General features: G+C 39.2%; 1 protein-coding gene and 1 long non-coding RNA gene across 6 annotated transcripts; both read left to right on the top strand.

The window, feature by feature from the left end:
* The first annotated feature begins 31,311 nt into the window (after positions 1-31,311).
* TRIB2 (tribbles pseudokinase 2) lies at positions 31,312-53,323 on the top strand. Of its 2 annotated transcripts, none has more exons than XM_071807073.1 (4): positions 31,312-31,328; positions 32,902-33,314; positions 37,292-37,584; positions 50,928-53,323. In XM_071807073.1, the coding sequence occupies exons 2-4, from the start codon at positions 33,045-33,047 to the stop codon at positions 51,394-51,396; spliced, it is 1,032 nt and encodes a 343-aa protein (XP_071663174.1). In that variant the 5' UTR covers positions 31,312-31,328; positions 32,902-33,044; the 3' UTR covers positions 51,397-53,323. The 2 variants fall into 2 exon arrangements, with proteins under 2 accessions (XP_071663174.1, XP_065690956.1); XM_065834884.2 differs by lacking the exon at positions 31,312-31,328 and adding an exon at positions 31,874-31,973.
* Positions 53,324-59,145: 5,822 nt separating this feature from the next.
* LOC139827640 (uncharacterized) lies at positions 59,146-104,365 on the top strand. Of its 4 annotated transcripts, none has more exons than XR_011738540.1 (5): positions 59,146-59,225; positions 83,710-83,785; positions 89,603-89,643; positions 98,109-101,883; positions 102,097-104,365. It is a non-coding gene; the product is annotated as an uncharacterized lncRNA (long non-coding RNA). The 4 variants fall into 4 exon arrangements; XR_011738539.1 differs by having other exon boundaries at positions 98,109-98,230; positions 99,284-104,365; XR_011738538.1 differs by having other exon boundaries at positions 98,109-104,365.
* Positions 104,366-144,179: the final 39,814 nt, after the last annotated feature.

Consider the following 144,179-nt stretch of genomic DNA (forward strand, 5'->3'; position numbering starts at 1 on the left):
TCAGAGCCCTCTTTTTGGCTACTCAACTGTGCCTAGCCCTCCTTCCCACTCTACTCGGGGAGTATTTCCAGAAATACCTGCTCTTAGGAGGACGATGTTTTTAAATTGCATTAGCTATTTTGAGCTAGTCAGGGCCTACTCTACTTAAAAGCATATTACACCTGCTGGTATTTAAGGTATCTTTAAAAAAGGAAACAAAGCACTAATACATGCCTCTGCCCATCTGTTCTTACCTCCACATGGACTCACTGACCATTTAGCATCTCATTCTGACAGAAGAATAAGAAGTTGTCTTGTTATGACAGAAGACTAAAAGGAACTAGATCATATTTGGAGGGTCTCTTTTACAGGAAAACATTTTTAACACTGTAACAAAAGTCTCCAGTCAGCAAAATTTGTGAGCAGCAGTTTATATTTCTGTAATAGTACTTTCCTAGGTCTGGATTCCATCTCTTCATATTTTTGTTCTGTTTGGTTTAGCTGATCCCACTTACATAACTGTTCTCTTTATTCAGTAAACTTAAAGGTCAGTATAACATAATGTCAAAATCAGGATTATATCATGTGAAGGGGCAACATAACAAACTAATGTGCTTTGAGCTGGTCAGCCCATGTGATGTGGCTGACTAGTTCCTCCCCACTTCCTATCTGTAATTGTCCTGTGACTTGCAGCTCACTGATATTATACAAGACGGAAGAGAAGTATCCATGCCACTGCTGAGAGTTAATGCTTTGAGATGCCATTAGTTCCCAAGAAAGGAATGTTTTTCAGATTACTGGAAACTGTGGAAACAGGGTATGTAAAAAAAAATACAAGGGAAAACACAAGGAACAATGGTTGCTAGGAAATTCATTAGAATCAACAGGCATGGTCATGCTCTTTCAGCCCTCAAAAATGTATCTGAATGAAGTACTGGATGTCTTCCAAGATAAAGTAATAGTAACAAGGTAGTACAAGTATATACCTCCCATACATTGTGGAGCCCGCTTCTACTGTATATGTTACAGGACATCCAAGTACAAAAAATAACAAAGCTGACAGTATATTTTTAAAGAAGTAGAACAGTAAAAAGTCAGTGAAGAAGCTCCCAAGTAGCACAAGAAACTCTCAGGTCCTTTAGACAAATGATGCAATTTCAAGAACTAAAAATGCAAACAGTAATGCTCTGTATGAATTTAAGAATCTTCACCTAAAAGGAAAAATATCAGGATAATGGGTAATTTCCCAAAATGATCAATCCTGTATGATTTGCAGTTTTGCACAGGAAAATATACATTGGCTTATGAAAAGGAGATACCCATTGTTTTAAGTAGCATGTTGCTATTTAACTTCTCCTGTTCACTTCTAGTCATCTGCAAATTTAGTCTAAGTTCACCTTAATTTTGGTACATGCCTTAGAGTTCACTGGAATTTGCATATGTGTTTGAAAGTTTTGCAGTATTAAGAAATAAAACAGATTAGAGAAGCTACATTTCTTTCTATGAGTTTTACAGTTCTAGACAAATTAGTAACAACTCATTTGCCATTGAAATTTTAGAAATGGCCATGGGCAAACATGAGCACAGAAAGATAAGACTTAAAAGACAGACAGAGAACAGATCTTAGGCAGACCAAACTCTAAAGGTAAACTCAATCACCATCCTTGTTACACACTTTTTTTGGTAAAAATACCAGAACTGTTTTTCCATGAGTAAAGCAACATTCATATCTCAGCACAGACACAACACTGTCATATTACACTCTCCAAATCATTGCTATTAATCTAGTTTAACATCACGCCTCCTATCTTTAATAAACAGAAAAGTTTGTTTGTCACTTTGGCCACAGAAGGTCATATTCCAAAACCACTCCATTTTGCATGTATTAAAGACAAATTCATAGTGAATGAAATCCTATTTTAACACGTCACATGAGTGAACAGAATCATGGTTCTTCCACAATGGGGACAGCATTTTTGTTGACTACGACTTCCAAAAGCTTGACTGAAAGCTGAGCTAAATCATATGATAGTAGGCCTGTTTTGTTATTTATTCTGGTGTGTAATATATTTGCTTAAGCTACTTATTTGAAAAACTATAATGCATTGTCTGTCTGTGATTTTTTTAATGAATCAGCCCCAGATCATAGCTCTTGTTTTTGTTCTTTCTTATCAGTGAGAGATGGAGTCAATGGAGGGAGATGATGACAATAAGCTCTCTAGAACATACCAAGCTGTATGATTCAGCAGTGTCTTAACAGACTGTAATTAAAAGGCAGCCAGACACACATTTTCAATAATGTGAAGGAAAGTGTTTTCTAATTGCTGGGTTTTTTTCCAGTTGAAACACACTTGCTTAACCTATAGTGCAATACATCCCTTCCTACCATTATGTGACATCAGTGAATATGAAGGTTTATTCAAATTCTGTGTTATACTCCCCTGACCATTTTGTACAAGGAAGCTCCAAAGCATGTGTTAGCATTCTTAAGAATTGTCTCAGACAGTCTATGCAGGCATTTTCAGTATCTTTACTAAAAATTCAGAAGGAATGGACAAATCCATTTGAAATTAGATCTGAGAGCATTTAATAATTATAGAAGAGAATCATGCTATCATCAAGTCCTATGTGGAGTATATGCATCTATTCACACCTCTCTATGTAGATGGAGTGGTTTATTCTCACATACCCTTGCAATGATACATTTACATAAAGCCTACTCACAGTTCATATCAACTCTGAAGCATTTGGGACCATGTTGTATTATATTTAATGTGAATACTTACATTAAGGAAAGCTATACCAGGAATACAGAACAGTAGTGTAAAAGCATTGCTTTCTTTCAGTTTCTCTCCCTTCCTAGTTTGCTATCACCATATTATTCTGTGCAACACAACACTAATTTATATGAAATTTTAACTTTGCATTCTGTAGAGCATAATTAAGGTTTTTTTTTTCTCTCTTGTTTTTATTTTGCTGATTCCAAATGATCCAGTTGCTGCTCAATCTTGGGAAGTTATCATTAATGTGTGAAGGGTTTTTTTTCATTCACGAGTATTTGTACACATTAATACATTTAGGTTTGGACTTGGTCTAATGTTCCAGAACCGCACGTTTCATGACCTTTGCTGAAAGAATTATGTTGGCTGAATTAACTGAAGAACGCTTGCACTGCTGCTGATTCAGGGGAACTTGTAGTTTCAGCCACTTTTCAGTGAAGGCCTGGGAAACAGTTTCTAGATAGAGATTAGGACCTGAAATTAAATCAGTAAAGGGCAAACAGCACAAAGAGAAATATAACGTTTTAGTGATTGTTTTCCTCCCAAGTATAAAATAAACATTCCTTTTAAACAAAGGGATTCTATCAGCTGTAACTTAAAACATGTAGAATAACCATACATAGTCAAAAAAATAAAAGGGTGAAGAGTTACCCAAGGAGGAAGAGAATTCAACATTGGTACTTTGACCTGCATTGATAGTGCTTAGGTTTCACCAACAGCCTAATAGCGGTTTCTGTTTTCTGGATACTTTGTCTTCAAGATGATTTTACTGAGGAAGCCATGATGGAGCTTAAAGTCTTAGTAAACATTATCCCCATTATTAAATTTTTCCTGTGGTCAGTGTTGACTGAATAAAGCCTCAGGTTGTGGAGGAGCCTGCACAGAAAAAAAAAATTGCTGCAGTTTATTTTGTTCCTAACTAATGGGGGGTAAGAGAGCTCATCTGAATGATGAGTCTACTTAGTTAGTGATGTTCAGGTCCAGGCTTTATTAAAAAAGCCTCAGGCTGTGGAGCTGTAACAGGTAGATTAGGTGAACAGACCTCTGCTTGGTTTCTGGTGCCTACTTGGTTTACAGTCAGCAATAAATATTAAAGATCATCCTGGCAGGTCACGCAAAAAGCCTCAGGACATATCTACAGTGGGGATTTGTTCTTTTTGCAGTTGTTGGTAACCACCCTGCAGAGCTGCTGCACCAACACTGTCCTTAGGCTTGACAGGCAGGGCTGGAGCATGAAAAAAGGTAACTTCACACTGGCTGCAGGCAGAAGAGCAAACCACTGCTTGTATTATACATAATGGGTCTGTCTGGGGCTATGTGCCTACAGGCACAGAGGAGAATGACAACCTGCGCATACAAACAGGGACAGAAACCCAAACTGGATTTCTGTACCCATTGATATAGATTTACCTCTTGATTCATGATTTTCCTGGCTATTCTTCTGCACACCTTTGAAATACTGAGAGTATCTAATTCTGAAAGCAGGCTTGGTCCTGCTCCTCATGAAATCATTAGAGTTGTTGCTACTAACATTGATAGGTGCAGGACTGGACCTGTAGCTCACATGCATCATGTTTCCTGAAATATTAGCTAGACCATGAGTTGTAGAATGCTATACGGTATCCCTGCCAATCCTCATCCCTCCAGGAGATGCTTATGTGGAAAAGAAATCGGCCTGGCACCTCTGATCTGCACTAGCTTACTTGTGGTTAAGGGACTTCACAGACTTTAATTGAATGAAAGTCTATAAATAGCTATAATTTCTTGCACTTGGAACTGAAAAGGTGACTTGGAAAGGATTTTGCTTTTGTTTTGAGATTGTATTTGCCTTCTTCCTGGCTTCTTTAAGAACGTCACAGTGAAAATGCCAAAATTTGTATTGTGTTTTTAGATTATGACATTTGACTGGTCTTCACATTTTTTTTTATGTACAGAGAAGAATCTTCTGACTGTCTCACAGAAAGAGCATTAGCTCCCACAACTTAACAGCTGAAGGCTCAGCATACACACTGACTTCCTTCCTCCAAAGTACTACTGAATTAAAATAGATGTGAACAAGGGCACCAAAAGGTGAAGAAGCAAGAAATCTTCCCACTACTCTGTCTATTCCTAAATGCAGTTGAAAGCACTCCTCCCTTAAACAACCTTTTCTTCTGCCTTGTGTGAGTAAGTTAGGTGGAGTAAACATGTCTGTGCAGTGACAATACAAAGAGAGCCATGTATCATTTCATCCCAAGGGAAGGAGCATCTGGTGCATCACAGATTTGTCAGGAATTATGCTGGGAGTCACAATACTATGTTTTTTAACCTTGTTTGACTTAAAACTGTTTTGTAATCAGTGTAATAGAAAGGTACCGCTGAGACACAGGGATTAGCTGTAGAGAAGAAAAACGGTAGTACACACGGCTCTTTGATGTCTTTCTATTTGAATTAGAAAGTGCCACTTCAACAGCTCAGAGAGCTGGGTATAAAATCTCAGCTTAGCAATCACACTGTCCAACACTTGAACTTCTTGCAAAGCATTGTTGAAGTCAGAAAGAAAGAGACTCTGAGCAGTTTAGAAGTGCAATAAAGGATTCAGTATGTAATAAATCACAAGAAACATGGATCATATAGGTGGCTACAGCTATCAGTAATGTCAAGCATGTGAGTAGAAAGCATTTAGTACTGAAAAATAAATGTTTAATAAAAGACATTGAATGAAAGAATGCCTGTTCTTTAATTAGAAAGTGGAAGGGAATTGCAGCAAATACTACATATGACTTTAGACTTTCCTTTTGTGTGATTCTTTTGAATCCTGGCTTATGAACACAGGCAGAATGATCCTGGAGACCTTCTGTCTGTGGAATATAAACTGTGATTTATCACCCTAGAGGAACAGCCACTGTAGAAATGCCTGTTTCAACATTGTTAAAAGCTGAACATATTTGGCAGTGGAGCAAAGAATTAGGAATTCTTTAAAACCCATCTTTTGATCCAAACTTGTGTTGTAAATAACACAGCAGCTGCAAAGGATTATCAATTTCTACCATTAACTTGGTAGGCAGAGACTTTTCTCTCTATGAAAACTTGCCGAGTTGACTTCCTAAGAGCAAATAAAAGCAAACTATATGCTTTTTATTATTATTATTTTAGTGGATCTGGTCCTACACATATTAGACTAGCAAATCCTTCTTCAATAATAGAAGTTTTTCAGGAATTTGAGTTACAGATTAATTGCTAAGTGCAGACTGAATGGTTCCTTTCTGCTGACAGTCAAGTTGCATGCCATCAGCATTCCATGGAAAAAGAGAAAGTGTTTCATTTGCAGTTTTACAAGTTAAGTTTTAAGGAGAGAACATGGCCCAAAACTCTCCCCTTTGTGCCACATAAATTCAGAGAAATCAGGTGATCTGTCTGAGAAAAGAGCTGATGAGGCTAATATTGGAAAGCTGCTTTCAGCTGCATCAGAGAGAAAGATCCAGAAGTTTAACTTAAGCAGAAAACCAAAGAACTGTACTTCCTCAGGTATGAGCCAGTGACCAGTTCAGCTGTGGCCAGTTCTGTTTCTGTCCATGTTCAGCTGCATCTCTTTCTTGCAGTGCCAAGCAACTCAATACCTGGTTCATGGTTCAGACTACAAAGATATACAACTATTTTCTCTCTTCTAAGGGACTTTTCTTTCCTTCTAGAAAAGGCAGAGCCTTCACTTTACCTCAGAACCTTAGTGTTCAACTAAACAAGCAGTGTTCCTTTGCTCACAAGAAGGGACTAAAAGCCACACCATTGCTCGTTAGGAAAGGACACTCGCCACCCATCTGTATGTGGGTGCATAGCAGACATCTCTCTCCTCATCAGTTTGATACTCTGTGGGCCTGTTTTCATTAAAGATAATTGAGTAAAATTACTTTTCAGTGTGAAGACATGAACTTATTTTTCCAAAATTATGAAACAAATTGTTCTTGGAGCAAGGAGTACAAACCAGGCTGTCTCCATTTTCTCAGTAACCCAGGCTATTGACCATACACTTGGAGAAGCTGACTCCAATGAACGTGAGAAGATGATTTTTTTTTTTCCATCTATGGTATCTTCAGCCTTTGTCTTGGTCAGGCACTGATGAAGCTACTTCATGATCCATTGAAATCTCTAGGAATTAACCACTTCATACATTAAATTTGCCCCCTCCCCTTTTCACAAGCCAACAGTTTTGCTTATAAGTCAAATCTTTTTAACTGTCAGGAACATCAAATTACCTCATAAAACATGAGGGTTTGGGCGGAAAGCCTGCAGGCACTCTCCTGGCAAGACTGAGTCCTTCCCATGCCCAGTAACGAGGACAGCCAGGTACAATAATATGCTGAAACCATACAGGAAATGTAATTGCTGCTAAGAAAGGTTTACCCTACTCCTGGCAGCAATCAGAAGTGAAATAGATCCTGTTTGTTTCTACAGAAATTCAAAGACTGCCTACACAGAGAGAATGCTGGGTCTCAGCAGAGAATTAATGGGAACTGTAAATCTAAGGAATATAAGGAGTTTGATTTTCTTCTTTTCTGAGACCCAGGGAACAAAGTAATCAGCAAATATTTGGTATATTTAAGACAACAAATAAGAAGATGACCTCTTTTTCCTTTTATCTGTCATAAAAAACTTTGCCCTTCTAGACATTTTCCAACACATCATTATTCTAATTCTGGTTTCTATGACTTTACCCTGAACTCTCACTACTCAATAAAGCCAACTTTTTCCTGCTACATTACTATTTTGTAGCACATGTACCTTGCTATCTGCATCTACAATAATATTATGGTAGTTGGAGTGGATGGTTTGTTCATTAGTAGAAAAGGATAATATTTTTCTCTCTCTCTCCCTAAGCTGCTCTGGGTCCAGTCTAAGCATTTGAAAATGTATTTGGATCAAATGGGTGTCTGAAATCTAGATCTCAATGAACAAGCTCCGTGTAACAAAAATCCTTTTTTGTCAGGAGTAGAGGCTAGACATGGTGTGCCACCCATTCTGGTTGCCATCAGTGGACAAAGCCGAGGTATGTGTTAAAGTAGATTGGTAGATCCAGTTAGACACGCTAATATGATTTTTCCAACAATGTTGTTGACTCACTCCCATTCAAGAGCCCTATATGCAGCTGGGCAGAAAAACAAATGAAGGAATATCCTATAACCTATGTAAAGATGAGATACCACAACACTTATGCCTTGATTTTTCTGATTATCAGCTGGAGATCAGAGAGGTCACCCTTCCCATTTCCCTTTCTTTCAAGGTAAATTCAGTGAGGTTATGCCAGTCTTCACCTGATGGGGATTTGGCTTGCTGAATCTAAGACAAATGGCTTCAGCCTTGGCAGTGATAGTAAATACTGTTTCATGTTAGTTATGTATACCCCACACACTTAGCTCTAACTTACTGTAAATAGAAAGAAGAGTGCCTTGTTGTTGAATAATTTATTACATATTAAATATGGCCCGAGGCAATAGAGTTTTCAAGTTCCACAAAGGCCTTATATATTTCCTGCTGTTATAATTATGTAAAGGAAATACTGACAGTCTGAATTATGAAGTATAGATTATCCATTCAGCAACAGTTCAAAGATATATTGTTTGTGAGGGTAGTGAACAAAGACAAGGGATTTCAAACATCATGTGTGCTCTTATGGTAGGTACAGTATCTATTTGAATACCTCCTTGCTGTGTAGCAAAGTTGCAGAACATGAAGAGACCTTCGGTTACCCCAAGAAATGGGCCTGGCTGACACTACTGACTCATATCCCCTTTAGAAAAAGTTTGAGTCTTTTTTCTTTTTGTTTGTTTCCTAGTCTCACTTTATCTTTTTTTTTTTTTTTTTCTGTGTTTAATGAGACATAAAAATACCTTTAGTTTATTGAGCATCTTTCATCCAAGTAGCTCAAAGAATACCACATTAAGGCTCACAACACCTCTGTGAGAAATGCAAGAGGCACCCAGAGATTTTTTTTTCTTGCCATAATGTGTATGTATCTCTAAAGTGGAGGGTAGTAACTCTTCTGAGAAGGAATGTATCTCAGCATTAGTCTCAAACTGCATATTACATTGATCTTGTCCTGCAAGGTGCATGACTGACCCTCAGTCAAGAGAAATACTTGTGCTTAAATTAGAAGTGAAGATTTATTCAAGATACTCAAAATTCCAGGTGATTAAAAGCTTCACTTTTATATCTCGAAGAGGAATACTTTTTAGGAAATCAGGATCAATGGATTCTGAAGTCTCAGTAAGACCTGAATCAAATAACAGTTGAGATGGATAGCTTTTCAGCTATGGAGAAATTTTAAGAAGAATACATTGCAATTCTGAAATGACTTCCATCATAGTTCAATATGCATTATAAAACTTATGAAGTACATTATCCTATCTCTGTTTTAACAATGAGGAAGCTATGCATAAACAGATGATGTGATTTCCAAAGGCCGGCAGCAAATTAGCATGGTACAAACAGGAAAACCCTGCTGGCTTCCTGGCCCCTACCTTTCACATTGGGTTGTACTTCCTCTCATGTACTTGTTAGAGAGACTTATATACTCCCTCTTGAACCTAGGCAAATATATCCAGCGATTTTAAATGCCCCAAACACTGATTTGGGATTATTAAAAAAAAAAAAAAAAGTCATCAGGCAGGAGTCAAAGCTATTTTGAAAATTATGAACATGTAGGATTATCTCTTGATTATTCAAGACCTAATTTTTGTGTATTTATGTTTCTTTTCTTTTTAAAATAGATATTTAATGGAAAGCTTTCAGAAAACACACACCTTTGGCAGGAAGTTTGCTAACTTTTCCAAATCCTCCCAAAACATTCCTGGCCAAATGTAATTAAGAAACTTTCTTATGATACATTTAAGTGATGTATCATGATATCTATAGAGATGATGTATGAAAAGAATTCTGTATTTCAGAGGATGGAAGAAGAAATTTAACAATCAGTGACATACCAACATTTTAACACAAAAACTACTTGTGCTGACTGACATTCATTATCTGAATGCCAGATCAAATGCACTTGTTCTATATATGGCATAGATATACCATTAGTCATGCAGTCATGGAACTTCACTCTTGCTATAACACTGTATGAAAGAAAAACAGGCTAAGAAAGCAATTTCAGCTGTTATAATGAGGGTAAGTTGGATTAAGTTTAACTGAATCAGGAGTACAGTCACTGGGAGGGGAGAGTGAGAGAAAGCATTCTTGGTACCTGTGAAAAATAGCAAAACAAAGTGTGATTGGACTAAATAAAAGATTTAGGGAAGAGGGTTTGATTTGCCCATATAACCTCTCTGCTCTTCCTTGTTCTTAAGCATTATGTTTTAGTATTTGATTATATTGATCATGTACTACTTTTTTTTTTTTTTTTATTTAATTGTGCAGAATCTCTGCCTCATTTAGTGGGTGGTACTCAGTAAACAAGGCAGCTGTTCAATATTCCTTTTTATCCACTTTATTCACTGTGTGTGGTCTCATGCCTTATTTAGTTCACATAATCCCAAATCGGCCCTGGGTCTGGAATTATTCACCAAATAGTATGTGATTATGCAATTAAAGACTGTATCAAAACACACAAAAGAGTAGAATTAGGACTGCACACAGTAGAATTTCAGTTAGTTGAATTCCCTACATTTTGAGTGCTTGATTTTTCAACCTCAATAATCTTCTTTCAGTAGTTTTGTTTTTATTTTTGTTAACCTTCGGAGGAAAAGTCTGTGGTGGACCTTTGTAAGCCTCAGCTACTAGAACTGCAAAGTTGTGGCCTAAGTTGTGAATGGTTTGCTGTGTGGAGCTAAAAAGCTTTAATTCTCAGCATATCCCCAGAAAAGCCTCAGGACTTTCTCTGCTGGGTCGTTGCCTGATGCGGCGGTATCATTCTTTCCTATGCCATTCTCCTAACGGAGCCTCCGGAGAAACAACCTCACCTTTGCTGGAGGAATAAAAAAGGCTCATTGTAGATCCTACCTAATATAACACCGTGACTTACGCAAGAAAACCCACAAGGGTCTGGAGAGAGATGACGCATTCCGTTCAACAGGCCACAGCCAGATGGGGACGCCTTCAGTATGATGGCACCCCTGATCACAAACTACAAACTGTGCCTGTGGGTTTCTGGGGACATTCCTTCTTCCTCACCCAAAGAACAAAGCATATAAGCTGGCGCTCTATGATATTAGAGATAAAAGACCTATCCTGTCACCTACTTCATTTGCCCCATGGTTTTCACACGTTTTCACCTTATTCCCACGGATAAGGGATCTCAGTGTTAGCAAGGCTGTTTTTTCATGCTGTTTTGTTTTTCCTCTTCATTTAATCCAAGTCTAATTATACCCAAGTACGTCTAATTATATCTTCTAATAGCAGGCTAAGTAATTTCCAACCCTTCTTGGCTTTTACCCTGTTCAAATATTTAAAAGCAGGGCCAGAATCTCCTCTCATTTCTACCAGGCTATGTCAGCGAGTAAAATTTAGTTTAGACCAATGGACCTGCAGACTCACAGTAGTAGCAACATGGTGTGAGGAGAGGGCAGTGTCTCATACACTAAGACAATCCTAGGATACAATCACTTCGGTAATTCAGGCCTAAATTGATTCAATTGGGCGATTTTCCATAGCCCAAATTTCTAAGGCTTTGTGGGAGAGAGGAGGTGGGAGTAGGAGGATTAACTCATCAAATGGTAAACTGATTAATTTGAATTTCAGGTGCAGAAGCCTTGGTAAATGAATGCACAGAGGACTCCAAGAGCCCACTCAGAAACACCAGGTTGCGCGTGCTAGAGAAGGCTGTTAATTAATTATTGTCACATATGCTGTGTGGACTGTTAAACCACAGTTACTCTTGCACCAGGGTAAAGTTGGAAATGCCACCCTTGTTCTTGCTTTACATGACCTGGTGTAAGACACAGATGAGCATTCATCTAAGTTTTGTAAAGTAGCCTGTGCTCTGGCTGCTACTCACATCTTTTATTCCTCTTTATGTTGGCTTTCTTCCTACATGTATTGCAAAATCCAGTGTGCTCCACTTACCAGTACTGTCTCCTCTTCCTCCTGTCTCACTTCAAGCTGTGAATAAATAAAGACAGCTGGATTTTTTGCCACTTTACACATATAACAACCGGGTAAATTTGCTCCAAAACCACCCATCCAACACCACACCTCGCCAGTGGTCTGGACCTCTTCCCACAGAAGGAAATCTAAGTAATCCCATTGACCAGTATCTAATATGAAATATCCCATACCAAAGTTGAAAATATAAACTAATATTAAAGGAACCTTTCAGTTGAATACAAGCTGAAATTCTTGTTTTGAAGTAAACAAGCAGAACAGCTGAAGTTCTCATTTCCTACCATTGCAGGGGAAGCTTACCTCAAAAATGTATTAAGAAATTACATCTTTGGAATAGGATCTTGAAAAAAAAAATCTATAAATATAATTTTAGTCAATATTCAAAGATTTCTAGATGTATCGTAGGAGTTCCTTTGAGGTTTCATAAAGATTGGTCTTCAAGCATGAATATCACAGAACTGTTGAAAAATATAATATGAAAATATATTAAAAATGCAGCATTTCCACTTTTATCTTTCACTCAGACTAAAATGCTTGACAATATACAGTTATTACATGTCTAAATTTCAATGAATTTTCAAACACAGTTTTTAAAGAATTGTGGACTTTGTATCTTTTATTTTTTAAGTACTTTTGTTAGAGGGATTCATAAGACGAATGTCTTTTTTAATATAGATTTGTGTTCCTAACTGACCTCTGCAGACTTGGAGTTGACTGTTCTTTCACTGAGAATTCCACAAATAACTTCCTTCTTTCAAATTAGCTGTTCAAATTTCACTGTCTTCCAGGGACTGAGTTTGCAGAGTTGACACTAACAAACATTATTCTTCAAGGAGGCTTTTTTTCTTCATTTTCCTCACCTGAAATATCTGAATACAATGCACCTTTGGAAAGCATGGTAGCCTAAGTATGTATATATATAGAAATGCATAACTATGACATCTGAATATAATGGAATGTGCTACATGAGAAAAAAAATGCATTTTTTTAAGAGCTGATGCATTTGTTTTGGGACTACAAAGACTATTACATTCTCATCCTAAGTGTATCACTATTACTTTATGTCACCACAGCACAAAGCCCATAGTATGTGGGCACACTGACAGACCTGACGTGGTTAGATGTGTCTTATATTAATCTCACCTCTGTTTTACAAACGTAAGCATTGGTTTTGGAATAGTTGTTATTTTTTTTTCCATTTGTGTTACTCTGTGGACAGTGAATTTTTCTCTAGCATTATGGAGATCATATCTAGAAATTTCTATAGAACCCCACGATTCTCTTTCACTACTTAACATGTACCTAACTTTAACCACAAAGTCTGGAGCGATTCTTTGCCTGAAGGTTTGCACATGGTTCTACAGCAATTCCAAATTCTGCAAAGTCTAAAACAGATGCTCTAGTCTTTGAGTAAAAATTCTGCAGGTCTGCAGACTAAGTTAGTGACAGCTGATGAACTGATGAAATCGGTAGGTTTATATATGGATCTAGATAAATCTTGCAACAACAGAATACAGTGTTCCAAAACTTTGGACACAGCATTAACTTTGCAATATTTTATTTTCCAAATACTTTTTGTATTCATTCTGCTCATCGTTTTTACAGTTGGCATGGTAACTGCCTAAAAATGTGCTAGAGGCATTACAGCTCTAAGCTTTTCTTGTAGCCTATGATGCTTAATCAAAAAGTTTGCAATACATCCCAGTACTGTAAGTGGTAAAGCTAAAAATATTGCTCTCTTCAGAGCACAAACATCTGCAACATGCTTTTAAAAAGAGTTTGTGCTTACAATGAAATGGAGAAACACTAGCACTTACCCGTTTATCCACTTCTACGCTTTAGCAGCGTGCAACAATCCTAGAAGTCTTGAATGTCTGATACTGAGTAAATTTTTCCTTTATAGCACTATATACTGTTAAGATTGAGGTAAGTATGTAGGTTGAAAGAGTTTGGTCTCTTTCATATGTGACAAAGATGCTATTTAAAGCCATGATACTGCAAATGCATAGGGGGATTTGCACAAAAGTGAATAGTACCACATGGAGATGACTTACAATGGCAGTAACCTCTGTTCAGCTGGCTACAGAGTTTAGGTGCAGCCCTTATAAATCATATCGGTGGACAAATATTTTCTTAACAAATTACTGGCATTGTGAATATTCAATATTTCTAAGAACACACTGATGCAGACTTAGAGAGGGAAGATGGGGACTGTGAAATTATCACAACACTTGATGCAGAAACATGTAATGCCAACAAAGGGCCAACTTCACATAGTTATCTTCCAGATAAATCTGAACCTGTCCAAAGGATGGTACCAAAAGTAGGGCTACCATAAGAACAACTTGCGTGAACATGGAGAATTACTTGCTAGAATGAGATTCCTTGAATTAATAAGATGCACAAAGAGGTTCTAGCCTTTGCTCCAGCACACAGAGCAAACAACTCCTTGAACGGGCAAATGACAGCCCTCACATGGCTTATTGAAGCCTGCAATATCAGTGAAAATTTTACTTATCGCGTATACATTCATTTTTGGTACCATTATATACAAGTCTGTAAAACATGCATCACACCATAATTTCTTTCTAGAAGATTATCACAGTCCATATTTATGCACCCTAAACTGCCACTCCTGCACTCAGCACAAGGCCAGGTGAACTCTGCTACTGAAGCAAACAAGTGCTTTTAGAAGGTGTGTGTCTGGTTTCTAGGGGTACAGCCCAGCCGTGCATTCCCTAGCACACAGAAAAAAAGTGATAGTTATTTGCAAGGTGTCTTATCTCTCCTAAGATCCTGGTCTCTGTGTTCTCTCTTCTTTTTCTGTATATTTTCAGACAGAGATATTGTATTTACTCCTGTGTAAGAGTCATGTTTAGCAGTGCATTGGTGGAAGCAGTGGTAACGGTGGTGACAGCAACTGTTGCTGACTCTGAAATTGTTCGATTTGCCAGAAAATCCTATGCTGTAAAGCCTTACAATCTTCATAGCTGGCAGCTTCAATGTTTTGATGCAAGTCAAAGGTGCTTAGGGCTTCTGAGGATCAAGTTTACCTGAGGTGTCATGTACGACTTCAGTAATCTGTATTTGAAAACCTTGCTTTGGAAGGTTTGGCCTTGTCACTCACTGTTGTACTCTAATGAGATAAAGAAAGGCTTTTTGACTGTCATGTACAGCTCTAGTGAGGGTATATGTAAGTCTCTAAAATTTTTTTATGGTCTTATGTGATCAACAATTTAATTGCAAGAGAGGAAGGTTGTTTTTATGGTCTCAGCTTTTTGAATGTAGTTACAGTTTCCTTCTCTGTACATCACCAACTTCTTGCAACATCTTTGATAAGACAGAGGCAGGAAAAAAGGCCAGATCCACAAGAGTAAACAAGTTCCATCTTCCACAAGCTGAAGTAAAGACACATACATAAGAGTGATGGTCAAACACAAACACAGAAGTGCTCAAAACCTCCAGTGTGTTTAATATGTTTACTTTTGTTGAGGAAAAACCAGGTGCTTTCTTGCAAAAGAAACCTTCGTTCAAACATATAAGAGCAGATGATGTACTGATGTGAATACAGTCTGTTTGTACTGGACTGTAGGAATATGCTCTCAATCAGCATCTTTTCAGTTTTTAAAAAATCTAAGTTTCTTTTGGGAACAGTTTTAAGGTATTAGTAAGTATTACTTTATCGTAAGACAGCATAAATCTGCTCTTTATTAAAGCTATAAAGCTGCTGAAAAAACTTTATTCATAATTTCATAAATTTTTACTTTTTCATCTAGTTTGCTAAGGAATAGGGGTCAACATAACCGTGATGCACTTACTTGCCCATCAGTCTCAATGTCATTCTATCCACATGGCTTCACAAATTTCTTGAAAAAAAATCGGAGAAAACAAACTTATTCTTAGGCCTTACAATGTTTTTAGATATTTTACCATTCCTCACTCTGTGCAGCTACTATTTCATGAAAACGAGGCATGGTTTGTAGTTGAATTGCTCTTCAAGCAGAATAAGTTCCCAGTAGCTGTGTGTCTAACACCAAGCTTGAGTTCAAGGTGGTGGCTCCTTCAACTCAAATGAAACAAGATGGTAGCTCCCAGGACAAGAAGAAAGGCAGTGATTCCTTCTTCGCAAGGACTCTGAGTGACCAAGTCAGTCCTTGGGATTACAGTGCTTTAAAACCACTGCTTTTTGCTTACATACACTTAAAATACACCTAAAGTAAAAAGCAAAAAACAAAAACAAAACAAAAAAAACAACAAACCAAACCAACAAACAAAAAAAAACAGCCAACCAAACAAACAAAGCACAGGTTTTTCTAAAGTTTCAATTATTAAGCTTGTGAATACATGTTTTCCATTTTAAATATAATTTCACATATATAATATGTGGGATACTTTGCCATGGGGATTGGAGAGGTTATTTTAACTTCTTCCCCACTTTGCAATTCTTCTGTGGCGATATTCAACTCAATTTATTTGGCTTCTTCAATGGTTAAGACTTTCAGGAGTATGACTTTCTGTTGAATGACACCTGTGCCATGGTATTCAGAAAAGCCTCTCTCCATCAATAGGTCTGAATCCTGCAAGACAACCTGAAACACAAACAGCCCCAGACCCTGCAGACATGTAACCAGGTCTACCCTTAACAACATCAATGTGAAATTACATATGTGAGTAAAATATGTGGATATGGGCCAGGGTAACATCAAGGGATGCTTGCCAGATCCTAATTGAGCAATAAGACAGGGTGTAGACTCTGATCCCATGCTTTGGTATGTTGCTAGGCAAAGGGCAACAGCCCTGCACTATCACTCAACAAGATGTGCTGTCATTGCACAATAACTCCGTACTGGGTGCTGGGATGATTATAGAGTGCTATTTTCAGTGTATAGAAGGTATTTTATTTATGTATATTTTATTCTGCTGACATGCAGAGGAAATAGCTGCTTGGTAAATGTCATGTTATAGTAAGTGCATAGTCTATTTTTAGCTTGACAATAACGTGAAAGGTGCTGTTGTTTACAGGCCACTAAAGGTGTGCATGGTCTTACATAAAAAAGCTGGATGGAAGACTTAAAAAAACCAATGCCTTGTTCCTGCAATGAGCTGTGGGCATGCAGAATGCTACCTATGGTGACACTGAGGAGAGAGATGTTCTGGAACCTTGCTACATCTGACACTGAAAGTATACCTATAGCAAAAAATTCCCAATACATTTTATGAGGAAATCCAGGATATGTAAAAAGATAACACTGCTCCTTGGAAGATAATTTTTCATAGGAAATAGCATGAAATTGTTTTCAACTTCACAGTTATTTTGTTTGTTTTGCTAATCCTCACAAAGATTAATAAAGAAATGATGAGACAACAGCAAACTGTAAGCACAGGAAGCAACTATTGCCTAAAGCATCTGGATATGATTATGTAAACACAATGTAATAAGAAAGCTAAGAGATTTAACTTTTGAAATCTCTTTTTTTCCCTCCTAAAAAAAAAACCCTCTTAGAATATTAACCTTATTCCCCAAGTATCCTGCAAGTTGTTAAAACACTGGAATTTTCACTGCAAGTTCCTTGATATTATTTATCAATCTGCCCTAGATTTGATCTTTTACCCAAACTTTTTCCAGTATGTATTTTGATATCTGACCCTTTAATTTGAGAGAGAGGTAATTATAATTTGAAGGGTATGTTTTGAATCTAACTGCTCTATGTACTACTTTCCTCCTATCTGCTGTCAAAGACAATATTTTGAACATTTATTACATAATATGGTTTATTTTTCTCTGTCACTGAAACAGTGACCTCTTTAAAAGCAAGAAGTTGAACATTATTTACTGTGAGCCGGGTTAATCGCCCCAGTGGACAACTGTGCCACACAGCAAGCCCCACATCTTTCAGGCCTTACTTCAGGTAAGCTCATAAACAGCCATAGAAATTGTGCTATTTGTTATGGTTTCTGCAGCAATCTACGGCTCTGGATGCATACTCAGGAAGGAGGGGACATGCATTTGGTCTGAACATGTGCAAACCCAAATTTTCCATAGTTCAGGACAATGCTGTGCCCAGGTCATACACAACGCAGGCTCATCCTTGAACTTCTCTTGAAGCCAAGCCACTGGGAAACCCCAGATGCAAGAGACACTGAGAAAGATGCAGAGGAAGACAAATGGCTCAGTAACTTGGGCGCTTCATTCAAGCAAGAGAAATATGCACCTCTTCTGTCATTTTATACCCATCTAACAATGTAGAATGACTAAAGAGCCCAGAAGAGAGAAGGAGCTGGACTGGTTCTTGTTCGGCACTTCTATAGTATCTCCTCTAATACACAGAAAATCCTGCCTCAGTAGCTCTTGGCGGAACATGGTCATTGGAGAGGACTCTTCTGTGAACTTAGGTCTCATCTCTGCTAAGCATATGCAAAAGGAGAATATTTCAGTGGTAGGAGGCTAAAGATTTGGCCTGCTAGGTTTGTTCCACGGGCCCACCAAAAACATTTGTCTGGTGGTATGATCCCCTCTTTTTTCCCCTAGCTCTTGCTGGTTAAGTGCAGAGCTGAAAAGACCCTATCAATGGCACACATGACTCTAAACACAGACTGGGTTTTGTTTGCTTGTTTTCAAAACACCATTTTAGCTGAAATTTTCCAAAAAGAAACACATAAAAGAGGTTGAGGCAGATGTCTGGCAGGGGTATTTTCAGTTCAGTAGGTCGAAGTGTCATAATGTTATAAATAACAAAACCCAACATTCCTCTTGACTAACACAGTTAGTCAGTCTTAACAACAGAGAGTTAACTAACTTTGCTCATAATTGTAATAAAGAACTACTGAATGCCAGACCGTTACAGATTTGCCCATAATATTAAGTTATAATAGATAACAACAGGTATCAAAATGGGCCTCTGTTTCTCTGAATTAATATAATTCTTTTGTTTTGGTTTGGTTTGGGTTGAGGCTTTTTTTTGTTGTTGTTTTTGTTTGTTTGTTTGTTTGTTTTTTGTTTGTTTTTTGGTGTTTGTTTTTTTTTTTTCATTTAGATAAGACACCAAAAATGTTAAAAGCAAATAGTCATTCATTATATAAAGCAGCAGCTGAGCGGTAGGTGGAGGAATAGCTTTTTGTTCCTACTCTAAGCAAACACACATACAGTTTCTAAATTAATTTTATTTTGATGGCAAAAAAATGATCTTTAATGACACAGTTTCAACAGGTAAATCTTCTTTGCAGTTTTTCCTGTTTAATCTCTGAAAGCTGATACAGCCCATTCCAGTTGCCTCCAGCATCAGCTTTATTCTCTTGAAAGAACTTTTTCTCTTTTCAGTTTTTCCTTAATGTTTTGAGCCCTTAACAGAAATGGCAATCTTCTTAAGGTGTTGGCAGAAACCATTAAATTCATCAAATGTAAATCTTGTATCTAACCATGTATCCCACTATCAGGACCACCCAAGAGGTTTGTCACAGACACATTATATTTCTTTATGTGATTTTCTAGGATTAGAAAGGAAAGAGAATTTGAGGTGTTGACTAGTCAGGCTAGAAAAAGGTTCTGAAGATCATTCTACCTAAATAACACAGTCATTTAGTTGTTTTGGAGCAAATACATTCAGGTCTACCTGTTTATTACAGTCAGTCCATTTATCAAGGTTATTTGATTTCATGCAGCCATCCTAGTGTTGGGGAACTTCCTTTGATAATTTACGACCTGCCTTTGTCTGAACCCCCCACTCTGTGCATGCTGGCACTGAATCCTATGCAAGATTGAAACCCCACAGGAGCTGGAGCGGCAGCTCTCAGTTATAAACTTGCACCGTGAGCAAGACTTTGGGAGCTGAAACCTTGATTACTGCAACAAGCTGCCCAGGCTGAGCCATGAAGGCACACAGCTGTTACCCCATGATGGGATGGGGAGGGCAAAGCATTCTCCAGGAACTGGGCCAGGGACAACTGCTCTGTTCTGAAGTGAAAGTCTGAAAATCAGTTGTGAGCTTCAGCTTTAGTATATTTCTTTTCCTAGGGAAGTGAGAGCCCAAGATGGGGATGTCTCTGGAAACTGTGAAGCATTTGATTGTTTCAGCACAGGTTGGGAGTTGCCACTGTAGCACTTATTGAAAAAACAGGAGTTTGCATCACAAGAGCAGGATGACACATAGTGATACTTGAGCTAAGTCCCTGCTGCTTCCCACTACAGTTCAAGGTGATGACTAGTCCCAGAACAGCTGGCATCCCGCTATAGGAAAGATCACTTCTTTCCCTGTCTTGTACTGTAGTGATTATAATCTGCCAGATCAATCTTTCCTTTCCTGGAGCTGAAACCTTTGTGACTGACAGAAGATCATATTTGGAGGCTCCACAGTTCTGAAATTGGCTTATTCTGGAAATCTGCCAGTGTCACAGTCTGGCAAAGTAAAGGGATCAGAATTACACTTGGCTACTCAGTCAGTCTTGCAAACTGTTGCATCACCGCTGCAGGATGTTACAAGCTTTTAAGTTTAAGGGACAGCTCTGTACTTTAGTTTTAGGATTGTTTCCATTAATATCTGCATACCTAAAAACTGGAAAAAATACACTTTTCAGATCCATTACACTTTGAAAACATAAAATTTCCCAGTTCAATATTCCTTTGCCCAACTTAGCTAGGGAAGCCAGGGAAATAAGTAATGTGGAATCTATGTGAGTAGCAGACTAGGGACCCACATTGAAAGATTAGATGACAACAGTTATGCATTCATGCCTTGTGAGACAGAAATAAAATGACTTTATGTTCATTTCCTCCCCACACCTCCACCCTTTTGTAAGGTTAACAGAAAGGATTCCTGTAGTACACAAGTTATTTTAAGATCTTGAACAACTTACAAATCTAACATCTTTTTCCATGTGTATAAATAACCCCACCTGTTGCAGTATCATATATATGTGATCATTAAAATAGATGCAAGTAAAAAATAGTATACTACATTTCAAGCTAAAAATTATTCTAGGAACAAAGCACCATTATGAGACACAGGTTTTCCCATTTCAAAAAGATAAAGAGAATTCTCTGGTCTGAGGTGGATTTTCCAGTGTCAAAAACCTATTATATGCCCATCAATATTTTCAAAGTTACTGAAAATTGAAAATGAAGAATTTTTCCTTGGCCAAGCTCTTGAAGATGACAGACAATGTTGTGTCACTGTATATAGCAGGGGTTGCCAAAGTGGTGCCAGAGATGAGACAAATTTCTCTCAGCTTCACAAATTCATGTGTCCCCTTTTATTGTTTTATCTGAAACAACCACAGTTCGCCAGTAGATAATGAAGTGTTTTTTACCTGATTTTCAATAGAGATCTGAGATACAAACTGAGAAATCTCAAAGATATTTTGTGATAAAGTAGGTACATGACATAAGACACAAATATCTGCTCCAAACTCTTTGCAGACTGATCCTAACTATATTCTTAGAGCACTGCATGGTGGAACAGCCACACTTCAGATGTGAAAGAGATCCAAGACCAAACTTCCTATAAACTGTTCCCAGTGAACTAAAAAGCCAAGGTGCAAAGGTGGTTATTTTTACAGCGATATTTTGGCTTCTTTGTGTGGTGTCCATATCACATTTTCAGCACCTAGAAATCCTCCGGTTATGATAGCGTCTGAATGAAATGTTGTTACTGACGTAATAGTTATCTCCTCACCCTGTCACTTTCAAGTTATGACTTAATGTTGAGAAAACTGTGGGCTAAGTGAGTGAAATAACTTCAGTACCTTCAAAGGATGTGGTTAGAATAGTCTGTAGGGGTGGGAAGAGAGTTTCCCTTTGCAGTTGGTAGAGCAGCAACAACAGAGTGGCTTTTCAATTGCTTCTGTATTGCAGCTCAGGGCTTTTAGCCCCTTTCTGCTGTACCCACACACGACCTGGTGCAGTCATTTAAAAAGCACATAGCAACCTCTCAGCTCAAGGAATCCTTTCAAAGCAAACTTTAGTCATCCAGGGGGCCACTAATCTGTAGAGTCTGTTTTTTCTGTCCCTTAGATGGAGTATCACATTGGCTCTATTGCACTAGGACCACCCTACGCCCATGGTGGAGAAATAGGATTTGCTTTTCATTAATTCTGTTACTATAAAAAATTCCTGTAGGATATTCTGTAGCTAGAGCACTGAATCATTTCTGAAACTTCCTATTCAAATATTTGTTTTATATGGCAATGGTATTAGTAATGTGCAAGTTTTATGCACTGCTATTTCCTCCCACACCCATTGAAAACTAACAAGAGCGAGCCTGTCAAAATAAGCATGTGAATTATAGATCAGCTATAACATGCTTCAAATAGCCAGTGTTCCAGCCTAGGTGATACCATATAACTCTGCTTTCCCTGTGCTTGTAAAATTGCACAGTCTACAATTCAGAAAAAAAAAAAAAAAAAAAAAAAAAGAAAGCCTATAAGCCAAAATCTGGATATATTTCATCTCACTGGAGATACTTAAATCAGATGCTTAAGAATGGAGAATTTCCTCCTATGGTTGATGGAAAGAGACAAAAAACTTCATTTAGCTCATCTAGGATTTAACCTGTCCTTAAGGACGGTTACTGCTGGCCACTGATAGAAGTCAAGGTGACTCTGATTTCAACTGCTTCAGTTACATACTTCAAGAAGAAAAGGAGCCAAAGCTTGTAGGAAAGTTGAGCTGTCTCTTTGCAGTCTGGCCCCTTTTCACAGACTGCATCCATATGTTGCCTTGGAGGCTGGCTCTGGCATTACTCTGTGGTGCCAGCTGCTCCCAGTACCTAGTCCATATATTGTCCTGTAGGCTATATTCAAAGTGATCAGGAAATGGTAGCAAGTAATCTGTCTGCAATGTTTGCTCATGTAGGGTAATAAAAATAAAAGCTGACTCTGAGGAGCTGCAGAGGGGCTTTATGCTACAGAATGACTGCTTAATAAAATGGCAGAGGAAATCCAATGTCGATAAATGCAAAGCAGTTCACAGGGGCAGAAAATAACCTTAACTGTATGACCCAGCAATGGGCTCTGATCTGGTCTTAATCACTGAGGGGACACAGAAATCTCAGAGTCAGCCATAGTCACAGACTGCCACATTCAGCATAGCAATTAGCAGTGGTCAGAAAAGCAAGTCAGTATCAACAGCTATTAAAAAGAAAAACAGAACAAACCAGAAGCCAACAGTGTGTCACTATAAATCCATACTGCTGCTGTATCCTGAATATTGAGTGGGATTCCGGTTTCCCATCCCAAAGGGTATAGCAGAAGCAGCAAAGGAACAGTGAAATGAGATCTTTTATGAAAAGAATTATGAAAGAGACCAAGATTCTTCAGATGGGAAAAGAGATGTGATATAATACAGGGTCTATAAAATCATGAATGCTAGGTAGAAAGTAAGTACAGAATTACTATTTGCTGTCTCCTCTAATGCAGTAAAGAGGGGGTATCAAATGAAATTAGGAGGCTTGAATGACACAAGTTCAAACAAAGAGTTACTTTTTCATATATACAATTAAGTTATGGAATGCCTGGCCACAGGATGCTGCGGTTGCTAAGAGCACATGAGGGCTCAAAAGCGAATCAGAAGAATTTGCTGAAGAAAAATCCCCTGATGGATATCAAATAGAAAGGCACTACTGCTGGTTCAGAGAGCAAATGTGCTGCAAATCACTGGGAGAGGGGCCTGAGACTGCTATGAGGGTGTGTCATTATATGTTTGCACTGTTCTTGTCCACCCATGGACATTTGCAGTTGGACTGTGTCACAGAGCAGATACTGTCCTAGATGGACCACTGGTCTGACTTTGTATGGTCGTTGTTATGTTCTTAGTGTACCTACAAAATTCCTATGCTTGAAGATGAGAAAAGATCATTCTAAGTAAGAGCATATACCTTTTTGTCTGGTTGATGTCATCACTTAAGCAAATGGAGGGTAAAAAAATGCTCATGGAAATTCAAACAGGAAGCACTTTGCAAACAAAGCAGCGCAGGCTGGTGCCTGCAGAGCTGCTACTCTTCATGCTCCATGGGACCTGAAAGAGACCTCTGCTGCCTGCAGCCAGAGCACAGATGCAGAAGGACAATGAAATGACCTGAGGTTTTTTTTTCTTCTCCAGATTATGGCAGATCTGATGTTTATCATTTGAAAGCTAAGACACACCTGGGCAGTAGCAGCACAGTGCTGAGTCAGAATCACAACAGACAATAACTCTCCCTGGCTAATATATTCTGATGAAACCCAGGCCAGCACTCAAGGAAAACTCTCTGGTTTTAGCGCTGTCACAGACTTCAGTCTTCAGTACCACAGCATGGTAACACTGACAGTATAGCATGAAGCAAGGCTTTGTTCCAAATGACCCAAAACAGGCTCATCTAACCAGACCTACCTCTGGATGTAGGGTGACCTTCCTGATTAGCCTTCTAAAAGCCTTTCACTATATATGGAGCTTTCAGTCTTTGCAAGTGCAATCTGAAGGGAGAGCAAAGGGATGTCTCATGATGCAAGTACTAAAGCATTCTTGGATTTTAAAGTAAAAATACACAAAACAACTTCCTGGCTCAAAAAGAGCTGTATCTGGTATGGGAAGATTCTGCTTTAGACCTCATCCTGACAGGGAAATACTAATCACAAAATTTAGAGTTTGCTTAGGTGGAAGTGATAATGTCTTAGTTTTATGGTTTATATGCTTTTAAAATGCATTTTACATGTAACCAGGATAAAGTCCTAACCAGCAAAATTTATACTCATTGCCTTAAAAGATCCTGTTCTACAAAGCTGAAAAAAAGGGAAGACATGTATCAGTCAGCCTGGAGAAGAAAATTTAAACTAACAAAAATGTGAATAATAATGTACAGCAACTCAGAAAAATTTAATTAGATCTTCAAAAAAGCCAGAATTAGAAGAGACACTCACACTGGCTAAAATCACCATCCTTCTGAGGAAGGACTGGAAGAAAGTTCGTATTTTGCCAATACATCTGCAGACAAAGTAGGGCAACCAGGTAATTATAGGTCTGGCAGTTTGACGTGTATTCCAGGCAGAGTGATGGAGCTGCTGATAGGAAAGTCAATTAATGAAGTATTAAACCAGTGCTATTTAATTAATGACAATCAACACAGATTAATGGAAGAAAGATCTTATCAAATTAATGTGCTATTTTTATAAGGTTACAAATTTGGTGGATAAAAGCAATTGTCATAATATGGTATACTTTGTATTTGGATGCATTTGCCTTACAGCATTACAAAAGATTCTGCCAGAAATCAGAACTAGTATGATGAATACACTTGGCCAACCAACTTGTTTTAAAACTCACCAGCACTAGATCTAACAGCCTAATGTAACGTGGACCTATCAGAGAGTGGGTTCTGCAGGGACTGCTTATCAGCCTTGTGTTTATTAATAACGCTATCAGCAATGTGGGAAGGACCAGTGTCTTTGCTAATAATACTTTTCAACAAGCCAAAATCTGGAAGTGGGCACAAGTGGGCAATGACGTTTTGGCATTGCTTGAGGAGTAAGTGCGAAAGAAGTAACAGGTGTTTTACTTGCAATGCAACGTAAAGGATCTATTTAAGAACAAGCATCTCAGGCCTTAATCCCGTATGACAGGTTTTCCTTTGGGAAGCTGAGACTGAAAAATGAACTGGGGGTCCTGGCAGACAATCAGCTAAGCCCCAGAGCCCTCTGACATTGTGTTGCCAAAAGGGTCAATGCAATATTTTTCTGTATGCAGAGGATAGCATTAAAGGGAGTAAAATTATTGTATTACTTCTGCATTTGGCATTGGTAAAAGTTACCGCAACCGTATCAGTCCTGATGTCAGCAACTCAGGAAAGATGTTGGCAAATTAGAGGTAGTTCAGAGAAGAACCACAAGAATATGAATGAAAAAGAAGTCTGTAAAATGGAGTGACTCCACAGGGTAAGTCTATTTAGATTTAATATATCTAAGTAAATGGTAAGTAATAACTTGGTTATGGTTTGTAAGTGCTTTCACCTGGAACAGACACTGTCTAATAGGGAGTTTTTGCTCTAGTAGAAAAATATACAAGGAAATCCAACAGAAAGTTGAAGGTGCATAATTCCAATTATATTAAAGCTAGGCAACTACTACTACCATTTACCATTCACCATGATAGACCTGGATGCTTTTCTGTATAGTACCTTCTCAAGTCCTGCTCTTGTTCAACAGGAATCAATTCCAGGTAAGCTAATGACCCATGCTGAAGAGTCAGAAATGGTCATAAGATGACCATTTGTGAATGCAGCTCTGTAAACTATATCAACATACATTTCTAAGTAAATAAAATGAAGATGTTTCTGAGTGAAGAATGGAATCTGAATTTAGCTAATGGGAGTTTTTTGTGTACATCAAGAGGTGCTTTGTGAATGACGGAGTGGTGTTTTTTTCTAGCTCTGCTTTGGGAACCTGCTCATTTTTTGGCAAAACAGGACTGCAGTGAAATTTTGGAGAACAACTCCTAACACATTACCCAGTTGTCATGTTTCCATCTCACATATGCCTCCACCAGCACCATGTTGATGGGTGAAACTGAGGTAGCAAAACCTGCCTAAGAGGGATCTGGTTCAGGTTATGTACTTGTCTGGAAAAATTAGTTCCCAAGGCAGCTTATTCCTAAAATGAAAAAAAGGATGTTATGCCTCCCTAAAATGAAAAAGACCTTAATGACAACTAGAATTCTGAGTCTGTTCAATCCCAAAATATCAGGAATAACTAGTCATAATATTTCACAGCTTCTCTTGTATATAAAGGTTTCCCTGGTATGTGCAAACACAGCACTTCTTTTCCTGATCTTACATCCATGGATGTGCTCTACTCACCTGGCCCATTACCAAAGAAATAAACCCATCCTTTTTGTTCTCTATGATACTAGTATAGCCTAAAATGTGGGAAATATGAAACACACGTCACTTATACCTGACTAGTGAGGGAGAGCTTTCCTCAGTTAACTTCATAAAGGCAAAAAAAGGGGCTGTTCAGGAGATAATTCCATCGCACTAATATTGATTTCAAGTAGTGAAGGATAACAATGATACAGATAGATATACGTAATGCACACAGTTTTTAGCTTCTGGGAATGGTGCCATCTGCAAATAATGAGAGTTAGTGGCAACAAAGAAAAGTAGGGTCTGCCGGGGGTACCCAACAGCCCAGTCTTGACGGTCTGATTTGAAGGGCAGTGTTATTATTTAGAAGGACAATTTGCTTTTGCTTATGCTGAGACCCAGCAGCAATGCATCTGACATACAGATGGAGATTTCTAAACTACCAAGAATGGCCAGGCTGGGAACATAGTGTGGTCATAGCCACAGCTAAAACCTGGATATGTAATACAATCAATTTGAAAAATCTAATACATTACTGAAATCTGGAACCAGAGGGAAAGATCACTGATTCTTGAGCTAAGGACTGCTTTTCTTCCTAGGCAGAACACACTCCCATATGCAGAGATTTGTCCTGCAGAAAACGAAGACACTTCTTAGGTCCCAGATGAATAAACACATGAAAACAAACCTCACAGAACTTCAGCTAACAGCTATTTTCTTTATAGTTTATGTACAATACGACAAGAAGGCAGCTTGCAGAAATGCTGGACCTGCTTCTCTGTACCTCATTTAACTGGTTTCTGTACGTACTTTGTGGAGTGCTTTCTTTTATTGCGCTGTAGTCAGTTGTAAATCTTGCACTGAGTTATTCAGTAATACCTTTTTATATTGTTTGAGTGAAGAACGAAGCCTAAGGCTTGATTCTGACTACAGATATGGCACATAGGTATTTATCCTTACGTACTTTGTTGTATCCTTATTGCACATGCATGTAAGCCCCACACGTGCAGTTCATGCAAATTGGTACATTTCTTGTCAAGTTACCTCTTGACAGCAGTTCATTAAAAGAAAAAAAAAAAAAGGACTCACATACCAAAACTCAAAATTACACCATGTTTTAAAGAACGGATGCTTGTGTTCATGTCTTTGAATCACCTTTTTGATGTATGGAGAAAAGATTTGTCCGTTTACTGTCCCATGATTTGTCATTTTCCTTAGCCTTCCTTACTAACATACTAACGTTTCAGTGCAAATGATCACAAAAAAATAGAAAAACATATCCAAGTTGGCATGGGAATCCAGCCTTGACAACTGGTGGCACGGTACTTGCAAGTATATTTTGAGCTAGCTACTTGGATTAATTTTGCTGGAACGAGATTGTCTTCTCAATATGACAGTTCTCAACATTTAATAGTTGTTTAATGTTCCCAATAGGCTCAGCCCTGCACTTTATAAATCAGAGAAAATAAAATGAAGGTCTTTATTTTACCACTTCAAAAATTATTATCCTTTTTGTTCTGGCTTGTGTTTGTATGCTGATAATACATTTTCTGTAAAGGGACAAGGAGCAGACTGACCTGGAAAAGGAAGTCTTTTTTATATAGAGCTTCTTTGATCACTGACAAGACCTGTGTTCTGATCTAAGCTCAATTGACATCAATGGAAGAAAGACTGCTATTGACCTGGGGGGGAAGGGTTGGCTCCTGTCCACACGGAGTTCATATACGCAGAAACAGATGCTAACAGATAAAACATAGTGAAAGTCAGAGTTGCAGAAAATATACTTTTCTTTGCACAAGTTTAGGTTTATAACACAATCAGATGTCTTTTCATTTAACATCTTTTTCTTAGTCCCTGACACAGGAAACTCCAATTTCTACATCTATTGTTGCTGTTTACCTGCAGAGAAACCTTGGATACAGAAAAGGGGAGAGCTTGGTACATGCTTTCCAAAGGATGAAAATGGAAGGCTTCCTCCACAGACACTCATGTGACACTGAAGAATAGGAAAAAGGGGAAATAAGACTCCATAGAAACCTCCCCCTCAGCTGCATTTCCCACAGGAAGAGTCATTCTAGAGAGGGAACTCAGCACTATGGTAATGGACACGGTTATCAAAGAAGTGGATAATTGCAGAGTCCACTTAAAAGATAAAGAAACTTCTAATGTGATTTTCCCTCTAGGTGACAGTTTCCAGACAAGGCAGGTGAATACACTGTAGTCCAGAGATGAAAAGCAAATATTCTTAAAAGGAATCCTCCCCAGCTCACTTGGGGCACAGAACGCAACCTTCATTCTGACATGTATCAGTATCTCCAGAAAGGAGAGCATGACAGTTTCGTCATTTGCCATTCTGCCAGCTACTTCTTTGGTATCATTGATTCAGTAACTGTTTTATATTTCATATTCAGGAAATTTCTGTCATTCAATTGAATGAGAAAATATAATGAAACCACACTTTCCACTACCAACACAGTTTATTTCAAACAAGAGTCTCCAAGTACTGTGAACATGACATTTATGCTTGGACCAGCCAACGGCATCTCTTTAGCCCAGACATTCTGGCCAACATGCTTCATGTCAAGCATCTCTTCTCATTTGGTTAATGCCTCCTACGCAAGCACCACAGCTATGCACGACAGTCAGCAGTTAGACAAAACTTTACTGCTGTCTTTGTCTTCAGACTTTGATTGGACTTTTAGAACCTGATTCATTTTAACATCTCACATGTTACATGCTGACCCTGCTCTACAGCTTCAGCTGACTGACACACATCCGTAAAAACAGGCATAGGATTATGTGCACCTAATCTCTCTCTGAGGCACATGAAGATTTGTTAATTCAGAGCTTACTCCTTTAACATTGGACTAAAATGGCAACAGATTCACTGACATGTCTGAGAAAGGAAGCAATGTTTACAAAGAGTTAGTTTTGGGGAAGGATGCCATAGAAAAGGAAAATGAAATTATTAACATATACTGGCAGAGATAAATTGACCCTATGGATAGATAACTGTGTCATTCCCAGCCACAGTACATGTATCTCTCAAAGCCTTTAAAGGTAGAATGAGATCCAGAAACTGAAATGTATAACCTGTTAATTCCAAACCTGAATATTTATCTTTATGACAGGTGTATCCCATTCCACCCTGAATCACTTCTTCAGATTCTATTAAAAATCAGGAGTTTCCAACTAGATGCTTAGAATAAACTAGATTTTTCATCCCTTTCCCCTTTTACTCCTTTCTCCTGTTGGGTCTGGAGGCTCTGGGTAGCCTTTCCAGAGTTTCTGGGGACTGTGGCTCCAGCTGATGCTGGATAACTAAGAAAGTTAAACAGAAAACATGGGTCTAGGGAACAAAGGTTGATGCAAGAGCTTAGGTCTCTCATGCTGTGTCATAGTCAGGAGTATGCAGGGGGAGAGGAAAGAAGAAATTGTGTAAAAAGCCATCTACTAAGAAAAGAATGTTTGATTTGGATCACAGGATGTGAGACTGGAGAATGTATTGCATAACTTGATGGCTTGTCCTTATTTGCAATGATTCAGTATCTGGCACTGATCATCCCATTTCTAAAAATGGTATTGAAAAGTGACAGAGTACTCAGAGGTGATGGGAATGACTGAGGAATAGGAGGAAAACACCTTTTTGTTTTACAGCAGATAGCAAAGATGAGGTCTGCAGGTCATCCCACAGGTTGTTGCAGATCACTGAGTCTGTGTCCTTCCCTATTACCCAATGGACATTCACCGGGTCAAACCCCAGCAGACTCTGTCGCCAGAGGCTCAGTTTCTTCATGCCAAACTTACTATCATAACAATCCTTTCTCAGTTGTATTTCTTTTATAACTGCAGAGCAGGGCACATAAAGCTCCTTGCGTGGAGGATGAGATGTGGGGGAAGTGCAATGCTGTGGAGGAAGGGCTACCCCTCACCACAGCCATTTCTGAAGACTTCTCTGCCAAGACCAGCCCAAATGAAGCCCTCATTGGAGCCCTTTTCAGAAGTGTTTCTCTCTACTCCAAAGTGGGCACCTCCAGGACAGCTCTCTCCATCAGGGTCATTTAATTATTAGCATGCTCATTTATCCCTAGCCTTTGAAAACAAGTACCATCCAAACCCACAGGTTCTTACCCCAAAACAACCCTTCTCTCATTTCTGCCCCTTCTCTGTGCTGATGTGGGAAAAGGGGAGCCAAGACACATGGAGCCCCTTGGCATCGCTCTGCAAAGGCTGCACCTGCGGGACTGAGCCCTGCTCTCCCTGTCTTCTTCTTACTGCTGTTTTATGACGGGTGGCTTTTTTTTCTTTGTCGTTGTTTTAAAGGGATTCACAACCAACACTGTCGAAATGGAGGAAGTAAACGCCAGGTTCGTTATGAGTTCAGGAAGCCGCTCAACAAACTTTAGTATATATCCAAACTCCTGTTATTTAAACAATAAAAGGGGAGCTGGTGAAAAAATTCTAGCAGACCGCAGTGGTGCTGGGCGGGGACAGACCGACCTCATTCATGGCTTTCTCTGTGCAGAGCGAAAGGGTTTACGTTTTCCCTCTGCTTCCTCTCTCCCACACCCCCCCGCCTCGTTTTAATTTTGGGATGGATTAAGACAAGCCTGGAGTCGGAAGAACTCCTCCCACCCGACTGCACCGGGAAGGAACCACTTTTGCTCCCGTAAGTACGCGGATACCCACGCTGCCCGGAAAAAAAAAAAAAAAAAAAAAAGGATTTCTTCATTGAGAAAAAAAGCTCAGCCGCCTTGAGCTCCGGCGCCAGCACATGTGATAACGCACCCGACATCCGCGCCCGGGAGGGGAGCGGGGCGGACTCTTCTGTTAGGGGAATTTATTCCATTATTGTTATTATTTCTATTATTTCATAATTTGTTATTATATTAAAATTAATGAGTTAACTTCTTAGCCCCAACCGCAAGGGAAATCCTCCGAGGGCTGGACCTGCCGGAGCTCAGGCAGCGGCGAGAACCGCGGTCAGCATCACACTGGTGCACACGAGTGCACACCGGTGCAAAGGGCCCGGACTCCGCGGGCTGCCCCCAGAGTCCCCCCGGCACATCTCGGCGGGACTGCGGAAGGACGTCTCACCTTGTTTACCCCGAGCGCGGCCGGCGGCGGGGGGAGGCGGCGGGTGCCCGGGGCGGGGCGGGCGGCCGGGGCGGGGCGCGGCGCGGTGGGCGGTGGGGCCGGGCCGGGCCGGGCCGGGGCGGGCGGCGGCGGCGGGGCAGTTAGCCTGCGCGCTGGGCACCGTGCGGGCGTGCGGCGGCCGGCAGCGAGGCACGGAGGCAGCCAGCGTCCCCGCCACGTAAGTAGCTACTAATACGCCGGGGAGAAACGGTGCCTTGCTGAAGGGGAGCGGCGCGGCCATCCCTTTCCTTCCCCTTACCCTACCCCTGGAAAAGAAAAAAAAAAAAAAAAAGACTGAAACAAAATCTGCTCCCTGATTTTTTTTTTTTTTTTAAACGATTCCCATTTATTCCCTATCTACAGCCTTTCACTTTTTGCCGCTGCAGTCCCTGCAGTGAGAAGTCAGCCCCCCTTCTCGCCGTGCTGGTTTTTCTTTTCTTTGTGCGTGAACTACATTAAAAAGCTGCGAAGAAAACGAGCCTCCAAACAAAAATTCTGCTGTGCGATGGAAACGTGAAAGCGTTCCCCTTCCCTCGCCCGTGGTTGCACTTTTTGTTCTTCTATCGAGGCGGCCGCGGTAACAGCAGCACGTTTCTTTTCGCCGGCGCGCAGCAGTGCGCGCTGCCCCGCGTTCCGCCGCTGTCCTCCGTGCCTGCGCGGCTGCCGCCAGTGTGCGGCCCCATCCGCTGGGGCGGCCCCGCCGAGCCTCCCGCCGCGCGGAGCGCTCTTTTGTCGGCCCGGCCTCTGCCTGCTCCAAGTTAAATGCTCCCTCGCTATTTCGCGGGGCATTCTCGGAGCGCCCCGGGCGCCAGCGGCGAGGCTCACACGCCATCTACAGCCCGGCCGCGGCAGCGCGGCTCTGCCTCGCTGTAGGAGAGAAACGACGGTCCCCGCTGCGCGCAGCGCGTTTCCTAACCTTTTGTTTTCGCCCGCGCTGCGCGTCCCGTGGGAGCGGCGGCCGCCGAGGCCCGGCCGCGCCGCTCCGCGCCGCCGCTGCTCCCTCACCTCGGGCGCCGCTGCCGTGCCGCGCCGTTCCGCACCGCTCCGCGCCCGGTCGCCGGCGGGAACAAAGGGCCGCGGGCTGAGCGCTCTCTCCCTGTGCCCAGGACGCGGCGCTGAGGCTGGTCGCCCGCCGCCGCCGCGCTCCCGCCCCCCCCGCCACACAAAGGCAGCCGCAGCTGGACGGGCGAGGGACCGCGCTCCACGCCAGGGCTCCGGTGCAGCGTCTCGGCTGGTCTTCTCCATACTCATGAACATACAAAGGTCAACCCCTATCACGATAGCACGATATGGGAGACCGCGGAATAAAACCCAGGATTTTGAGGAGCTCTCGTCCATACGGTCCATCGAGCCAAGCCAGAGTTTTAGCCCGAATCTAGGCTCGCCGAGCCCGCCGGAGACCCCGAACTTGTCGCATTGCGTTTCTTGCATCGGGAAATACTTATTGTTGGAGCCTCTCGAGGGAGACCACGTTTTTCGAGCCGTACATCTGCACAGTGGCGAAGAGCTGGTTTGCAAGGTAATACCTCTCCTCCTTGTTCTCCCCTGGGTCAACCTGCTGTCGCGGGTTGGTTTCCTGTGTCTTGCAGGAGGGCCAAGCACGGTCCTGTAGCTCAATTATTAAACAGTTGAGAAACAAAAGGCAGGCAGACAGGATTAAAGGCGCATCCTGTAACTTTTCCCTCTCTCTAGACAATGGCCACGTTAAAGCCGTGGCTCGGAGCCAGTTCTGCCTCTTACCCGGGGGGTACTGTTCTGGAAAGAGACGTGCTTTAAGTAGGTCTTAACGTGAGTTCAGGTCAGGAGAAAGCCTCATCTTCCCCACTCTCGCTTTTCAAAATGGAGTAGGGAATCCCCAGCTAATTTTAAGGTGTTGGGACCTGCTGGCTTCCTTGATTTTTCCTGTCCCTTGTTCTGTGAGTTGAAGTACAGAAAATGATGGAGAAACCAGGGGAGATTGCCATCAGCTTTGTCTTAAAAGTGATTTAAAATAAAGCCACATTGAATTAATCAGCCTGAGCTCCCTCACGGTGGAGGTTGTTTGCAAACAGCATCCTCCCCCATTGCACAACTGAACAAGAATAAAACCCGCACACCTACGGTTTTTAGAAGAGCAGACAAAATAGCTATCCCACTCGTTGTAGCCTGCCTGCTTTTCGTTGCTTCCTCACAATTTGCTTCTACAATTAAAAGGTAAACCGTGGGAAAAAGAAACCCACATGCGTACATGTCTGTGGAGGGATGTTTTTCTCTTTTTGGGCTGAGGGAATATTTTTCCTTTGTTCCTAAACTGCGGTTCTCATTGTCTGTAGTGAGCCAGACTTATGCCCAGCAAACCGAGGCAGTATCTAGTAGCAGTTTTTATAACTACGTAGCAAATTGCAACCTTGCAACGCATCCTGCAGTGTTTGTATTGTTTCCAAAATACAGAATCGTGCCATTTGGCTATCTTGGGCGTATTTCTAGTGTCAAACTAACTGCGAAATGGAAAAGTAGACATATTATCATTTATTTGTATTCCAGGGATTAATGATAGTATTGCTGTTTCATACTTTCTCATACTTGATTCATAAGAAGTTATGGACTAGGCTGTAGCAGGAAAGAGAAAATAATTGCTCCTGTTTGCTATTTGGAAAGATTGAAGTTCAGAGGGCAATTTAAATATGCTTACTGATTGAGTTATAAAACCTGATGCTTAGGCAACCTAGGACTTTGTGTGGTTATTTAGGGGAAAAAAGGGCCCGTGACTTTGCAAAGGACTAATGTTGCATGCTGAACTGAGTGCTTTGTTACTAAACTGAAACAGAACATGAGAATTTCTAGAATGAAAGCCCTGCTCAGTGCAGTCATACAGTGCTGCACTCTAGGACACTGGCATCTTTTCATGAAATAAACAGATCCCACAAAACTGCTGCTCTGCATGAAATTATAGGTGAACTTGCACAGCAAGTAGTGAAGCAGGGGCTATGCTCTTCTTTGTTTCCTGTTTGGTTTGCAGGATTAAGGCACTGTTTTGATAACAGTACGAACAGCATAACTGCAGCTCACAAAGAGTGGACTTTATTTTTTTTCCTTCCCTTTCAGCTGTATGTTTTTGAGCTCATCCTGACATTTGAGTAGTATCAGTTTTTCCACATGTGCGAGGCATTACTTCTAGCTGTGCTCCAAAAATATGATCTTAGTCTGAATTGCTAGTTTTTGAATATGCAGTTGTCAGTCCTGAACTCAATTTAATGTGTGTTTTAAAATGCCTGCAGTATCCTGACTACTATTTGTCAAGTAGCCTTCTGGCTAAGAGACCTGCTATCTGGTATCTTATTGAAGATGCTCTTAGATATTGCTTTCAGAAACATTGGTTTGGATAACAGACACATACTGATGATTCTCAAGATTCATTTGGCTGCACCCACTGACTGTACAGATGCTGTTATTTGCTTCAAGGCTCTGTGGCATCCAAACAATGGTAACTTCTCACTTCCACTTTCCACCAAGAACTAAATCAAACTGCAGCTTATTGGACATTTGCTGAATTAAGGCCAGGGATCTTAAAAGCTGTGGTACAAAGAACTCCTTTATAAAAAGGTATTCTGGACTGTAGCAGCATGATAGCACTTCCCATCTCCCTCCCCCGCTTTCAAACATAGGACTGGTACATATCCAGACCTACTTATTTAACATAGTCTGAGAATCACAAAATATAACTAATTTATATCAGGATTTTCTGACTAGGAGAGAATTGTGAAGAGACTTTTTTTTTTTTTCCCCATGAGGGTTTGAGCTACATAAATGTTCCTGCTTAAAATTTATTTTACAGCAGTAGCTTTGTAGACGAGACATTCACTTAACAATGTAGTAGCTATGAGTTTTGAGATCCAAATGTCAATCAGTTCTCTGGAATGAATTACAGCCCAGGGATTTGAGCAACACCCCCTCCCCACCCTGATTCTGTTTCCCTGGCGCACCGTGTCACCAGAATGCCTCAGTGCTAATCTACCCCTGTAAAAGTGTTGGATCTCCTTGGCAGTCTGCCTTTAAGGTTGTTTTTGCATGTGCTGGAGTACAGCACCACAGGTATGGGGTCAGGAGAAAAAGGTTTGTGGGGAGGGGGTGCCCCAGTTTCTTGTGGTTTGGGTCCTGTTCTGTGGAAAGAGTTTGTCAGGATTGTGGGCTGAAGCATTAAATATGACTCAGGTTTTGAAGCCTGAGGTAAATTCTGATTGAACCGTATCTCTCAAACTCAGTTTTGAAAGCTTTTTAAAGCTTCAAAGAAAGCGGGGACGTTTGCTTCTTGGAGAGGATACAAATACCAGCTATTGGAATACAAATACTACAACACAAAAAGAAGAAAAACAATTGCAGTTTAAACCAGTTGGTTAGAGACCTATACCGGTTCTTAATTTTTATGTTGGGTTAGAATGACACATGACTACCTTAAATTATTTTTACCAAAGTAACAAAACACCCAAGAGTAAGTTACATATTAATAGAATTTTATGCTGGTGGAAATGCTAGTCCTTTGTTTTGTAGTATCTCTGGAGCAGGTACAATTAAAATTAAAAACCACTCCTTTCAATATTTTGCTCATATTCTCTTTTAGCACACTGACTTCTGTTATTCTCAATGAAGTCTTTCTTCTTATTGTAATGTGGGTATTTCTCAGTTGACTCAAATACTGATTCATTCGTCATCACTAGATTATAGTAACTTTTTATATTTGGGTTTCCCAGCAGCCTTTTTAATTCTTTCAGCTCATTCATAAGATCAGTGATAATATAGTAAAGGGACACTTTGCTTTTAATGGAGTACTTGATTGAAATGCAGAGAGTTCAGGGTGGTTTTGTCTTTGCCTTTTGAAGGATGTTTGTCTGCACTCCAACAGGCAGGGCTATTTTCTGATCTTATAAACAGCCATTGTAAAACTGAGACTTTGAAAGTGAAAGTGACTTTGCCGTTTGTCAGAGATGAAAGAAAGGCAGGAAGTAAATATGAATAGCAATAGATGAGGTTTTAAACCTGAAAATCCTTAAAGCTCTCATGGGTTAATAAAAACAAGAGAGAGAGAGGCACGTGTATCAGGTGGATTTAATACAACAGCTTCTCTCAGTACAAAGCTACTGGCTGTATTCTCTATGAGTTTATTTGGATGGAAAATAGAAGATAAGCATATTTCCTTCTGTGTACTGCCTTTATAAGTTGCTGGTATTCACAGTTTAATTCAGATTACATTATAAATTTGATCAGCTATTAGCTAATGAAACTATTCTTGCCCCAAGTTTTGAAGATGAGCTTTGCCTGTCAAGGTTACGTGTGTGTTCTGTGTGGGGTTGTATAGTCTGTTTTGTCGTCAGTGCCATGAGCTTGTGACATCCTGTTTACATTGGTGCAGCTTCAGCAGCAGCATAAATTGTACTTATAAATGGTTCTGTTAACAGAATTAGATGTACTTCACTGTCCTTCATGTCTCTAACCCTGGCTTTACTGTCATTGTTCCTGCAGGTGTTTGACATTGGCTGCTACCAGGAGTTATTAGCACCATGTTTTTGTCTGCCTGCACATAAAAATATCAACCAAATTACTGAAATAATTCTTGGGGAGACAAAAGCGTATGTGTTCTTTGAAAGGAGCTATGGGGACATGCATTCGTTTGTTCGTACCTGCAAGAAGCTTAAAGAAGAGGAGGCAGCCAAACTCTTCTATCAAATAGCTTCTGCTGTTGCACACTGCCATGATGGAGGACTGGTACTGCGAGATCTCAAGCTGCGAAAGTTTATTTTCAAGGATGAGGAAAGGTAAGAGTCTCCCTTACTTTACAGGTTGCAGTGCCTGAGGTCAGATACTCAGAGTTACAGGATGCTGTGCCCTTCATTGACACCGTACTGTTCACTTGTGGTACACAAGGTGTTAGACTTTCTTTATTTTCCTCTGCACCTCATCACGGGATGGATCTACCGTTTAGCCTTCTGGCTTAGGCTTTGGAGTAAAGTTAAGTATAGAGTGCTGTTTGCATCTTTGTCTGGCCTCTGCAACTCCAACCAGAGGAGCACCCTTGTCCCTAAGGAGGGGACATCTCTTGGAGGAAGGCTCAGCATAGATGTCTGTAAGAGTTGTACCATCATAAATACTGCTAGTGTTAAAAGAGGGAAGGAGCGAAAGATCCAGTATGTTGAAGACGCTTGGGAACTGAAACGTCTCATTCCATCAAGGAGGCATGAAGAGGAAGAACAGCGCAGTGGTTAATGATGATACAAGCTGGGGAGAAGGGCTGCTTTGAGGATAGCTTCTTCCTTCCTGTGCTGGGAAGGGTCGGGAGGCTGCTTATGAGAGTATTATGTGGTCACTAATCACACTATAACTAAAACTGCCTTACTGTGTGGGTGCCTGTTTTTAGTATCAGAGCTGTTGTGGTTCTTGGGGAACTACTTTTTCCATTTTGTATCTCCACCCTGCGTGCTCTCCTCTCAGTGCTCAACTATTTGGGGAAGGAGAATGGGAAGACAGGGAAAAAATAATGCTGATTGCTCTAGATATGCTATTGAGGTACTGTTTCTGAAGATGAGCCATAGCTATACTGTTGCACCTCTGGAAACGTTGTCTCTCTTTCCTTGTGGTTTCCAGTTTTCATCATGTTACATCATATATTCACTTGCAACTTCCACATGAAGCAGTAGAGCAATGAACACTGTTAAAATTAATGTCAGGCTTTCACAGAGGGATTACATTGGAAGATGACCATTAGGAACAAAAAAAAGACAAGTAAATGGGGGCAGAGCCTGCCTTTGTTGCTTTTTCATGTCTTGGTAGTGGATGGGGAATATTTTTCCCCTTTTAGTTAAATCCTATAGATTGTCTGAAAGCTTATTCAAACTGTTGCAGAGCGAAATGGATGTTCTGGAGAGCTTTGTTAAAAATAACGCAATTCCATTTGTGGCTGTTTGGGGAGTTTATAAGCAACAGCTGGGGCATGTAAGTTTTCTACAGGCCCAGTAGGTCTGCGATCTGAGAATTAGAAAAAAGCAATACACAATTTAGTCAGGAAAGAGAAGTTCCTGGCCTTAAAATAAAAATTATAACCATCTATCCTGTTTAAATATCCTGTACTTAAATTTTACTACAAGCTCAGTTTTTCAAAATAAACTTTGCCTTTTAATCTCTCTACAAACTGAAAAGAAAGACATATTTTCACTTCTTAATTCAGTTCAGGCAATTCTCAGAAAAAGAACATAGCTATTCCTTATTTTTCTACCACGGCCCCAATATATATGATTAGACATTCCTCCTTCCAAATAAAAAAAAAAAAGTGAAATGAAACTAGCTTAGTGTCCATTCAGAGAGAAATGCAAAGCAGATAGATGTAAACTGCATTTTCACAACTTCTACTCTGAGTTTAATAATTAAACACCATTATAGCACCCTTGATGTAGATAAGAAGGAAAATTGTACAAAATAGTTGAGGAAGGGATTGTTTTCTGTTGTAGCTGATAACGTCATAACATTAAAATAGATTTTTTTTTTTCCTGGGGATGTAAATAAACTTGTGTGGTTTTGTATGAAGGACTTGGAGAAGCCCCAGGGCTCACTGTCACTTTCTGCTGGAAGTGAAGGCAGCATGAGCCCCGAGCAGCGTGGCGGGCGCAGACATGGGCCCGTGCTGAGCACTTTTGAACTCCTACCCTGCTGCTTACTAAGAACTGAATGCGAGACCAGGCACAGGGCCAAATCCTTTAGCCACCCAAGAAGAGTGGTGCATACTATAATACCAGTGTTTGCTTTTATGAATGTTTCTAATGTAACCGTAATCTGCAAAATCACACAGTTACTCACTTTTGAACAGTGTCTTCTAATTATACAATAATTCACTTGAAAGGTCAAATACAACTTGCTGGTTATTTTTAAGATAATCATAATACCATTTTCTTCTGGATGTAATGTTGATTTGTAAGTAGAGAGGTATTGTAATCCCTCCTCTGCTAAATAAACAGAGATGAAATGGTGTGAGATAGAAATAGAACCAAACAGCGACTGTCTTTTTTCACATACTCCAATCATCAGACTGTTTTCAGTCATCACTTCCAATCTGGTGCTGTATTGAAGCTGAAGAATCTTTGTGGTCCTTGTGGTCTTAGGGAGGTGTTTGTGTACTGTTTGCAACCCCTCTAACCTGGTGTTTCCATGAGTCTGTGGGTGCTGTCACCCGCATGCTGAGCAGGCTGCCTTTCAGAATGTCCCGTCAGCAGCAGAGCCTGGGAGACGGGTGCTCTGTGGTACTGGTAATGAACCAAGGAAGAAGAAAAGAGATGAAAATGATATTTTGAGAAATGCGTGTGAACTTTGCTGTTGCGTGTCGCCTGTTCTTCAGTGGAGCTCTTTCTCAGTAGTTCTTTCCCTAACTATTTCTTCAAGTCTGTTTTTGTGCAGTTCACCTTTAGTACCTACGGCTTTTAAACTTTCTCTTCTTGAAGGTTCTCACAGCTTTTATTTTGGTAGAAGAAAAGATGGGAAATCCAGTGTGCAGGCAGTACAGGAATGGAAAACTCACTTCTTTTATTTTTTTAGTAAGATACTTGTCTGCTCTCAGGTGAGAGCTGCCAGACTGGAGGAGCCAGAGAGAATGTGAAGGATGTATGGAAGCAGTTCCATCCGTTTAAAAAAGAAAATCAATTAAAGCGTTTCATAGTACATACTCCTTCCATTGATCCTAGTGATATCCTGGTAGTTCAATATGAAATCAGATCTCCTGGAGTTTTGCAGGCAGCATTGAAACTATTTCCTCCACATTCCCATTATCTAAATTACAGCTGGAATTTGCAAAATTTCAAGCTCCCGATCTAGCAGCAGTCATGAGTGCTCTTTGCTCCTCTTGATGTCATTGCTAAGAATACATGTTATTTGGATGCTGCAAATTCCAGGGATGGGATGTCTGTAATGAACTGAGAAGTAAGAAGGTGAAAAAAAGTTAAGTTGGAGGCTGGTAGTGCTGAGCGTTTTGTGGGCATCCTAATTTTTCTAGCGATGTTCTATTGATGTGCTAAATCGAAGGTAGACTGTGCTGATCTGTTATGTCTTACTATGCACATGTGTAAATAAATCAGCACTTGAAATGTAAAATTCCACAGCATAGAAAACAACAAAACCAATTTGTTTCAAGATACTTTATCTATAGCTTGTTTTAATCCTGAACTGCAGAAAATTTGAAGATAAGGTAAATTGCATCCCATGAAAATTGTGTGTGCTGTTGCCAAGCACCTTAGGTTGGATTGTTTATTTATTTATTTTTTCTTTTCTCCATTTTGTTTACAACAAGGTTGAGGGATTGTGCTTTTTGGGATGCATGTGTGTATCTGTAGTCTTTTAGTATGGAAATTTCAGAGTTGAGCTTCTTAAACCTGCAGCTGAACTTGATGAAGCAGGACTTCTAAGACATTACGGCATGGCTGGAAATGTTTTGTAAGACTAGGTTAGCAAGCAGCAGCACATCCATTAAATGAGGCCAGTGACTTTCAGAACACTGAAAATATGGAAAACAGCGCTGACTTGTCATGCTGGGTCTCACCAGACTTTCTAAAGTACCTAGAAGCTTCTTAAATATTTTTAAAAAAAATGGGTCTTTAAACTTTTAAATAAAACTTGAATCCAAACCAGTGAAGATGAGCTAAGATAAAACATGCGGTTTTGAATGTTTTCTGCTTCCATCCATGTTGGTAATTTTTTCTTTTCCTGCTTATTAAACCAGGTCTGTGTTCATGTTGCAGGGCCCTTGCTTTTGATGATTTTTTGCTGTGTTCATGTCATGGTATTTACAGTTTTCCTCGTACAGCCTGTCATCATAGTAGGCCCTTGGGCAGAGTGACTGTGCCCTTCTCCTAGCTGGTGTCCCATGAGGATGTGCAGAATGGCCAGGGCTTTTTGAGTTGTGTTAAAAATAGCACTACACACAGTATATAGCTAATGAAGCACTTCATCAGTCCGATATGTAGCAGATGTTTTGAGAAGGAACCACCTCAAATATCTCAGAATTAAAACAACTGTTTCTCTGTTGGTTGTTCCAATGGTTTTCTTAATATAAGACCATTTCTGCTGTCAGAGAATTATTAATTTCTTTAGTGCGTTTTTAAGCCTTTAATTATATTAAAGTATTAGCTGTCGTAGTATTTGAAGCTTAAAAACCTTTTGTATTCATCATACTTGTTGAAGGGAAAATTAAAATAATTTTGGTATTTACATATTGTAATTTTCCTGTGTTCTTTGTGTAAATATGAGAAATGGTAGGCAGGTGGGATTTAATAAAAATAAACAGAATTTGATACTTTTTGCTCTGCACCAGGGGAATGCAGACAGTACAGTACACTAATTTAGAAAGCCTGTGTTAGCATAACATATTTATTTGATGCTCTTCACATTTTTTTATATTCTGTTTTTACTCTAGAATTACTCAGCTTTGAGTGGATGATGCTTTAAGGTGACCTAGTTAGGTAGTTTGAATCCTAGTGATACAAACCTGATCCCACGAAAAATACAGAATGTATGTAGCATATACTTTTTCCAAGGAGACTTTTCATTTTCTTATACTTAGTGGTAATTTTCCTCCCCAGCGTTTGTCAAATTGTAATGCAGTCAGTTGCTTTTTCCCTGTGGTGCTAGAACTTGCTGTTTTATTTACAATTCAATAGAGAACAGATAAGTTAATGCTTTTCCTAAGTCCTAGAAAGAGAGTCCTAATGTGGAAGAAAATTAAACAAAATGGGAGTTCTCTTTAAATACCAGAAGATTTAGAAATAAAACCAATCTCTGCTTGTTTTGTCATTTGAGCACTTTGCATTACCCTGAATGTGGTCACAGGATCAAAGAGCATAATTTCTTCAGTGGTGGAGAATCATAGGTCAAATTTCAACCCAGAAATTACTGTTATATTGCATCTTCCTAGAATATGGGGAGGAAAGAGAATTTCTTCACAGACAGCAAATCTCTGCTGTCAGACCGGATAGAGAATGAAGCAGTTGCACAACTGTTCTCTGCAGAAGGGTTCGTGCTCCCTTTTGCCTTTATGCGATTTGATTACAAAGGCTCTGTTTTCTCCCAGTGTTCCTGGGAGAAAAAAGTTTTGGGTTTGTCGGGTATGCAGTACCCTTCCCAGGGGGGTGCAGGAGGCTCTCTGCAGATGTTGAACATCATGCCAGCCCTGTCAAGTGCTTAAATCTCCTCCCAAGGGCGTGGATAGTCACAAAGGTCAAGGGCTGTGCCTAAGGTCATGAATGAAAGCAAAAACCAGGGAAAAGTGGGCTGCTGGCTGGCCCTGGGTTGAGGATCAGAGCTCTAATGGACCTTGAGTCAACTCCAGGGCCCTTCAGTGAGACCATGAGTGGTGAGAGCCTTTGCTGTAGCACCCAGCTTAGGAGTTTGTAGCAGGTTTTGCCTTCAGACTGTGCTCTCCTAGATATTTGGCTCATAGTTGGACATGTATCTTTTCTTCTTCACTCTTCCTTCAGTCTTTGCCCTTTGTAGCCTCAAGCACTAGCTCTGCTGAAGGGTGGTGTGAAGGTGCAGCCTTGCGCAATGCTTGGAGCAGGACTGGGGCCCTGCTTAGGGACCTGCCTTTAGTCTATGCTGTCCCCATGTCCTTTCCACCATCCCTGGCCATGCTGTGTGACTTTTTGGTAGCTGCCTCTGGCTGAACACCATGTTATATGTTGGTGGTTGTGCCAGATGTGTTTGGCATGTTTGGGTGCCTGTTGCAAGATGCCTGTCATGGGACTGATTTGTCCAATGATAAGTGCTATGCAGCCCTTGGAAATAGATGTCTCTTAAGACATATTACATTAAGAGTTCAACACCTAGTTGTTTTGAAGACTTAAAAACCTCCATCCATGGACTCAGTGCAAAATAGTCCACGTTGACTTTTGAGCAGAGACTGAAGGCATCTGCGTTAGGGGTGAGGAGGAGGGGTAGGCAGCTCAGCTAGTGGTGGCTGTAGTGAACTGTCATGGTGAAATTCTTATGCAGCTTTTTCTTCTAATTGTCCTTATTATCACACCATGAGATTATACTTCAGGCTTGGGAGAGAGAGGAAAGGTGGATATTGTAAACAGGAACCAACCTGGGGGATATTCACTCTTAAGCACTTGCTTTTTGGTAGATGTATATTGCTTGGAGACAGGTTTACAGACATCTAAGCAAAAGGTTTCCAGTGGGTTTGTGAAATAATGGCCCTGCTTTATCTTGGAGGTGCTGTGTACCCACTGCAGGCTCAGCAAGTGTAGGGCTTTTTTCACAACATGCAGTTATGTTAACAAAATAAGATTTTGATCTCCTTTCTCTGTGGAGTTTCACCATGCACTGTATGAAAAGACCTAGAAGAGATGGTGAACACAGCATACAGTTGACAGCAGAGCTTTTTAAAACTCTGACCTTCAGTGTGATCCAAAAAGATAAAAGTGAAGGAGCTGCTGTGAGACAGATGCTTATGGAAAAAATGGGCTTCTTGCAGTTTTGAAAATGAGCCTGTCTGTGGAAGGGTCTGCATGGGATTTCAAAGCTGTGACCCCAGCACACACATAGCTACCTACGTTTTGGGGAATGTGTTGTCTCCTTAGGCAATGAGGGCATGGAAGAAACCAAGTATATGGCATACAGGACAGGCTGTTCCCAGCAATCCTATTGGAGTGTTGTGGGGCACTTGGGGACCCAGCCCTTCCTGGAAATGTGCAAGGGGGTGGTCTTGGAGCATTTTTTTTTTACAGTGGATGTCTGTAGGGAAAAAAAAAACAAACAACTAGCTTCAAACAGGTTAAAAGCCCTAAGTTGCTGGGTCTTGCATGTCAGCAAGGGGTTGCGGGGCAGGGTTGAGTGTGCTGGTAAGCATCCCTTTAGAGGAAGGGTGGGAGATAATGTAATTTTTAGAGGCTTCCTCATTCTGCGGAAGTACCAGTGAGGGAATCTTCCCATAGGAAAAAGGTTCATCCTGTAAACCTGTACTGCTTGCAAGTCCCAGTTGTCTTTCGAAACATATCCTTGAGCCTGTTTCATTATGCAAGAGACTGTTTGTCTAACAACCTTTGTGCAGGTTTTTTTGTTGTTTTTTTTTCCCCCCCTCAAGTTGTGTAGGATGTTGTGTGGTGAACTCCCAGGCTGTGCACTGTTATGCACTGGAAGGGATCTTATGGTGAAAGGAGCAGGATTTAAATTGATAGCATAACATTTCCCCTCTGATCCTGTGAGCCTCACTGGCCCTGGAGGAGATGGGGTAGTTCTGAGTTCAGAATGAGTCTTTGCACCAAGCTGCAAATCATCTGCATAGAGTTTCATTAGCTGCTTTCCCCCTCTCAGTGTCTCTGTGACAGCAGCCTACTTCTGCATTATTTAGGAGAGATTTCTTTAGTTAAAAAAATCAATTAGCAAAAGATAACTGTTTCCAGTGTCGAGCTTCCCTTTTATTTTTTTTTCCCTCCTTGTGACTCTTTCCCTCTTGTGGCATGATTGCATTCATACTCATCTCTTCTTTATGATGGGGTACTAGCAACTGACCTTGATTAAATGACCTGTAAATTATTGGCCACATAGGAGCAATCCCTGATCTACTGGGCAGTTGATGGCTTGAATGTCTCTACCTAGAGAAAGGCTTTCCTGGCCTCAGTCAGAGTAATGCTGAAATATGAGATTGTATTGCTTGGGTGCCTTCATTTTTCTCATATGTAGGGGAGAATATTGTGAGGCACCTCTTCCCTTTAGAATTTGCCATTTTATATTTACCTGCTGTCATATTAATAAAATGGCAATTCAGATGGTGATGACAGTTGTTTTCTGGTCTCTGGAGACATGAGGTTGCTATATATAATCTGTAAATCCAGATCATCTAATTTTGACCCGGCCTGAATAGCAAGTGGATGGTGTACCTGGAGTGTTCATAGCAGGATGGCTCCTTCTATCTTCTCCCAAAGCAGCTGATCTGGCTGTTGTCTGGGGGATAATACTGTACTAGAATTGTGGGTCTGGTCTGCAGGTAGTGTTCCCAAAATTATAACTTTGCTCAGCTGTGGTTCAGGTGTTACTTCATATACAAATGGCTTCAGGGACAGACTAGGAGCAACTGCTTTCATTGATTCAGGCATGGGCTCTTTTACTACTGACTGTTCACTGCAGTGGAGATATTTTCCTCTGAAACCCTTGGACATCCAGTCAGTGTTTCTGCTTTAAATGTTCCAGATATTTTTTTCTCCTGCTTTATGAGCTTAGAGCCCTCTGAATAATTCCACTCATTTTGATATGGAAATTGTGTTTACTTTTGGAGAGCAAGTGTGAATGCTGGGTTCTTACAGCCCTGGCTTCGTTGTCAAAAGGCAAGATAGTAATTTGCCACTAGCCCCTGAGCTCTGCAGGGAAGAATAATGCGAATCACACTGAAAAAAGTGTGGGATGTGCAACAAAGCCAGCTGCCAGAGATGGGTGCTAACTCAGGAGGTTGCATTGAAGAATCTTCTGGAAAACATTTAATTGATTAGGTTTTGTTACATTACTGAAGAGCAAAGTCTGAATGCAGTCAAGTAATGAATGGCATATTGATAAGAAATTCAGAGTGGTATTGTTTTTCATGGGTTTCCCTGACGGTTTCTATGGGGACAAAGACGCATTTCCCGTCTGAGTGCTGCTGCTGCCCTCTGATTGCACTTCTGTGGTTTCATTCACTAGTAATGGGAAAGCATTCATAGGCAGAATAGCTTCCCCTTTTTAAATAGCCATGATTCAGGGTTGTGTTTTTTTTTAATGCATTAGACTAATGCAGTGTTTTATCAATGATCTGATAGATGCATAATGCTCTTTTTCCAAGTGCTTATTCAGGATCTGCATTAAAACTTGAAATTATGTACTGTAATTACGTAAGCCTTGACAAAAGTCTTTGTTGCCCTACAGTATGTGTACAAAGTGATTCTCATCCGGCTTTGGCAGTAGCTTACATTTGAACTTTAGGGATTAATTTTGTTGCAACCATTTGAATGGCCGAACTCAAATGCTGATGCTTTTAGAAAACTTTTTTTCTCTTGTGGGGGTCCTTCAGTTGACTGATGTGAGCTCATTATTTAGAGAATGAGAGTTTTTTTAGAAATGTGACTTTAAAAAAAAAAAGAAAATGATCTGTCGTTTTTCTGCTCTGTGATGGGAAGCACTTCAAAGCTGATTGTGATTTCACATCTCAGTGTTTGGTTTTCAGTCTGTCCCTTGCCTGCCAAGTGTTGAATTTAGGTTTGTCCAGTTGTTCTGCAATTGGACGCACTCCCCACCCTTTGCTGTGGAGGTTCTGTGTTCTCAGATACTACTTGCAATTTTGAGGGTCTGTTTGTTGTTTTTGGCTTTAATTCTTTTTCCTGGATATTTGATTTCAGTGCTCCCTCTGAGAGACAGTACGTTAGGAGGGAGATTGCTTCTCATCCAGGGTGTCTCTGCACTTCTGTATATTTAGATTTCCCTCTCCCCCTCCTAATCCCGCTGCCCCCCAGAAATAAAAAAAAAAAAAAAGCAGCTCTCTGGCTTGCAGAAAACAGAGCTCATTCAGACAATGCTTGAAATGTGGAGGAAGGGAAGGCCAGCCAGAGCTGGAAGCTTTCTCACAGAGATGGGATGCTGTGCACTGGGAAATAGAAATAGCAACTCCTAAGCCAGGCTGTTCCTTTTTGATTGCCTGAAAAAAATGTGAAATGACTGTGAGATTTGTCATTTACACCTGTGTATTACCTAGTTGTAGTCTGATTACAGATTTTGTTCTGCATGTGAAGCTGAGGTACATAAGCCTTGGGTCACTGGTGCCAGCAGGTGGGGGGATCTGCCAGCCCTGGTGCTGGCTGGCAGTGAGGGGTGCCGGCAGAGTCGTGCCAGGGCCCTTGGCAACAAAACCTCTTCAGCGCTTTTGTGCCCCGGGTGTGCTGAGCGGGCAAGCCGCTGTGACGGTGAGCCATTCCCTTATCCTGCTCCCTCCTTGCTGTAAGGATGGAAAACCTGCGCTGTCACCTTTCACAGAGACACCCAGCCTTAGGAATGAAAACGGGAAAATCCGAGTTGCTTCTGGTCGTAGCTGGGAGGGGGAGAAATTCATGCTGAGGCTGCGTGCGCAGCAGTGTGTGTGTGAGAGATGCAGCTCCTGCAGTTTGCCAGGGAGACAAGTACCTGTGCAGAGTGGTGTGTCCAGTGCTCTGCTGGAGCACCGTCCTGTTGCAAAGGAGCCGTTTCCTCGCTTGTACTTTATACACGAGGGCGTCTCTGAAGGTTTTGGGGCTGGCAAGGAGGGAGAAGGAGGACTGAAGGCTGTGTTTTTGTTTAATTTGGGACCTTTTGTTTCCTCAAAGCCTGTCAGCTCAGCGGGATGAAAAACCTGGTTTGAGTGTTTGCTTCATTTGGTCACAGCTTATGGAGGAGCAGGCAGATAAGGGCCAGCTGTTGTTCCATTTGCTTACTTAAACAAAACCTGCTCTAGCATGCGTGGAGGGCTGCAGGTTGCAACACTTTGCAAGAAAGCAAAACAGGGACAAGGCTTTTGTATGCTACTTCTGGTTTATTATCAAGAAATGTTTTCTCCTGTTGGGGAAAAGATTTTTTTTTTTTACACATTTTGCAGTCTGTTCTTTGTTGGTTTTGTACTGCATCTGTTGTAGAAAATAAAAGTTTAGGGAATTCCAATAATTTTCTGTAGCGTAAAAGCCTGTCAGTGAACTGTTTCTCTAAATTCTTTGGCAACTCAGAGAAATGTAAAATAGGATGGGAAAGTAAACAATGTTTCCCTATGCTATTGACACTGGGATGGCAGGGAGAGCCTGTGTGGAGGTGAATTCCCTCCTGTAAGTTGTTTATAAATAGCATGCTCTCCCCTGCTCCCTGTGTGTGTGTTCTGCTTCTGTTAGCAGGAGTGAGTTGATGCTTTCCTGTCTGGCAGCTTAGTGACTTAATGCACATTTGGGTAGCTGGCCTCACTGTTTTATTGCTACACATACTTTTCTATGGAAAACCTGAGGTGGGCAATGCAAATGAAATCACAACTCATGTCCCTGCCTTCCCTTTCATTTCCTCCTCTCTGCCTTCCTTGGGGTGTTGGTTTTTGTTTGTTTGTTTTTTTTTTCTCTTGGCGTTTGTCCTTGCTGCTCGTCCTGTGCTGTGCAGGTGCAGGAAGATGTCGAAGCTGACCATCGTGAAAGAACTCTTCTCTGGTCAGTCTCCTGTTTTGGACCCTCTGTGGCAGTTATGGAGGGGAATTAGTGTGGTCTTGATAATTGTAGTTTAGTTTCTCCTTTTAACCAGCTTCCTGTGCAAGGTAGTCCTGCTATAAAGTATTGTTTGAGTGATAATGAGGGGGCTGTTCATTGCCAGGAGAAGTGCCATTAAGCTGGCAATAGGTAATTAATCAGGAAGCAGGTGTGTTGCGCAAACTCCATCCGCAATGGAAGAGAAAACACTAGTCTATTTAAGGAGAAAAGGAGCTGCCTTGACACCCTCTGCTTGGGAGCCAGGTATTCTGAATTCTGTATTTATGACTTCCTGATTTGAGGCACATTGCCAAAGGGGCTCTTTGCTAGTGAATGTCTCTAGCTGTTGAAATGATCCGAGTGCCATTATAAGAGTTTACAGCACAGTTACCTCTGGAGTACTCCATGGGGTAAAATGCTCTTCTGTTGGTTCAAAGAAGATAGCGCTGAGCTGCCCTGAAACCAAGTCTAAGCCAAAGGTGGCTCAACTGTCTTTTGCAGCTTAAGTCCTAGAAATGTTGTTTTCAGTAAACATTCAAGAAACAGGGCTCTCCTTGTCTGCTTTAATGCCTGTTAAATGATGGGCTTCAGTCGAGAAATGCGAGCTCTGCTCTCTGGGTTGAAGTTCAGTCCCTGCCTGTGAATGTCTGTGGTATGGGAACATGGCCATGGCACAGGGCTGAGAGTGGTCATACAGACCAGTGAGGCTGAGGGATGAGGACAGTAATACTCAAAGTTGAGTTGTGATCCTGAATTGTTGAATGAAAGCCTGCACCGCTGCTAGGTTACTCTTCCATCCAGATGCACTGTTGCATTGTAGTGATTCTGCTCTCAAAGCCAACCATTGCTGGCAAAAAAAAAAAAAAAACAAAAACCTGCATAGTTTATAGATGCTAGCAGTGAAAACTAAAAGGAAAGAAGGGTTATGTTCATCTAGTGCTATGACAAGCAAGTTGGGCATCATTTTTTTCTGCTTCTGTGTGACATCCATAAGAGAAAAAAATTCTCTTGCAAAGATAAATACTGCAGCACAATGACAAGTTCACAGTGCTTTGCAGGCAGGATGAGTTTGCAATCTAGATAAGGCATCCCTGTCATTTTTCCATAAGCCCTTTGGTGGCCTCTCTGTTCCTTACAACATGAGGAGCTTCTCTGGTTCAGCTGGGTATATCAGCTTGCTGTAAATCTCAGCATTCGGCTCACCTGATTTCCCTTTGCCCAAAGATCTGTTCAGGAAGACTGAAGACTCTTAAAATTGCTCTTTCTTAATGCTGGAATGAAGAAAAATGTTAGTTGATCAGAGGGATGATCTAGGGTCGGAGTGACAATTTTATTCCTGTTGAACATTGTGGAATTACAGTTGCAAGTAACTGCTCACCAGTGTGAATGTGTCAAAATAAAGTTGTCTAGTAGGGCTAGAGTTGTATTTGGGCATGGGTCCTACACAGGTATATTGGAGTACAGCCAACACAGAAAAAAAAAATTGAGTATTATGTCTTCTTTTGGAAATCATGTCTATGTAAAATTTACTGAACACATGAATATGACAATTCATTTTATCTTTAAGACCTTACCAATGCGTTTAAGGACATAACTGTGTTTGAGATCTTATAGCTGTGTGCGGGGCAATATTCCCTTTGTCTCTAATATCTTTAACCAGTGTAGAAGAGACAGCACAATTATCTGTGACAAGTGCCGTGAGTGAATTTTTACACTGATGCATTTCTGCAGTTGTTGAATTTTGTAGAGTATTATTATTATAACCATGTAATTGTAATAGCTTGGAATTTGTGTTTTGATGTTTGCTTACCTTGATGGTTTTTGTTGTTTCTTTGTGTTTGTTTTTGTTTGTTTGTTTGTTTTTGTTTTGTTTTGTTTGTTGTTTTTGTTTTGTTTTGTTTTTTTCCCTGCAGGACTAGAGTGAAATTGGAAAGCCTAGAAGATGCTTATATTTTAAGAGGAAATGATGACTCTCTCTCTGATAAGCACGGATGCCCAGCCTATGTGAGTCCAGAGATCTTGAACACAAATGGCAGCTACTCTGGCAAAGCAGCGGACGTATGGAGTCTAGGTGTCATGCTTTATACCATGCTAGTTGGACGCTATCCTTTCCATGACATTGAGCCTAGTTCCCTCTTCAGCAAGATCCGTCGTGGGCAGTTTAACATTCCAGAAACTCTATCCCCCAAGGCAAAATGCCTCATACGTAGCATACTGCGTCGGGAGCCATCAGAAAGGCTGACTTCACAGGAAATTCTGGACCATCCCTGGTTTTCTACAGATTTTAATGTATCGAATTCAGGATATGGTGCTAAGGAAGTATCAGATCAGCTGGTGCCTGATGTCAACATGGAAGAAGACTTGGACCCATTCTTTAACTGAGCACAAAGACTGGTGTTCAGAAGGTACACAACCTGGAGATGGACACATGAAGGAGCCCTTCCTGACCGTGTTAAGTCACGTCCTGCATCAGCCTAGCTTGGTAGCAAAAGACACTCAGAGGTCCTCAGATTGAGAAGGAACCTCCACAAGGAGCTAATACAACAAATGTAGCATGGGGACAGACTGGGGGGCGGGGGGAGCTTGCTATCAGGTTAGATTGATTTGGAGGAGAAAAGGCAGCATGGAGCAATTGTAGCTTCTCACCTTTTTGGAGCCAAGGAGGCTGCACGTGCCAATTCTGGTGCAGCTGTATCACTCATGTTTCTGTTCCATTAAAAATAGTGGTAACTCACGACAAATAGAAACTTCTTTGCCTCGGCTCACATCTTGGCATCGCACTGTTAGATATTTAACTTCAGCCATTATTCAGGGAAAGTACAATTGGCTAAAATTTTTTTAATCAGATGTCTAGTAATCAATGGGATTAATTTAAGAAAAAATTAGGTGCACAAAGACTGACATGAAAAGTGGGTGCTAAAAACAAACAAAATTTCAGTTCATGTCTCTTGATAGCTATTTTCAACTCATTTCTTCTAAATAAACTACTTAATATTCTTGTCAGGAAATGACATTTTAATGCTTTGTTCCCTAAAGGGGAAGTAACTGTCATTTAACAAGCTGTTCTGTTTTGTGTCAAATGGTTTGTTGCAGGAAGCTATTATAACTCGAACTTCCAGATGCATTACTGCTATAATGGGGAAAAAAAAATAAAACTATATAATTTTTTTAAAATATATGAGATACTGGCTTCCATATCTGCCATGCTGCACGTATATGACTAGAGAGGGCAGAAAGCCCTTAGTCGTGTCTTTATCTAAGAACCGATCTCTTCTTTAACTGACTGGCCCATGTGTAAATAGAGGGCTCTTTATTACTGAAGAAGAGTATTGTGTTGTTTGGTTTTTTTGTTGTTGGTTTTTTTTTTTTTTTTTTTTTTTTTAATTTTGAATTCCCCTCGACTTGGGAAAAGAACTGTTTGGGTTTGATTTTTGTTTATGTCCAGAATAAGAAATAAGAGGGTATTAATAAGCTGAACATTTATATTACAGATATTCCTCTTGAAACATACACAGTAATATGCACCTTTTGTATTGTCAAGACTTATTCTATTTATTGAAGAAAATGTCACAGTAGTGATGTATTAAGCCAGTACTTCAATTACGGGTTGACTTGGGATGACATGTTACATGCTGTAGTTAACACACTTCTTTTCTGTTCAGGTATTTCTGTCCCTAAATAACTTTTTTATTTAGCTTTTTTTTTTTTTTTTTCCTAGATGGCTTTATTTGATTTAGACTGGCAAATGTTTTTATTACTGCTTTTATATTGCTGTATGATATTGAAATCTCTTGGCATAAATATTTGTGTTTCCAGTACCTCAGTTGTTCTGATATTACTGCCTGTATATGTTTTGTGAAGTGGTCATGTTTTTTGGGTAGGTACATGTGGACTCTGTAGTATGTAAATGTTACTTGAATTTGTGCTTAATTATAGTATGTGGCATGTGCGTACAGCTACTTGGCATTTGACGTATGGATGCTATTTGCCTGCCTTGCAGGAAAGTTATGGTCCCACTGTCAAGAGGATGTTTCACAGTTCTTTATCAAGAGACAAAGCTAGCTGCAGCTGACCTGCCTTGGTTCTATTTTGGTAACTAAGAATATAAAGGAGTAATGTTTTTACACTCTGAAGATGGTGCTGTGTCAAGAAGGACCTTTTTTTTTTTTATTTTATGAGTACCTTATAGGAGGAAAGATTGGTGATGTGCATGGTGGGGTTTTACTGCCTCTGGTGCTTTGTCATGTATTTGGTTTAATGTTTTTGTCCTAATCTCTTCAATAAATAAAATTGTGCATATTTAACTAAACTTCAGTGGTGAACGGTGTTCTTACTGTGTCTGAAGTGCTGCAAGAGTTTGCTCTGTTAGGATCATTTAGCTGGGATTTTTTGTGCTGCTAATAAGCTCTTGCCAGACCTGTGAGCTGAGAAAGCTTAGCACTTACATTTACAAGGTAACACTGTAAACCTTTTCATCAAAAGTTTTACCATTGGCTATGAATGAAACTGGCTTTGTTTATTTTCTTTTGGCATGTCCCTACCGCTTAACAAGTCCATTTGCCTTTTTCAAGTAGGGTACTGAAAAGCAGTAAGAACTATGTCTTTTGGTGGTGAGAGGTTCTTGTGCTGATGAAGAGAGATACCAAAATGGAGCAAGCTGGCACATGTGCTTACCAAAGTCTTAGAGAAATGGGCATCTTGCACTTGCCCCTCAATTCCAAAAAAGATTGGTCTGAAATAGTACCTCTTAGTTTACTGTCTTTTATTTAAGGCTGGACTCTGTGTCTGTCATTCATCTTGGATAATAAAATACCTGCATGTAGTGAGATCACATAGGTGCCACATGGAGTAATAAGGTGCTTTGTGAACATGAGGCCGGATAGATGAATCCTGGTCCGTTAAGAAAAGACCATTTGTAGGGGCTTTCAGTTCGAACCAGGATGCAATCTGTTTTCAGCAGGTCTGTGGTTTCAAAGAGCCGTAGTTAGCCAGCGATCATCCCTAAAGAAACACTCCCCTGTCCCGAACTTCAAAATAAGAGTATTGCACCTAAACTGCTAGCACAGGGATTGCTGTCAGGCTGGCTAACTGTAAAGCGTTATTTAATCCTAGGTAATTCCTGGCATGTGTTGAATATTTCAGTTGGTAGGTTGAAAATTAAAATTGTTGATTATAGCACCAACCAGAAATGTTATTAGCATGTAGAAACACTTGAAGATCAGTTTTTAAATGTTCTGTATGCCTGCAGCCAGAGTTTAAATTACTTGAAACTCTTTCAAATCAAACTCCCACAGTAAATGTGCTTTATAGAAAAAAACAGATTGTAATCGCTCACAGAGAGAAGGGGATGAGGGAGCGCTGAGGGTTTCCCTCTCCCCCACTAAAACTTATGTGAATGGCTTCTGTTCTGTTTGGGTGGAAGTAGTTAGACCTTATTTTACAGCAACCTGCACGCTTGCTTTTTCACTGCCAGTAATTGTATGAAAAATGCGGCTGACTAATGATTGCTCGTTTGCAGTGAATTTTTTATTTGAGGCAAAAGCTTTCTTGGTGTTACTGTGAAGGAATCCTTTGGCAGCTGAAATCAGCTTTATAAAATGCTGAAGGGGTACCTTGTTTTTGGAGCTTTCTTCTCCCTATAGTGAAACCTGTGAGAGGGATTTGTGATTCAAACATCTGATTCCTGACTCTGCTTTATGGGCACTATTAGCAGAGTACGAGTATAGGACTGTATGCTGCAGAAATGCCTCCACAGCTTTCTCAGCACTGCTTGACTCTTGATCTGGGTAGCAACTGCAGTGGGATGCAGGATTTTGCTGAGCAGAGACTGATGGATGGGCTCAGCTGCCTCCTGGTCCTGGGGAAAGGGATGATCTCAGAAATGTGCAGAGGGAAAAGCCATGTCTACAAACAAGAACATTTCACAGAACATGAAACTATGGCAGACTTCAGGAGCACAACCCCCCAGCCCCTCTGTCTGCTCTACCCCACCCAATTAAAAATAAATAAAATTATTTTGCTGTCTATTGCAGCATTTATTTTGTCAATGTAGCACTGTGTGTGATTTCAAGCTACAGACTTTTCTTCAGGAGTACACAAACAAGTGACAATTATTCCTTTGGCACCATGATGTCATATAAATTGATCCCTTAGCCTTATTGAGGTGTGTGTTCGTTACAGGGATAAACAACTCAATTAAAAATGTATTGTCTTAGATGAACTAACCTTGGTAAACCTGTGTTTCTGGGAGAAAGAAAAAAAAAAATGCAAGCCCAATACAGCCTCAAAAACCCCAAACCACACTTTCCTGGCAGTCAGAGAGGAAGGGTATGAAATGTGATGCCAAGGAAAAATTATTGGGAAGGGGAAAAAAATAATGCTTCTCATCCTGAAATGATTATGTTGAAATTTGGAAATGTATGAGTGAGCTCTGTGACTAATATCATAATGGATACCAAAAGAATTAGTAATGATCGGTTCTTTATTCTTGAAGTTTTGTCTAAGGTTTCTGTGAAAAACTTGCTAATTTAATAAGTGACAGTATAGCTAACAATTTAACTAGCTTGTAACTTTCCTATTCTTTCAGTAGAAGCAAATGTTGAAAATTGGTAACACGATGAGACAAATTGAAATCAAAGTGTAAGTAAAGCAAGGTATAAGTGACCTGTAATGTGGTGTGATTCTACTGGAACATGATAAACTACTGAGGAAAATTTCTTTCAAAAAAAAAAAGAAAAAAAAACAACTTAGATCAGTTCTGACACTGTCTTTTGCTTTTCAGAATGTTCTTGATTCTTACATTCTCAGTACCAGTTTCCATGCCTGCATTTCTGCTTTTTTGATTTCTGAGTTAAGTCAGTCCAGGTTATTTGCTTGAAATTTTGCTCCTCTTGAGATAACTCCCCAGAGGCCTCTATATAAGTTTGAAACCCTAGGCCATATTTGGCTTGGAAAGTTTTAAGTATATTGGTGAACGTATGTAAATGTGAGGAAAAATGTATCTACAGAGATGGTAGTGTAAATCCTGATAAATTCATTTGATATTATTTATGTTGATGTAAATCAGCAGAATTATTTCTTAAGGGCCTAAATGAGACTGACTTCCGTGCCAAGAGGTGTCATTTATTCTACTTATTATTCAATTTAAGTCTGTTTTGACTCCTCAAGAAAAATGGCTCAGCACAGGAGTGGATCACATTGTGCTGGTTCTCCTGCCTCCTTCACACAACTTCCATAGCCTGCAGGGGAGAAATAAAATAATCTTGGTGTGGCAGCTTGTGGAAAGTAATAGGTTAGCTGCTGCATTTATTTCTGCTCAAGAGATTAAACTGTAGTTGCAAAGCTGGTGCTGACATCATTCCAAGCGCACAAAAAGCTGACGTCAGTTATACGGTATATTGCAAGGTGTTTATCTTCATCTGATTAGGTTAGCAAAACGCGTACTGCAGAGCCAGCACACAAAGAAGGAAACGGTGTGTTTGTCTGTGCTTCCCACTTGCCCTCTGACACCAGAGTCAGTCCTGGAAAGACTAAAACACTTCGTACTTGATAAGGCCCCTGTTAAAATCTGTGGAGCTACCATTGGGTTTGACTTTTTGCCATGTTAATCTCAGAATGCCAGTGTTAAACACACAGTGTTTGAGGTGGGTGTTGGGCAGCCCCTCCTTGCAGGGGAGTCCAGATCTGAACTTTTGTTCCTCCACAAAGCCAATCAAAGTGGCAAAGTGAGAAAGTACATTGTGACACAGCAGTGCAAATACTGATCTTCTGTGCGCTCATCTAAGTGTGTGTAATCGATCAGCAAGGAAGGCAGGAAAGCTGCTGCTGCGCTTGCCTGCTGCCCTTGCCCAATGTCCCTGCAGGATGCCCCTGCCTGCTGCCTGCAGTGTGCAGGAAGCACAGGGAGCTGCTGCAGGAGTCTGAGTTACGCTGTGTCTGCTTTCCCTCTCTGCAGCTGGAGATGTGGAGGGCAGCAACAGAAACCAGATACCTTCTTCCTCCCTGTAGCTGTGACCAAATGTACCCTCAAAACAGACATTTCCAGCTGTAACTGTAAATACCTGCAATAAGGACACCTGGGAAGAGCGTGCTTTATGGGTAAGCGAAGTTCTTCAAGGTATGAGGCAGAGCTGGACAGGTTTCTGATTCCTGCTTGTACTGAGACTGGACTCAACAACCCCCTCGTGTTGTGCAATACAAATATGTCATTAAGTATACACTTATGTTCTATGCTTATTCTTAAAAGGACAATTTCAGTGTTTGCTCTGAGTACCTGGCTTGGATATTTGCCTGTGCTTCCACAAGAGGAGTCTCATTGCTCCGTAAGCACCACTGGTCCAAACTAGTGACCTCTCATCTGATGCAACCACTCTTAGTTTCAGTCTTCTTTATTTTTCTTCCAAGTTATTTAGTTCATTGTTTCTCTCATAACAATTTATGGTTAAAATTTGATCTAATTCAGTCACTGGAAATAAGGATAAAATTTAAGCATGCATTTTATTCACAATTAGAATATTGTGAGTTGAAAAATAAGTTCCGTTTCACACGGTTTAATTTTAAAAGTTTGATGTCGGCCTGCCAGTAAAGGGGAGTTCATGCTTACTGGTTACAAACGGAAGTTTTATTACTTCATATTTTGTTGTATTCTGCTCCCTCCTATGTGTAGTCACCGTAACTGTAGAATATGTGTAATTCTAAGTGTTTGTAGTTGCTAACTAAGAGTGTTAGTTTTCACGTTAGCAAGAAATGTACCTGGTCCATGTGGACAGCCTTTAGAGTAGCTGTAAGATGGAGTGTTTCTGTGGGTAAAAATTGCAGCTCTTCTGGATACTGAGTTTCTGACAGGGTTGCAGCTGCATTAGGGTGAAAAGATTCTACTACATAGAAACCTTTTATTAGAATAAACCTTGCTTCAAAAATTACATAACATGCCTGCTCTCCTTGGTAGCTCAAATCATGGCCAATCAAATCAACATGCTCAAGATGAGTAAGTATATGCATATTTTACCAGTTGTTACTTTTTACAAACTCTGTAATTCAGTCAAAGGAACAGATCTTGGAAAAGCAGTAGCATGATTGCAACAGAGACTTTATGGCAGAGAAAGAAAAAACATCTTTTTTTTTTTTTTTTCAACATGATGAGAAATGTCGACAAATCCATTTTCTACCGTGTAGAATATTGAGTCTTTCCGCTTTCTGAGGAGCTGCTAACACGAATAACCAGTGATCTCATGTAACCTCAGGACAGCAGTGAGATTTGTCAGAAACTTAGCAATGTGCTGTCTTTAATTTAAAAAAGGAACATCAGGCAGCATGGAATACATGAATCAGAGAAATTCACTGACATTTTACTATTGACTACAGCTGATAAAACTGGAGTCGTCAAAATCATCTGACTTTATCCCTACTGATTGATCAGGCCATGAGTATAACCCACATTTTATTGCAGGATGAAATTTTTCCAGGATAAATTTAGCTGCGTGTAGGAAGCCAGGACAACATCAAGGTTGCATTTAAGTCCTCAGAGTACAGAAGATGCAGGGTGATTGTGCCCTTCTTCTCTTTATTTTTACTTTCAGAGTAATCTGCCTGCATAGGTAAAGGTAAGGGAAATCATGCCCTTTGCCCTTTGTGTAGGAGAAACGATGCTGACCTGTTCCGGAATGGCTCTGAATGTTGACGTGCCAAGGGTCGAGTGGGATTTTGAGTTTTACTTATTTGCTAGTTGAGCAAAGGGAAACCTGTGCCTTATTTTTTCCACCAAGTAACCCGGGATTGTACAAATGATTTTGCAAAATGGCTTGAAATCTATTGGTAATACACCCTCATGATTTAACTAGCATATCGTTCTGCTCCTTCTACAGTTCTCCTTCAACACCATTGTTGCTGTTTTCGGTAGTTAGCAATACCTAGAGAAGTTATGTTTTTAGGTTTCAGATAGTCTTGCCTATAAATAAGTCGCAAATATAACAAACATAGCAGATATAGGGTATTTCATGCAAGCAATCATACACTTCTGGTTGTCTGTTTTCCTAAATTGCAGAAGAAAGACCAAAATCCCTCAGTCATTGTGTTTAAACAGTTTTATGTTCTGACTTTTTTATAATCTTCCAATACACTTTGTTTTTGTTTAGGACAACTGCAATTGTGACACTTGCTACCTTGGAGTTTGTGCTGCTGGATCACTCAAAGTGCATTCGGAGGCCACCATGGTAAGTACACTGTAAAATAGGTGAGAAATGCATGTTTTATATGCAAAAGCTATCTCTTTCAGAAGCTTTTCTAAAGGGTAGAAGGCTTCTTATCTTCTTTCTAATGGTAGGTGGGATTAAAATGCTCTGAATGTTGCTGCTCCCATCCCTAAGTCATGTTTCTAATATCGTAGCTGTTGGATTACAATTGTTCAGTGAAGTGGAAAAAAGTATCCAAATAAACCACATATTCTAACATTTCTTCGCAAATTCTCAATACCATTAATTTACTCTGAGTTTCAGTTAGCTGAATTGATAGCAGATATAATCCCTGGAGGTGTAGGAAATACCTTGTTTCAGGAGGTTAGTAGACAGGCTGTAGGCTTCTTTGTCTGGAGTGGAGTCATTGTGCTTTTGCTGTAGAACTAAACAGAAGACTGTGATATTTAGGGTGACTTTAAAGCTTGTTTCAAGATTGTTTTCATAACAAATGTTTTCCCTGTCAGAGCACAGCAGGAGAGACTGACTACAATTCTGGAGTCAGTCTAGACAAGCCCAAGCTTTGTTCTGCCTCTGATCTCTTAAACCAAGTTCCTTGCAGAGGGGCAGAGAAACCCACTGCCAGCTTTTCATATACAGGGACGACAAGGACAAGATTCAGACCATCTAATGCTGTTGAAGCTGGGAGTTACAGGTTACAGAACTGGAATTTAGGGGTAGGATTTATCCAGCTAAATGTTGACAATTATATTTCTCTCCATTGAGTATAAAAGGAGCTCAGTGTGACTAGCTCAGACATAGATGTCCAATGTTAGATGAGATTAATCCTCCCTGCTTTCCAGAGCCTTAATTCATTTGCATACACAGAAATGTCTCATTCCTTTTGACATACACCAGGTATCCAAGACAACTATGCAAGGCTGGCAGATGTGACACAGGAGTTATGGAAGAAGGACAGCTTGAGATGTGATGGGATGCCCTCAAGCACCTCAAATGGCAGTGAGGAGGCACATCTATATGGGCACCCATGTAGACAGGTCCAGAAGACCTTAGCTTTTGAAGATCTAAGTTTCATAGCACTATTCTCTCATTAGCTTGAGAGTTTCCTAGATGTCAACACTTGAGTACCCTTAAAAATGTAAATAAATGTGTAATTTATGTGAGAAAATGCTCTCCTTCCATTTTCAGAAATGGCCACTGTGAAACAAGCTTGCAGATGTAGGCCCAGAAGGGTTTCAGACCAAAGGAGGCCTAAGCCTAATGTAATACATGAGTAAGCAAGCACTCAGCCGTGGGCACTTGTGGGCTGCTTTGAGCCTTTTACATCAAACATTCACCAGACAAAACCCAGAAATAAACCCAACTGTAGAGAGAGAGTAAATCATCATAATAAAAAACAGTAATAATGAATGCTGATATATCAAGGTATACTGGGAGACTGAATAAAAGATGAAGAGGAAATGCATTTATTTACTTTTTATAGCACGTCACAATTTTTTTTTTTTCCTGTTGTTACACCTCCATGTAGGATGTGCATCTAGTGAAATGGAAAACTGACATCCACTAAGTAGACAAATTAAATGCTTTAGAAAAGCATTTCCCATTTCTTTCCTTCAGTGTCCACCAGAGGATGTGCTCTCTGGCTGCAGAAGCAGCTGGTATAACTCAAATAACTCATTAAAGGTACCTCGCCATGCTTACTCTTATGTACATGGCACTTTAACCTGTTTGCTCTTAGACTTTCTCTCCCCACAACTTCCTGCAAAAACAAGTCGCTTTTTGTTTGAGAGAGATCTGCATGCTGTCAGAGAGGAAGATTCAAATCGAGCGCAGCACAATAAACACAGCACTTGCAAATCTCTCTGGTTTTAGGCAGTAGGAAAATGAGTTCCTAGCATTTGCTAATATTAATATTTCTCCAGACAAGTGTGTTCATTAAACAATGTTAATGTTTTTCTTCTCTTAAAAGCCAAGCTATGGTATGAGACAGCCTTGTGTTTAGCAGTTGCTCACTGAGTAAAAATCCTATGGCAACCAATAAATGGAAGCCAAAAAATGTTGCAATATTATTTTAGAGGACTCATCTGCTTATTTTTACAGTTAGCCTTGCATAACCTTCTGCATTTTTGGACTCTGCCTTATGTAGAATATTTCTTAAAGTTTCCATTTAGTTCAAATGTACACCGCATCTTAAGAAAACTCACTTATAAATGAGTTACAAATACTTTCCCTTTACGATGTTATTCTGCCCTTCTATAACCTATTTATGTACCGCCCTTACATAATATTTATTCAGTGTTTTAGTTTTGCTGAGAATCTAACACTAATTTTTTGGTCTGCAAAACATAGATGAAAAAAGTGTCATGGTGGTAGCTTCAAAGGTGTCTGCTTCCTGGGATGTAAATGTGCAGACACAACAAATGAAAAGTGTAGATCCCTGCTGATGAACAGAGCTGGGCTTGCAACTTGTGCCATCCCATAACTATCACAAGAGTGTGCAGGGTTTAGGATGGGTCTTTTTTTTTTCATTTCAGTGTCATCATGGAACTGCATGTTTGTAAACAATGAAAAGAAATCTACTGATAGATTTAAAATGACATATAAAAAAATCTATTTGTTGTCAGCGCGGCTCAAGTGTTTGGTGTGTACCCATCTCTGGCATAACTAAGTTATCAGAGGAATATCTGTAAGATTCGGCCTTGATACAGATATGATGTCTGAGCAATGATAGATTCCACTCTTTCCTCCCACAAAAACAGCAACAAAATCCTGGCAATCTGTTCATCTTTAGCCAACGGTATTGCGGTACACAAATTGCTTCAAGACAGCTCTCTACAGATTGGCTGGTTTGTGACTGATGTTGCAACGCCATCACACATGACGAATTACACATGTAACTGTTGCAAAATTGTAATCTGAATAAATAAAGGCTTGGAACTTTTTCTGTGTCTTTCCTCAGCAAGCAGGATCTTATATAAAAATGGGGATGGGTGAGTTTGTGTGCTTGCATGTGTGCATAATGGTGTGCATGCACACGCATGAAGGAATAATCCCAAATGAGAGAGGGGGTGGGGATAGTACCGTTCTGTTTCTCACACATCATTGCACCAAGCTGGATAAGAAGCTGAAACAGAAAATAGTGATGTATTCCCCCATTACTTCAGAGCATCACAGATTATTTCTTCAGCTAGAAGAGCTGGGGAATGGTTTGGCACTTTTGTAGGCTGGAAGTCTGCAAGCTGCTGTGGCTGCTGCTTGACAGGGAGGCTGATGGGACTCTTCCCTTCACCTTTTCAGAAAATCCTTACCCATGCATATATGCAAGTTTTGCAACTGAAAATTTGTTTTACCTGGTACATGTATATAACAATAACAGGCAAACCAAACAGTTTAGTCCTTAGATTCCTTAAATACTTCTGGGTGCGTTTTAGCCCCCTGAACTAACAGATGAATGTCTCAGTTCCTGTACAGATCATGGAGACTCAATTATGACAGCCTCCAGAGCCTAGAGAACAATTAATTTCATCCCAAAGTAAACACTGCTATTTGATCAGATGAGTTGCACCTTACACCCACTGCCTAGGAACTCTAGCTCAAATGTAGATGGCAACCTTGTAGTCACCAGAAATCAGGTGAGCTTTATCCTACTTCTAGCCTGGCACAAAGTCTAAGAAAATCATTGTAGTCCCTTTGGTTTCCATAGGCCTGGAACAAGAATTTTAGCACAGGAAATAAAAAAATGTGTACAAAAAGGTATTTTTGTACATACAAATATGCATTTATAGATAATAAGGTACAGTATTACTATTCATATGCTAATCCTACTAAAGTGTGTACTTATACTACAAGTTCTTCGGCACAAGGATAGTTTTTTTTGTTCTATGTTTGTATATAGCAGCATAATAAAATCTGGATAGGTCTAGCATTAGGGGTCCTGATTATTGAACTAAAACTAATATATTAGAATGGTTGAATAGTTTAATGATCAAGTACAATATGTCTTATCTTATGAGATTGGCAGCCTCCTGTTCTTCAGACAAGGCATCTGCTCTGTTATAATTGAATTCTTTGGGGTTTTTTTTTGTATGAAGGGAACAAATTTTATATATGAACTTTAGCTGCAACTGACCTAATATTGCAAAAACCCATTTCTCATAGAACCTAAGCAGGTTTTAACCCAGCTTTTGAAAGGAAAGCAAAATATAATAATCTACTTCAGCAACTGTACTCAGAAGATAATCTATTAAGGGTAAATGAAAACAGTGGAATATTTTTTTTATGGTCTTGCTCTGAAAAAAGGTCACATAAAAATCTCATAAACTGAGGTATTGTTTGTCAGTTGAGATGCTCCCAGTATACCTTGGAATATCAATCCAAGAGAAACCATCCAATATATTTTCTGAAGGTTTTTTAAACAAGAGTATTTTTAGTTATATCCAACACTGTATTATATTACATATTACATTATTATACTTAAGAGCAAGCAATCATCTTTTACAGATTTAAGAGAAAAAAGAAATAGCAGAAGATTTTTGAAAAGTTTACATTTACCAGTTTGATGAACATGTTTTACTGATTTATAAAACCAAACAAAGTGTGACAGTGTCAACAGCAATCCTTCCTGATCCACTTTGATGTTTGGTGGAGTTCTGCTGTGTTTACTGCTGTTGTTCATTTTACGAATACATTTATTTATGCTCAGACCTGACTGGTAGTGGAAATGCTGCCAGGAACGAGGCTTTTGTCATGAAGCTCTGGTTGCAAGGTGCCTGTGCTGCCATCCTAAGGAGCTGCCCATGTCAATTCATCTCCAATGTTCGGACCCAACTTCAAATGCTCCAGAGCAAGAATTTTCCCAGGGTGTCCTGCAGCCTGCAGTGCTCCCACCTGGGCTCTCAAAGCACCTTATCACACAGAGCCAGCACTGGCAGACACAGGTAGGCATCAGTCAGGAGCTGCCACAGGGGTCTCCACAGCTGCACTGCGGCTGCAGGAGCAGTCATGGTGTGCAGGGGTCTGTGTACAGGAGCCCTGAGAAGTGATGCTGTGGCACAGCTCAGTTTTGCCACACACAGCCACACAAGATTTAATCAGCTCTATACGACAGAAAGTGTTGCAAGGGCAAACTCAGTATCTTTGTAATATGAAGGTATGTGGCCTTCTCATTTATAAACCAGTATGGTGTTTCTTGAAATACGAAATGCTGTGTTAAAGGGATATTGTTGAAGGTTACCTGAACTTGGCACTTGCTGGAGGTTGATGCAATACACATTTACAGGTCTATTAATTATGATAGATTAATTATAACAAAGCCTCCTTCCTTCTGGGGTTTCTTCTACTTTGTATTTCTACTTGAACAGCCTTCACAAAGGAGTGGTTGTGAATTAAGGTGGGAAGAAAAGATGTTAATTTATATATATATATATATATATATATGTATTTCAAATTAGAAAGTGAAACTAGACAAAAAGGAACGCAGGCACTCTCTTCTCCCCTCTCACAGCTGGATACATTCCACTTTCCTGTTTTTTTTCTTTTTGTTGCTGCTGTGTCACTTTTCCCACCTTCCATAGCAAGGTACAGTTCTCAGGCAGTATTCTACACATACAAACATTTCATAGATTCACACGTGGCATCTTTCCAGCTTGTATTGTGGTGCTCTCTACTCTTATCTTTTAACAGAAGTTTTGCAGTTTCAGTATTTTTCGTAAGACCTAATCTTCTGGAGTTATTTTTAATTCTGTCTCTAGTTTAAGCTTTGTATTTATGTCTCTCATGATCATACAATAAAGTTAAAATGACAGAAATGCATAAAGTATCTTCGAGTGTGTTATTTTTTTAGAAGTTCACAGTTTTTCAACAACCTGTGTGTGATCTGAAGGCCTGACTTGTTTATTATTTTTAGTGCTGAAGCTGAACTGAACTGCAAAATCCACAAATGTTGTAAGCACAACTTTCTAATTACTGTATTGTAATCTTATTTCATTCAACTGCTGAGGCCTTATGCAAACACTGAAAGGACTGCAGCATTGGCCGGGTACTTTTCCTGTGAAAAAAATATTAATTTGTTCTGTGTCATCACCATTTTTTGGGGTATCTATGTCCAAGACCAACTTTCACTGGTCATTCCAGGTGAGATAGTGAAGGGCAGAACAGGAGAGCAAACTTCTCCGTAATTTCTATAATGCTCAGAAATTATATCCTTTAAGAACAGTGGCTTTAAAAAAAATCATGGTTTGGTGGTTTTAATAATATACACTATTGCTTTGCAACTCAGTATTCCTCTGCGAAAAACCCCCATACATCAGAAAGAAAAGATAATAAAAATGATGCACTTTATCAGGGAAACTTGAAAAACACTTAAATGGTCACTTCACACCATGAACTTCAGGAGTAATGGTGTTTAACCCCCCAGAACTAGTGGTCTTATTTCTGGCCCACTGTATGTTGGGGATAGGCGCCTTATGAATTCCACACCTGTGTTTGGAAATAACTGTGCTTGATGTTGAGTTCTACTATCATTTGGGTCATGGCACTGAACAATTAACCACATAATTATTTAATATTTAATTTCACATTGTATTTTATATGGTTATTTATATTTAGAAATAAGATACAATTATTAAAATACGTTTGATCTATGTAAATATTACATTTAATTAATAGCATATTGTGTACACTACATATACAAATGCATATATTTATATATGTGTAGAGTTTTAGATTATTTATGTGCTCATATAAATTTACATATGTAGAAAGGAAAACAGAGTCCGTTTTGTGGTCTTTTCTGTTCAACTAGGTGAAGAACAAGTTGTTCTCATACTGCATGACACAGGGCTGTTTTACCAATCTGCTCCTTGTAGTTTCTTTCATATAAACAGGGTTAAGCAGAGTCACCAGCAAGAAAGGAGCAGGTTGCAAATGCCTCATTGCACATATTTTCCTTTCACACTGTGGAGCTTCTGGGGCAGAATGACTCAAATGACTGATTGTATTAATGCCAACAGGAAAAAAAGATTAAAAACTGGATGGAAGTAATGCAGCAAACTGATAAGAACAACTTCAGTGTCCATAGTCATCCAGCACCTTCCTGTTCTGAATCTATTAATTTTGCCCTTCCCTTCCCTTCCCTTCCCTTCCCTTCCCTTCCCTTCCCTTCCCTTCCCTTCCCTTCCCTTCCCTTCCCTTCCCTTCCATCTCATTTCTACTTCACATTTGATCCCTTTGTATTTCCTGCTGTCCCGGGAATAGTGCTGTGGCTCCTGAATCGTGAACTGAGGAGTGCACGACCTGAAGAAGCAAATTATTGTTATAGAAAAGCCACTTTGCACAGATTGCTCCCTTTGAAATCCACAGTCTGAAAGAGATATATCCCCCACTTCTACTCTCCAAATGTTTGGAGAGTCACACAGAAACTGAAAACAGAGGGGGATTTTTCATTTTCTTAATAGCCTCAAGACAGTTAAGACTTTATGTTATACCACAACCAGTATCCCCAGCTCTTACTACATACCACCAAACTTGAATGAGCTGTAGCATAATTTCATTTAGATTTTTGTAAGATTTGGCTTTTTGAAATCAGCATAAATTATAATGTCCAAATCAACAGTTTGTCCAGCAGACAGCAAGTCACTTGATTTTGCTTTAGTATGTCTCAATCCGTTAAACAATAAGGCTTTTCTTTGCTGAAGTGGAACTGGTGTGCATGCAGTAAGAATAAGCTCATTCTAACAGTTTTGTTGGGTTTTCTGTTCTATGTAGTGAGAGTTTGTAAATACACTGTATTAAAGCACCTTTGGTAGCAACATGTGAACCAGTCTCATAAAAGAAGAATTAACTCCAACCACTCAGCATCAATCTACTAAGATCAAAACACATCAGGGAATTTTTGTGCCTTTTTTTTTAGCTCATTTTTTTACAGTTGTTCTATTTTTGTTTCAAAGACCATCTGAAAGCAGGACTGTGAAATGCTGTATGACAGGGAATTCTTATGATATTTTTCTACCTGAGCATGAGCTAGAAAGCTCACAAGAAAGATTATTTTCATCTTTCCTGTCCAATATAGTTAAGTACTATTTTCTTTATGTGGTTGTCTGAATAGGATTTTGCTAATTACTGATCACCATCAGAAAAAGGATTAAATATTAAGCCATACATATCCAAGATACTTTTCAGGTGAAGGGACAGGTTTGCTGACATTAGCCCTTTGTATCTTGATTTTCACTGTTGTATTTCTCTTCAAGATACTGCAAAGATGCTGTAAGACAGCTTATGCTTTAAAGGAGAAACTATCTTTGGCACAAAACTCCTTAAACTAGCATCTGGATATCCCAGCTATTCCAGATTAAAATCAGGTCGGATCCTCAATTTTTAGGAGTGTTCTCCACTGACTCACAATTTTATGTTTTACATATAGTGCTATCGCAATCACAAAAATCAACTTAACATAAACCACAGGTGAATTTTCTGCTTCTTACTCCTAGTTAATTCTAATCAGTTGCATATTTTCTGAGAACTAAAGACTCTTTTGGTTGAATATCATAAGTGAATGAGCCTAATATTTGCCAATATTGAGAAAAACTAAGGCTGAATCTGCCACCTGGGTTTCACATCGTTTTTGAATAGTTCTGTGGTGGAAATCTTGGAACTGCTGAAGGGAGTACAAGCCTAGTCATTGACCTGACTGGGACCAGATTTTCATTTTAGGTGTTCTAAAAGTCCATGAATTACTTTTCTTTCAAAGTTATAAATGCAAAGCTGAAGATTTTAAAAAACTTTAAAACTACTTACTGTTCATCAGAAGTAATGACCACCTGCTTTTTCAGAATTTGGTTGCTTATTGAGCAAAATGATTGGAATGAATCTTTTAGTTGTTTTTTTTGTTTGTTTTTTTGTTTTTTTGTTTTTTTCAGGAAAAGTGAAGGAAAAAAAAAGATGACAGTGATACATTTTATTTTCCTTGTTGTCTTTCCATATGACTGCCATATCTCATTCACCTTGAATACTGTGGTATGCATACAGATGGCTGTGAGATTCAGTCTTCAATATGCCGTTCTCTTCAGTACCAGCGAACACTGGGATGAGATACTTCATATTCAGCTTCAGTCTTGCTTTCTTTTACAGTCGCTCTTAGTTATGCTCATTTGGCAGAAGCTGAATCTCTGCAAACTAGGACCTTGGGTCTGGAGTTTCTGTGCTCTGCATCTGTGTAGTTTTTGTGGGTTTTTTTTAGAAGAGAAGAATTGAGGAAAGAGTGGTCCTGGTTTTCCCCCCTCATTTTTGAAGGGAAATTAAATAGCAACCATGGCTCTACATTATGGCCTTCCTTTCTGCCTTGCTTTAATTTTAGCCATTTTAGCCGGTTCCTGTTGTACTTAGTTCCTGAACTCTCAGCACAATCGATGTTATTGTTCATGAGGAGAATGAGTTGTATAAATGTCAAGTCATCAACAATCTGCTGGCTAATCGCCTGAAGATTTTTTGTTTTCTTCATGGGACATAACCACAAGTACTTATTCATATGAATGAGTTTTACACACCTAAGTAGACCTATTGACAGTAGTTGTGAATTGAATTATAAAAAGGTTATGCAATAATATCTTTTAAGCCTAAGAATGAAGTTTCAGTTGTCACAAATTTGTAGCTGATGGTATAAACTCGCTTGGATCTGGCAACATATACACTCCTATACCATTTTTCTTTTTCAAAAATGCAGATAAAAGAAACCAAATTCAGAGGTAGAAAAATGTTATGCAAGTAATTTCAAAAGCAAGGAATGCTGTGGTTAAGGCAAAGAAAAAGACTCTTGAAATGTTTAGTAAAGAAAATAAAAATGGATCTGTCTCATGCTATTAGGATCTCACTGAGTGTTGATTTCTTTGGAAGAACATAGCAGTGTAGAAAAACTGTTATCTTACTTTATACATCAAACCCCAAGCCCAAAACTATGGAAGACAAACATGACAAAGCTGATAATGTTCATACAATCTAAAGATGAGGAACATAAAAAAACAACCAACCAACCAAACTAAACTAACAATGAACAAACAGGGAAACAAACCCAAAACAGAAACAACAACAAAACCTAGTAATTAAAGAGCAATGTAATAAAAGACAATAGTATGTTTTTTGTTTTTTTTTTTTTTCAGTTGCAGGAACAGGCATTAGTATTAATTTTTCCAATAACACTAAATAAAACCAGTATTAACAAATATATTTACAATACTTTTCAAGCAAACATTCTAGGATTCTCCAAATAAATCAAACTAAAAAGGGGTGAAACCACTTCAAAATTGCTTAAAGTTGAACTTTTAGGCAATAATTGTTTATTTTTTTAATGCAATAAGTTCACAGCAGGGTCATTATCACCATGAAATGACTGGTATCTGCGGAAGTCTCATGTTCTGACTCCTGAATTTAATGTCATGAAGGATCATCTGCCCCTTCCATAGCTGTCATTATGTGGGATGTTTCCCCATGTTCTTTGATATATCACATTTCCTTTCTCTTCAATAATACAAGTGCCTCTTTGTTACAGGCTTGCTCTCTGGAGCCATTGAGAAACATCTATGTTCTTCACCCAAGGTGGGATTCAATTACCTTAACATAGAGGTGTCTGGCAGTGTTTGGGACACCTTGGACTAGTATGCCTAGACTTCAGCTGCTGGCTGAGAAAATGCAGGTCTTATGTAAGGTCTGTGTAATGTCTGTCACACTCGCACATCTTGTGCATCTCAAATATCCTAAGACACTTTTGTAGGTCTCTGACAGTGTAAGTGTTTACACATGAACCACGTGTCTAGACTACCAGTGGAGCCCAAAGAGCTGCTCATCTTGTCCTTATTACCTCACGTAGCCCCATGAAATGTTTCAGAAACCTTAAGCTTTACCCCTCACTTCAGTCCTATGTACTTGCCTCCAGACTACCTGCTCCTTGACTCAGGAGCCAGCACCCATCCATCAGCTCACCAGTACCCCAGTCTATCTTTTCTAGCCTAGTGCAGAGTACAGCATGCTCTATATAGAGAGAGGTTTATTTGCTAGGTGTTGACTAGTAACTTGGTAATTGTCAATGACAGTCCCTCCAGCTCATTGTGGAAGGATGAAAGTCCTTTGTTGAAAAGAAGCTGACTGTTCTTCCTGTTTCAGCCCAATAAAATCTGTACAGAGGACACCACATCAGATGGACAAGAAAATCTTTCATGCAGGAATTTTGAAATGCCATGAGATTTGTTTCTCTTGTCTAATATCAGTTCAATAATTCCGCCATTCTGATGTAAAGTCAGAACCCTTTTATAAGTCAATTAGGGACACTCTAAGAGGTCTGTGCAGTGACTGGAACTATGTGAACTTTGAACATGGGATTTGTTTCCCAAAAGTTAACTTGATATTTCCTCATCTTGTCATCTTGTTGTTTAGCTTTGGTGTCTTAAAAGAATACAATTCTTTTTTCTTATTCTAGCAGCTGGAACTGCTAGCTACTTCTCACAGAGGGGATTTTTTTCCCTTTTACACTCTCTTTCAAGGTGATTTTTAATAAAATCTCACGCACAACAAAAATTCGTCTCAGTAATTTTAGTATTTGGTAATATATATATATTTTTTTTTTTACATTAAAAAAAAAAAACAAAACAAACAACCTACCAGAAAAAAAAGCCAAACATATTCAGTTGGCTTTTTTTTTTTTTTTTTTCCCCACAGTGGAAATTGTGAATTATTTATAACAGTAGTTTGATTATATTAAAAAGCACAATCCCAAGTCTGCAGTACTTTACTGGCTCCATTCCTCGCCTAAATCAGGCATGTTTATATTTTTCCTCAGTAAATATGTGATAATTAAATGCAAATAGACCATATTTTTCAAACAAATTCCCAACCCTGGAAACTTGGATGATGATAATCTTGCCTAATAAATGCACAACTGCAAGTGAAATCAAAGTTTACTGAAGCAGAACATTCTTAGCAGTCAGTAGCAGCCATCACTTGGTAAAAAAAAAAATAGGATTAATATAGATATGCCATTGAAAAATGGATAGCCCTAAGGTATTTTATAATCAGGGTATATACTTAAGTATTAATTGAAAACACTGTGCACTGTTTATGGAATGTTCTCATCTAATCCATTCCTGTAAATTATTAGGCTATATTGAAGTCATGCCTAAGGCTGTCATCGGTTCTCTTGCATGTTCCCCATTGTGTGTGTTATCCCCTGTTTCTAGGTCAGCTTTTCAGTCTTTTCCTTTCGCCTTGTGAAGAAAAGCAATCTCTCTCTCATATATTTCCATTATGAGGAGAGATAGCCAGGTTTCTTGGATGGCAACACCTGGTTTTCTCCCGCTCCGATACAATGCAAGGTCCTGAGTCTCCCTTGGGGTAATGGAAGGTCTTCTATATCACTCTGCTAGTTGCATCCCAATGGGTGGCTCTGTTTCCCCCTCCTTTTTGATGGACTAGGTCTCTCTGCCTTCTCTTTCCCAGTTGGCTGCGCTAAAGAGGGGGGAATATCGAGTCCCATAGAAGAGAGCATCAAAGAAGAGACTATCTCTGGTCCAGCCTGCAATGAGAAACTGAAACCTCTTCTGCAACCCTCCTAATTCCCTTCTCCTTTTCTCATTCCTCCCAGCATGCTCCACTTCTACACAGTTGGTTGGAAATAAATTGCCATATGCCCTCCAGAAGAGCCTTAAAGTGTGGGATCTTGTCGCAGTGGCAGGATGCTGGCAAGAAGCCGAGCATTGTCTTTGTATTAGCTGGCTGTCTGCCCTCCCTGTCACAAATAACGTGGTTTTCCGTACTGAGATTCCTGTAGCTGCACCCCCAAAGACCATATTCTTGAGATATTTGGAGAGAGGCCTAAAAATATCTCCTTTCCTTATAACTTCCTCACATGAAAGTATCTTTTTCCCCTTTATGTAGTTCTCCTTACAAGCTAAAGAAAGAGGCTGCATTTCATTCACTCTTAATGACCCTATGAATGGGGAATAAAATTATGTGGCCCATAGAAAACATGAATTTAAGATATGATGGCCATGACTTCTGTAGTGCCATCCTTTTCATGCATCACTGTTTTCTTGCCTGAACCTGGAGAAAGAAAGCAGTTGCGGGGGAGGAAAAGGCAGGTTCCTGGAAGAAGGAGTAACTGACAGGATGTTGCTTTTGTTGGACAAGATTCGTCCTGTTGACAACAGGGAGGACCCAATAAGGCTGAGAGTCAGCTACTGACCAAGCAGCACGCTGCCAGTCAGAGTTCAGAGGCCAAACGTTTATTCTTCCTGCCAAGAAAAGGCATTTAAATAGGGACTGAAGTATGATTTCAATTTCACTCCAGTTCAATTGCAGACAGCAGAAAAACACGGTGACTCACAATAAATTCTTGCCCCTCCAATAAACACAATTCCTCCTCAGAAGTCTGGGATTTTGAATCAGTAGAGAGTTACAGCGAACACTTGGTCCTAGGATGTACAGAACACCCCAGCTAGGTTTTCATTCTGAGAAAGGCCAAGAAATGAAAATGCTAAAAGTTTGTGAGACGCCACAATTTACAGTAATGTTCAGATTCCTTCACAGATGCCAAAATAACTGCTTTTAAAAAATACTAAAGTACAATAGCTGATCCTATTCCCAAAACTAAAAATCTTAACCAAACTATGCCTCAAAGCAGCCACCTCCTTACCCTCATATCTTGTGGCTCATTCCATGATGTGTGGTGAGGAGAAGGAAGTAAGGAGGATGGCTGAAGGATGTATTGCCACAAACAAGGTTGTAAAAGTAAATCTATGGCATAAACTACAAATTTACTCCAAAGCATTGCTATCCTAAACAGTGACGGGTAGGGGAGACTTTTTTTTCCTTTCTCTGTCCTCCCTTGATTGTGGTCCCAATGTCTGATCAGCTTCTCAGTCACACAGCTAAGGCCAGATGACCCCCAAAAAGTTGGTGAGTGTATTGGCCAGTGGTGTTGTTCCTTCTTTATCTGTCCCTGAAGGTGACCAGGAGATATGAATAATGGCTTAATTTTGGATTTCAGATGCAAGCCCGAGGTTTTCACTTTATGTAATGCTTTCTGAAATGTCCTGAAAAGAACTGAACAGTTAGGCCAAAGTCCAGGAAAGGAAATGAATGGCAGAAATGATACATAATCTCCCCTGACATCCTGTTAACACGGCCTCGTGCTTAGCTCATGAGCTCTACCCTGCAGAGCTGGCAGGGTGAACAAGCCTCTGCCTACAGAAGTGTTTTTGCAGCCCTGTCCCGATTTGCTGTGCATCAAATGCTTTTCTACATGCCAGGGTCTCTGGGCTTACTGCTCTGACACTGGGCTGGGAATCTACATCCTGTCCTACAGTGTTTTCTCTGCACTGGAACCTAGTGGCACAGACTGACGTGTTCAGGTCATACAGGCTCATGTCTCTTCTCAGATATTTAGAGCCTATTCAAAGTCCATTAAATGCAAAAGAAAGGTTTTAACTGATGTTGGAAAGTTTTAATCAAGCCCTTCGGGAAGAGCTGGTATGAAGGACAAGAAGTACAATTTAATGTATGTCTTTTGTTTTTTGTTTTTTTTTTTTCTAAATAATTATTTGCTTATGAATATATTTAATGATTTCTTTGATGTTTTAATCATTGTGGAAGCACAGCAAGGTGATGGATCTCTATTAACATACATTTAAATACAGAAGGGGCAGTTTACTTTCAGTAGTTTGAACACCTGCAATTCACGTTATCTTCAGCTGGAATTCTGTGTGCTCAGCAAATTAAACATTCAGTAAACAATGTTATAACAGCATTGACTTCAAGATGAAATCATAAATGCATGAAAACAGGACAAAGCCTATAGCTATTTGTAGCTATATTAAATCTGTTTTGCCTCTCAGGCCTGGAATAGAAGGTTGGAAAATATATCAGCAGCTGTGAATGAGCTCAGCTCTGCAATTATAACACCTGAGAAGATAAGAACTAGTATTTTGCTTATATTAGATACTCACCCGAAAGTTGACATGTAAAAGGAGGATTATTTTTTTATTATAATGTTAAAGTAAAATTCATCTTAGAGATGTATTAATCTGAATTTCTGAGTCTTGCAGGCTACCACCTTTTTGTTTGGTATGCTGAGACTACTAATTCTTTGTTTCTGGTGGGAAGAATTGAGAGGGTGTTATTTTATGCAACCTCATTTTGCTTCTGGAATATGCCACTCCCTAGAGATTCCTATTTGTGATGCCTACCATCTAACATCCATGCATTTCTATCAAAATCATGGTACAAAATGAGAGCAGATATACTTAATAAACAAACTCAACCTAAGTATTTGTGCATAGTGAGTAACCTGATCTACTACAGGCTAAGTTGGTCCGTTAAGAGAGACTCAAAGACTGCTCAGGCCTTGTTTTCAAGTCAGTCTAGAAGTGTATTAACCTGGTTAGAAATGCCTGGGAGCTGTGCAAGATGCCCACTGAATATGCTAACGGAGGGAAACTGGAGAACTTAAATGCAGCCAGAAAAGAAACAAAGCCAATTTTCTATCTGCATGGTTAAGATACTACTGACTCAGGAGATTATACATACCAGAAATGAGATTTTGATTCCTGTTCTTGGAAATTCCCCCAACAGGAAAGGCTACATCCTTCCTTGGATTTAAAAAGGGCTGTGAGAAAGTCCCATCATTGTGTCTGCCTTCCCCACCTCTTGCAGAGAATACCAGGGAGCCATCAGACATACTTCAGTGTATTGACACAGGTCTCTGACCTTTTGGAGGGTTATGGAACTGTATGATAAGAGGCAGTGACCAGTATGGAGCACTCTTTCTCGGTTTCCTACACAAACACACAAACATCTCTTTCCTTTCCTATGACACTTCACACAACTGCAGACTTTGGGGCAAAACGGGGCTGAAGATGCCCCAAATTACGCCATTATCTACTTCAGAGGAGTAAGAAAGCTGGATGATGGAGAGCATACAGAATGACTGTATTAAAAAAAAAAAAAGTACACAGCATAGATGAATAAGGTTCATAACTACCACTTAGTAAGCCTGCAGAAATTAATAACATAAATGTTTCTGAGAAATGAGCATAAATGCAAGCGAAACATCGACTGGGCTAGCACAGAGTGTCTTGGCTGAAGTGGTCAGGCTCCAGGTGAAGCCCTTCCCTCTCAGCTGGGACCCCGTATGCATTTATGCCCTTCCCTGAATGAAGGGCACTCCCTTCTACATTTGGAGCAATCAGTTTGTTTATCCAGTGCTGGGAGCACTTGCTATCACATCTTTTTCAAATGGAGTTCTTCTGACTCATGAAAATTAGGAAAGAGCTCAAATGAAAGTCTACTGTTTATTATGAGTGCCTCCTTCAGAGTCTGCTGCTACAGGGCCTATGGTAGGAGTCCATTTCTCTTTTGCAATCTCATTTCTAATACTTCTTTCAGTAAACAACAGCCGACCCTCATAATTGTGTGGAACTGACTGGCCCCAGGCTCTTTCATCTCTAAAAGAGTAAGCTATGCTGTTGCACGGACAGATGCATATTCTTGAGAATGCTTTATTGTTGTTTTTTTGAGGGCTAGGTGTACAGATAGTTTGGGGTGGAGGGGAACCTCATGTTAGTCTGGAATCAGGCAAGTCTTGAGCTTCTGCAGCTGGTAGTTTTGCTGGAAGAAGAAGAAAAATCTGTAAAGTGATATCTACTTGTGATTGACCTCTACCACATACAACATAGTATTTCTGAGACCATAGGCTCTTTAGCCTTATTTTCTACTTTAGATAGCTTAACGTGATTACTTACTTGAGACAGGGAAAAGGGGATGTGGCGGAGTTGGACTGATCTTCCACCAAAGAAAGGAAGAAGATGACCATACATGCTGATAGGTAAATAAGTCACCAGCTCGCCATTAGATAACTAACTTGCTTCAGAACTACAAAAACGTGTTTATTATTGACAAGTTTTGTTATTTGCACAATGCTTGCCTGAGGCATTTGTGGCCAGGTCTGAATCCTTTTATTCTTCCTCCCACTGAGCAGTGGTTTATTTTGCTGCAACTCATTTCCATATCTCACGTGAGACGAATGTCATTGTTTGGTTGTTTCCCTTCTATTTGAGATTTGGATGGTAATCGTAAGGGATCCTTGCACAAATCCTTCAGAGCAGACCCCATCACTCAGATTAGAGGCATTCAGAACTAGCTGGGCCTTGACAGTTGCTCATTGACTTTAATGTGTTTTCAAAGGAAATTCACTGGTATATTGGTCAGCACTGGTGGGCCTGAGCCTGGACAGAGGTCTCAGTCAAAAATAACTTTCTTCAACATGATTTTGAAATCTGTAGTCTCAGCCACCAATGCTAGAAATTCAAATGTCATTAGTATCATGTATGGTAGTTGAGAAGGTATAAATGAAGTATACAATAGGCTCTATATACATATCTGTATCTAATATGTAGCTCTAATGTTGCTAGTGCATTTTAAGATATGCTTCTAAGTGAACTTTTTTATTTATTTTTTAGGCAAGAACTAAGCCTTTCTGTCTGCTTTTAGCTTCTCTTTTTCTGTGCATTGAACTCTCCTGTATTTTTTGGTGTTGGGGACTAGGGAGAAATGAGTGAGTTCTCAAAATAAATCAAATATTTAAAGATGTGAGTGACACCATGTCCTCTTATAACTCAGTATAGAAAAACATGTCTGAATATGGAGAGTATCTGGATATGGAAATACATTTTAAAATAAATGTTTTATCTGCCAGCTTCTGTAAGAATATACTTTACACCAGAATGGAGAGAATTCATGCTTGGAGGGATAAAGAGCTGTATCTCCACAAACATGCACACAATACAAGATAGGCATTTGGGCCTTGGCTTTTAGAAACTATTAGATCTACCTGAGAAAATACCTTCTGTTTAGATGCCAGCAGGTGCCATACCAGTGAATGACTTGTGTCTGAATTAAAGATGTAGATCTCTGACACTTATGCAAGAATTTGTGTTTATTATTGACAAATGAAATTTCTGTAACATAAAAACATGTCATCTAGGAGTGATGTTGAATCAAGATGACTCAAGAGAATAAACTGGACCACTTCACAAATAGCTCAGCCAAGACTTTTCAGCTCAATTTGAAGTCAAGATCAGAAACACAAAAGTAGTTAGCCAGCTCATTTTTTTTTACACAATCCACATGGAGATCACTGCAGTACTCTTCTGTAAATCAGAAATGTCCTCATCTGTGATTTATATGCAGTAAAGATTATTGCCTTCTGAAGAAAGTATTTTGAGGAGCTATCCAAAGCAAACTGACAGTGCTCAAGAAACCTGGAAACAGACCACTCATAGCAGGAGATGGCCGTGATAAAAATGTGCAAAGCAACAACTGAGACAAAGATAGGAGAAAATACTTTTTCATCCAACATGTAATTAGCTTATGGAAGTCACAGCTACAGAGAGTCAAGGGCAAGATATAATTAGATTCCAAAAGGGACTGGAAACATATATTGATGTAGTTAATTATAACTCTAGGTATATTTAATAAAGTTTGTCGCAACAATATTAAACCTCATTCTTGTCCCTGAAGGGACTGTGTTTTTGCAGAAAGCCAAAGAACACGCGGACAGGAAACAGCCCTTAGGTAGTCTGCAATGCACAAATGACACTCCTGAGGGAGAAACAAAGGTGCTGTTATGGCCTTGAGCAGTAGGGCCTGTAAGGTGCTGGGTGGTCTGTGTGTGTGTGTAAGACTGACAAAATAATGACTTAGACTAATACTGAAACATACAGTCATGGATGCCAGATGGTCACCAGCTGGGAGACAAGTCTCATTTTTAAAATTGCACATCCCTTGTTAAATAACTTTATCAGTATCAACCTCTGTAAACTTTATTTTAACAGTCTGGTCTGTTGGCTGAATTTAACAGTACACCAAGTATGGCAATTATAGATACTATAATAAATCTAAGTTAGAAATGGAAGTTTTTCAAGGTAACTAGTATAATTTGTTTACATAAACTAAGAGGCTACTATAATGTGTATGCCAAGACCATATGGAGGAAAGCTCTTCAATATTGCACATTCATTTTTCAGCAATATGATGCAAGCCTAGGTAGTGCTCTGGAGTTCACAGTGTTATATTGGGGGCTCTTCTGTCCTTTCTTATCGCAGAGGAAACCAGCTAATATTTTCCTTACTATTTAAATACATAGCTTAGTACTTAACACATTAGGAAAAACAAAGTAATCAGGAATTGGGTGGTGCATTCCCAAAAGTAAAATAAAACCTACACTGGAATACTAATAAGCCATGTGATGGAAATACTAAAAGTTAGAAGTGCTTTTGCAAATGGGGAATAATAACTTTCTGCAACTTCCTTGCTTGGCAGAAGAGCCTCGTGATTGCATTTGCAATGGGAGGTCAGGAAGAGTCAGATGATACCAACTGACCTGGTTACTTGATGCTCATAGCAAAATGGGTCCAGCTTCCTTGGGATCTGCTCTGCTTGCTTCCAAAGGTAGTTTTGACCCAGAGAACCTAATACAGAGGTATAAAAGGTAATAGACATGGGCACACATGATGCCCTGACATGATGCTCACTGAAATTCAGGGAATTTGCTAGTTCTCTTGGGTAGGATTTCTGCTTGACTGAGGTACTGATTTTTTTTTTTTTCCTTAAAAACAAACAACAACAACAAAACAAAACCTCACAAAACAAACACACAAACAAAACAAAAAAACCCCACAAATAAACAAAAAAACCCCAAAACACTGGAAAGATATTTACAGGTGATTTCTGAGTAGTTGTGTTTCCATCTTCGGGTTTTCTGTGTATGATGGAACAATCCAAACTGAACAAACAAGCAAACAAAACAAAACCAAAGATATATCAAAACATCTTTTGTTCTGACTTGGTAAGGTCAAATCTCGATTAAACTGTGATTGAACCAAGTCTGACTGTAGTTACTTGTCCAAGTTGCAGAACAGTCCCATCTCATAAAAAGACTGTTTGAAGCACAGAAGAGGTATTGTAATGCAGTGCAGAAATACACTCGTAAAACTATTTGAAGAGCCTAATATCAGCTTTCAGTAGCAATACAGCCTTGAACTACATTATGTAGCAGAAAGCCAGAAAACTTTGCGTCTCAACACTAAAATGTCCCCACTAACAAAGCACAGTCAGATAATAGTTTCAGTCTCATAATGTCTTTGGAATAACTGCTTTCTGTCAATGATGACCAGATGAATGCTGGACTGAAGTGTGTTTTATTCCTTGCAGATCTGAGCTACAACCTTCCTCTTCTCTTAAGGAATCACCACAATTGCAGTCACATCTTAACATGGACTTCCACAGATCTGATTCTTAGTGTGGAATACTACAGTAATATTCTAGAAAAGAAGACTTAGTTTATATTATCTGTTCCTTACTTCCAGTCTTAAAAAATACTGCTTGAGTAAGATTCAGAAAAAAAAAAGAAAAAAAAAATTGCACTCATCTCCAAAGTGGTTGTTTCCTGAACTTCCCTTTCCAGCTCCTTCCTGTAACCACAGATAATTTTGTATTCATTTTACATGTCCTCATTTACAACAGTATAGTTTTTAACTGAAATTTGAATGTCTATCATTTTGATCATTATTACAGAATATTTGAAGTTGTTCTTCAGAACACCTGTTTTATCAAAACCAAACTGATATGCTTTCTTGAGCAGTGGCCTGAACCTTTGTGGTACTAACTCCTGATTAATAGCAAATGGAGTTGCAAGTGGCCAGTGATTCACTGGCTTGAATCCTCATTTATTCTAAACCACAATGGAGAGGGATTTGCTCTCACTCTTTCATGCTCCAACTAGACATTTTGTTGATTCGCCCTAATAGGAAAAAAATCTAGAATTGCTGATTGTACCTTCTACCCATAGTTTTTGTTTTTCTCTTTTTTTCCCCTTCCTCATCCTGTACCTCTTCAGGGACATGTAAGTTTGAAGGAAATAATAGAAAAAGTTGGAGTTCACAGTCCTTGTTCCATTAATAAAAGCATGAAATTCCATTAGCAAGACAAGCATAAGGCTGGGCACATACAGTTCTAGCAAAGTACAGCTAGTGCTTAAATCCTCACCAAACAATCATATGCCTTTCTCTTTTTGCAGCCTTTAGAGAGATTTTCATATTTCATGTATTTTGCCTAGCACTTATTAAAGGGATGACAGTGAAATTCATTGCTTTCCTGGCTACTCAGTCTCAAACCTATCAAGCATTAAAAAAAAAATCTTAATTCTGTCATAAAGTTCTAGGCCAGAACACCTAGGAGCCAGGAATTATCACAAAGAGCGGCAACTCACTGATGATGTAATGGTGAGAACCCCATGCTCACAGAGAGCCACCAGCCACTCACAAAACCAATAAAACCAGACAGCATCCCTCAAATTTTCTGGCACAACTTTGACTCTGGATGCAAAAGAATAGTTAAAATAGTTTTGCGGCTTGTGCTTCTAAGTTGTTTTGTTACAGACCCGAAAGCATATGCTAGACAGATGCTGTGCTCAGTGTGATAAGTTTGCATATGGTATGGATGATCTGCAGATATCAGAAAATTCTTGGATTTATGTAAGTAGATTTGTCCAAGTAAAGTCTGTGAATATTAAGGGAGTGTAATTCGAAACTGATGTAACTTATGTGACAGGGATATTAGTATTCTGCTTTAGGTTCCAAATATGTAGGATGTCAACAAGAAATAATTATTTTATCTCTGCTTTCTTAGATGTATCATTAAGATGAAGCAACTAAGCTCTATTTTCAGTAATATTTTTATAAAAAAATAGCTTTAAAACCTCTGTAATTTCTTTAGATTCTTTTTATTAATTACAGTGTAATAGCCATTTTCCTTGCTTGTGATTGTACTTCATGGAATTTTGGGCAGGGAACTTCAGCCCTTTTCAAACAAAGTCTCTGGGGAACAGGAGTCTTACAGAGCTGTAAGGATATATATATATATATATATATATATATATATATACATACATATATAATTATTTTTATTTATTTATTTATTTATTTATTTTTCCCCAAGAGTTAGCCTTGATGATTTTTGTGAGTCCCTTCCAACTCTGGACATTCTATAGTTCTATGAGCATTCTGATTCTCGTGGTCTGCTGGGTGGTAACAACTGCTTGGATCATTACCCTCATGTTACCAGTGGGTACTGCAAGACTACCAAGCATTTTCAGCCCATGTGCTTTTGAGGAGCTTGACCAAATCAATTTGCCCAGTGGCTGCCATGATGCTTGGTGCAGAACATACTTTACTTGTAAATTAACCAGTTAGTCTCCACAAACCTTGAAGTTAGCACAGGGATAAAATCCCAGCTGTATCCAGCTTCCAGAGGGTGAGGTGTTATAGCTGCAGATCTCTTCTGGTGTTCATCACTCCTTAAGGATATGAAGCAGCTCTGTAATATCCATCAGCTGTTACTGGTTAGCTGAGGACTGCCCAGTGTGGACTGCAAGAATGTGCTGTGCTCCAGCAGTGGCTGGAGCCCTAATACTTTTTACAGTCCCTGGACTGCCTGTCTAGGTTTTTTGCCATATAGCTGCTGCCACTGCACATAAACTGGCCATATGTGTGTGAGTGAAGCACCCTGCTTCATTTTAGCAAAGATAAAATACTTTGACACTTAAAACATGCAGCTCATTACTCCTTAAGGCATTTTCCTTGACTTTGACCCACACAGAGAAATTCCTCAGGCCGCTGTCATTTTACTTTTGTGGTTTCACACCTCTGCGACACAGCAATGAAATTAAAAACAATTAAAGTAGAAATGTAAAGAGAAAGGCAAATAATTCACAATGAAAGATGGACCTGCCAAAACTGGTCTGTATGTTCATGGAGAGTCTGCAGGTTGGTCGTAATTTCCACACATGTATTTATGACTTTGATTTGCCTGATATTCTCCTGAGAACTTTTTTTCATGCTGTAAGAGGTATTGCACAGAATTTGCTTCAAGTACTTGAACTGAAAATCTGAGCTGTGTTAGTTAATTGTGGTCACTCATATGTAGTTACCTGAGAAGGCATGAGTTCAACAGCAGTAAAGCAGACTAGAACTGGAAAAGATTGGCTTGGAATGAAGTCTCTCCAGGATGGGCTAAACTGCATACAGATAATTATTTTAGATTTTCTAAAATCTCTTTGTTCTCTAGGAATCATAGAATCAGAGTATGGTTTGGGTGAAAGGGACCTTTAAAGATCATATAAGAAATGTAGGTTTTACCTAGTCTAAAATGAGGACATGGCTACATACAGAGTGTAAATGCAGTTTTCTGTACCTGTGTTTACATAAAATAATTATTTATACATTGGATATCTTATTCTTTCTAATGGATATTTTTGTAGGACACTGTCAGATCATCTGAGCTTAACTGCCCTTAAGCTAGGACTTTAATAAGGTGTTTTAGGGACTCTTCTCTGTTGTCTCAGGTGTAGGCGCATCTAACACAAATTCTTTTTTACGTTTGTGCAAATCCCCATCAAACACATTTGGGAGTATTTACTTAGCTTCTCTGTTTTTCTTACAGGAGGAACATTTGCCTCGTATGTTACAGCCACTGATTCCTATTTGAGGCCACATTATTTTTAGTGGGGATAAATCTTTTATGGAACTAAATTTTTTATTAGTCTAAATACAAAATATTTATGTTTCATTACATATTTACAATCCTATTCATGAAAAAATAATTGTCATCCTAAAGAAGTATTTCTATGGGAATTATTAAAAACCAAACCAAACAAACAACAACCAAACAAATCACAAAACAAACCTGAAAGAAAAAACTTATTCCATTGCAAAATTTTCCCTAAAACAAATGAAACACTTCTAAGTAAGAATTTATGTGAGGGAGTTAGCAAGCAATAGATTACCACTTTTATATCTTGCTTTGAAATTCACCTTATGTCAGACGTGATCATAATTATTAAGTTTAATGCTTTGGGTAAAGACTAACTTTTTTCTAGTCTTCTTCACCAGAAAATTTTTAAGAGAAATAATTACTGTTTGCTATTCTATGTCTGCTGTTGCAGTGATACTGGTGCTAAATTCTGTCCTAGACATCTTCAAATATCTGAAGCATTTTATTAGAGGTTGACCCAAATTGATTTCTGGAGCAACATTATTGAAATTCTGGTCAATGAGCCAAGCAAAGCACATAAGCAAGTGTTTAGGCATGGGGGCTAATTCTGGGAGTTCAATGGGACTGTTATCATGGTGCAAGTTAGATATGTGCTTACTTGGCTGGGTAGGGGCCTTACTGTACCTCAATGCACAGCATCTATCGGCCCAAAAGACAGCTGAAGTTAACAGAAGGGCAGTCTCTGAGAGATTTTGAGCCAGCTCATGAATGACACTAGGTCATTCATGATGTCTAGAAGATCACAGCAGTTGATTCAGTTGGATGATGAATAAAATGTTTCCTGAAATCTGCAAAGTGCCCATTTTTTTCTAGCTCTCCTTTTCTTTTTTTTTTTTTTTTTTTTTTTTCCCCACAGGATAATGCCCATTGCCAGTGACCACTCCAGGATCACTCCATGCAGCCTCAAGAATTGATTTAGCTCAGAAATTGAGGTGGGTAACCTCAGGTTAGTTTCCCATGAAGTACATAAGATGATTTTCTGGACTGTAGGAAGTTTCTAGCTATGACATTTTTATCTTCTGGGTAAGAGGAATGTATGTGTGGGGGTAAATATTTTCTTTCTCATTGATCTCTTTTCAATGAGCCAGTTACTCAAAGGAGCATTTCCCTGCCTAGAATTTGTAATCCGATTTTTTTATAATGCACCAAGAAATCCTTTGACAAGCAATATCTTCCTGTTTTAAATTAGAAACGTAAAGCAGGGAAAAAGAAAAAGAAAGAGAGAGAGAGAGTGAGAAAGAAAGAAAGAAAGAAAGAAAGAAAGAAAGAAAGAAAGAAAGAAGAGAATAAGTTGCTAAAGGGGTTGGAGGAGAGAGAAAAGTTGTGCTGAATATATTATGTGGCAAGTTTCCCAAATAATTTTTGCATCGTATTTCTTTTAATCTGGTGTCAGATCACAAGTTCTCTTTCTCCTTTGTGTGCCATCAAAAAACACTATTCCAGCATAACAGTTTATGTTGTAACGGGATAAAGTGAATATACACATAATCATGTGTACAGAGCTTCCTGGCAACCTGCATTCAGAGCATTTGCTGCCTCTTCACTTAGCACTTGGAGCACTCAGGTTCCTAAGAATTCACCTAATCAGGTCAGACCTGGAGCCATATACATCTCATTCACCTCAGAGATTTGCAATGAACTTACAGTCATTTCTCTCTAACTTCAGAAAAATGACTCCAAGATGCTTTTGTTCTGACTCTCCTTCAAGCACAGGAAGTTGAGTCATGGTTGTTTGGAACTGCGGGACTGCAGGTCATGTCCTTGTGTTTTCTTGTCTCCATATGATTCTGATTGTTTTTCATGGTGTCAGAATGAGAGCAAAGAAGTCAGTCCCTTTGAGACAGGGCTGTTGTTTCCAAGTGAGATACATACATGTAGACTTTATATCTAATTTAAATCATGAAATGCTCATCATCTTTTGGATTTCCTAGAATATCTTACTTTCCATCTGTCTGTGGTTTCTCTTGGGACACAACTATGCACTTATATCCTCATGTAAGAGGTGAATTTGCTTTCATAAACGAATAACATTGGCTAGAGCCCTCTTTGAAGGAGTAACAAACAGAATCGAGAAGGGCGCAATTTGAAGTCATAAGGACTACTGATAATTGCTTCTTTTGTAGGACAAAACAAGCCTCAAACCTAGTTTCAAGAATATGCAGAAAATCTGTTTCGGATTTTCTGTTTAGGTATACCTGCTAATTTACAAACCTGAAGACATGTGTTCATAGAGACCAGAAGGTAATCAGGGAGGCTGGGGTTTAGAAAGTTTTCCAACACAACAGCCTCATCTGGAACAGATAGGAATCTGACCTGTGAGTTTTGACATAGGTAGGTTGTGATGGATTGATGTGATCCGAAGCGCTCAGTGTAACTAAACTCTCCAGGGTTTGATTCAACTATTGGAAGAGCCTTGCAGAAAATGGGCACTCAGGTATGCATTCAGGAATCACTTGGAACTGGGCAATTTGGCTGAATTAAGTTTCTTTCAGTGGCTGAATCATTGCCTGTAACACAATATTTAGCTATGCAAGAGCTCTGAAAGTCCCATAAGGACACTGTCCTCTGGTCCCCACCAGGACACCTGTCAACTCTTTTCAAGTCTTCCACTCCCACAGTAATCTCCCTGCTCATGTTCCCCTCCCACCCAGCAAGCCTTTAGTGGGCAAGACCTCTCTGCTGGACTCCAATCCTCTGTACTGGCCCATCTGGTGTCCCTGATTTGTTACGTGTTTCAACCACTTCAGCCTGTGTACAGTTACGAGGGTGAAACTGTGGCTCAAAATCTTCTCATGAAAAGACACCTGTAGACTTTCCTCACCAAATGACTCAGCTCTGTCATTCCTCTGTCATATCACTCACCATACCAGATGCGTCTTCCTCCTACCTGATCTGAGCCAGCACCTTCTTGCTTACCAGGAAAGAGGTTCCCTGAAAGAGGTCCCTGTGACAGGAGCATGTGGAGGGCCATACTGCTCTGTGGAAAGCATCTGGTTTTGGAAAGAAGGTCCCCATGGAGATTCCCTGTTAAATTTTACTTTGAGTTCTCCCAGAACTGAAATGAACCTCAGACTATTTCTTACAGAATTCCCTTTCCTGAGATTTGAGCTTATTAAAATGTTGCTTGAGATATCAGTAACAGGTTCAGTCTTTGCTGCAGGGGCTTTTGCCTTGCTCCTGCTGACGTTTTCAAATAGTATAATTTTCTTTCTTTGACTTGAGGCTCTCTATCCCTGAGCTATTCTCTTCACTCACAGCCTTTTCTGCAGAAAATCCCAGGGCTTTCTTCCTGAAGTCAGCTAATAGCTGAGTTTTGTATTATCATCAGGAAGGAGCAGTGTGATTAATTCTCCTATGTCTCTTCTGTTCCTCTAAGCCCTGTTTCCTTATGGGGAACCTGTAATGGAGCAGGGTGAGAGCCAGCACTGAACTCTCTTTTCCTTAAAATAGACACATCACCTGATCCACCTTCACATTATGGAATACACCAAGATGAGAGCAAAATACGCAATGCTCTCTCATCATTGACTTGTAGACTGGTTTCTGTCATCTTGCAAAAAGTGGAGACATTTTGTAATAAAGAAGATGTGATTCAGGAGGGATGTGGGCAAAACACTACAATTAAACAGGCAAAATCAGCCACATAAATATGCCTTCCAAGGCAGTACTCCCTGAAAAGATTTTGATTTATAGTGTGTCAGAAAGGAAGTGCAAATCAAAAGCTTTTCCAGGTGGATGCCTCTTGGTACAAAAGCAGGGGTATTCACATGCTGTGATGGGGAGGGCAATCACCACATCCAGTAGCACTTGTAGACGTTTTTATTCCCTGTAATGCTTTGATAAACCTGAATACTATACCCTCATAAAAGAGAGCAAGAGGCTTAGGAGCTGGAAAGCCTTGATTTGCCTTGGACAGCTCCCTATTTCTTTCTGCTGGCTCCAGAGGGAAGCTGAACTAGGATACCTCTTTGCCTTGATCAGATGTCTGAAGTAAGTAAAAGTGATCCAGGCCAGGAAGTTGCAGTGGAAGAGAGACCACCAGTGCATGGTCTTCTGCAGCTCCTCACAGTCCCTGATTTGTGCTGTGGGATTGAGTCCTACATATCCCATGCTGGCTGTTAACATGATTTGTGGCTTGGAAACAGCCATCATAGGAAAAGGTTAGAGCCTTTGAGGGCCATTTAGTTCCTTCTTCAGGAAGAGCAAGTTTTTGTTCCTTCAAAGTTTGTTCTTTGGTTTTCCATGCATGATCTGTGATTCCCAAACTGAAAAGCCGTGTCACACAGAGAAGCTGACAGTGTTGTAACGGAAGTAGGTTATATGCCCTTAAGTAAAGGAGAACAATCTATCTGCAAGAAACACTTCATTTTCTCCAGCTAGCAACGAAAGTTAAGAGGGTTGCCATCTGATTCAGAACAGATGACACACAAGCTCTGGGAATGCAAGTGGTATGGTTTGAGCTCACTGTATATGTATTGGGCTCTTTAGAAGGTGTATGTTTGGGTCCTTTGTTAGTTAACTTCACAGAGAAAAACTGTTGAGCCATCCTGGCATTTCCTGAGACAACACCTCCATCTGTGTGTGTTTGGATCACTGAAGAATCATTGTGCTTGGAAGGTCATGGCAATGAAAAGTCAGAAACTTGGGGCTCATCTATAACTTTAAACTGAAGTAAATGTAGTGAATGAAGGCATTAGTTAGTCCAGCAAAATCTTAACAATGACCATCAATGCTGCCATATAAACACTGCCCCAGTTGTCAGTATGGATTGTGGCAGGTTTACGTATTGACAAAAGATGAAGGAGGTCATAAGCGTTTTTTTGCTTCTTTTTTGTCCACAAAATAGTGTGAATGCCTATTTTCTCCAGCAAAGTCAAAGGAACTTCTTTCACTTTTGGTCTTACAGGGCTTGCTGCTCTGAATGCTTATGCACATGTGCATCCTTAACTTCATTACTATGAATGCATCAAATGTGAATTTTTCTAAGTCTGGAACTTCAGACAAGCACTTCTGTGCATTTCTTCAGAGGCTGAGTGGTTCCGGGAAGATCAGTAGGTCTGGATGTTAGATAAAGATACGGCCTTTCCAAAGGTGGATTAAAACCACGAGTGTCTAGATTGTCATATGTGGAAATAAAATATATTTTTCCTCCAGATTTCTGTGTTTGAAACTTCAGGACTGTATAAAATACAGAAGTCCAGTTATAAAGATTTACATACATCATGAAGGCTCTTCATTGTACCTTAAGTAAAAAGCCAAAAAGGAGCTCCTGGTTGCTATCAAGATGAGCATATTAAAATATTCCATACATCTACACTCATAAATTCACTTTGTACCATATGTACAAGGATTATTTTTAAATTACATTTCAAATTTGTTTATTTAGTTTTATACAAGAAGCCTAACATTGAGGGAATGACTCTATTACTAGGTTTAAAACAGTATGTAGGTAGGGGTGCAAGGAAGAAAGAGGACTTAAACTACTTCCCAGAGAACAAGACTGTAGCAATCACAGTATAGTAGATTATTCTCTCTTATAATACAGCAAGTGATAAAAGGCTTAGTATATAGCCTAAATTAATGTTGACTTAAATAGTTATATTCTCAACTTCTTTGCCAGAGATTTAATCTAGCCAGGGTTGCTTTTATATGAAAGTGACTTCTTTGCTTTCCGTAGGACATTTCTAGCCTTTTATGTGAAGTCTTACATGTCTGGAGGATTAAAATTGCTGCAGTGTTTTTAGAAACTAATGACTACTAAAAGCTCTAAAGTACTTGGGTCACTAGAGGAGAAAATGTGTTACAAAGGGATTTGAGCTATGAAAATGAATAGATATAACTGAAAAGATAAGCAAGAAGGATAACTTCTTTTCTGGCTCCTTCTAATGGAGGACCTTCAGAATGCCAAACATTTATGAGCTTTTAGTTTAAATTTTAACTATGTTTTAATATGCTTTTTATTGCTTTTCTATAACAAATTAAAATGTTACTCATACTTTTACTTCCCTTTACTGAAAACCCTTTATTCTGACCTTAGATGAAAGAACTAGCAGTGCAAAATTTGACTTTTTTAACTGACAAAGGTATGAAAAATGATAATAAAATATAACAAGTTGACTTCATGTAACTCTAAAGTGAAGTACTGGCTAGACAGGTGATGATAGACTCCTCGCTGACTTCTCCATGGATGAGATTTCTGCCTTGGAATTTGTTTTAACACCAGCTTGTGGTGCAAAAAAAATCCTTTAATATATTTACTCTGTACAATTTGCCCCCAAGTTTTCCTTATTTTTCAAAGGCATGACATTTATTGCTTGCATGTATACCAGGCTAAGCACCAGTCCAGCAAAGCAGGTAAATCTGTATGTATCACTGATTTTATTGTAGCATCTGCATTTTGCTCAAATTAGAAGCTTTTTCCACTTCCTGGATACCGTTATGCAAAACCGCTCATTTGTTTTTTCCAAAGATGAATAGACCTATTTTAGTCATGAATACACAAGGAAAGTCTTGATTATTCAAAAGGGTAGTAGATAAAGAAGATACCAACTGTATTATTTAAATAATTGTATATATATACACATGTGTACATATGTACATATTTAGATCTTTTAAGCTAGGCTCATCATTTTAGGTGAAGGAGATCGGGGAAAAATGGGCTGAATCCTGTGTTAATAGCCTGAAAGAAGCATATTATAATCCCAGTGGGATGCCTGTGCTGTTTTGTTATCTCCTTTGTGTCTCCACAGCCTGTATGTTGCCTTTGACCCTGGTTCTGCGCTGCTGTGAGGTAACTGATCCTTCAGGCACAGATTGGGAAAACTTTTGGTCTGAGATCAAACTCAGCCCTTAGAGGCAGTATGGCTACAACTGAGGTCGTGTGCTGTTCAAACTCAAGCTCTCTGTCAGGTCTTGTCAAGAAGAAAGGAATAGAAAAAGTTATTATAATCCTATATGTGTGCTCTTTGGGGAAGGGATGTTGGGGTTGGCCATATTGGCATTTTACCCAGGAGTTCCCATGAGCAGGCTTTGTTACCACTGAGAAGGTAACAGGACCAGAATGAGAAGGAAATCTGCTCCTTCGAAACAGCACTGTAACCAGAACTAGTTCAGTGAAGCAAAGTTTTTTAATCCCACAAAAAATTACCAAAGGGATCGAACAAGGCAATGAAAATTAAAGGCAATGTTGCTCACTGAAAACACAAGCTAATCTAATCTTTTTGGATAAGACAGATAAATCCCAGTAATTTAGCTATCATATTGGATACATATTTATTGACATCAAGCTATAGCACAATTAGATTAAGAGTTTACTTCCTGCCTTTTTCAGAATATTTGGTTATGAAGTTAAAGGCAATCTGTCTATGACTGCCTCCCTTTATAAGGAAGCCATACAAATCAGCTGTTTGGTTTTGTGATTAAATGGTTAGATGGAAAATGAATGAAGATAGCTGAATTTATACATATTCCCTTATTTAGTTTATCTTGGTTTATTTTATTAAAACAAGTCTATTTGCAACAACCTGATTTTTCATCTGGCATTTCATAGCTGCAGTAAACCACAAACTGAGTAGCCATTTGACAAGTGTTCTGGACAATGGGGATAACAGCCTCATTTTACACTTGTTCTGGGTGTGTCCACCTCCCTTATAAAGCACTGGGTCTGCCCAGCTTCTGGTCTGAGGACAAGCTGAGGAGGTGGAAGCAGAGCAAAATCCTTCCTCCCTGAAAGCCTAGGGTCCCAGCATCTCATGATGCTGGCATAACTGCTGCTGGGCTGGTTCAGAGGAGACAGCTACTGCCTCGCAGAACCTAGAACAAACTCTGAGGAGCACAGAGGACCCTGCAGTGTACAGAAGAGCCAGCATTTTCTTTTTCACCGTGCTTTATATTAGAACTTGAGGAACTCAGCACCACTGATAGCAAAGGCTTGGTAGAGCTGTCTTTAGGCTTAGCTTTAAGTTTGATGGTTTTATCTCTTTGCTGCTACTGCCTTGTCACCATCTGCTGTGTTTGCACTCAGTTGTCAACTGGGACTTGTGCACAGGCACTCTGCAATCTTCTTGCCTTCGTATAGCAGTTTGTACATTAAGGTAGGTGGAACAGCATTGCAATTTACACAGCCCTAGATTGGCATTCCTGTGCACAGAACTGCACTGTTTGAAATTTAACTAAAGTAAAATCACAATGTTGAACAAAGAACTGTTTACGCAGACCTTTGGCTATATGCTGCATGCACTGGTTTCTTGCTGTAAAGGCAATCTGTTTGAAAGTGAATCAGGGCCCTAAGACACCTCAGTTGTGGTCACTAAGTCCCCTTTTTGCTGGATGACCTTTGGCAAGTCAAGATGGCCTTTTTTGAACCTACATTTTTCTATCTATAGAATAGAGACAGCAAAACCATCCCTTCTTCCCAGCTCTAAAGGGGTAAAATGTTTTATGTGAAAGCTCAATGCTGTTTGCTATTGCAAGCTGTCACTTGGGAACATGCACTCAGCATTTGGGCAGACTCCTCAACCCCAAAGACAAGAAGGCATAGGGAGCCCTGGTCTGAAAGGGAGCTGGATGCCGAGGGCCTGAGGAGGTGGGGTGGGCAAAGGGGAGGAGAGTTAGCTGCATAGTCTGCTGAAAGAAATAGGAAGGCTTTTACTGATCCTGACCTCTCCTGGGGCAATGGGAGCTCTCACCCTTTTCTCTTTTCCCTCTTGTCCTTTCTCTCTACTCAGGCTTGCCAATGGAGGCTGCGGTAGTTTAAGATTAAAATAGGAAATGAAGCTGTATGGTATCTGATGTGGTAGCAGCAAGTATTTTGATATTTGAAGAGTGCAAGCAGGCAGCTAGGCTAGCCATTGGTGAAGATGAGGGTGGAGTGAGTGCCCTGTTCCCTTCTGTGCTGTGTGTGACAGCCAGTAATCTGGAAAAGGGCTCTTGTTAGTGATTGGGCACTGCAAAACTCAGAAATGATCCCAGGACACTTTATTCACTATTATGCACCTCTGCTCCTGCACTGGGGGATATGATTTGTCATCCCCACAATGAGGAATGATGCCTTTAAACTCTACTATTATATAAATATTTCTTGGTAACAGCAGTGTTGACCCAAATTCTCATTTAAGGAGCCCAAAAAGTCATAGTCCAAACATGGTTGGATCCAGAATGTGAACTTGAATTTTTCTCTATTTATTACTCTATAGAAGCACTCACATTAGGATTTTACTAACAGAAGTAGGTAGAAATAAGAATTGTTTAAACAGGCCTTTAGCACTATAGGGACCCTGACTTTCTCTTGCAGCAATTCAGAGCTTGCACTCTACCTTTGAGGCTTGCTTGCTGATGACACATGCTGGTTGATTTAGTGGGCAGTTTGCTAATGTCAGAACATAAAGCTACTGCCTACAAGTTCTTTATGAATATTTGCACTTCTAATAGCCTTTACCAAATACATTGGGTGCAAAGTTTACAAGGCAGTAGCTGCAAACACGATGGTCTGACACAGCTATTACTTCAACATCCATATGTTTTGCCATAGATGTTTACCAATAGCTCAAGCAGAAAACCCAAAGAGCAGCAATTAAAATAATCCATCCTTGTAATTTAAAGCTTCCTGTGTAAGGAAGTGGAGGAGCATTATTGTCTCCGGATTTAAGACTGCTGAAGACTTTCAGATTGTGAAATCAGGAACCTGAGGGAGGGCAGAAAATTTGAGTAAGCACATTACCACTTCCTCTGGAGGAGTTGGTTGCTGTTCCAGTGGTATTGTAACCACTAAATGTCACAGTGATCTCCCTGGTCCAGCTCAGCACTGCTCCGCAAACTCATCTTTTTACAGTCACTGACTCAGCTTTATGAGTAGCTGGTGTACCTTTTTTGAGTTCAGTAGGAAACTCTATATATTTAGGGTATCTTATAAATAACTCCCTGCCCTCTACACAGCTGACACAAAAGGAGGTTTTAATTTCTCATTTTGGTAATGATTTACAGCTGTTGTTCCACTGGGCTTACAACACGTTAAATATATGCTTCAATAAATGCTTCGTATGTACATATTTATATATAAACATTGAAAAATTACTTCTGAGAGTCACTTGCAAACCCACCATATTTTATGCAAAACCCATGTCTTGCAGATACGCTGAACAGTCCTTGCTGCTATCACAATTAAGCAGAGTAATTCTCATTCTTCCCTCTCTCTTTCTACATATATATATCTCAGTAATGAGGATAGAGCTATGATTCAGTGTGACAATTCTTAGACAGGACAGCTATTTTTCAGAGGCTGCTTTAGGATATATGAAGGTCTGTTTATTCTGGAAAACTCTTTGCTGTATTTCCTTTTAGAACAAAAAGTAAGATTGCACAAGGTTAGGTTTTCTTTTTTCTTTTTCTTTTTCTTTTTTTTTCTTTTCTTTTTTTTTTTTTTTGTAATTTAAATTAAGATTTTCTAATCTTGGCAATATACTTGACCAGTTCTTAGGATTTTGGTTTTCATGTTTTTTTTCTTTCTTTGTTCATTAAATTATTTCTTTATTCGTCAAATGATCCAGATTTTTTTCTTTGTGTCAGCATTTCAACTGGAATATAAAAGATTAATAAAAAGGCAAGAAACCAAGTGAAATTCTGCCCTGCTGGAACCAGGGCTGTGACTTCAGATCTGCTGCATGAGTTGAGGCAAGTCACTCCGCCTGTGCCTCAGCTTCCCAATTCGTAAACTGTGTGCTATAACTGCTTTTCAGTGAGATGCTTCAAGATGCACATCTGAAAAGCACTAAGCTTGATTAATATCCAAGCACATGATGTCTGACATGCAAAAATACCATGTTGTTTAATCACTGGTGCCTTATGGATGTTCTTTGACATAAACGCAGCAGCTGGGTCTCTTCAAAACAATCCCAAAAATTCTAATCATTGATGATTTACTCGCTATGCAAGTAATTACACAGGGACTAGGAATCTGAACAGTGATGTGATCAAGATTCATCTGTGTGATTGCAAACACTTTAAAATTATTTTTCTAATATTTATTTTTAATGAACATTAGATTAAAAATTCTTAAAGCCTGGTATTTAGCATCACAGTATGTTTGAAATGTCTAGTGGGAGTTAAAGGAAGCCAGGAGTGTGGCATCCCTAATATTAAAAAGAGGAAAAATTGGCTTGTTCTTTTACTGCTTCCTCTCATCCTCCCACTTTACAGGGCCAGAGAGGTCATGGAGGATCGTGAAATGGTCAGTCACTTTCTGCTTTAAGGGCACTCCTGTGCCTTCCTGCCCATCACCCACTACTGTCTCCCTCAAGTGCTAATAGTATTTATATGGAGCAGCCGGTGCGAGTAATAACATTAGGGAATGAAGACAAATCGGTTCAGTGGGAATAGGCTGGTTAGTTCTCTTTTGATTAAGAACTTCTCCTGAGCTGTGTATACCTCTTTTCTCTTTAAAGAACTATCTCTCTCTGCTGACTCTGGTGACAATTTCAGTCCTACCTTCCTTGCTCAGCTATTTCTGTGGGTCAAACAGGAAGGAAGATACTGCAGCAAGCTGCAGTGAATTCTAGACTTACTAGTACCTTTAATATAGTTTATAATTTATAAAGAAACTGATGTGCATTGAGTCTAGTCTAGTTGAATGGGACACTTGGACTTGGTAATGCAATAACCTCGTTCAGGAAGGGATTTCAGCATATGTACATATATTTTAAAGCATGTGTGGGTGGCTGTGAGTACTTTTAATTCCTCCTTGGCCTTCAGTGAAGCATACTACTTCTGCACATGCCTAAGTGTATTTTGGTGATATTGATACTCCTTGTTATAAGATTAGAATATGTGATTGATTTTTTTTTAATTGCCAGCTACTCCAGTTTTTCTGTAGCATTCCCTACATTTTTTCATCTTTCACTTCATACTCTTCCCCCAGTGCCTGTGCTGTCTGTCTGAGTGAGGAATACCTCCTTTCAACTTGACTTCCGTTTCAACTCAGCAGGCACCACAATCTTTTTCTTGGCTCCTGGTATCTCATCTAATCAGACACCACGCTTTTATGCTGACTCTCTGCATCTGCACTAGGTATTTTGTTAGACTATCAGGCAGAACTAAAAGCTTACAGCTTGCCTACCTTCTTGTCTTCCAAACTGGAAAGAGGGGAGGAGAGAAGGGAGGGGGGAGAGAGACTGTGAGAGCCCTTTAGTGTGAGTCATTTCTAACTTCAGTCCTTTCCCTACTCCTGTGGAAGTGCTACTTGGTATCTCTAGTATGCATGAAGATTCAGCACTTTGCCCTGCACAAAGAGAATTTCCAGACCCTTTGATAATATCTTATTCTGAAACAGTGGATATATCTTAATGGTGAATTGTAAGCAAATTAAATCAACAAAACAAAAGTTCTATCTCACTGGGTGGGGTAAGCTCTTAATATATAACTCTTGCAGCTAACACCAAAACAACAGAGGATAGTTAAACACACCTCTAATAAAACTTTCAATTTCAGTAAGGGAGTCTGGTGGTTTAGCAATATAGGGGAAGGATCACAAACTTCAACTGTAATTGTGTTTCACTTTTCACTACTGTATTTCTAGTTTCAGTCACAGCACACAGGAACAACAGAAATTTCTCACACAACTCTGATAGTTTAGGATCTTCTAAGTTGCATAGAATATATAAAAATGGTGACCATGGCAGTCTTGGCCGGGATTGCTCATAAGCACATAGCAGCAGTGAATAACGCAATTGGTGGCCACATAAGTAGGGATGAAAAGAGGGGATAGCATCATGCTTAGGTAAAGCAACACCTTGACTAAAATGTCTGTTCAGTTCCAAATATAGCACAGAAGTACAGAAATTAAATGAACAGAATATAGTTTACGGCCCAGGTAGATCTAGTGGAGAGAACTAGGGGGTCTGCTGCATGTCTTGTTTCACAGTTGTTCTCCTCCTGCCTCCTTCCCCTTTGCTGCCAGGTTGCAGGGAAGTGCACATCTTCCCTTTTCAGCACAGCTGCATCCACTTTCTGCTCTTGCACACATCGTACAGAGTTAGATGTTTACTGGGAAGAATTACAGTCCAGAGGAGCCATTGCACGACATACTCAAAAGCCACAAGAGACCATTTTCTGTTCAGTGTTGACATCTCAAGTTCTTTATCCCACAGCTGCCGTTACATATAGTTAAAATAACACACGTGAAAAGCTGCTGAAAATCGCTAGTATGTTCTGTGGTGACATACATCATCCACCGATTTGTTTAAGACAGTACAGGTCAACAACAGAGGTTTGGTTATGTCTGTTTTGGAGTTTTACTTTTGTAGAGTAGTTTTTAAGAAGATAAAAAGCATTTCTTATAGCCTAAGCCTGTCTGAGTCTTTCAGGGTTCATGGAGAAACACACACTCTAGTTTACATAATTCCTTGACCCTTTGCTACCTACTTGTTCTGGCTGAGGTGAATAAGTCAAACTTTAATGTGATTATGTGGTCAGATAATAATACAGAGCTCTTCATCCATTTAAGTTTCTCTGCAAGGTGTGTAGTATTTGATAAACCACAGACACAACAGCAGAGAAAGAAACCCTTGTTTTCTCTTTCCCTTTTTTTGTTCTCTGTCAGTTGGTCTTTGTTTCCATTTTATGCCATGGGATTATGTTAAGCAGTTTACGCCCTTAGCTTATTTTTACTGGGAAACCACCAGTTAATCCTTATTCCTTTTCTTTGTGGATGTTTGTCACTGCAGCAGACTTTTGCTCTTCCCTTGTATCTGCTGCAGCATTTCAGGTCAGTTCTTTCTCCATTTTTTTCACTTGATGCCAAGTGTTGTATCACTTTGTTTTCTCAGCAACCTCGTAAATCTGATTCCCCTCTGCTTACCCTTGTATAAACCTGAAGCGTTTCAGGTACAAGCAATGAACCTGTGCCAGGACAGAACAATGCAGATACTGGTGCAATGGAATGGTACAAATTATAAATCAAAATGAAAGTGGCCTTTGCCATCACGTGTCAGCTACAAACATGTAGACAGAATAACTTCACACAATAACTTCAACTTAGGATGTATTTGTTGCAGATTCAATGTAAGCAGGAGAAAACTTTATAGTAACACACATTATTTCCTAAATGCAAGATGTTCATCACTTTGTATGACGTAATAAATATTTGACTTAATTCTGATGAAAAAGAGTCATCTCTGGACTAAAGACATGGTGTTTTTTCTGATGTATAAGTCATCCTTTTCTCCCACATTAATTTATGTGAGCAGAATATAGCACATACTGTAATTAATGTATCTGAAGCTTTAACAATTGCCAGTTTCCTCAAAATTGAAATGATTGTTGGTGTAGTGAAAACACCAACTTCATGTAGGCAGTACTAAAAAATAATGGGGGAATTATTTACAGCCTTCCTCCCAAGAGTCTGAAAAGTGATGACTCCTTACAATCCACAAAATCAGTTGTTTTACTAATAAACCATTTAAAAGACAAATGGAAACACTGATGTGCTTGAAATCAATGACAAGACATTTTAAAAAACATACCAGGAAATGAACTCATTGTGAGATGCTTCTATATTCTTATTCAAATCATTAATAACAAGTCTGCAGAAGACATAACAAGTTGTGGTAAATCATGAGGATGATCTAAAGGTACACAGTGATATGAGTTACCTACTTAGACGTTTGCAGTCTCACAACCAGATTAGTACAACTGGGAGTACAGCCTGAAGATTGTATCAATAGACTGTATCTACAGATAGATATCGATGTACTCAATATTATTTTGTCTTTATTTTGTCTTTTGTTTTTTTTTTTTTTTTTTGAATCAATAAGAGAGAATGATTCCTTCGTGCATAACCACCTCTCTGAGCTCTGTGTTTAAGGTTTATCAGGAAAGACCGTTGTTGTGTTAGGAAGTACAGATGAAAGTATTAAGTAAAAGGAAAATTATCTTCTCTTTGGACTTAGCATTGTGTATGTCAGAGGGACAACACAACAGGATACTGGTGTTCAATCCAGATGTCAGGTGAGGCTGAATAAATAAAGGAAAAACTGATTGGAGGTTGTGTTTGATTCTCCATTTGACATTGTTAAAATGAGATTTACCTACATTTCTATATTTGAATTCAACTCTAGGCAAAATCCTATCATCTGTTATGCTAGGTAGTAGACTGGATAGTCTTTTTTTATATATTTAGATATCCTAAATTCCCCTGTTCTTTTGTCCTTGTGCTTTGAAACCTTCACTTTGTCTTTTTACTGTTTTCTCCCTTTATAACTACAGGAGATGCAGTTCTTCCTTCCAAAGTGATCGTTCACAACGGAGTCTTCTTTGCTGCTACTCTCGAGCAACCCTGTGGAAATCAATGACTTGTTCAGGGGACATGGGGTTAAGCATTGCCTTAGGTACGCCCACAGCACTTGGAGCTCTAAATGAAGATATGGTTATAATCAAATCTTATGCTTCAGGGCTTTTATGACTGCCTGTAGGGATGGAGAAGAATATATATATATATATATTTTTTTTTTTCCCCTTCTGTTTCCTTAACAATTAAGCATTTTTATCTCAGGGTTTTGCACAGCTTGTCTAATGTCTTCCTCTGCAACACTGATGAGGAGGGGTATTTGTTGAGAATGAAAATAGTGCAAGAGCAAGAAGAGGTCAGGGTAGAAATGGGAAGCCTGTTCTGGAGGTGAATATACTGGTGACCTTTCTTCATGCACTTAAAGTCTAGCCAAAGACCAGCTTTGCGGAAAAATATAGATTTTGCACCTGGGAAGAACAGGTGTTTTGATGGTTCTTGGTTTTGTTTTTCTGTCAGTGGTGTGGATTAGTATCTTCTGGGCATGCCCTCAGTTATAAACTGAATTATCTTCTCTGTCCTCTGCCTGTGGAGAACTGTTTATTCCCCTGAGAACAGAAATAATCCTTCTGACCTTTAGCCTAACAGTGTAGTTCAATGACACAGTTAATCAGGGGTACCTGTTCTCATGTAGCTAACATTGCATTGGTTTAACTGTACCAGAAAAGGTAACCTAAGCATTAAAAGAGGAGGGAAATGTAATAGCCTGTATTATTCAGGAAGTCAAAATAGATGGTACAAAGGTCTCTCCTGTCTTTGAGCTCCACAAAATGAGGAATTGGCAAGTCAACCCTTATTATTTTTATTTTTTTTTCACAGCTTCCAAATATACTTAATACGGTCTTAATACTGCATCATTTATTGTTTCTTTTTCAATATCACAGCTTGAAACTGTATGGCTGGTTCTTTCTTTTTCAGTCTGTTCCTTTCACTAAGTGCATGTCCAGATTACTCTTTCATGCCTCATTTCACGTGGCTTGCTGTACGAAGATATCAAATGTTTCGTTAGCTAGTTTACTCATCCTCCTGCACTGCAGGTTTTCTGAGGCTTTTCTCTGCACTGACTATCTGCTTGTTTCCCTTTGTTTTGCTGCAGCACCACAGATGCTGTCTCGACTGAACACAGCCCTTACAAATCGTTTTGATCTCTCCATTTAGCATTTGTATGTTAAAAGTGACATGGTTTAAAAATGAATGCATGAAATAAAACTATTGTTTATTTCTGATACAAAGATATGGCAGCTAAAGGGTGAGTATTAGGATTGCGCACATTTACCCAATGTAGGTATGTGGTGGTGTGTGAGGTTCTGGGAGGGGAGCCAGGCTGCAGCCGGTGCAGAGCCACAAGCCATGCAGCCCGCTTGGGACCCTGGTTTTGCATGAGATAAAGGGTCCTTCACTATGCCTCTTTCTTTCCTATATGTGGTTTAATGTAGACACGAAACTTTTAGAAGCTTAAAAGCTAAAGAAGATGTGCCTCACCTCACTTGCTTAGGTGTGACACAGAGACTTGAGGTCATACTTTTCTTCTGTCTCGAGGCTGATCGCAGTGTGGATGGTTCAGGATCATCCCCTTGAAGCCTTCTTTTGAATATTAGTGCAGCTTATGACATCCGTCCCTCCAGGCTGTTTTGTTTAACTACCACTTCCTTTTAGAATTACTTAAAGTCTCTTTCCTTCACTGTTCAGCTGAGGAAAGTCCCAGGGAGATGGGTTCACTGTGCACTCAGAGATAGAGAAGATTCTGCTGGAGTGAGTTCTGAGCAAGCCAGGTGGGACACCAGCATCATGCCCTGCACAGACATCTTGTTGTGGGGCTTTATGAAAGGTGGAAGGTTGGTCTGCTTGTTCTGTTTCTCCATGATTGAAAATAGTTGCATATAGACAGATCTTCCATCCCGCCACCTTTCCCCAGACTTTTCAGTTTCTGATATTTCAGCACTTATAAGGAAGGTCTCCTGCTGCTTGGAGAACAGGAAAGTCATATTATGTCAACACTAGGGTGGTCTTAGTCTAGTTTTTTGACAACTATTATAGATTTATAAATCCTGCCATTTCACACTGTTTAAGAAACAAAACAAGCTAGTGCTTGGTTCAAGTGGTGGGAGAGGGCATGTTTCAACATACAAGGTGAATCATCAGAGTCTGTCAACCCGTCAAACATCATACATTTTTTCCTTAAATTACCTTCCAAAGTGGTGGAAAAACCCTTATACTTTAGAGAAGTCCAGATGCTTCCTTTTCAGTAACTTAAATCCCTCTCCAGCAGGTTTTTTTATTCAAATCTTTTACAATTAATTGAGAGTTCACTGCTGATGTGTGTGTGGGTGGAGAATCAACTCTTAGCACAAGAGAGAAAAAAAGAAAATAGATGTAAATCAGAGGAAATTTTTTCTTTTCAATAAACCTGAGTGTGTGTGCAGAGAAGGGAATATAAGCCATATGTTTGCAGCTATCTAAACTGATTTTAAATTGTATGGACTAAAATCAGGGGCATTTATATCTTTGTTAATATTAGGATGCTTATTCCAGATGACAACCACAGGCAAAAAGAAATCCCAAATCTAAGGCTTCTAACAACCTATTACAAAAATGTGGAGTTTAACATTTAATTGTTTAATTAAAACTAAACTTTCCACTTAACAGTGAAAGAAAACACTCAGTAGAAGTAACAATTTAGTGCTTGGAGAAGGTGATTATTTAATCTCAGGAGTTTTCTTGTTTCTTATCTTTATTACTTGAATACAGAAAACTTTGTCTTTGCTCTAATAAAAAAACTCATTAAAATAATAAATAACCCAGCTTGCCTTTATTTGGCAAGCAATATCCCCCATTTAGTTGATTTCTAAGGTGATAGTCTCTTGAATTATTGGGTTTTAAGTGGATGTTTATTGAATTTGTTCCTCTGACATCCTCCTGATCCTCAGGCCTTCCTGTCCCTGAGAACTGGATACAACAGGACTTCCACAGGTACAAATCGACCCCTCTGTGGAGAAGACAAGTCTCTGATGGCATTCAGTGTTTTCACTGCCCTGGGTTTTGCAGTGGGGAAGCGAAAACTTGTTACCTGTCCAAAATGGATAAATTTATGAGGGCAATATAATGTGGTTCGAGGCGATATTAGCATTTTCATTCAGCGACAACCCTGTACAGAGAAGACTAAGGAATATCTCCATCATTGTGCCTTCAGTGGATCTAGGATTGTCAGAGAAAGATGCAAGATTGCTAGTAAAACCAAGATGCACTGAGGAATCTTTGAGCTTCCCCGGTGTTACACAAAACATTGGGATATCTGCAATGGATTTGAAGTACAACTATGGAACCATTTCCTCATAGAGGTTCTACAACCACAACAGTTTTCTGCCATCGAGGAAATACATTACCCTTATAGAACAGGTTATTCCAAGGAATAAGATTGTGAGGCCATATGCTGTGTGTGTGTGTTTGTGTAAATGTTGGGGACGGGGCAGGGGGTGGTTCATTATCTCTCAAAATCTTTTCCTGAAGCTACTGGAAGCCGAGGATCAAGATCTTTGCAAAAATGTAGGATGAATATAAGCAAATTTCTGTTCAGTTCAGAAGTAGACAGGGTGGTAGTCATTGTCACAGGACATGAGAACTTAGAGCTGTGAAACCCTACACTCTCTTCAGAACGACTTCTTAAAATCCTGATTGCAGCCTGGATAGAAAATACAGGTAAATTTCACTGTAGCTTGCCACAGTGTCAAATATATAATTGCTTTCCTACTTGCTTTTGGAGACCTCATATTTCTTGTTGTCTCTGCAGGGTTTTTTGGGGGGTGTTTGTGATACAACACTACAACACTGCTCTTCCTAGGTCTGAACATATTACCTATGTTGTCTGGTAAACTGGAGGAAATTAATATCTTTCTTCTATGATGTTCTCAGGAAATGTACGGAGGAGGCCTCTGCAAACATCAATTGCATGACTGTTCTCTGCAAACTGCACTTGCTCCCTCCTGGTGTGAACTACATATGAATTACAGCACACTTGTCCCAGGATGGCAAGCTGCATGCTTGTGCTCTGCCCTGGGACATGGTGGTGAAGGCCCTTGGATGTCAGCAAAACTATTCCAGGACCAGGAGACAGAGATGCAGCAGCCCTGTCTGTTGTAGCTAAGGACTCCTCTGAGCTATGTGGATGTGTGCCGCCTGCAGTTGGCACTGTCTAAGGAACTTTGATGTGCCTCTTAATTTTTCCACATAATCGCACTCAGATAAATGGTTCACTAGGAAGAGAAGCCTATCAGAAAGAGCTAAGGGCAGATCAACGTTCACAGGGAAAAAGCAAGATGAAATTCCAATCCTTTTCTTTATAGAAATTTTGTCAGTTCTCTGACCTATTCTGATGTAAAATCAGTGTAATTGCAGCACCCTCAAGGGATTTATAGTTTGTTCTGATGTTGGAAAAGGAATTTACGCTGTATAAGCATAGTCAAAAAGGCTAGTCTGATCGTGAATATTTTAACATCATATAGGTTTTAATTTCTGTTTTGTCTAAGCTTCCTTATGACTGATTCTTCCTCTTCTCATTACTTCTGGATTAAGGGTGAGCCTGTTATTCTGTATCCTTTGTTTCTCCCCTTCCACCCTGCCTCCCAAAGGATTACGTTCAGGATGGCACAAGAAATATGTGTTGAAGAGGTAGACCAGCAAGGCATTATTGTTGGAAACTCTTGACTTGTCAAGGCTATAGTAATACTCTGGAAACATATCTCTATGATGAATTTTCCAATATGAAAAGCTTCTGAAATTGTTGACAGAGCCTATTTGGAAAATTTTAAAACAGAAAGATTGGCGTGGTTGATTCTTTTAATTGTGTTTTTGTTTTGAAATTTTGAGCTTCACAGAAGAGTGAAGAAAAAAAGCAAATGTCATAACTGAAAACAAACAACCTGTTGTTATTGAAAAAAAAATTACCTTATCCAAGTTATTTTCAGAGTAACACCTTGCAAAACAGTAAAAAAATTCAAATTTTTGTTTCATTTTGGATCATAAATAACTAGAAAAACTTAAACGTTCTCCCATAACAAGAATTTTTTTTCCAAAAAGTCTACCACACCCACTCTTCCAGCAGCCTTCTGGAGCCAAGGATTGCAGAAGGCATCTGTGAAGGGGAGTTCAGTGAGGGCTGGAGCACATACAATGTTTTAAACAGTGATAGCACAATAGCAGCAAAGCCTACCTTCTCCGTCCTGCCTAGTGTAAGTGATGAATCACCCATTCCTATTCTGACACAGAGCTTGGATTTACATGAAAGGAGTTGAAAACTGAAGTGATTACAAAAGGATGTACTGCTGATATTAGGCTTTGAGTTGGGTAACTGCTGATCCTTCACTTAAAAAGAAAATCTTTCTCTTCCTTTACAAGGATTCACTTTGCCTATTTGAGTTATTCAGCCATGGCATAGAGGAACTGTACCCTTTCATGAGTTGTTCTGTTCTACCTTGGTGTTTTGTTTTGTGTATTCCTTGGTCTTACTGAGGCCCCTGTGAGTAGCTTGCTGTATGTGTTTTTGCAATCATTTTCTGCTCTGCTTATCTGATTGGGTTCATTTTGAGCTATTTGTAGACAGTACAAAAAGAGACCAGATTAAAATCAATGCAGACATTGTGTTCCCACACATGCCCTGTATTCCTAGGTATTAGAAATGGGAATGAGTCATCCAGCAATACAGTTAAGTACTGACAAATGGTTGTCTAGAGCTCTGATAAGTAAAATCTCTTTGAGTTATTGCATATTTTCTGTCTCCACATACTGCTGGTATAAATCTAAGACAAAAACATCTATTTTCTACCTCCCCAAGGACAGAACTCGCAGTCTTTGTTCAGGTATATTTTCCAATGAAATGTGTGGGAGTGTAGGGGACTAAAGCACTGAGACTAATTTTATGTCTTGGGACAGATCAAAATAAAACAATCCTCCTGTACAGACAGCACTTGTCTGCATCAATGCAAATACACATGTGTCTCTACAACCAGAGCAATGGTATTTTTAAAGCTTTGTTTGGTAATGTTGCTTCTCTCCAACTCAAGGGATATCTCACTTTCTAAATCATGCTGAGCACACTAGGTTTTAGCTGTTAAAAAGTTAACAATGAAATGAAGAAAAGTGACAATTGTGATATAAAGGATAATAAAATATAACCTGAAGACAATTCAATGTTTTATCTGTAGTGTTTATTTTAAACATATTCCTCAAGAATTGGGTTGGTTTAGCTGCAGGGCTGTAGTTAAATTCTTTTTACAACAGAAGAAGGACAATTTACTAGAGATACTATTTATGTGAAGGCAAGTAGAGTTTATTCTTAAGGCTCTTCTTAAATGAGAAATAGGCAGACAGAGTGATTGTTTCAGAAGAATAGAAAATCCTACTGAATAAAACCTCCAAAATTATTTATTTAACATTATCACATCTACTCCAGTCAAAGGCAAAATTCACTTGCTAATGTTGGAAGAAGGATGGGGCTCACTTCTCCAAGCTTTTCATAGGAGATTCTTAGAGTCTCTCTTAATGACAGAAAAGAAAAAGAGCACATCAATCCTGCTTCTCCACTGTATGCTCAAAGCCCTCTTAAGTTTACCTTCTGACTAGAAATTGTTTAGTTCCCAACATACAGAACTTTTCATGTGTGTTCTCACCAGCTTCAAGTGTCTAACTTTTTTTTCTTTTTTTTCTCTCTCTCTTTTTAAAATATATCTGCAAGAGACATCAGAATTTGTTGAAGTTGTCCTGAGTTGGACATTAAAAAAGTGTAAGCAGTAAATGCACAAACATACTCTCACAAGTCTTCCACATCCTTCACTGTCATAGTGCTCTTGTTCCTACTCTGGGATGTTCAGGAGCAGAAGCAGCAAAGTGAGCAAAGGCTCTGATGACAGTATGTGGGAATTAGACTCAAACTTCTTTTTTTTTTTTTTTTTTGTATTTGCAACATAAGGCTTGAATGCAAGCAGTCCAAGATAGGAAAATTAAGCCTCATCCTCTCTTTCCTGCACTCCCAGCTTGTGTGAGTACATGGTTCCCTTTAAGCACTCCCCATCTCTCCTCCTCCTCTTCATTACCTGTTCGCTGCTTTTACACACTCCTGAGCAGAAATCTGCAATTTTTCTTCTCCCAGAGGCAGCCCAGGGCTATGGCATCTTGTGTACCTACTGTCCTGAGTGCAAGGCATATTTCTTTGACTTCTCTAACAAACAAATAGCACATGCATTTAGATTTTATTAAAAATAAATTCCAAAAGAAAACACTCTGCTGAACACACATCTTCCCCTGAGGAGAGAAGCAGAGAGCACAAACATTTGACAGATGTTAGTCACGTTGTTTCCTGCATTACTGGAAGGCACTGAGACACTGTGGTGATGAGAGCAGCATTACAAATGGTGTACACAAGAATAGAGTAAAGATTTGTTGAGATATTTAGTCTGCTACACTTTGCTACATTCTTACCTTCCAGCTCTTGAAGAAATTTGAAGAAAATTCTACTGAAAATAAAGCATAATCATAAAATGGACTTTGTTCCTAAACATGCTGCAAAGGTTATAGCAAACTTAGCTACATTCTTGTTTCAATCCCTGTCTGCTTTGCATTTCAAGATTTGATTAGTGGTTGTTTCACTAACTCCCTGCCTGTGTAGTGTGCCATCTCTTGTATATAACGTCCTTTGCTTCCCAACTATCCATATTCAGAACTAAAAAATAGAAATGGTCAAGTGGAATTGACCCTTATGTACTAAAATAGCATGAGTTGTAAACTCACCCTCAGGAAATCTGGTCTTTTGGAACAAATACCCAGTAGATGCTTTAAAGCCTTTATTCATCTACCCAAAGAAAACTCACAGCAAAGGGTCACACCCTTTCATATTCAGCTGCAGCTTAAGTTTTCCTTTTTGCATTCCACATTAATTTATTTTATTTTTTGGTATCCATGTCAACTTTGTGAAGCCTAAACATTTTTGCAAGACTTGATGCATGCATCTTCCATCTTTGAATAAGCAGTGTGTAGCCTCAGAAATGTTTTCTGCTGTATCAAGAGAAACAAGAAAACAGTCAGTTGAACACTTTATTGGGTCAGGAAAGGATAACTAATGGGTTAACTATTTATATACAGTGAAGCGGATCCAGAAATTAGAAGAATCTCAGGAAAGAATAAGCTGAAACACAATCAGAGAAGGTATTTGACACTGCAGCTGTTTTACTTCTAGTGTGCAGTTACTTCAACTTGCATTTACTAAGTTAGTTACTGACGCTATCCAAACTTTTTCCAAACCTCAGTTACACTCAACCAATCCAACTTCAAAGACACCTGCCTTTTCCAGATGTAGAATGAAAATTTTGCATTTTTTGTGGTCCTCAAGAACTTCAGTATGCAAGTATTCAGAGCTTTACACAACGGAGCAGTATTACAAAATTGAAACTCTTTCACCAGTTCATATGCTAACATATGTTTCATCTTAAACCAGGTCAGAGAGCAATATCTTGCCTAGATAAAGCTGAGAATGAGACTTCAAACATGTGGAAAGATATAGGAAAAGACAGCAAAGAGGAATGTTGTAAAGGTGCCAGAGAAAGTCTCTGAAATTCTGTTCTATATCTTTACAATTTTAAAAATGCTCCATCAATCTCATTCTGGTGCAAGTTGTCAAACTTAGTACAGGAAATATATGCATGTATATTTTAGAAATAACAATCCATCAGAAATGCCCAGTTTTCAGAGAGTGATTCTCCCACTACAATACTTGAGAATTCTTATTAGAGATTAAAACCAAGCTGAAAAAGTTCTTGTTGCTTCTTTCCCAGAGTTTACGTAACCCAAACTAACTTCTCAGCTTGTTTTCCAAACTAAATCTTACTCCACATGCTAGGATTATTCCTGTGATTTGGAAAGACAATATGTAACAGCATCTCTTGTTGACATCTGTTGCAACAGTAGTTCTGTGAGAATGCTGTAACGAATTCAAGGAAAATTTCTTATGTTGATTGCAAGTTATCTTGTGATTGCAGAGCTATTGCTTCTCTGGATTATTTTGTTGCTTACCTTACAATTTAATAGAGATTTTAAAGCAAGGCTACTTGTTAAGGCCTATCATCAACTCTGTTCCTTAAGAAGCTTGGTGCCTCCAGGGCTTCTTTCAGATTTCTTTGTTTCAATGAAAAACTTCGCAGGTCATGTCAATAATGAGTGAATAGTAACTGCACATCATGTTCTGCCAACCTGAGATTTTCAGTTTAGCTGCTGCCTTTACTGCCACTCTTTGTCTTTACCAGAATTACCTTCTTAAGCATGATCTGTCAAACCACCTCTGTTTATGCTGAGATACCCAATGAAGATAGCTGGTAATAGGTTTTTTTGAGGACTGCCAACAAAATCTTGGCCATTGGTGAAGCTTTTCCAAAAGGGTGACTGTCTGACCTTGTTGACCTTCAGCTTCCCACTTTCTACAACTTAGCATCACTTACCACTCAGATCAGTATTAGATTATGGGCTCCTTCTCCAACTGTTGCTTTTAATTTACTGCTCTTCCGTCCTTCCTTCCTAGTCTGCCTACTGCATCCCTCACTGATGCCATTTATCTGTCATTGTCTTTCACTGAAGCTTCTAATACTGTCCTAAACTGTCTGCAAGACTTCACTCTGGCACAGTGATGAAAGTGCTAGTCTCAGCTCACCAGTCCATGTTCTGATTCCTTTACCCATTCAGGTGGGCAAGCTTCTTCCCTGCTGCAGATGATTTGGTGTCATTTATTGTCAGAATACAGTTTCCACCTTAAGCTTTCCATTGACTTTATGGGCTTTGGATCAGGCCTATGCAGAAATGCAGTAGTCAGGTCACTGCAAGCTATGAATAGACACCTTTTTCACCCAACCCCTTCCCCATGGAACAGAGGGTTTCAATGAAGAAATGAATGAATTCATGAAGAAATAACAAGGTTGCAATTATCTCACTACTCTTATGTTATTTAATAGAGACTTCCTCGCTTTCTAGCCTGAGCAATCCTGTTCATGACTTAAGGTGTCCTGCTGCTGAAAAGCCTGAGCATCTCAGCTGGGCAGGCTGAAAGGCACTTGAAAACCAGCTTGTAAAACACAGGAATTGCAACATTAGTTATGAGAGGGTCAGATATTTTACATATTCCAGACTTTAGGAATATACTGAATTGAAAGTGAACTTTTGGGCTGGGTTCCCTAATATACATGAGGTATCATTACCTAGTAATTTTGGGTGGAAAGGAGGATCAGCTGAAATATTTATGTAGCATGGGAGAACATGGTGTCTTCTGTTTATGCTTCCATAAATACATATCTTATCAGTGCTTTTTTTCTAATTATAGAAACAAGCAGTGGGTTCATTTTTGTTGATGCTGGCCCTTTGTTTGATAGGACAATGTACCAATTATCAGCAAATCACTATAGGTTTAAAATTAATCTTTCTGATACAGCCCAGCTTTTACGAATGTTACCTGCTTTTCCAGAGAAGACAACGTGGAAGCACAATTCACTGTCCATTACGTGTGACAAAATTTTGTTTCATTTGAAGAAAGATGGTTGCCCTTAGCTGCCATATGGAAGCTCCAACAGCTGTTTGCAGCCCAGCAGTATTAGGTTGCACGCAGCAAAGGAATGTGGTGATATTATATTCCAGATCTTCAGCTGGTATAAATCTGCATAGCTGCCTCAACTCAAAACAGATCTCTGTTGTTTTATGCATTCTGAAGACACATCAATGCTGTGAAATGAAGTGTGGTACAGAAATCACTGAAAAGGGGGAAGTCTGTATCAGTAAATCCATGTGACATAGTACAGTTCATTCATGGAATTATCTGCTGAGCCTCATAATCAGGTCTGTTTAAAACCAGGTTAATCAATAAGCTTTACCCAGCTGTAGGATATTGCAAATGTGGCTGTCAAGCTTCAATGCTGAATATGCTCTTAGTCATGTGTTTTGGTACTAAAGTCTACAACATCTTCTGGTGCAAAATTATAATTTGCAGAGTATAGGCCTTGGATTTCTACACTGCGGTAGATGTGCCATCTGGTTTTGGTTTATACCTTAAGACTTTTGCTGTTAAATTTCCTCTAATTGAAATGTTGTTCTTCATTGTAAACAGTGAGTTTTTCTTTAAGAGCTCATTCATTGGATTCTGGGTTCTTTCCTCCAGCCCTTGTTTTGACATCTCCTGTGCCTTTCATGATTTTCAGGCTGCCACAGCTGGAGATGTAAGGGATAACCACAGCCACCACTGAGAACCTTCTTACCTTTGATGGTGTAGCCTGGAACAAGTAGGGTCCAAGTTTTCACAACACCATCTTTTCCTTATCTGCTGAACTCTAGTTCTAGCCACTTTTTCTGTCTAGCTTTTGTAGTTACTTTTTGATTGTTGAGAAGAGGGCACTCTGTTTATTCAGCATTTCACCAGAACACGCTCCATATCACCTGCCCATTGTGTGCTTTTTAATCTTTTCTTTCTAAAAATGCAGGTGTTACCCTTTTTCACTATACCCTTCTTTGGAGCTGAGGTTTACCTCATTCCAGTAGCCCTTGACTCTGCTCAGGCTTCTGTTTTGTTTTTCATGCTGGCCTTTGCAATAGACACTCAGATACTTTTTCCAAATTTTGACTTCTCAGATGAAATACTGGTCCCAGATCCATCTTTATTTCACATGACACCTTGAAAATTAAGTCAACGAGAAGACTGCTGGAGAGCACACAATCTAACTTGAGGAAATGTTTCTTCAGAGGAAGAATTCAACTATGCGTAAGACCTGTAAGGAAATGTATTGTTAAGGGTTGTTACTAAGCAATAGTTTTTTACCCTTCTCTGTTTGATTTTTAACTACTTTGGTTTCTATTGTAAAGAGAAGAGTCTGGATTGCACACCCTGCTCTAGCAGCTCCCAGCACTTGGGATTACTCAAGCAAGGGTTCTTCACTGGTTTTGTGTGTGGGGACCTCCATACCCAGAGATGTGGAAGTACAAAAGAAATTAAGGGCATAACCACAATGGATAATGCTGTTCAGGATAATCCAATTTACTTTTTCTGGCATTTGTGTCTGCTAATAACAGAACCTACACAGATGGCACATAGTGAACAACCACAGCTACCACATGCTCATCCCCATGTCTGCTTTTGGCACCTACCAGCCAGTTACAGGGGGTTGTTGGGAGGTTCCCGTGGCTGCTCTAGAAGTGATCTAGGTGCTTGATACCACTTGTGTTTCATTATTGTGTCAGAGCTTTGGAACAGGCGAGATCTATTTTTGTAGGCAAATCATCAGCTAAGAGGAAACAGTTGTGCTCTATGCTTATACATTTCTTGATGTTTTGCTGGCTCTTGTTTAGAGCTGTCATACTGACATCATTGCAGCAAGTCATGGGTTCCTACAGCAGCTGCCAATTAGAAACAGAATGAACGTATCATTCTTCAAATGGAGGAAGTTAACAACTGTCCTTTATTATTATGTAATTAAGTTAAGGATCTGGTCTTGATCTTTAAAACCTTCAAAGTGTTTGGCTCAAACTCTTTCTGGGACTGTCTTTCCTTCCCTAACCAGTGACCACTAACATCACTGCTTCCTGAACGAAGTACAAAAGAAGCTTGCTTGCTTAACTTGTTTTGCACAGCATGAATTATTCAGCAGACATGCAAGGCACAAAAACTGGGAAACAAACCCGACATATGCAGGACACTTAAATAGCCGGTAGCCGTCAAATATTTCTCAGGGACAAGAGACATGTCAACATTGAAGAAAAAAATCAGATATGAGCCAACTGGGAGGGCATCTACTGCTACATTTTAGATCCCTGCTGTTTGTGACTTACCTGGGTCTCTCCATGTGATGCACAGTGAGAGAAGCTGTGCTCTCTCTCACATTTGTACACTCCCACTGGGACTGTGTTGGTGCTCTGTTTACATCTTCCACCACTGAACCGCTGCTCCTTCATGACACTTGAACACAAAATCATCTTTTCTATTTTTAGATTCTCCAACTCACATCCTGTGAAGAGCAGCGGTGCACTGGGCATGTTCAGTTTCATTTCTTTATTTCTCATCACTTATTAATGCTGCATAACACATGTATATGTCATTTAGATGCCTAGATTTATCCTTCATATTTTTAAAATTATGTAATGAAGTCTCAGCAGGCTTGGGATGCTTCTGTTCATGCTTTTTTTGTGCTGACTTGTTTTTGCTGCCTTTAAAAGTCAGCAGGAATTCTGTCACTGACTCCAATGGAAATGAGAATGTTTCCTAAGTGACATTTTCATCCTATACTGTCACCCAACCCCCAAATTTTCTACTCTGACAAATATTTTAAAATGACATCATATCTCACTGCTTTCTGAAATACTCAGGGGAGAGTATGTAGTTTTTTTAAATTACTTAATGAATGAAACCTCAGGAAAAATCCTGAAAAGACAAGTTAATATTTTCTTAATGTTAGAGACCTCAGATGAATTCAGCAAACCGAGGCTGAACTGGCTTTTCTACCTCAATGTCAATGACCCAATTACTGCATCCCTCTTTTAAAATAATGATGCAAATTTCAGTTCCATTATGTCGTTACGAGACCAAGCCTCAGTTTCAGATTTTCAGCTTCAGGTAGCCAAAATCTTTCCTATACAGCTAAAAAAAAATGAACAGAAAGCAGCTGGATTTCCAGTTACTGGGCACTTATGATTTTCACTAACTTCAGGTAAAATTGTGGCTGCCTGGCACTTACAAAAATCAGGCCAGCCTACCGAGTCTCTTTATGTATAGAGATGTAGTGACCTGATTTTCAAAACTGTTGAGTACAAACAAGTTTTAGTAAGTCCAGGACATCTTCAGGTGCTTTTTGAATTTGGATGGTAAGCCTATACTTCCATAAAAACAGTAAGAATTTGCCGAAGTCTCCAGAAGTACCCAGAGATATAACAGAATATTAATTAGGTCTCGGGTTCATTCCATAACGACGGACATGATTTATGAATGTAGATCCCAGAGTGACACTGTTAGGGTTTAACCACATCCTGAACTTTCCTTTTAATTATTTTTCTCAATGAATGTTGCAATATGCAGTACCATTTTGGTACAGAGAGCAATGACACATCCTGTACCAGAACAGATATGAACACTGATAGAACAACAGAGAAGTCTTTGTTCGTCTATTTGAAAAACAACTAGCTACATTTTTAATCTTTTTATTTGAAAACTATTTTGTGCACCATCTACATTGTAGAAGAAAATAGACTTGAGTTTGAAGCAAAAAAAATCTACATCTTTCACATGTTGCTCAAAAATCTGGACAGATAAGTCCTGTTCTTTAGTCATTCTGCATACATATGGGTCAGCTCAAATACCCACATATCATCCTGTAAAATTATTCTGCCAACAGAATCAGGAGCTAGTGAATGTGGTGGTTAATCTCTGCCTTCCCCTCCAGCTCTAAAATTGAAGGATGTTCCTTGCCCACCCCCAAAATTATATTTGTAGTAGTCTTGTTCTGAAAAATCTAACACCGGAACTTTTCACTCCTCCTTCCCCCTGCAAAGCCTTTACATGTTTTACTTATCAAAAAATAATTTACATGCAACTTACCTGAGTGCAAAGTGGGTTTTTTGTGCTGTTGTTTTGTTTTGTTTTGAACGAACTTGTCCTCTTTCAGCACACATTTTTTTCTTTTAGGAAAAATAAAAAAGCTCCATTGGGACTGGGCTGTTTGCCCCAAATCAAGGAAAATGAGCACCTTTTTCTCATAACATTTTATTACTCTGGCCTCTGGGCCACAATCAATATTGTCATTTTGCCTGAAATCCAGAGTCCACAATCACCTTTTTCCTTTCCTTATTATTTTATTTGATGTAATTTTTTTATTATTCTATTGATCTTTGGTCTGCTATAGACCTGTTCTGTAGTAATCACAGTGATTTTGCCATTAACATCTAGCTTATTTGTCTGCTGAAATCTTTAAAAACCACTGAGAAACACTGGGGACAGGGGCATTGTCTTTGCCAGCTTCTATCTATTCAAAAGCAACATTCTGAGGTTGATTTTTAAAATTTAATCCAGTAATTAATTTAATGTAGTGGCTTTAGCTGGTTATATTAGCAGTTTCAAGATTGTTTCCTATAAGATTAAGACCATTAATTCTCCTTTATTTCCCCTGCTCAGGTAGTATGCAAATAACATTTTGCGTCTGAGCTATTCAGAAAGGTTTTCTGTCTCCTGTAAAATGCTTCATTTTGATCTGTCTCAATATTGCTCTGGGCACTTTACTGAGCTGTAAGTACTTGGCTGTGCCTGTGGTACCAGGAGTTTTTTTAAAAACTTCTGGTTTACATGAGGTTTATTTCTCACATTAGCAGAATAAGATCCCAAAAATATCCCAGATTTTAAAGTCTCGTCATTGGCTTTGCTGAGGTATCAATTGAGCCCTTGCCTAAGAGTTAAAAAAAAAAAAAAAAAGAGCACAGACAAATGGAGAATTCATGGAAAATATGGAGTATCTGTATCATAAGTTTTATGTGAGACTCGTATCTTTTAAGCTCTGCCTTATTTGCCACCTAGTTGACTGAGGGACCATCTCACTGTCTGAGATTAGGAGTAAATCAGCACTAGATTACTTTAAGTGAATGGAATTACGCAGGGCTGGGTGACATTTGGAGGTCACTAAGGTCCCATGGAGCTCACAAGGTGTTACAGCAGAAATGCACCAAAGCGGCTGCACTGAGAGACATCATTGTCTGCTATGCGGGTTGAGTGCTACATGAAAGAGACAGAGGGGAAGTCTTTGGTAATTAAGTGGCAAGGGGGACAGAAACTATTGAAGGGGTGCCAGGTGCAATGTGCAGGAAGGTGACATGTTTTGTAGGAGAAGCCAATGAGCAAGAGAGCAGGATCCCAATCTCTTTGCAAGGCTCTGAGCAGATACCAGATATTTGGAAGTGAGCCTGTGCTTGTTTTATTGTCTTACCTAGATTTAAATGCAAACTCAGATTTTGCCCTCCCAGGTGAGTACTCAGGCTCCTGGACTACTGTTTTGCTGCTTCTTTCTCCTTCTAGCCCCACAAATTCTTCATTTCTGGCTGGACAGGCAGGTTGGAAAGCTTTCAAAAGCAGGGAAAAAGGCAATTCACACAAGCCTGACACTGTGGAGAGGCTGGAGGCTTTGCTCACCATGGCTGAGATGAGAAAGGATGTTGGTTTTCATATCAGGCACTGATCTTCAGGCTGTAGTTTGGGAAACAGTTGGTCCCAGGCACCCTGGCTGCAATCTGCCTGAACAGAGTTATTTCTCTGTCTTTCCAATCAGTATCTTAAAAGGATATTTTTTGGTGCCCAAACTCAAGATACAGAGTGAGCAAGCTACATCACATGTTTAATGCCATTCTACACAGACCTGTTTTTGACGGTGGGGAAAGGATCATCCTTTCCTTCCACTGTGCTTTGCAGTCCCTTGTTTTGTAGCCCAGTACGTATGAATTTTTGCAACTACAACTAAAAGGTTTCTGTTGACCTGACAGTGCAGGGATTAAAAACGTGCCCAGACTTGTCTTGGCCTGAGCAGTTTTTAGCTTGTTTTTGCTGTGATAGCCATTGCCTAGCAATCAGCTAAATATTACCTGCATTTGTTTTAGTTCAGCTTTAGTTTTTGTTGATAATAAGTAGTTTTTCTCTGTGGATTGAGCTGTTTGTGATTCCAGACTGAAACACAGTGTGGAAGAGCATTGTTTCCTGCTCTCATCCTCCCACCACCCATCATGCTCTGACAAGGTTTGTCTGACCATGTGATGTACTAATTGTGTCAAAAATCACCATTTCTTTACAGAATATTTTTCCTTTCCAGCTATGAACAGCTTAAATAGTATTGCTACTCATGGATTCAATTTAGAGGAAATGGGGATGTTCAAGCACAGATCTCTCCTTGGTATTGCCATTGCTTGCCCCATCCAAGGATCCAGGCATCTAACTCCAGGTTATAAATTCTCCTGTAAGATCTGTGCGCCTCAGATCTTTTGCAGACCTAGGTCAAAGAGATTTTTTCCAAGATCCCCATTTAAATTCTAGCAAAGAACTGCATAGACCAGCACCCCAACCTGCAGGCTATAGATTCTTTCCCTCTTGTGTAACATACTGTTCGCAGTCTGTTTTATTCGGAGAACACTGGTTTGAGCAGTAGGCCTTTGCACAACTTTGCTTTTAGAAGGAAAGTTTCAAAATACATTTGTTCCTACTATTTCAGAAGAACTTGCATTTTTCTTATGCTAGGAATAATTGCTCAAAAAAGAAGAAGAAAAAAAAAAAAACACTGTCAGGAAGCCAAAATCTTTGCTAATTTTTCTTTGAATATAACCCCCACCCCAAATTATTCACATGATTCTATTTCTAGGCAGAATTTTAAAAACCTGACTACTTTGAAAGGAACATACTGCAAACTTCTGCTAATAGGTTATCTCTGTGAAAGGGAAGAGACTGGTAATGAGTAACCTTTCTCTTTTTCTTTGCTTCAGAACATTTTAATTGTATTCCAGTTACTTCAACATATTTAATATACTTCCAATATGTATTTGTACAGTATTCAGGCAAATGATTTTCCAAAGCCTTATACAATATAGTGAGTCATAAATGATTGCGGTTCACACTCCCCCCGATAGAGCGTGAGTCACAAAGTGGTAGAGTCTGTCTCCCCGGAGTGTCGAGTGAAATCCACCTGATTTCAGGCAGTCGGTACAAAGCTGACAGCTGAGTGGCATGCGGACATCCATTGGCTGAATGGTGGGTGTCTGCCTACACATCCCTTACCTGCTGTGAAAAAGGAGCATATCACAGTATTTTGCTGCGTGCTGTGTCATAGCAATTTGCTGATCCCAGCACGTCCCACAGCTGTTATGCGGAGGCTCTGGCTGCGGCTGTGCTCCAGCTGTGCACCCTGTCCCTGGATTATGGGGGTGGATTTCCTAACCGCTTTTCATCTGGCACTGAGATTTCCAAGTTTTTAGGCTGTGCATGGGGACAGATTCCAGTTTGACTCAGTACCTCTGCATGGCAGTCACCCCCTCAGCTGTGTCAGTGGGGTGGCAGCAGTTGCTGAGTGGATTTTGGCGAGTTACATGTAGCTGGGTGCACACAAAGCCTCTGCTCCCCACAAACACATGTTACATGAAGAGAAGTCCCTTGAAAGGTGGGTGGGATTTGCTTCCTTCCGTCCCTGGAAAATTAAAGCTAGCTTTTTTTTTCCACAAAGAAAACAAATGTTCTGTAATTTGGTAGCACAGACAAAAATAAACCTTTGAATGTTCATTCCTGGATCCATGTTAACCACAGGCCACAAAATGGTCCTGGAGCATATGAGACTAACAAGTCCTCATCTTCTGTTGATAAAGTTCATCAAAGTATTTTCAGGGAAAGTTTTTTACCTCCTTGTGTCCTTGATACAGGTTACTATCAATAGTAAACTATATGAATAGTATCCTGGCAGTCAGGCAGCATCACAGATATTCCTGCCTGAAGTTTCAAGGGTGCAGATGTATCATTATTCGTTTTTGCTCATATATATGAGAATAACAACTTTTCCTTATATTTTTGTATTCCTAAATAACTCTATACTGCAGTTTTTAATAGCTATATTTATTTATTTATTTATTTATTTGTTTGTTTGTTTGTTTATTTATTTATTTATTTATTTATTTATTTATTTATAATTTTCTGGTGATTTTTGTGAAGTCTGCAGACTGACCAGCTCAGATAACAAATGAAAGATCAGATAGGGTAGCTAAAGTTATCTTTTAAAATACTTTGTAATGTACCTCTAACTAATTTTCTTTCTACATTTGAGCTTTCTAACTTTCATCTGTTAATTTTAACAAAAGAATAACAGCCAGGGATCAAAACTGTGTTTCCCTAAACATACAGCAAGTAGCCTTTCCTGCTAAAAACTTGGTAGTGTAAAACACTTATTGTACATATGTTTTACCATTTGTATAACTTTCTTCAGAGGAATAGTTGTACTGGTTTCAGCATATTCTTCATGCACTTCAAATGTGATGTAGCTCCCTTAGTTTTGATCATTTTAACATTAGATTTCTAGTCTAGCCAACTTTCCTAGGTTCCCTCTACAGTCAATTGAGAGAGAGAGATTCGCCTCCGGAGGGGTGATTCATACCTCCTCTCTCAGACTTCTACCTCTCTCAATTGACAACAGAAGTGTAGCCTAGACAACTGTGTAGTTCAGATTCCTATCTCTTAGATTAGGTGAGATAAATCCTATTCTAGGCCATCTTTGTGTATGTGAATTTACAGGATAGGAGCTAAGTTGTTTAAACACCTGATGTACATGTGGGAGCTGATAGACTAATTTGTTTATTTAGAAGCTTTCCAAATTGTGCTTATAAAACAAATAAAAATAATCTAGTTCTTTTATTAATTAAAAAAAAATGGAAAAAATATAAAATAATGTAATATTTGCCTCCCAAGTATAAGAACATAGTAACAATAAAGAATAACAACGAAAAATACCTATATTGCATAAATTAGTAACAACAAATGACAGTTAAGAGGTAAATTTGCTATGTGTGTTTAGGTAATGTCCAAAACAGCCTTGAGTTTTCAGCAGCTGTACATGGCTTTAACTACATGTTTTAATACAATGGGGCAGAATTCACATCTGAGTCATTCGTATGTGTTTGTCCCCAGATTTCCCTTTCTGATGAGTCATCTGGCTCCCTTCAGGCAATGGACAGTGTGCAAACCAACAGGGTGACCAAACTTCCACATATCAAAAGTCATGAAAATACTGCCAGGGGCAATATCTTTAAAATGTGTTCCATATAGCATTCTGTAGAAATTTTTTTTATTGTGAATATTAATGGAAAAACCTAACCAAAGTGCTGGTGTATGCATCAACAGTCTACTTGACTATAAGCCGACAAAAGAGAAATGCATAAAGATTAATCGGAGTCCTCAAATTTCAATTATTCTTCCTTCCACTACCTCTTGTAGCCTTAGACTTTCTTTCTTCCTTCTTTCCTTAGGTATCTCCCTCTTCCCTTTCTGACTCTCTCATTTCTTGGCTTTCCTAGTTTCACCTGAAGTTTCTAAGAACATTTGTGGTGGCTGAGCTATAGATCTGCTAGCTCAGAAATTAACAGGACGGGTAGCCTTTACTATTGTTTGGGCAGAATGATGCTGCAGCTGCCACTGTTTCTCTTCCACCTTTGTCTCCATTTACTTAGCTGAAAAAAAAAAAAACCTACCTGTGAGGAGTCTTTGCAAAAGCCATGTAAAGAAGAAACCTTGACTTGCCATTTGGCTACTAGGGAAGCGTATGATCCTGAAGTCTAGACTTGGATGCATGTACATAGACTTAACCTTACAATATTATAAAAAATGCATTTATAAGGCTCCTGATTTGTGGGCCCAAGTCAACTCAAAATGCCACGGACTTATTCTTCAAATTCTGAAGTGTTTTTCTAGCACCATACAGCAGAATGATCATATTATATGCGCAGACTTCACCCACAGTATGCTGGCAGCTGCAGAGAAAAGAAATAAATTTATAGTTTTAGTTTCATACACATTAATTCAGGGCAGCTCTTTTAGCTATGCTGTCACTGAAGGCCTTGGCAAGAGAAAATGGGAATGAGTTTTGTGGTATCAATACAAAATGTGTAAATAAATTGTGTGATTTACTCGCTGTGATTATACAGACCTTTACTGCAGGAGTTCTGTGTATATCTATTGCATGTACACAGAATTTTGTAAATGAGGAAATACAATAGATTTAGTGCTTGAGACTTTTCACCTCTGCCACGTAACCCAATACTGAGGGGATAATCCACAGAAAAATTAAAAAGTTACGCAGAATGTAAAGTAGATATAGATTATCTTGCAACAAACTACTTCATGTAGTCTTGACATTCACATAATATACAGGTCTTGGGCTTTGGCCTTTGTGCACCCTCAGTTTCCTAGTCAATTTGCACTCAGGCAAAACTTTAGTTTACTCAAAAATCATGAAAGACAAAACTCTGAATATTGTCCAGACATAAGAGGAAAGTTTCTTTTCCAAAATGAATTAACATCATAAAAGATGCTTTAATTGCACAACCAGTATTTTCAAATTTTCCTGGGAGTCAAAATCCCTAGACTACACTTCCCACAGAATTTTTGTGCATATCAAATGTTTTTTCTTCTTTTCATAATCTAAATCTAAAAGGCAGTGTGTGACAAGATTAGAGGTGTGCTTCATTTCTCATTGTTTTATGACATAACTGTATAACACAAACAATTTGGAGAGCAAGGCAGAGACTTGATGCCAGCTGGAGAGACAGCTGACATGGGTCAGGCAGTCACTGCACATTAGTGTTCCTGGTCACTCCTTGCAGGGTCTCCACTTGTTCTGTTGACTGTCTTGGGAACTCAGTCATCTCACGTGGGCACCCAATGCATTGTGGTAGAAAGATGAAGGCATGTGGGTGTGCTAGGACACAGTTACCTGGGTTGTCTTCCTACATCAAATGTCGTTAGATTCATCTCCCATCAAAAGGAATGTTTTTTATTGCTGCCACAGATAATTGTTAGGCCTACATAGAGTGTTTGGTGCATGTTTGTGTACCACGAGTCTCAGCTAGTTGTCTTTGAGTCATGCTATTTCCTACCCAGAAGAGAGGGTGGGTCACTTCTCTGCTGATGAAAGAACTGTACTTGGAGTGTGGAAAGAACTTCGACTTGAGGTGACATGTCTTTTGCCTGTGTTTCTGCTTTAACCCTTGAGTTGTCAAACTTCCTGAAAAAAAACCTAATGTAAGTGAAGAGGAAGGACTGTGAGTGATTTGGGCATGAATTGTGGAATGTGGGAAACATGCTCATTTATCACAGATCTGGTGCTACAGCTCTCAAGCAGTAGCCTGGGCTGTCTGGAGTATCCTAAGTTGGTTGCACATCAGAATCAGAATAACTGTATTAACACAAGCTAATAAACCTTTCTTCTTTGTTGAGCAAATTGCCTGGGTAGGCGAAGTTCAGATTTAATGTAGGTATTTTGCTTCTGGTACTCTAGTTAGCTCTTTCAGAGATAATTTAGGTATTTCCACATTGCAGTATGAGAATAAGGAATATAAATATGTATAAATATATTATTTATATAAACAGATAAAAGAAATACGTATAATTATATGTTGATGTGTATCTATAATTGTTGATCAGTGTGTTGATTTGTATGTAATTGTTGATGTGTCCCTGCTGGTAGCAAGGCATAACAGTACTTCCCTCTCTCACACGGGGCTTCGGGATGTGCTAAAAATTGGAAGTGACTATCATGTTGATTGTAACTATGTAAATGTGTATAATTGTGATGGTAAATTTATGGGGTTTTTTCATAGTTATTTCACATATTAAATATGCAATGTAAATTTCACATATGTAATATTTACTGACTAACTTTTGTTCTAAAAGCTCCAAGGTAGGGACAGAGTACTTACTACGTTAACATTAAATTTTTATTCATAGTTTTTTCTCTACTAAAGAGCTTTTTCAAAAGTAAGAAACTATTTCAGAATAAGCTATTAAACATGTTGAGAATTAAGAGCGTGAATATGTTCAAGAAACATATGCATAGCCTGAGAGATTTCAGAAGAAATCAGCAGGAATGATCAGAGATCTAGAAAACACTAGTTTTTATTGGAGGTAACACTGGAGAAAACATAGTTTTTAGTCTAGATAATCCTCAAGAATGCAAAATTTAACTGCAAAGGGGAAGGTGATAGACTCCTCTATGCTAGGAAAAACATACAGAGCAAAAATACTTAAACTTAAGCAATGAAAACTTTGAAAGCTGTTTGGAGAAAACACATTTTTCAGGAATTACTTTTGAATCTGTATTTGCACACTACTAAAGGTAAAAATCAAGAAAGAAGAAGAGAGAAAGAGAGAGAGAAAGAAAGAGAGAGAGAGAGAAAGAGAGAGAGAAAGAGAGAGAGAGAGAGAAAGAAAGAGAGAGAGAAAGAGAAAGAGAGAATGAGAGAGAGAGAAAGAGAGAAAGAGAGAGAAAGAAAGAGAGAAAAAAGAAAGAGAGAAAGAGAGAAAGAGAGAAAGAGAGAAAGAGAGAAAGAGAGAAAGAGAGAAAGAGAGAAAGAAAGAAAGAAAGAAAGAAAGAAAGAAAGAAAGAAAGAAAGAAAGAAAGAAAGAAAGAAAGGCGTTTCTGTTTAGAGACATAAATATTCTAGTTTTTGAAATGTAAAAACTTTAAAACACATTATTTCAGCTGTTGTGTTTAAAGAATCCTCACTGAAGTTGGTGTTGAATAGGCCAGACCTTTAGAAGCATTTCCTTAACTACTTTTTATGGATACTCAGTGAGTACCTGTTCATACATCTGTGCAACCCAAAAGTTTTTTTCTTCAGTGTTTATTTTTTCAATGCTGACTTTTCTTGATATAAATTTTATATTATTTATGAAAACTTTCTATTTTCATTACCATTTAATCTGCAGACCATTTTTCCTGGTTTAACCACCAAAAAAAATCTGAGCATTCATTCCTGCTCTGCATAGGTATTTGCTTAGGAATGGAAGGTGTTCCTGCCCTTCAACACTCTGCTGGTTTTCCTGATACTGTCTGTCTCTGTCATTGATGACACAGTAACCTATAGACAGACCTATTTGTGTACTAACACAGGTAGATTCTCTATGTACATAACAATATAAATGGATTACCTTCATCTAATTTTCTCATATCTAAAATGCTAATAATGACATGACCAGAGGTACCACAGATTATTTCGTTTTTCATCTTTCTCTGCAAATTTAGTTCTTACTATAAGAGAGGAGCTAAGTACATTTAATAACAAATATATTTCAGTGTGTTGAAAGGTTATATCCACACTTCAGGAGCATATATGTAGATGTTACTTATAATTACGTAGCCTTTGTTTATATTAAAAATAGAAAAGTCAGTCCAGAACTAATAAGAGACATAGACAATTTAATGGTAAAACAGCTAAGGCATTATGACAGCTTTTTGTTGCAGTTATGATTAATCATATTTCTATTAAGGCTGCTGAGAGCCGTATAGAAGCAATTTTCATCCTTTGCCACTGCTGATGTCACCAATTTCAGCTTAGCACTTTCAACAGACATTGTGCTGTATACTTGGATTGCAAATGCAGCCCAAAGGCTGCTAGCAAAACTGATACAAACGTGTTGTTAAGCTCTGTTTTGGAAAGATGTCACTGTTTGTCACATTGATTTTAATAAACTCTCTTGTGTGCTGGGCAGACTTCCCCTGCAATACCTGTTTCAAGTTGGAAAGTGCAGTTGTCAGCATGGTGTCAGAGCTGAGCAGGACTGGGAAAAATTTGAATTCTAGCTCCTTATATCCAGCACATCCAGCACATTTTTACATGCTAATGTTTCCCGTGCGCAGCCTGTCCCTTCCACTCAGCAAAGGAGCCTTTCTCTGCCATCTTTGGCATCATGGCAGGCGCTGCTCATGCTGGGTTGCAGAGCTCCGCTCTCCCACACCACTCCTCTCCCTCTGCTCCCCTCCTGCACAGCCAACATGCCTCTGACCGGCGTTTTGGCTCATCAGTCACCTTCAACACAGTCATGTTCACAGCCTGGTTTTTTTTCAAATTGTGTCCTCCCTGGGCTTTCAACATGTCTGAGGGATTGCTGTCCTCATTCTCCCTCCATGTTTCTTGATAGGTTCCAGATCTGATGTTGCTCTCCAGATTTGTCTCAGCTGAAGTCTCAATCTGGCCTTTTTTTCCCAGCCACATCATTTTCATGCTTCTCTAAGAAGGTACTGTCTGTATCTATCTTTTCCCAGTTTGTGGTACTTAGTTCTCTTTGTCTGTTTCTTAATTTTTTAGAGAAAGCCTTTTGGACTGCTGCCCATGTTGCTCCTCACACTTGCTTTATAAAGCTCTCCAAAGATGATTTGTTCTTTTCAGGTCTTCCATGAAAAGTCTTGTTTTAAGATTTCTACTAGAGTTTGCCAGAGACCACAGGGCCACACATGGAGAACTGTACTGTCTTATTGCACTTTGTTCTGCATCTCAATCCAGCAGTTGCCTCTTCTAGTCAGATCTAGCCAGTTTTGGGCAGGTACCACTTTCAGTTAGTGTTTGGTGTATTGATGAACACGACCATAACAAGACCACTTGTATCTCAATATAATTCCTTGTGCACTGGTCAACATGTATTCATATGAAACTTGGTCTAGCTTGATGTGAGTTCAGGGTGGGCAATGTAAAATGCTGGGAAAAATTTCAATTGGTAGAAGTGATGCCTTACTGACAGGGAATGTATTCTCTTAACCTGACTATGACATAGGTGTTAATAATGTTTTCCCTCTTTCTGTGTTGCTGAGAGGAGGAAGGAATAAGAGAATGAATGTGCTTTTTGTTGCTTGCCTCAGACAGCCAGAGGCAAATGAAGCTGACTTTCCTAATCACATAGATGCAAAGTGGGTAGTTTCCCACACAAGAAAACGACCTACATGACTCAAAACTCCTTTCTGCTCAAATGCTTCTATTATTTCTTGTTTGGATAACTGGGAATTTCAGCAACACTGGGTATGATTCACCCTTGACAGGGAGAAGGGCAGGAACATTGTGACCAACTTCGTACCATGGTAGGGACGGTTGTGTCACGTTGCGAAGCACGTGGGTTACAGTGGATCCAGCAAGTGATTCCCAGCTTTATTCTCTGTGCAATCTACCTCTTACTATTAGTTCAGTTAGGAAACAAAGGTCTTAATATTGGTAAGTGCTGAGATCCCTGGCTTTAGTCCAGACATGTACTAGGCATGTGTGAGTCAGACCGTTTCTTTGGAATTGATGATGTGCTTAAAACTTAAGAACATGCTTAAGTAATTTACTGAATTGGGACCAGAAAGCTTGGCAACTTGAAAGATTGAGTCCTAAACTAATCCAAGCAAGTCTGGGTCTTTTTGGTGTTTGTTTGTTTTTCAGTCGAAATCCCCTGCCACCACTCCTTGCTCCACCCTCTTTAATAGTATTATCAATTTAAAAATTAAAAAATCTGAAATAAAAGTTTCCTTTTAAGGTGATAATTCAGATTTTATCTATTTCTACCAGGTTCTGCATATATTACCAGATATTCTGCACAAATGTTTTTTCTGACTGGCTTACAAACACACTGTATTACGGGCATAACATAACATAACATAGATTGGTAACATATGTAACTCAATCCAAAAGACAGCAGATTGAGAACATGAAGGACTGAGATGCAACTACTAAATTCAAAGAAATCTTCTATCAGGCTATCTTGTACTATATCTGCATTTCTGTCTGCCTCTGATTTCCAAGTGCCTGTTGACAAGTTCTGAAGTTAAAAAAGTTACCTTACCTTATTGCAATTAAAGCATGAATTGTTGGTCTGACAGTAGTTCTACATTTAGAAATTCTGACAAAACAGTGTTTGGTGCAAAGTGTTTTGATCAGAAAGATTTGTGTTCAAATATAGAGAAGTTTTAGCTGTTACACATCAAATTTAGAATATTTAACTGAAAATTACCAAAATGCTGGCATGTTTAATCAAAGTTTCTGTAGATTATACTAAAAAACCCAAACCAAACCAACCAACCAACCAAACCCTTGAGAATAATGTTTCCCACTTTGAAAACTCTTTTGTGAAGTAGGAAGAGAAGTACAAGTAAAATGTCCTCTGCTTACAGTGTTATGCCTACTAGTCAATATCTTTGCCTGACTCCAGTAATTGCCATGGTATCCTGAATTATCTGCATTGACACTTCAGTTGGAAGTTTAAAGGATAACTGACATTACAGAGCACTGGGAAAATTTTGTATTGAAACCTGAGGACTACCCTGTACAAAAAAACTAAGACCTAGAAGTAGAGTATATATAATGTTTTCCTTGAGTAAGGTGTAGGACAAAATGTTAAGAAAAGACTTCTTTTACTAGAAAAATAAAGATCTCTTTGTTGCTTAGAGATAGCATAATTTTTCAAGAATGTACAGCACTGAGTAAACCTGTGATATTATCTGTTCCATTTTGTTTCATAGTGTAATGATTCTGTATTGCTCCACCTTTGGAGACAATACTCAAGTTAGTGTTGTACAGAGCACCTCTCACCTGTAAGAAGAGAATGAAATACATCTTTAGAAGGCATAGCTTCGGGAGTCTTTTTTCTTTAGATATCAGAATAATAATTGCTGTATTCTGAAGTAGCTGGTCAGGTTTCATTACAGAGCTACATCTATCACCTGGGTATGTATGCAGGAAGTCTGTCCTGAAGCCAGACTCCATTGGATCTGTTTATTCAGTTTGAGTTAAAATGAAAACAAGGGTGTTGAGCAAGAGTTTTCCTGTCATACTTCAGAGCTGAACTTTTCTCAAATTGTGCAAGGGAAGTCTTCCATTTAGCTGTCCTGGAATACTTGCATTTCGTAAGGTTGTGGGCCTTCTTGTGTTAGCCTGTCATGATTTGCAAATTACTGTGGCAATCAAAGGACCTTGTCTATATATTTTTTTCTGGTTCTAAACATTTTCTAATGCTCACAGAGTGATTCTCACAGTCACATAAATAAAATAATGGGATGGAGTCTTTTTTGCTCAGCTTCTCCCTTATATAGCACAGAAAGGACAGGATGACTCTCTAAGGGGACCTGGCACACCTCAGCATCCATATAAGGACCTCTGAATTGTTGTGTCAATGAAAAGCTGTATGATCAGAGCCTGAAGTTCTTTTGCCCTGGAGGCTTGTGAAGCCAAGCAGATTTACTTCATGTACCATCTATTCTCTACTGGACGCTGTCTCATATCTGTTTAGCTGAGTGCCACACTTCCTACTGCACCTCATTGTCCACTCAAGTTGGAAACGTGCATCTCCTGAAATGCCAGCCCTACTTATCGATCAGGGTTTTATCTATTTTTCCCCTAGACCATCTCTCAAGGTTTCTAGCACACACTAAAAACCTCATTTCTGAAACTAGTCTATGTATAAAATCCTCGTATTTATCCATAGGGAAAAACAGAACGACTTTTTTTTTTTTGAAGTGTGAGTGACAAATGATACCGGTGCTGAAGGGCAGGAAGGAGATGTGAAGGATTGTCAACTTTTAAAATCATGCTTCCTTTCTTAGTTATGTGGTAGTTTTATTTCATGGGGGGTTATGGAGTTCTTGGCCATCAGAGTCAGTGATGCCTCCTTGATTCCTCAAGTCAACATCGAAGCCATGAAAAGAAAAAAAAAAAATAATGCTTTTTTTTTTTTTTTTTTTTTTTTTTGAGATACGAGAAGTTTATAGAAACATCATTCTGTGGGCTTTTTACAGTTTTGGGGCAATAATGATTTTCAGTCTCTACTATGGCTGGTAGTTTAAGAAACTTCCTTACAGCTTCGCACTTCTTTGTCTTTAGTACTTCTAAAGGGCAAATAATACTGAACAGATTCTTTTTCCAGTCTGTTTTTCATATGAATTTCTACATACACAATACCTATAAACTGACAAGTCAGGACACTGTAATTGTACTGCATGCTGAAATTTGCAGGCTGCACAGACCAATACTCTTTCAATATACTGGTTAAGTTTTTCTGGGTATAAGGTCAGGTACCTGTAGCCTTTTGACATATGTGGAGGTATACCACTTCACACTAACTAATAACTCAAACCATTTTATTTTGCAAATGAATGCTGCCAGATAAAATTCAGAATAAGTCTGTATGCAGAAATATGATTGTCACTAAAGACCGATGAATGCAAAGTTTTAGGATGGTAAAAAGTGGTCTGTGCTCTACATGAAGGGCGTGTGTACTGATTTAGGACTTGAGACTTCAGTGCATGGCTTTTAAAGGGCTGGTGCTCAAAGGGGATTTTCTTTCTTGCCTTTTCTTTTGAAGCATGCTATTGCTGCAAGGGAGAAAACACATCCTGCAACACCTGAAAGGAGCCTGGCTGTACCATCCACTGCTCATGTCAACTAGTGTCTTATGTAAGAAGTTCCATTCACTTCAGTTTAAATACTGATGTAAATTAAGATTATCCAAAGCAAGCAAGGTTGGCAAGAGCAGGCCAGAAAAATACACATGGTAGGAACAGTATTACAGAGGCCAAGAGCTTGGTATTCAGACCTGGCTATGTTCTTTGAAAGTAGTTTAAAGGGAAGAAAACTATTTTCTCCGGACAACAAGTGAATGAAAATATCCTTAAATCACAAAAAGCTATGGTACTGTATGTGAAATACAAATACATATTTACAAAAGATTCAAGGGATAGGAAAATTTCTATCCTATCATGGAAGAAAAGGAGGGGAAAAAAAACCAAAACCAAAACGCAAACCAACCAAACAAAAAAACCCTCAAAACAAGACAACAAAAACTTCAGTGAGGAGCTTTATGTTTTTAGGCATTCTTGAAAATATTGAAAATGGCAGTTTGGAGATTTCTTTAAGCTAAGTGGATCAGGATTTTCCTTGGAACAGAAACTTTACAAATTCCTTTTTGACTGTCATCTGCAAATCATTTGACTGCTGTTAAACAGAACCCTCTATGTTGTCCTGATAACAGGGGGAAGGCTGGAAATAAGGAATTCCACTCTTAAAGCTGTTAAGGTAAGTCTAAAATTGATGTGTGTTGGATCAAAGGGTGGAATACTTTCCAGATGATCATCTGTTTCTTCTGAGAAAAAGAAAAAACCCAACAAAACAAAACACAAAATAATTTCCAAGGTATTAAGCTTCAGTTGTTGAGCACAGGGATTCAATTTACAATTTTGTGTCCTACTGGGATGAAACCTAAATTTACCAGTAAAAACCAATTTATATCACTTGCTTGTTCTTTTACTACAAATGGAAAGTTACAGTCCATCAACAGCTATAGATGTCTGGTTTGGAAGGAAAAATCAAATGAGAATACCAAATGAAATGATTTTTCTGTAATATTTGTTTTACAACATCGTTATGTATGAAAATGACAAGGCCAGATGAGGTTCCTAATTTAAATGAATTCTTAAAATTTATTGTTGGGGAAAGTGGAAGCTTTTAGTATCCTCAGAGATTATGCATCTATGGAAGTATTAGTGATTATAGCCTTGGAAAGTAGACAGGAATGTCAGCACAAAACAGCATCCATTTCAGTTTCAGTATATGCAAGCCACAGAGGGAGATGCTTCTGGTATTTTATCTACAGCCCCCTAAGAACTTATTGTAAATGTAGAAAGTTCATTGGCCTGTGTAAAGTGAATGTTATGCTCTCAGATGCATTCCTAGGAAGCTGAAACCACATCAAACAAACAACAAAAACATCACCATTGCCACCATGGTTAGCTTTTCTTCTGCCTCAGTAAAATAGGATTATGGTGGGGAAGGAACTGTGCTCTCCCCTTCTGTGTAGCACCTCCATAACTGAGAAATTATTACAGGAAAGCTTCTTCTATTGACATCAGTGTCTCAAGTCTGGGATTATTTGGGGGTGACAGGAAGCATTGGTCACGCCCTGGTTGTGTGACACAAGGAGGGATGGGGTACTGTAAGTTACAGTTGCATGTATCTCCTGGTGCTTCATCACTATGGGACTGCAGCAGCTTCTTCATAGATGCTTGGCAAGGCTTTTAAAATTAAAAATAGGATTTTGACCTGCACATTTAGCCTCTGAAGATGCCTAATTGTGATCAATAGCTTTTCTGTTGTGGTTTTGTTTAAAACTTCAGCTTTAGCCTCCTCCACTGGTCCTCTTTCTTAACATGCTTGTCTCCCATCCATCTCTGTCCCTAATGTGCTTACCCCTCCCCATGCAGCCATCTCCTCTCCCCCAGCACTTGTCTCCAGCAGGGAAGAGAGCTGAAGGCACAGGAGAGGCAGCTCCCCTGCTTTTTGGAGAGTGTATTGACTTTTCTCAAAGACTGACTTATGACTTAGGGAGTGGCACGGCTTGTTTCTAATGGAAACAGAAAGGAGACATATGTTACAAAAACATGTTTTTTCCATCCTATTTCAAGCCTATGCTCCAAAAAATAGGGAACTAGAATTTATCAAGGAAAAAGTGCACAATTTTTTTTTTTATGTAGGTCAAATGCAATTTTATGTAGATTCACCACTATTTTTGGCAGGGCACTCACAGATTTTTCACTGAAATCATACAGAAATTCTCAAAACCATACATCCACTGGGTCACACAGACTGCAGTGAAAATAGTTAATCAAGAATACTGACAAAACTGAGCCTTTAGAGTGGAATTGTTGAACTGTTGCTATATTTTGCTACCATTGAGAAGAGAGCCTTCTGTTAGTAACCTTGCATGCAAATATATTAACAAAATAATAATTGAAAAAAGCCCCTCGCCATAAACATCTAATAAACATTTGGCTCTACAATATACAGTACAATACTCTGTGAATCCAGAAAAAAAGGCTTTTCATTCATTCTCGTAAGTTCTCTCTTCTCTGAAAACATGGGAAAAAATGAAATAACTATAATAACCAGCCAGCAGGAAATACAAAAATAAATCTAAATTGATGGCTATGTTCTGCATCTATATGGCTTCCTTTGCAGAGAGTATCTCAGCCTGCAAATTCTCCAAACTCATTAGAACAGAATCCTAAATTCCAATAAAATTCCCCCCTCCTGTTTTCCTTGACCTTCTGCTACTACTGACCTACTGTACAGCTCATCTCAGGCTAATTCTGAGCCGGATGCAAGCAGGACAGATATTCTTGAAATCTGCTACAACCAGTGACACCTTTTCCAATTTTAAGTTGAAACTGCCAGTACAGACAATTGCAGATCTGTAGTTTCAAAATAAGTGCAGGGCATGCTCTTTCTCCTTATTCTTCTCAAGAGGGTAACAGTTATTTTCATGGTTATTCCCAGGAGTGTATTAGTAAATCTGAATATCTCTGTGTTGGGGTCACAGGAAAGATTCAAACTGACATTCCTGACAAATGTGTCACTTGCAAGATCCAGTCTCTTTCTGGAAAAGAAAAATCAAACAAACAAACAAACATACCACCCAAGTATTTAAGGTGGTATTTTAGGACAGTAGATGTTCACTAAACATAGCATGTTCTCATGACATTTTTTATCTGATTAAAGATAACTGATAACTTTTTAACTGATGTGGGGGCAGTTTTAAGATTGTATTCTGTGTTACTACACATTGTATTGCAGGAGGTTGGCTGAGACTCTTATCATCAGAAACCTATATTAGTGCATTATACACTCCAGCGCTGACAGTGCTGCTTACATCGGGGATATCATTCCATTCCCACTCTCAGCCTCTCAATGCTCTCAGTATACACTTATACTCTCTCTAAAGTGTATTAACCCTTTTAATGAACACATCTCAATTTTTTTTATTCTTCAAGAAGTGATCAAGTCATGGATTTCTGCTCAAATCTCAGTTTGCATGATTCAAATTTGAACTTGGTAGTTTCAGGCAGATATAGTCTTTTTCATTTCCTCTTAAATTGGTGATGTTATTTTCAAGCAGTCGTGTATTCTACAGTGCATTTACATTAAAGAGAAATATTCATCCTATGACAGGAGTCTCTTGTGATACTAAATGTTGTACAAATTGTTGCAGCTCTTTTAAATGCAGTCCTTTTTGTAGATTCAGTAAATGCAGTTTCAAATTGTGACTGTTTTTTTTTTTTTTTAATGCAAGTATGGTAATGATTACAGGGAATTATTTTCCCCCTTAGAAAGTGTTCTGAGCCTCAAACAGGCCAACAGTTTATTAGTAATTGACTTACTGTCCTCATTACTCTATGACATGTGGCAGTCATTTTCCTGGCTGCTCATCACAAACATTCAGGAGGTTAAGTACTAAAAATATGCCATTTCTAGAACACTAATGGTGATAAAAATAAATTATGTTTTATAAAGCATTTTTTTTTTTCGGCAGGTTTTTACATTCAGACATTGGGAATAAATCATATAAAATTAACAAATTGCAGCTGAGAGTTTATTTCAATCAGTCATGATTTACAAAGGGGAACTCCAAGGAAATCCAAAATAATACTTAATAGCTATTGCTCTATGTCCTTCTGAAAAACAAACCTTTGACTAGACACTTCTGCAAGGTTTTCCATGTGTGTACATACAACTCCATATGGGGTGCAATTGTCTGCTTTCTTATTTTGGTTTTATCTCCTGCACCCAAGCTGATTGCTGGTTGACTATAAGGGGTTACAGAGCAAGGTAAATTTTAGTAGTAGAAGAAGCTTTGAAAAAACAAGTGAATGTGTGGTTTTATCGTACTGTGTGAGCAAACACATTTAGCATACAAAGTAACTCGCCAAGGTGCAGTCACATATCGCATCTGGTTGATTTGGGTTCACGTTGTTTTGTCATATCATAAAACATCAGCTCTCTCACTTGAGCTGTGAGAAGATTTAAGGCTAGTAAGCCTTGTCTTCCTCTGCAGAAGTATAATTTCCTTCTCTTCTGAACAGTTCCCCTTTGGCTCCTTATGCTTATGGAAGACCACATCCTTTTCCTGCAGCACTAGAGGAGAAACTGGATTGAGAAGAGGGTGTAATGGGTATAGAGGGAGCTCTATAGATGTTGACGTTGTTGATTTTTGGAGACTGCAGGTGAGACATAGAACATTGCAGAAAAGTGATGAGACACTGAAGCACCTCAGGACCAGAAGGAATGGCTTAGGCAGCCACAAAGTCATACGGAGAGGACTCATGCAGATCATGGAGCTACAAGCATGGGCACAGAAAGGTAAAAGTAGTTTTAATGCCTCCCTGAGAAAAATAATCATGTACCTAGAGACCAACCAGGGAACAGCTTGGGAATAAAAGCGGCAAAGGAGAGTTTTAAGATATTAAGGTAAGGCAGAGATGAGCAGACCACCGGAACTCTTCCCTTGGAAGATTAGAAACCTAATATTTCTGGCAGAAGCCTGACTTTTATCACCAAGTTTCCTAGTTGCAGAGTTTTGCCTACAAGCAAGGAAGCAAGCGAAAAGTAACCACTACATAGTCATACTTAATTTCAAAAAAAAGTGAATTAACTTTAAAATGGGACACATATGTATAAGAGACAGAAGAAACAACCAGACAATAATACCCAAATATTTCAGAATTCTAAAAACACTTTTGTTCCTTAGTTAACATCTTCAGCATCCAGAGAGGCTAGCAACCATTTATTTTCATTATTTATTAAATATCTCATCCAGAGTCACCTATTTCAAAATTAGCTGCCTATTTTAAACTCTTTGTCTAGACTCTTGTTGTAGTCAGTGAGAACAGACAGGTCAATTGCTCTTACTGTCTCTCTCCACTGATAGAGTTTAGATGGCTAATTTTGACTGACTCTCTAACATTCTGATGCAGAAAATTAACTGATAAAAATTGCACCCTTAGTAAGTGATGAAGCATGAGAAGCTGAAAGGAAAGCTAAGAAAGCATGCTGAAAATAAGATTGGAGAACAGAGGCAGCATTGTTCAAGTCAAATAAATAATATCTGTTATTTTTTAAAGGATATTTAAAAAATTAAATCAACTCAATTAATAAATAAATAAATAAGAGGTAAAAATAATTATAAAGACCAGAAAAAAAAATGAGACTGACTGTCTGGCTGTCTACAATTTGGATTTTACTAACTGTCAAAGGAGAAGCAACTGAAATCTTAGCATGTTAGATCAAATTCTGCTCTAAACTATTTATATGACGCTATAGAAGTTGTGAGTACTGCATAGATGTGAGGATAGAATTTGAGTCTCATGTATTGTGGTGTGAGATCATGCACTTTTGTTACCTGGAAACTGATATGATGGGACTAAAATACAGTTTAACTGTATAATTCTTAAAATTCTTGGAAAATCTGGAACATGGCTTTTCTTCAAGAGTTGTGCAATGTTTGCTTATTGGTAAAAGACAAAAATACATGCTGAAATTCTCAAAGTTTCAATCTGCAAAAAGCTTTATTGCATTTGGCAAAAGTTGTCTTTAACTGTTTAAAATTCAGCCTGTATCCTTCTGTTCTGGCATATGGCAAGGCCAGAACCCGGAAGCCGAGCTTCACATCCTGGCTGAGAATCCTTGGATCACCAACCACAGAAGCATTCTCCCCAGCAATTTTCATCCGCAAGGAAAGTTGATAAATTGCTAGACTAAGTTCTGCTCTTCTTTCTGATAAATTGACAGAAGCTTAGATAATTTCACCAGGAGCAGGTTTGGGACCTCTGGCATTACTGACAGATAATGGTCCTTTCTTTCTGTATCTTACTTTTCCATTTCTAATCTCCTTCAAAATTTAACAGTTCTCCTTTAAATGCTGGAATCCTGCTACCCATTACTATGGTTACAGTTCCTGAATCTTGACCCATTTCACTTTCTTTTGAATGCAGAAGTAATAACATTAGCAAATACCACTGTGCTGGCTTCTCATCAAACAGGATACAACATGCTAATGCTAGTTGGGCTGTAGTGGATATCTGTGCAATACCAGTAATAACTCTCATTTAGCATATCTGCAGTTACTAGACTTCATGGTACAATAAACGTAAAGAAAGGTACTTATTTAAACTGGGATGAAAAGTGTATTTCAGATAACAAAATCTACAAGTCAGGTTATCAAAAGATTACCATAAAGACATTTCTTTTCCATTAGGTACTATTTCTTCACAAAACAAACTGTAAACTCTTAAATAATTTTATTAGTATCAGCAATAGTCATTTGTTACAAAGCAACAAGATATTTGTACGAAAATGATGCCCAGGACTCCCAGACTACAAGTGCACTATAATGAGCAGGAAAACAAGCACATGTTACTGTATATTACCATATATTTCTTGTTTATAATTACTTTCACCAGAAGATCTGAGGACTTGTGTCAGTTGAAATGCACTTAGCTGCGGTGAGATAAACACCTTCTCCATGGGTTCCCATTTCCTTCTACAGCCACAGAAAGAGCAGCAAGGCAGCTTGTAGGGCAATGATGTGCAGTTCTCTGAGGCAAATGTCATCAGGCAAAACCAGCACATTTTCTCCTGCTAAATGGTAACACATTGACAGTCTCCTGCGTCATCCCACCCATGCCCTCCTCTTTTTCTGTCTGTCCTGTCACTGGGCACTACATGGCAGGTGTCGCCTGCTGGAAGGGCTTCAGGTTTGTGTGGCAAGTCTTCTCCCATTCAGCAGCATCGTGTGTCAAAGTGAAGAAGTGAAGTCTGACACAGCTGGACTGAATGACTCTTTTTTATTACATTGTGAAAAAATAGATAAAAAAGCTTTATTTCATGTAAAGCTCACATTGTGTATCATGGCAGAGCACCCTGTTGTGTTTTTTTCTCTAAAGTGCTTCCATCGTATCATAAAATAGTAGCTTTTGATGGAAGAAAGTGGTTATGCAAATGCACACAGCAAAGCACACTAGAGATCTGTATGTTTTACTTGCAATTAGCACATAGTCAGTTCTAGACTTTCAGTCTAGAACTCCTATCTAGGGTGTGTATTTGTGTTGTCATAGTGGTGAAGAGGCCGTGGGGTTGTTTTTGACAAAATCTGCCCATGTGCTCTCAAAATATGTTGGCAGTCCAGGATTCCTGCTCTGTGCCCAGATTTACCCCACTTTTTCATGGTTTGTATCACTGTCTCATTTTGGTAGGTGCACTTTTATTTCAGTGCCACAGTTGTCATCTTCCTGCCTGTTCACTAGTGTACACCTCAGAGACTTTGCCAAGACAGCCTGGAGGAATGTGTGCACACACAAGGGACGTATTAAATCAGAGGTGCAAAGCTATTAAACCGAACATGCAATATGGCTGCTGCCAGCAGCAAGACCTGGAAATGGGTCGATAAGAAGAAGCACAACAGGTAGGTTGGTCTGAAACTGTTTTTGCGATAGCTGTGAGAAAAGTGTTGCATGTCTGCCTCACAGATGCCAGAGCTGGAAGGTCATTTCTGAGTGTGAAGTATGCATTGCAGCTTCAGTTTAGGATATATGGAGGCTTCAGATTGAAGTGTGTTTGTAACACATGTATCACATACCAAGCTAGTTTTAATCTAAAACTGCATTAGCAAAATAAAGGGTGGTCTTTACCATGAAAATCACATCGGTTGCCCCAGAAATTGAGGGAGCACTTTATGCATGCAAACTTTGGGGAAGCCTAGAAGAGGGAATACTCATAACTTTTTACTGTGTTTCTGACAAACATAGGTTTCATGATTTTTTACTTCTGAGCTACTTAAAAGCATTTTCTAAGCAACTCAATATTTGATAGCCACATATTAGACTAGACACTGACAACAGATGTGTTCTGATGATTCAGATTTAATGTGCTTTTACTCTAAAGTTAGTGCTGAAACTTAGGCCTCCCTTTCTCTTATCAGTATGTGCATCGTGGTCATATGTAGATACGTCACCAAAAAAACAAACTAGCAGTTTGTTATAGCTAAAATTTCGCCTTGTTTCTTCCTCCACATGGATATTGGAAACACTTTCTACATATAAGAAGAACTAAGCAGTGAGACAGGCTTCAGAAAGTAACTGAAGAATCTGATTTCTCTGCAAGAAAGAGAAGTCTATCTTAGGAATGGGCTAGACAGATTTGTCATGGACAACTGAGGCACATTTAATTCCTCCTCAAAACAAGCAGTTAGACTACTGGATCTTTGAAGACTCTTCCAACGCTATACTGCTATGATACCTTCATTTGTTTTTATTTGTGTTAAAGGGATTAAGGCTGCTTTTGCTGAACATTACACAAGATCTAGAACAAAGACTGATCTTTCTATGCTGAATTAACTGTTTCCCTACCCTAAGGGTCTTAGAGTTCAACTAGAGACAAAACTACACACATGAGAAAAGGATAAAAAATATTCATAATGACAATCACGATACTCCATTTGGCTTTTCATAAGCAGAAGTTTAACATTTTTCTTATCTCCGATAAGACCGTCTCTCACTTAGCTACTATAAGTGATTGTTATTATAAGACAACTATTATGAGCACACCAAGATTAACGATCATTCTCATCTCTTTTGCAACATGATTTCATAACTTGGGGTAAACTGCTGGATAAATTTTGTCCCCTTCATGAATCTCACATTTTCCTTTGATGACTACCATTGAATCAATGTAATTGTATAATTGTTCATGCAGATCCTAGCAGGGAAAGCCCATTTTTCAACACCACATTGAATAATTGAAATTCAGAGCTGGATTTTCATTTTGATTTAGTACTGAAGACTTGCCATCAGTCTCTGGCCTACGGGAACACGCGCAAAACAGGGAATAAACTACAGTCAACATTAAACTTTTTTTTTTTTTTTTTTCCCTCCCTGTAAGCTAATGAAACACACAGAAAACAAAATACCGGCTTGCAAGCAAAATCAAAACAATTTATTTTCTCTGTAGAATGAAATGGGACTACTATGGGTCAGGTGCTATTACAAGGGGATATTCACCAGCAGAGGAGGACAGGGGAATGCATTCTTGCTGCTCTGGACAGTAGCTAAATGCTCAACCATGCAGTACATGTAGAATCCCATGACTCTGCTCCAAAGACATAAGAGGATTGTTGCTGTCCCAGGTCCATGGCACTGAAGGCCAAGGATGTTGGGCTGCGGTGTAGTCTTCTGTCTGGCAGAAACTGGAGGAAAAATAGATGGTTCAGTACAGGTGCAGGGAGTTTCTAGGAGCTCTTTGGTCAGATGCAAGGTTAACAGCCCAGGAAGTAGAGACATACCTTTGAGATCGAGTTATGGTGCTTGATAGTTCCTCAGTGTTTGTCCTGCCTTGCTGTTATCAGATCCATTTTTATAAAATTCAGTTTTAGGTTACTGTTCTTCACTGACACTATGTGAGTGTCTGCAGTCGATAGAAGGCTGGGTCCCCTCCACATTGGCATGATTTGGAGACCTGCTTCTCTCCAGGCCTTTTATATAGCTTTTGCAAAGAGCACTAAGATAATATAGATGAATATATTTAATTTAAATGATTTTCAAATCTTAAGAAAACTACAGTTGCAGTATAGCACACACAACATGAACATTTGCACTTTCTTTCCTGTGCTAGATTAAGCATTGAGTTATGATGATAAGATGAGTTGAGGCATGAGATCTTGAATGAGTTCTAAATTAAAAATACATTTCCATATGTAGATGAGCAAACAGTTGTTTTGACAAAATATATTATGAGTTCATCTTGGCATCACTAAAATAACCCCACCAACCATTTTTCCTCTCATAGTCCCTTGAAATGCAAGAACACCTTATATTTTAGCTGTCATCTTAATGGTAGATATTATTAAAGGAGAAAAAGAGCTAATATCAACTGCTTTTAATTTAGGCAGGATTTCTTTTAGATGAAGACAGAGAATTTTTCTTCAATAACCATTTTCACTGGAAGTCATAGGGCCTTTGCCAAGAGGTTACAATTATGTTTTTAAAATATAAATCCAAGGAATCTTGAAATTACAGGGTGTGGGTAGTGATATGTTAAATGTTTTACAAGTGAGGAGAAATTAGTGCATTTTGGCTTATCCTCAGTGCTGCTAAGAAACGAAACTGTTCTTTTGTTGTAGGTAAAAGTGGTTCCTTCCAAGTCTGTGAAAACTGGAAAGCATTTTCATATAATTCTGTGAAAATGACACACAGATAACTGCAGAATGTGGAAAATAAAGCCAGTTGCAGAGCCTCACCCAGGACATGTTCATCAGGAGGACATGGTGTAAACACACCGTAGGATGTTTTGGCTGCTAGAGCGACCATCGACTTACTTGGGGTGTGTTTTAGCTTTACTGAAATAACACATTTCCCATGTGGTATTTGGGTGGGGTAAATGAAAAACTACCCCCATGTCAGGTATGAAACTATTTCCTTTTGTCAGTTTTGGTAGTTTGGGTGGAGGACACAAACAGCTGTAGTCAGTTTTGAAGGAGAGGGTACTTTAGTTGGGGCAGGGAGGGTTTCTCCACACCTTAGAGTAGTTAATATCAAGAGTGACTGGGACACAAATTGCTCTGTTGAGAGGTAGTATAGAAGACTATTCACAAAGCCTTCCTCCAGGTGTGCAAAGTTACGCTGCAGTTCTCTGTCACTAATACTATATTAATTTATGATCAATAGCAAAATCACTCCTATATGAAACAAGTGTGATCCAGCTTGGCTGTGATCAGATGGCTGTACTTTATTTTGGCTTTTTTTTTTTTTTTTTCCCCCCCAAGACAGGAGAACTAATTATATCAGCTCTGATATTATGATGGAATTGTAAAGATGAACAATACCTACTCGGGTACAAAGCCTGTTGGTACAAAGTTAACCCTTCAGCTATTTCTGAACACCTTTGAGTGGGTTGAATGAGATAGTATAGAATCAGCCTTTTACATCATACGGTTTTGTCTTTTTGAGCCAGTATCAGGAGCCCTGAAGCCAACACAGAGCTATGGCCTCAGATAATAAAACACACAGAGCTCCTAAAGTCCAGTTCTTATGGGTGCATAAATCAGTGCACTTCAGAATAACGGACAAACAGGCAAGAGTCACATTCAGTGTTGCTATTGGCTTTTGCTGAAATAGGAATGTGAATTCTTTCAGGTTCCTCAGCCCTTAGGACAGTCAGTGAGTTTATTACTTTTCCCCTCCTTTCACTGTTGAAGTAGAGCTTAAAACCTAAATCAGTAAGAATGAGAGTTTAACTTCATTTGGTAGGCTTTCTCTAAAAAATTGTGTTGAATCTTTCATTTTTCTTTAATTAGCATTAGCAATAATAAACCGTTAGTACTTATCTAACCAAAGCTTTAACCTTTGGAGTATTATAAGAAAGCAAGAGGAGTTTACTGTTCCCAAGTGAATTATTTTAGACTGTAATCTGTGGGAGGCAGGGAATAAATTTCTGTTGCACTTCTGAATGCTGAAAGCAAAATGGTCTGCAACTGGGATTCGTAAGTGCAACTGTAAAATTACAAATCAGCAACAGCTTTTAATACAACTATGACCTAATTAAAATTTGTGCACGGTAGGCTACAGTACTGATATTGGAAGAACTGATGAATTATGGCATATAATAAAATAATCTTCTTCCATCAAACACAAATTATAGAGGCCAGTTCAGGGGTAACTTGGGGAGATGTTAGGAATTTGTGACAAACGTGAGATGAAAATTAGGTCTTTTTTCTAATGTTTGTGAATCTAGAACGCAAGAGTAAAGATGTGAATTCAATACTCCAGAGTGTAGACACTCACCCTAAGCTTGATGTTGTTTCATTCTTTGTTTTGTTTGTTTGTTTGTTTGTTTGTTTTCTTTAAGGTTTCTTTTTCAAGGTGATGTGTGCTCGTTATTTATAGAACTATCAGGAATTTACCTGCATATGATTAGATTTCCCCATGAGGCTCAGGCAGCAATTCCCAACATTTCCAAGACTTCCCTGGGGGCAAGCAGAGCTGGAAGTACTATGCACCATCTGCGTATTGAATGCAAAACTTGTCAAAGAGCAAAGCTCATGATCAGAAATTAGTAAGAAAATCTGGCATTACCTTCTTTCCCCTCCCTCTCCCCAAGGTCATCCAGGTTTAGATTTTGGTGATTCTTCTTTCCGAATCTTCTGTTCGATGGGGCATGTTTTGCTGCCTTGCCCTTGACATTTCACAACAGTTCAACAGGATATAACAGCTATTACAAAACCTGACAAATAGAATTTTAAGGTAATCTGAGAGATTTCTTTGAGCAGGTAAGATTCTGGTCTTGCAATTTGTTTCAGGTAGATAGGGCTCTGTAGAGGATAACACTCACAGGGAACAGAGGATTAAGGATGCATTAATGAATGTGAAAGCTGTAGGTTATTATAAGCACCATGGCTCTTCAGTATGCAACCCCTATCTTTTATTGTATTATATCTACTTCTGATATCTGATATAAAGTCATGATCCTGACCTAACAGATGCATCTGTGTATGCCATTAATAATTCATTAACAGATTCTTAGAATCAAACACATCAAAACGATTTTGTATTTTTTTTCAGACCATCTTAATTAAGCAAAGAACATCTGTTTGTGCTCAGAACTGAGCTCACATTTAAGTATGTAGCTGAACAGCAGTATTGATTTTTAACTTCTTTTACAAAATGGTTCAGAATAAGTAAAGCTCAGTCATCCAGAAATAACCGTGAGACAGAACTTGAAAACTTGGCCCAGTTTGTTTCTAGGATATAAGACATAAATCTCTGAATCTGAAGTTACTTCCCACCCTTCAGAGATAAAAAGGTCAGAACACATCCTTTCATTCTGCAAACTTTCTGACCTAAAGACAGAGAAATGCTTTAAAAATCAAATCTGAATTACTACTTTTCTTAGGTCATGCACCCAGTTTTTAGGAAGATTTACTGTCAGAGTATTCAGATTATCTGACAAAAAAGATGTCACTCTTTCTAATGTAAAGAGTATCCTTGTTCTGTCAAATGGCAGTGGCTTGTCTTCCTTTTTTCTGTTGAGCTGTGATATATACTTGTAAAATATCAACAGAAGTAATTTATACACCAAGGGGATACTCTGTAGAAAATTTCAGTGGAAAGCTTTGTGGATTTATACGTTAGACTAGGGCATAAGCCTCATGTTCTATTGAGGCTTCATATTTTTATCCCACACTACCTAGTAGAATATTAATCTATAATGAGAGAACCACCACAGATGCTGTAGTTTACAATATCTAGAAGAAACAACAGAGGCAGAGGAGACATAAAAGGATAATTTTGCTTATACAAAATAGCAGCCTGAAAAATAAAACCAGGAAAACAAACAAGCAGATGGAGAAGGCGAAGTCTGCAAGACACAGCTGTGCGAAGTATTTAAATACCCAGATGCAAAGCAGTTTAAGGGTCAGGGACAAGGAAAGGACACAGAGTGCTCTCAGCAGCTCTGTAGCATGATTGAATAGTCTGCTTTAAAATTTCAAACATATTAATGATTTTTATTTATCCAGTTTTCTGTCGGATTTATATGGATTTTTCTTTTTTTCTTTTTTTCTTTTTTTTTTTTTTTAAGAAATCCAAACTCCTGACACCTCTGAGCACGTTTTAAGATGGGTTTGTTAGTATTTACACAGGAGTACATTTTTTTTTTAGAATAGTCCAAATTGTTTTCTGAAACAGTTACTACTCATAATAATAATAATTTATGCTTTTACTGTATACTGACTTCATCTTAGGGATTCAAATGCTTTATGAATGTTAATTAGGCATCTGCAGGCATCTATTAGGCACCACCAGTTGCTAGATGATGCTTTTGGTCTATCATTAACTCAAAAGATGCCACCTGCCTACTTTGCTCAGTATGCTACAAAAACGGGCTGGTGGGGGAGTATCTGCATATCAAAATGTGAAAAATATGCCATTTGCTCAAAAATGTAGCCACAGTGGAAAGGGTTAACTTACAATGAGTTCCTGAATGAGATTTTATTACTGCTTTGATTATCTTCCTGGGCTTTGGACTCCCTCCTGAGCTGGCAGATGTCCCTTCACGTCACATCAGTGGCTGAAAGGCAGATTTTCATTCCTACTGTAGTCATGTCTCCAGTTCTTCAGTCATTTTGGGATTCTGTTCAAAGCTACAGATCCATTTTATAATCCCTTTGCAGACAGGTTCAAATGTCTCGAATGCTTTCTTGCTTACCATACATCTTTCCCCATCTGCTCCATTGCCTTCCTGTTCTGCCTTCGTTCTGCTCCAGATGTGCAATGGCCAATGTGCCTGTTGTGGCCCTGTACCAGCATGGCCAGAGTCAGGATGCTGACATTGAAGCCAGTTTTGTGACTCAGTCATCAACTTATTCATCCTTCCTCTGCGGGGTGAATAATTACATTTAGAATGAGCCCCAAACTCACTGTATTTTTTGGAAAAGGCTTCTAATCTCCTTAAAAGGAACTTCAGAAGCAAGGTAAATAATAAGAGAGAGCCAGGGGCAATGAAAACTGAGCTAGTGAGTCATGTGGGAGCTACAGCCTAGTGTAAACATCATACTTAAACATACTGCAGCAGCCTGCACTCCTCACAGGAGAGACCTGCAAAGCACAAAGAATATTGTTTTCCTAAATTGTGATTTCATAATTAAGGCAAGAAAGTCCGTTTAGATGGTGAAAACCGTATTTCCCGTGACTAGAGAGACCAAAAAAGGCCATATAAAAGGATTTAGATAGTGCTATATAAGGACTATGTTCTGATTCATGACTGTAACTTTTAAAGTATATTAAAATCCTGTAAATCCTGTTTCAGTGACATGGCTGGTTTTAGCTTTCAAGCTCTTTCTGTAGGACTCTAGTATCAGTTTCCATTCACACACTCATATGTTTACATTATGTTGGAATTATGTTTTCCAGTTTTGTTTGTTTGTTTGTTTATTTGGTTTGGTTTTGATTGTTTTTGGTTTTTGAGGGCTTTTTTATGCCACCATAATGGGTGGGCTGGACATTAGGGGTCTGATTCTGGCTTTCTGTCTTTCACTACTTATAGACAGGAGGAAGACCTGAGACCCTGGCCACACCCTTAGGTCCTAGCTCTCATGGAAATGTCATTGTCATACAAAAATCACTCAATGAAAGCTGGTTTATCACTAGGCTAGTTTGATTTAGATTGATCCAATATGGTTAATATCATTGTACTTTAGATGACTCAATGGGTAAATTAATAAAAATTATTCATATGATTAACAGCTGCAGAATCAGCCCATGTTTTATAATTTTAAAGATCAATTTTAAAACTTGCAGACCTTGCTGGACCAGAGGAGGTTATCTTCGAGATATATCACAAGCAGTGTCTTAGAACTACAAGAATGGTGGCTGACTGTTCTCTGTCTTGATAAGGGCAGGAACTCCTGTGTCTGTGCAGGTCTGTAGAGGTTGTATTAAGGCTGTATACCACCTGATTCTATTCCAGAAAGCTGGAAGCTTCCTCCTGGTCTAATACAGTGCAGACAGTCACTGCCATGTCCACAGGAGAGGCCTGGTGGAGCATGTTGGGTAGCTGGGAGAACACACTGCTGCTATCACACAGCCTAGCAAGGTCCTCTCATATTTAAGATATGCCAGTCTGGATCCTGCAGCTTTACTCACTTGTCTATTCACCACCACACATTGCTGTTCTCTACAAGGGCTAATTTGCCCAGAAATCTGTGGTCAGAGCCGGTGCTGCAACCTACAGCCCAGCCCCAGCCTGGTTCATCTCCCAGCCCCTTTGCTCCCCCAGCAGGGCACAGACACCCCGGCTCTCCTGAGGCAGGTGCGTTCCTCCTTGACGGCTCATGGTGGGATGCAAATAAATGCAGTTCAAGAACTCCTGCTCTACGTATAGCTGCAGCATCATTTCCTTGTTATGAAATGAATCATGTTTTCATTCTTCACACTGTTACCAAAACCAAAACCAAAACAAAATCCAACAACCAAAACACAACCCAGGAAGAGTGAGACTGTGAACTTCATTCCTTTTTCCTTGCATTCAAGAAATGAAGCTAAAACCAAAGCACTGCTGAACAGGGAACCAATTAATACTTTTTCAGCTACCCAAAGAAAACATATCTAGCAAGGAAAAAAAAACACACATACATACTAGGCAAAACTACCTCAAAATCTTTAGATTTCTCTTTTTTTTTTTTTTTTTTTAATTCTTAAAATCCCTTGGATCCTACCTCTTTTTTCTCCTGTTTCCTGTCATTGCTATAGCAAACCCTTCTGGCAAGCAAACAAGATTTCTTTTGTTGCACTGAAAACTTTGTTCATGATTTTTTTTTCCTTAGAAAAAGTTTCAAGCCAAAGACTGTTTTCAGACACTTTTCTTCCTATGTCGTCTCCCCTCCTCAAATCTTTTTCCCTGAAGGACATCACTGTTCATGGTAGCCTACAGTAAACAAAAGAAAGATGATATCAAAGTAATTGCTTGAGATATAATCGATGACAGACTTCTTCATCTACAACAGTTAGCAATGTCTTTGCATGCACATAATACTTTTGCATACTTCATTAACGCCTGGAAACTAATCATCCTTTGGAAGAAAAAAATAAAAGGAC

Source organism: Patagioenas fasciata, chromosome 3 (assembly GCF_037038585.1).
Source record: "Patagioenas fasciata isolate bPatFas1 chromosome 3, bPatFas1.hap1, whole genome shotgun sequence".
Lineage (NCBI taxonomy): Eukaryota > Metazoa > Chordata > Aves > Columbiformes > Columbidae > Patagioenas > Patagioenas fasciata.

Excerpts from the sequence above, each read along its gene's own strand:
- TRIB2 (XM_071807073.1), top strand. The coding sequence starts at position 33,045 with ATGAACATACAAAGGTCAACCCCTATCACGATAGCACGATATGGGAGA. Across the intron at positions 33,315-37,291 it reads GCGAAGAGCTGGTTTGCAAG|GTGTTTGACATTGGCTGCTA; the intron begins GTAATACCTCTC and ends TTGTTCCTGCAG. Across the intron at positions 37,585-50,927 it reads ATTTTCAAGGATGAGGAAAG|GACTAGAGTGAAATTGGAAA; the intron begins GTAAGAGTCTCC and ends TTTTCCCTGCAG.